General features: G+C 36.0%; 9 protein-coding genes across 21 annotated transcripts; 4 read left to right on the plus strand and 5 right to left on the minus strand.

The window, feature by feature from the left end:
- Positions 1 to 10,998: 10,998 nt before the first annotated feature.
- LOC124299962 (origin recognition complex subunit 1) lies at positions 10,999 to 26,822 on the plus strand. Its single transcript, XM_046753451.1, has 7 exons — positions 10,999 to 11,307; positions 22,424 to 22,954; positions 23,043 to 24,747; positions 25,205 to 25,484; positions 25,599 to 25,864; positions 25,993 to 26,276; positions 26,400 to 26,822. Exons 1-7 carry the CDS (start codon positions 11,289 to 11,291, stop codon positions 26,561 to 26,563), a joined length of 3,249 nt encoding a protein of 1,082 aa, XP_046609407.1. The 5' UTR covers positions 10,999 to 11,288; the 3' UTR covers positions 26,564 to 26,822.
- Positions 11,516 to 20,572, minus strand: LOC124299963 (malonate--CoA ligase ACSF3, mitochondrial). 3 transcript variants are annotated; one of them, XM_046753452.1, is made up of 10 exons: positions 20,265 to 20,572; positions 20,099 to 20,143; positions 19,698 to 19,859; positions 18,145 to 18,382; positions 16,774 to 17,091; positions 15,496 to 15,853; positions 13,806 to 13,951; positions 12,186 to 12,422; positions 11,825 to 12,003; positions 11,516 to 11,721 (listed from the first exon to the last, which is right to left on the minus strand). In XM_046753452.1, the coding sequence occupies exons 3-10, from the start codon at positions 19,818 to 19,820 to the stop codon at positions 11,527 to 11,529; spliced, it is 1,794 nt and encodes a 597-aa protein (XP_046609408.1). In that variant the 5' UTR covers positions 19,821 to 19,859; positions 20,099 to 20,143; positions 20,265 to 20,572; the 3' UTR covers positions 11,516 to 11,526. The 3 variants fall into 3 exon arrangements, with proteins under 3 accessions (XP_046609408.1, XP_046609409.1, XP_046609410.1); XM_046753453.1 differs by having other exon boundaries at positions 20,417 to 20,569; XM_046753454.1 differs by lacking the exon at positions 20,099 to 20,143 and having other exon boundaries at positions 20,417 to 20,569.
- A 1,546-nt stretch (positions 26,823 to 28,368) lies between the features above and the next one.
- LOC124300190 (uncharacterized) lies at positions 28,369 to 33,784 on the plus strand. Of its 2 annotated transcripts, XM_046753961.1 has the most exons (10): positions 28,369 to 28,492; positions 28,661 to 29,955; positions 30,348 to 30,479; positions 30,605 to 30,817; positions 30,890 to 31,635; positions 32,265 to 32,492; positions 32,619 to 32,695; positions 32,775 to 32,999; positions 33,086 to 33,256; positions 33,600 to 33,784. In XM_046753961.1, exons 2-10 carry the CDS (start codon positions 28,687 to 28,689, stop codon positions 33,746 to 33,748), a joined length of 3,210 nt encoding a protein of 1,069 aa, XP_046609917.1. In that variant the 5' UTR covers positions 28,369 to 28,492; positions 28,661 to 28,686; the 3' UTR covers positions 33,749 to 33,784. The 2 variants fall into 2 exon arrangements, 1 of the variants encoding a protein (XP_046609917.1); XR_006907173.1 differs by lacking the exons at positions 33,086 to 33,256; positions 33,600 to 33,784 and having other exon boundaries at positions 32,265 to 32,518; positions 32,775 to 32,837.
- Positions 33,785 to 34,361: 577 nt separating this feature from the next.
- LOC124300191 (uncharacterized) lies at positions 34,362 to 35,100 on the minus strand. The gene is made up of 2 exons (XM_046753962.1): positions 34,860 to 35,100; positions 34,362 to 34,746 (listed from the first exon to the last, which is right to left on the minus strand). Exons 1-2 carry the CDS (start codon positions 35,098 to 35,100, stop codon positions 34,400 to 34,402), a joined length of 588 nt encoding a protein of 195 aa, XP_046609918.1. The 3' UTR covers positions 34,362 to 34,399.
- A 3,577-nt stretch (positions 35,101 to 38,677) lies between these two features.
- Positions 38,678 to 46,101, plus strand: LOC124300120 (non-canonical poly(A) RNA polymerase protein Trf4-1-like). 3 transcript variants are annotated; one of them, XM_046753808.1, is made up of 8 exons: positions 38,697 to 39,268; positions 42,066 to 42,236; positions 42,422 to 42,779; positions 42,907 to 43,053; positions 43,674 to 43,867; positions 44,918 to 45,071; positions 45,403 to 45,541; positions 45,705 to 46,101. In XM_046753808.1, the coding sequence occupies exons 1-8, from the start codon at positions 38,886 to 38,888 to the stop codon at positions 45,944 to 45,946; spliced, it is 1,788 nt and encodes a 595-aa protein (XP_046609764.1). In that variant the 5' UTR covers positions 38,697 to 38,885; the 3' UTR covers positions 45,947 to 46,101. The 3 variants fall into 3 exon arrangements, with proteins under 3 accessions (XP_046609766.1, XP_046609765.1, XP_046609764.1); XM_046753810.1 differs by lacking the exons at positions 45,403 to 45,541; positions 45,705 to 46,101 and adding an exon at positions 45,254 to 45,396 and having other exon boundaries at positions 38,678 to 39,268; XM_046753809.1 differs by lacking the exon at positions 42,907 to 43,053 and having other exon boundaries at positions 38,694 to 39,268.
- Positions 46,102 to 48,192: 2,091 nt separating this feature from the next.
- LOC124300121 (cytochrome c oxidase subunit 4 isoform 1, mitochondrial) lies at positions 48,193 to 50,548 on the minus strand. Its single transcript, XM_046753812.1, has 4 exons — positions 50,403 to 50,548; positions 49,916 to 50,119; positions 48,523 to 48,715; positions 48,193 to 48,433 (listed from the first exon to the last, which is right to left on the minus strand). Exons 2-4 carry the CDS (start codon positions 50,111 to 50,113, stop codon positions 48,324 to 48,326), a joined length of 501 nt encoding a protein of 166 aa, XP_046609768.1. The 5' UTR covers positions 50,114 to 50,119; positions 50,403 to 50,548; the 3' UTR covers positions 48,193 to 48,323.
- Positions 50,549 to 59,246: 8,698 nt separating this feature from the next.
- On the minus strand, positions 59,247 to 88,912 carry LOC124300083 (ecto-NOX disulfide-thiol exchanger 2). Of its 4 annotated transcripts, none has more exons than XM_046753740.1 (10): positions 88,861 to 88,912; positions 83,285 to 83,579; positions 81,359 to 81,948; positions 79,164 to 79,381; positions 77,642 to 77,836; positions 76,378 to 76,561; positions 74,337 to 74,443; positions 67,964 to 68,158; positions 64,198 to 64,507; positions 59,247 to 61,082 (listed from the first exon to the last, which is right to left on the minus strand). In XM_046753740.1, the coding sequence occupies exons 1-10, from the start codon at positions 88,910 to 88,912 to the stop codon at positions 60,865 to 60,867; spliced, it is 2,364 nt and encodes a 787-aa protein (XP_046609696.1). In that variant the 3' UTR covers positions 59,247 to 60,864. The 4 variants fall into 4 exon arrangements, with proteins under 4 accessions (XP_046609696.1, XP_046609700.1, XP_046609698.1 ...); XM_046753742.1 differs by lacking the exon at positions 88,861 to 88,912 and adding an exon at positions 88,128 to 88,831 and having other exon boundaries at positions 59,248 to 61,082; XM_046753743.1 differs by lacking the exon at positions 88,861 to 88,912 and adding an exon at positions 84,370 to 84,387 and having other exon boundaries at positions 59,248 to 61,082.
- A 273-nt stretch (positions 88,913 to 89,185) lies between these two features.
- LOC124300084 (THUMP domain-containing protein 1 homolog) lies at positions 89,186 to 95,033 on the minus strand. The gene is made up of 5 exons (XM_046753745.1): positions 94,671 to 95,033; positions 92,982 to 93,164; positions 92,633 to 92,877; positions 90,487 to 90,712; positions 89,186 to 89,714 (listed from the first exon to the last, which is right to left on the minus strand). Exons 1-5 carry the CDS (start codon positions 94,860 to 94,862, stop codon positions 89,601 to 89,603), a joined length of 960 nt encoding a protein of 319 aa, XP_046609701.1. The 5' UTR covers positions 94,863 to 95,033; the 3' UTR covers positions 89,186 to 89,600.
- Positions 95,034 to 100,949: 5,916 nt separating this feature from the next.
- LOC124299718 (sialin-like) lies at positions 100,950 to 106,011 on the plus strand. Of its 5 annotated transcripts, none has more exons than XM_046753023.1 (10): positions 100,950 to 101,144; positions 101,293 to 101,398; positions 101,542 to 101,679; positions 101,981 to 102,264; positions 103,432 to 103,692; positions 103,775 to 103,859; positions 104,014 to 104,119; positions 104,267 to 104,531; positions 105,059 to 105,343; positions 105,515 to 106,011. In XM_046753023.1, exons 3-10 carry the CDS (start codon positions 101,649 to 101,651, stop codon positions 105,779 to 105,781), a joined length of 1,584 nt encoding a protein of 527 aa, XP_046608979.1. In that variant the 5' UTR covers positions 100,950 to 101,144; positions 101,293 to 101,398; positions 101,542 to 101,648; the 3' UTR covers positions 105,782 to 106,011. The 5 variants fall into 5 exon arrangements, with proteins under 5 accessions (XP_046608979.1, XP_046608975.1, XP_046608977.1 ...); XM_046753019.1 differs by having other exon boundaries at positions 105,059 to 105,433; positions 105,515 to 105,998; XM_046753021.1 differs by having other exon boundaries at positions 101,326 to 101,398; positions 105,059 to 105,433; positions 105,515 to 105,998.
- The last annotated feature ends 3,935 nt before the right edge of the window (positions 106,012 to 109,946 follow it).

Genomic DNA, 109,946 nt, shown 5'->3' on the forward strand with positions numbered 1-109,946 from the left:
TCAATATAAGAATTAACAATTACAGAAGAGAATTATATACAAAAAAGCACACATGTAAACCTGCTCTAAAGCTATGAATTATCAAATTATTAAATACTCTAAATCTGTTAAGGTAGTTATAACACAAACAGCTAAGAATATTCGCAGCAGCGCGATTCTAATAATGTTAAGCAAATAGCAAACTATGTTTCATAAACAATCGCTATTGTACTCCAGGTTAATAACGACAGTAATCGATTATAATACATATGTAATTCTAGATACATACAGCTATAAAACTAACAAACGACGGGTAACCAATATGACATATGGACTTTGTAACGAGCAAGATAGTAAAAACATTAAGAAGTAAACAGGAAGAAGTTAAGTGGCTGAGGGGGGCCAAAGGGGGGCTTGCGCCTCAACAAAGAAGCTCACGCAGGTTGGAAAATTACAGAACAAAGTCCCCGCACCTACACCACCGCACCATTGCAGCGTTATACCATACGTAAAAACTTACAATATAGTAATAGCTAATGAACTAAGATAACAGGCGTGCATGCGCGACGATGTCGTGCCCTAATTAGTTGCTAGAAAAAGGGGGGAGGTGCGCATAGGTGACCAAAAATCTAAGAGGGGGATCGTTCTGCGCAACGATCGACCCCTATAAAAACAGCGACCGATCACTCGATCGTCCTCTTGGTTTCTACCTCCAGATTCGTGATTTTGTTCCGGTACAGTCTCGCGGTAAAATCCTTTAGCCTTTTGTATTTAAACTTTCATACAACGTTACTCTGCGCAAAAGTCCAGCGAGCTTCAGCTCCATTGTGTCATATTAAGTTTAAGATCTTACACTGTGTAACTCCGTTTTTGTGACTTTAAATATCGAACTTATAAGATAAACCAAAGTTAATCAAAGTATCCAAATATATTAGAGTCAGTTATTCCGCTAAAACCTCTCACCAGTCTACGCTGCAAGTCATCACATCTAGAATATTCTCAAAAAGGTAAGTCAAATTAAATCTTTTATCCAACAATTACTCCTTCTTCGGTTCATTAGATTAGAGCGACAGAATGCCCGTTGTCCGGTGTATTTCAATATTTAATCGGTAATTGGTGACCCAAAATACTGATGTGAGTCTAGCTGTAGCTGTGTGTGAATGTTTCCGGTGTCTAACATTTGGAGATTTCCACTAGGTACCGTTCCGACGTCACATACTACTCCGTGGCTTTCCTTTTACGTCAATTTTCTGATGCAACTCGACACTTAGTATGTGATTTCGTTGGTCGTATCTAACGAAATACGCCAATGAAAGAACACAGTGTCATGTTGTGTCAAAAAATTGATGTAAGAGGTAAGTGGCCATTACATGAGCTATTTTAAGGTGCAGCCTCCAACCTCCAACCACCACCAAACACCTCCTGCCACCTCCTACCAGTCCCTACCACCTGCTACCACCTCCTATCATTTCTGTACAACTCCTACCATCCCTTGTCACCTCCTGCGGTCACCCAACACCCCGTACCACCTCAAACCACCACTTATCAGGTCCTGCCACTTCCTACCATCTCCGATCACCACCGACCACCTTCGTCCTTTTCGTCCCCCGGCTCCTTTATGTATTCTGTAACATTAATATTCATAATTATTTTCACAACTTTTCATTTGCTCTCTCGATCTTAAATTTTCCTAGGCATAGAATCGAAACGCTGTTTTAGCTAGCCGCTGGTGAAGTATCATCGTTGGGTAGAGAAGCAGAATTATTTTTCGAAAGGTGTTCGTATGGTGAAAACTTCGGAGTAATTGTGATACATCACGGATGCGCTGATTTTGATCGAGATGAAATGGATGCTTCGTATATGAGACGGTATTTAACGCGGTGTCCTGATTAGAAACCTAAAAAGTGTGTGTCGGCGATTGTTTTCTTTTTTTCATAGGGAGAGAAAGAACAAAGCTTCTGAAAACCTCGAGTCTATTTTACCACACATTTGAAAGGTACGAGCAAAAATTTTTATCATCCGACTGTCGCAGAACAGCAGCGTTATTAGCTGACTCGTTAACTGAAGAATATATCTAGTCAACGGCTGACCATCGAAGGGCGTAGCCGCTTGAGTCTGGAATCGGCAGAAAGGATAATGTGCATATTGCTTGTCTGATTGTGAAATGTAGAAACTAAAACTAAAATCATTATACATCATACATCATACAGTATACATCATACATCATGATACATCATAAACTGTATTAAAGTTCGAAGCCAACGTTTGGATGTCGGATGTTCACGAAATTTTTTTTTCTCTTGACGTCATCGACCTAGAATCGGCTAACCGAATTCCTCAGTCTGGAAACAACCGCGCAGTAGAGCGGACGGATGAGAGTCGCGCTCCGCGAATTTCGAGTACCGGGTTCTCAACCTCCCGGATCCCGCGTTTCGGGTCCGCTACGTATTTCGAGTACCGGGTTCTCAACCTCCCGGATCCCGCGCTTCGGGTCCGCTACGCGGTGAAACTCGACTTCCAGGATAAGCGCTCCGTGGCTCCTCGTTCATGTTTACAATAAATTATTTCAATTCGTTTTTCGCGCAAGCCCATATTCTGTAGCTTTCAGTCCGCTAATAAAATTTCTCGACTTCCAGGATAAGCGCTCCGTGGTTCCTCGTTCATGTTTACAATAAATTATTTCAATTCGTTTTTCGCGCAACCCCAAATTCGGTAGCTGTCAGTCCGCTAATAAAATTTCTCGGCTTCCAGGATAAGCGCTCCGTGGCTCCTCGTTCATGTTTACAATAAATTATTTCAATTCGTTTTTCGCGCAACCCCAAATTCGGTAGCTGTCAGTCCGCTAATAAAATTTTTCGACTTCCAGGATAAGCGCTCCGTGGTTCCTGGTTCATGTTTACAATAAATTATTTCAATTCGTTTTTCGCGCAACCCCTAATTCGGTAGCTGTCAGTCCGCTAATAAAATTTCTCGACTTCCAGGATAAGCGCTCCGTGGTTCCTGGTTCATGTTTACAATAAATTATTTCAATTCGTTTTTCGCGCAACCCCTAATTCGGTAGCTGTCAGTCCTCTAATAAAATTTCTCGACTTCCAGGATAAGCGTTCCGTGGTTTCTCGTTCATGTTTACAATAAATTATTTCAATTCGTTTTTCGCGCAACCCCAAATTCGGTAGCTGTCAGTCCGCTAATAAAATTTCTCGACTTCCAGGATAAGCGCTCCGTGGTTCCTCGTTCATGTTTACAATAAATTATTTCAATTCGTTTTTCGCGCAACCCCAAATTCGGTAGCTGTCAGTCCGCTAATAAAATTTCTCGACTTCCAGGATAAGCGCTCCGTGGTTCCTGGTTCATGTTTAAAATAAATTATTTCAATTCGTTTTTCGCGCAACCCCAAATTCGGTAGCTGTCAGTCCGATAATAAAATTTCTCGACTTCCAGGATAAGCGCTCCGTGGTTCCTGGTTCATGTTTACAATAAATTATTTCAATTCGTTTTTCGCGCAAGCCCATATTCAGTAGCTTTCAGTCCGCTAATAAAATTTCTCGACTTCCAGGATAAGCGCTCCGTGGTTCCTCGTTCATGTTTACAATAAATTATTTCAATTCGTTTTTCGCGCAACCCCAAATTCGGTAGCTGTCAGTCCGCTAATAAAATTTCTCGGCTTCCAGGATAAGCGCTCCGTGGCTCCTCGTTCATGTTTACAATAAATTATTTCAATTCGTTTTTCGCGCAAGCCCATATTCAGTAGTTGTCAGTCCGCTAATAAAATTTCTCGACTTCCAGGATAAGCGCTCCGTGGTTCCTGGTTCATGTTTACAATAAATTATTTCAATTCGTTTTTCGCGCAACCCCTAATTCGGTAGCTGTCAGTCCGCTAATAAAATTTCTCGACTTCCAGGATAAGCGCTCCGTGGTTCCTGGTTCATGTTTACAATAAATTATTTCAATTCGTTTTTCGCGCAACCCCTAATTCGGTAGCTGTCAGTCCTCTAATAAAATTTCTCGACTTCCAGGATAAGCGCTCCGTGGTTCCTCGTTCATGTTTACAATAAATTATTTCAATTCGTTTTTCGCGCAACCCCAAATTCGGTAGCTGTCAGTCCGCTAATAAAATTTCTCGACTTCCAGGATAAGCGCTCCGTGGTTCCTGGTTCATGTTTACAATAAATTATTTCAATTCGTTTTTCGCGCAACCCCTAATTCGGTAGCTGTCAGTCCGATAATAAAATTTCTCGACTTCCAGGATAAGCGCTCCGTGGTTCCTGGTTCATGTTTACAATAAATTATTTCAATTCGTTTTTCGCGCAACCCCAAATTCGGTAGCTGTCAGTCCGCTAATAAAATTTCTCGACTTCCAGGATAAGCGCTCCGTGGTTCCTGGTTCGTGTTTACAATTAATTATTTCAATTCGTTTTTCGCGCAACCCCAAATTCGGTAGCTGTCAGTCCGCTAATAAAATTTCTCGACTTCCAGGATAAGCGCTCCGTGGTTCCTGGTTCATGTTTACAATAAATTATTTCAATTCGTTTTTCGCGCAAGCCGAAATTCAGTAGCTGTCAGTACGCTAATAAAATTTCTATAACTTTACAATCTTCTCATAATCTTTTTGGTAAAATATGTCGATAAAAAAATTATATTAATCCTTACACAATATTTTCGATGTCTTCATATACTGAAAATATTTATTACTATTCAAGGTACAACCTGAGGTGGTTGAAGGTGGTCGGAGGTGGACGAGGAGGAGGACGAGGAGGACGAGGATTTGTGCTGGGTGAGTAAAACACTTTTATAATATTTGATGGCAATTGTAATTACATTTCATTTGAAATATTACAAACTTGTCACGTTTACAATAAATTATTTCAATTCATTTTTCGTGCCAGCACATATTCAGTAGCTATGAATAATCTTATACAATTTATTATATTATTAATTAATTAATTGATATTCTTATAATATTTAATGGCAATTGTAATTACATTTCATTTGAAATATTACAAACTTGTCACGTTTACAATAAATTGTTTCAATTCATTTTTCGTGCAAGCACATATTCAGTAGCAATGAATAATCTTGTACAATTCATTAAATTATTAATTAATTGATTAATTACATTAATCCTTACACAATATTTTTGATGTGTTCTTATACTAAAAATTTTCATTACTATTCCAGGTATTACCCGAGGTGGTCGGAGGTGGACGAGGAGGAGGACGAGGTGGCCGAAGAGGAGGCTGGGTGGGTCGTGGGAGAGGACCTCTCCTCTCCTCAGAGGAGGGGAGGGGGAGGGGCAGGGAAGGGGGAGAGGTGGGCGGGGAGGGGGAAGGGAAGGGAAGGGGCGGGGAGGGGGGCGGGTGGGTGGGGAGGGGGCGGGAGGGAGGGAGGGAGGGTGGGGAAGCGGGAGGGAGGGAGGGAGGGAGGCAGGGCGGGCGGGCGGGCGGGGGGGTGTTCTGCTCTATTAACTCTAAAGATCGACATCCGTCCTCCACTCTCCCCCCCCCCCGCCTTCCCGCCCGCCCGCCCTCCCTCCCTCCCGCCCACCCTCCCTCCCTCCCTCCCGCCCTCCCTCCCGCCCGCCCGCCCTCCCTCCACCCTGCCCCCCCGCCCCCTTCCCACCACCCACCCCTCCCCGTCCCTTCCCTTCCCTTCCCTTCCCTTCCCTTCCCTTCCCTTCCCTGCCCCCTCCCCGCCCACCTCTCCCCCTTCCCTGCCCCTCCCCCTCCTCTCCTCTGGGGAGAGGAGAGGTCCTCTCCCACGACCCACCCCGCCTCCTCCTCGTCCACCTCGTCCTCCTCCTCGTCCACCTGGTCCTCCTCCTCGTCCAGCTCGTCCTCCTCCTCGTCCACCTCCGACCACCTCGGGTAATACCTGGAATAGTAATGAATATTTTTAGTATAGGAACACATCAAAAATATTGTGTAAGGATTAATGTAATTAATCAATTAATTGATAATATAATAAATTGTACAAGATTATTCATAGCTACTGAATATGTGCTTGCACGAAAAATGAATTGAAATAATTTATTGTAAACGTGCCGAGTTTGTAATATTTCAAATGAAATGTAATTACAATTGCCATTAAATATTATAAGAATATCAATTAATTAATTAATAATATAATAAATTGTATAAGATTATTCATAGCTACTGAATATGTGCTGGCACGAAAAATGAATTGAAATAATTTATTGTAAACGTGACAAGTTTGTAATATTTCAAATGAAATGTAATTACAATTGCCATCAAATACTATAAAAGTGTTTTACTCACCCAGCACAAATCCTCGTCCTCCTCGTCCTCCTCCTCGTCCACCTCCGACCACCTTCAACCACCTCAGGTTGTACCTTGAATAGTAATAAATATTTTCAGTATAAGAACACATCGAAAATATTGTGTAAGGATTAATATAATTGAGTAATTGATTAATTAATTAATTAATAATATAATAAATTGTATAAGTCTATTCATAGCTACTGAATTTGTGCTTGCGCGAAAAACGAATTGAAATAATTTATTGTAAGCATGACAAGTTTGAAAAATTTTAAATACAACATAATTACAATTGCCATTAAATATTATAAGAATATTAATGAATTAATTAATAATATAATGAATTGTGTGAGCTTATTCATAGCTACTGAATTTGTGCTTGCGCGAAAAATGAAATGAAATAATTTAATGTTAACATGATAAGTTTGAAATATTTTATATAAAATATAATTACAATCGCCATGAAATATTATAAAAGTGTTTTACTCACCGAGCACAAATCCTCGTCCCCCTCCTCCTGAATCACCGAGATTACCCGCAACCACCCCTAACCACCCCCAACGACCACCGCCAACCACCTCGAGTTATACCTCGAATACTAATAAATATTTTCAGCATGAGAACAAATCAAAAATAATATGTAAGGTTTAATATAATTTTTTTATCAACATATTTTACCAAAAAGATTATGAGAAGATTGTAAAGTTATAGAAATTTCATTAGCGTACTGACAGCTACTGAATTTCGGCTTGCGCGAAAAACGAATTGAAATAATTTATTGTAAACATGAACCAGGAACCACGGAGCGCTTATCCTGGAAGTCGAGAAATTTTATTAGCGGACTGACAGCTACCGAATTTGGGGTTGCGCGAAAAACGAATTGAAATAATTTATTGTAAACATGAACCAGGAACCACGGAGCGCTTATCCTGGAAGTCGAGAAATTTTATTAGCGGACTGACAGCTACCGAATTTGGGGTTGCGCGAAAAACGAATTCAAATAATTAATTGTAAACACGAACCAGGAACCACGGAGCGCTTATCCTGGAAGTCGAGAAATTTTATTAGCGGACTGACAGCTACCGAATTTGGGGTTGCGCGAAAAACGAATTGAAATAATTTATTGTAAACACGAACCAGGAACCACGGAGCGCTTATCCTGGAAGTCGAGAAATTTTATTAGCGGACTGACAGCTACCGAATTTGGGGTTGCGCGAAAAACGAATTGAAATAATTTATTGTAAACATGAACGAGGAACCACGGAGCGCTTATCCTGGAAGTCGAAAAATTTTATTAGCGGACTGACAGCTACCGAATTTGGGGTTGCGCGAAAAACGAATTGAAATAATTTATTGTAAACATGAACCAGGAACCACGGAGCGCTTATCCTGGAAGTCGAGAAATTTTATTAGCGGACTGACAGCTACCGAATTAGGGGTTGCGCGAAAAACGAATTGAAATAATTTATTGTAAACATGAACCAGGAACCACGGAGCGCTTATCCTGGAAGTCGAGAAATTTTATTAGCGGACTGACAGCTACCGAATTTGGGGTTGCGCGAAAAACGAATTCAAATAATTAATTGTAAACACGAACCAGGAACCACGGAGCGCTTATCCTGGAAGTCGAGAAATTTTATTAGCGGACTGACAGCTACCGAATTTGGGGTTGCGCGAAAAACGAATTTAAATAATTTATTGTAAACACGAACTAGGAACCACGGAGCGCTTATCCTGGAAGTCGAGAAATTTTATTAGCGGACTGACAGCTACCGAATTTGGGGTTGCACGAAAAACGAATTCAAATAATTAATTGTAAACACGAACCAGGAACCACGGAGCGCTTATCCTGGAAGTCGAGAAATTTTATTAGCGGACTGACAGCTACCGAATTTGGGGTTGCGCGAAAAACGAATTGAAATAATTTATTGTAAACATGAACGAGGAACCACGGAGCGCTTATCCTGGAAGTCGAGAAATTTTATTAGCGGACTGACAGCTACCGAATTAGGGGTTGCGCGAAAAACGAATTGAAATAATTTATTGTAAACATGAACCAGGAACCACGGAGCGCTTATCCTGGAAGTCGAGAAATTTTATTAGCGAACTGACAGCTACCGAATTTGGGGTTGCGCGAAAAACGAATTCAAATAATTAATTGTAAACACGAACCAGGAACCACGGAGCGCTTATCCTGGAAGTCGAGAAATTTTATTAGCGGACTGACAGCTACCGAATTTGGGGTTGCGCGAAAAACGAATTGAAATAATTAATTGTAAACACGAACCAGGAACCACGGAGCGCTTATCCTGGAAGTCAAGAAATTTTATTAGCGGACTGACAGCTACCGAATTTGGGGTTGCGCGAAAAACGAATTGAAATAATTTATTGTAAACATGAACGAGGAACCACGGAGCGCTTATCCTGGAAGTCGAAAAATTTTATTAGCGGACTGACAGCTACCGAATTTGGGGTTGCGCGAAAAACGAATTGAAATAATTTATTGTAAACATGAACCAGGAACCACGGAGCGCTTATCCTGGAAGTCGAGAAATTTTATTAGCGGACTGACAGCTACCGAATTTGGGGTTGCGCGAAAAACGAATTGAAATAATTAATTGTAAACACGAACCAGGAACCACGGAGCGCTTATCCTGGAAGTCGAAAAATTTTATTAGCGGACTGACAGCTACCGAATTTGGGGTTGCGCGAAAAACGAATTGAAATAATTTATTGTAAACATGAACGAGGAGCCACGGAGCGCTTATCCTGGAAGTCGAGTTTCACCGCGTAGCGGACCCGAAGCGCGGGGTCCGGGAGGTTGAGAACCCGGTACTCGAAATACGTAGCGGACCCGAAGCGCGGGATCCGGGAGGTTGAGAACCCGGTACTCGAAATTTGCGGAGCGCGACTCTCATCCGTCCGCTCTACTGCGCGGTTGTTTCCAGACTGAGGAATTCGGCTAGCTGATTTTGAATTGGTGACGTCACTTTCTGAACATCCGACATCCAAACTTTGGTTTGGACCTTTAATACTATGTATGATGATGTATGATGTATGATGTATGATGTACGATGATACATGATGTATAATGATTGCAGATCTCACATTACATACAAGAAATACGAACTTCATCTTTGCTGTCGATTCCAGACTCAAGCGGCCAGGCCCTTCGATAGTCAGATGTTGACTAAAGATATATTCTTCAGTTAACGGGTCAGCTAATAACGCTACCGTTCTGCAACAGTTGGATGATAAAAAATTTTGCTCGTCCTTCTTAAACGTGTGTTAAAATGTACTAGAAGTTTTAAGAAGCTTCGTTCTTTCTTTCTGTATCACCTCTTCAGGTTTTCAAACCACTACGCTGTTTTCGCTGCGTTTTCTGAGTTCCTGAGGGTCCAATTAGTCAGGTAAGGGTAATTTAGATCGAATCTGAGACCGAAAATTTTCGACTCGAAAAATGAAGAAAAAGTAAGGCTAACCCCTTTGCATTTTTGGCGAAAATTTTCACGATTTCGAAAAGTGCTGGAACGAATTCGTTCATGCACTATTCCGACGTAATATTGCGAGAGAAATCGATTGGGCGCAGTCCCAATACGCTGCGATCGACGCATCGAAAGTTACAGCCAAAAAACGAGAACCTGAGTTTTCGACATTTTTCAGCAGGAGTTTTTTTGCTCGCCGTTTCTCTTCTGTTGATCCCACGTTCTTCTCGCTGCGTTTTCTGAGTTCCTGAGGGTCCAATTAGTCGGGAAAGGGTCACACAAATCGAATCTGAGACCATAAATTTACGGCTCGAAAAATGAAAAAAACTGATTACCTAATTTTACCCACGGACTATAAGCACCGCTAGTGACGTCGTTGGGCTGAGTTATTTATTTTTAAGAATTTTTCCTCAAGCAGTTGATAAATACTTTAGTTCTATAAATTTACATATTATACACTGACGTCATGATGTTCCATACACAAAACACAATTGTTCACAAGTATTGCATTATTCATAATTCTTTATGAGGAAGGAAAAAAATTACATACGATTCTAGTCCTACAATGGTTACGCAGAAATTTCACAAGTGTAATGACCAAAAAAAGTTTTCGAAAGCATTCGGTTGAAACCGCACATCATTCATTCATGAATTGCTAAGGCACAAGTCACCAACTGTAATTAGGATTTACGATGATGTCATTCACAACGATTTTACATTTGCATTGTATGTACAATGTACATATCGCGAAATAGCATGTTATTTTCTTCAAGAAATTTCTAAAATTGAGTACGGAGAAAAATAATAGGAAGTAACAACATAAATCATGATACTTAGGATGGATTACAAGTCTGATTATGAACCATATTTATTTTTATTACAAATCTTAGTTAGACTGAGTAATTTTTTGGCTTGGATGACAAATGAAAAATATGAAAAGTTTAGAGGCCAACTTTTTTTTAGTTATAAATACAACTAATTCAACCATTTCATACTGGAGATTCATCTTGATGAGTATACTGAATACTCGTGATTAGAAACAAAAATCCGCCTTTCTCTAGTCTCTTATCACATTCCGCTCCATCAGTCAAAACGCATGCTTGTTGGATAACGTTAATTTAAAACTTGAAAGACTTATAATCACAGATGTGTTTACCATTAAGCGTATTTAATGATCAATTCATCAAACGGCTAAAAACTTCATTGAAATTAGATGACTACATTGCGTAACCAAAGAAATGGAAGTTAGTCAGCTTTTCAAGCTTATTACAATTTTTCCTTCATGATAGCGTCTGTCATGCTCATTGGCTAGGTACACCTGTGTTTTTCAAATAGACGTAGTTCAATTTTCTAAATTAGTAAATACGTTTGATTTATACTTCGTTATAATCATTATAATTACGAGCAACAACGTCGCAGGTATCATAAACAGGCGATGATTGCGATATGCCGCCATTCAACAACTCATTGTCAATATATCCGAACCAAGATTAACTATACAATAGTGTTTTTTATCCTTATTCCTAAGGCTTAGATATGTTCTGAATAAATGCAACGCCAAACAAAAAGTATACGAATAATATAACATCAACGTTAATGTGCATCATTATTTTAGTATAGCTAGGCACATACGCGTTTTGTGATAAATTTACCTCATTGGAATTGATGTATTTCTACTCATAACTGATGAAAAAGAAATCTATTCTGGATTGTCTGAGAGAAAATCATTTTCAACTTGGTGTTATACTGGCTAAATTACTGTAATCAGTGCAGAGATACGTTAAATTTTATATTTTATTTCCAGGGAATACAGTTTTCAAAAGGTCAACCTTGTTCACTTTTCCCATAGCATTTTTCGGTATTGCGTCAACTACTTTCAGAACTGTGGGAACAGCATACTCAGGTAGCAATTTCTTGGTGAACTCCCGAAGTTCAGACAAAATTAATTCCTTCCCTGGATGTAATACGATAATAGCAGCTACCTGTAACGTAAAAAATTGGAATATCAATAATAATTTCAGCACAGAAATGCAGGAAATTTTGAATCTGACATACAACTCAATTGATGTTCAGTCACCTACTTACTTTTTGGCCCCATGTGTCATCCGGCAACCCAATCACAGCACAGTCCTGAATATCTGGGTGACTAAGAATCTCAGTTTCGACATTCAGCGCACTGACCTTGTAACCCCCAGTTTTAATAATATCCACTGAACTTCGTCCAAGGATTTTGTACACTCCGTTTTCATATTGTGCAATATCCCCTGAAATTAGCCCGAAGTTGAGGGAGTTTAGATTATTTGCTAGTTCATAAAGTCAATCGCGTTATTTGTTTCTGTTTTTCTCAAATGTCAACATCAGTAGTGTTTACGCAGAAACTTTTCTCCTTTGAACAAATAATTCTACTGAATCAAATTTTCCTTCGAAACTACCGTGTGATATTTACCAGTTTTGAACCATCCGTCGCTCGTAAACGCCTCTTTTGTAGCTTCAGGCTTTTTCCAATATTGGCGAAAAATACCACTACCTCTGACTTCAAGATGTCCATCTATTTTTTTATGTGAACTATTAATCTTGTCCAATCCTTTCGAAGAACCTTGTAGTAATACTTCTGTTTCTGGCCCAGCTGCGTCTGATTTTGTAATTCGAACTTCGATGCCAGGGAGTGGAGTACCAACAGTCCCTGAGTAGTCATGTGATTATGATTAAAATGATATCAATAAAAATATGGTTCACTGTTGTTAGCAAAATTACAACATGAAATCTCAGACCTGTTACCAAGAAGCAAGGATAAAAATATATTCTTTTTTTTTACACTCAGGGCATTTTCTCATGAGAAGAAATGGTCAGGTATCAGATATTATATTATTTATAATGTTACAAAAAAATCTAGTTACCGTAAAGCTATCGACAGGTAAATTTAAAAAAATATCTGAAAACCAATTGTTCTCACGTGAAATGGTCCCTTAGCAATTGCACTTTTTCATTAAGCTAAACGAGTAATGTTGATAATGCTAAATGATGGGGTTGACCATAATAAAAATCAACTGTACACCTTAAGAGAATGTCACTTGAATAAAAATGAAGTTACTTGATATTATTTTAATTTAATAGTGTATGTTTAAGTGTATGAATGAAAAAGTGAGTGAACTTATACCAATTATTCAAGTCGATTGAGGTTTATTTTATACAAAAGTATATAAACCGAACTTCACTTAATTTTATTTTTTTGTACAAATTTTTTAATAGTAAACATTGATTATAATAATGTAAAATACAAAATGACAATCATGTTAACTTTTTTACTCAAGGACATGTTTTGCAGTGCCAATGGTTTCTTAAAGGTGGCTCAACTAATTTACTTTAAATTTGGAAACAGTTTCTTGGGTGGTTTATCCTCTTTACGACAATCCTCAAGTTTTTTCGTTTTTAAACATCATGGCCACCATTTGGAATTCAAATTCGATGTTTCGTTCGAAATTTACGAAGATTTTACTTGTCTAACACCAAATATGAAGATCAAAAAAACAAGTAGAATTGTAGGAAAGAGGATAAACTATCCAAGTATACTGTTTTCAAATTTGAAGTAAATCCGTTTAGTCGTTTTTAAGATATCGTCAGCGCATCAAAACATGTCACCAAATGAAACAATTAACCTTATTATCACGAACAAAGCTTCTAATCGATTCATTTCAATAAAGAAAATAGGGTAAAGAAGCTCGATCTAAATACTTCAAAATAAAACAAACCTCATTTGCATTAAATATTTGATAGTCCAGATATAAATTTCCAAAATACACGCTGTTTTCCAGATGTATATTCATATATATCGTCTTAACTGAAAGCTTGAATTCATGAAGTTACAAAATCAAGTGTACGTTCGATCCTTGGCTGATTAACCCCTCATGCTAAATCAATCACTCGCTGCAATAAAAAATACAGCCACACATTATTCCAGACAGACTTTCGTTAAAAAATCATGGTCATCAACTGACATTTTGTAATACATTCTGAGATACCACGATCAGTATGTTATTAATTTATGCTCCATTAAAAAATCTTTCACCTGGTATACGTGGGCCGTCCACTGGATTCGAGAGTGCCATACCAATTTCGCTCATTCCATATCTTTCCAATAAGCGGTGACCTGTGATCTCCTCCCATCTTTCAAATATAGGACGAGGAAGTGGTGCTGATCCACTGACCATTAATCTACAAATGTTTAACATTTATCAATAATGTATTTATCCGGCAATTAAGAACTTTGACTTCTGCATGAAGTGTTGATTTGATCAAATTGATGAGTATAAGTGTGGAATATACGTATAGAAATCATTTTTTAAACAAAAGTAAAATTAGGTTGTCTTGCAACTGGAGAATATAAAATTTCCTGAGGATATGAGATTTACTAGAACGGAAACATAATTCTTCCCCTACTAAAAACTGTTGGAAAGTGTGAGATGTGTAGTGTAACTTGAGAGTTTGTACTGGGCAGAAATAAGTATCATATTATTAGTACAACACTAGTGATGGATTACAGGAGAAAGAGAGAACATTCTGAATTCCGAAGAATCAGCCAAATTTCACCACAATTCATTGAATTATCCAAATTCAAATTCCCTGTTTCAAGATTTTCCTTGGGAGTTATAGACGCCCCGTAGATTGCAAATTTGTACAGATTGTTTAGAACAATTACAAATTTTAGTAATGAGTATTTTAAATTTGAAGACATATATTATTCTGGTGTTTATATAGTAATTCAAATTCTCAGTAAAAGATGAACAGTTGCGTTACCATGTGATCCCGTAATAGATCGGGAGATGATGACAGAAAGTCCCGACTCATTTTTTACAAGTACGGCACCGTTTCAGGCGTTGAATTACATAATTAATGAAAGGGAAATTATAGTCATAGCACTGGTCCTCAGGGCGTAATTGCATGATGAAGTATCGACCTTGTCGCATAAATTACGAGTTTTTAACGATTTTTACACAAAGAATCTTGAATTTTCGGGTAGTTCATGGAAAAAAATCGGCCGGATGCAAAATTCCCAACTCACGCAGTGCAGCTTACAGCTCGCCATACTAATCAAAATAGGTAAGTTCTTTTTTCCTGAACTATTTTTTACAAGCTCACATTTGTTTCAACTAACTGTTTTCGTGATAAAAAATCATTTCGCAACTTTCAAAAAATCTACTCCTTTACGGTAGTGAGGCAACTATTTAGACCCGTCAAAACGGTATGGTGTAGCGATTTTCGTGAATGTTTACTTGGAAACAATTAGTTGTAACAAATATGAGTCTGTAAATAATAGTTAAGAAAAAAAAACTTGTTTCGATTAGTATGGCGGGCTGAAAGTCCCACCGCATAAGTATGGCATTTTGCTTCCTCCCGATTTTTTTCTATAAACTACCCGAAAATGCAAGATTCTTTATGTTAAAAATCGTTGAAAACTCATAATTTATGCGACAAGGTTTCACGTTTCATGAACAAGGAATCCTTGTTCCTCAAGGAAGGACTAAGAATACGGGTGTTAGTGTCCTGTAGTTTTTCGACATGAATTAAACGAATCATTGTATCTCATGATCTCATAATCTCATGATAAACCGTGTTTGATTGTTACATAATGTATTTCCGAAAATAATATTGTGACAAATACTGAAATATTATCCTATTTTATTTAGGTACTCTATGTCAGCTATCTTGTTGAGAAAAAGTGAACAATTTTTGGTGTTACATGTAATTAGTGAGCTGACCTAATTTTGGTGCTGCATACTGTGTGAATGTATTCCTTCATCTTGTCATTTTTGTTAAACCGTTGCTCGTATTCCTGTATGAGCTTTGCGTAGATTGTAGGCACTGCCATAAAGACGTTGACTCTTTCTGTATTTTGTACGTTGACTGCCAGCAGTTGAGTCCAAACACTAGATGCATCAAACTTAGGTAGCATAACACATCGCGCTCCAACGTGTAGTGGACACAGAAGAACATTTACTATCCCATGTATATGATAAAGAGGCAGTGTGTGTAAAATTATATCCTTTTCTGTCCATTTCCATGCATCGACCAGTGAAGACACTTGTGACTGTATATTCTTATGGCTTAGAACCACACCTTTACCAATTAATGTTACAAGCAATTATTAGTAGTCAATGTTTTGCTATATGTCTAGAGTTAGCTTTTAAGTAGTTCATACATGTAACAACATCGCTGCTAGCCCTGTATTGATATAGATTCACATCTGGATTCAAGGAGGTTGGCTGGTCAAAAATCGAATCTTTTTCTTAATTTTATTAAGAAACGGTCATAAGTACATTGAGTATTCATCAAAGTTCAGACTATCGTATTCGTAAAACATGAAGATCTTTTTAAAAATGAAAAACTGGAAAATACTGACATTTTAAATAAAAGCAGATATGGATGTTTTGTTTCAAACTGCTTCAAACGTGTTGAGAATCTAGTGAATCCGTTAGGTTTCAATCTACAATGGCTCATTTTATTCAATAAACTATTTTCGACCCAAGCATCACTCACCAATCAAGTCAATATTGCAATGTGTGGATCATAACGAATATCGATGCAATGTCGTAAAATTAAATATTTGAAGATACTATCTGACAAAGAAAAAAATATTTCACTGAATTTATGAATAGTACTCTTCTGAATAACATAAGCCATCATACAGTGCAATTGAACAAATCTACTAAAAATTTATAATAATAAAAATACGAATTGAATACAATCTGATTCAATATTTTTGCATATTCAAATTATATTACATCTAATGTAATTGAAAGCACATTTCACATCTAAATTTTTAAAGAAGTATCTAATATTGAATTTAAATCACAATACACTTACTCGTCATTATATTTATAATATATAATGAATAAAACATTAAAATCTGGGTAATAATTTATTGAACATTAAACATGTATACTTAAAATTTGTCATGAAATGCCTAAATTTTTTGCTAGCGAAAAAAGACTTCTTGACTGCAACCAACTCCAAGTATTTAATTAAATAAATTTTACCTTTTGGTTTGCCAGTAGTGCCAGAGGTGTAGACAAACAAGGCATTGCTATTATTGTAGAAATCGCCATCCATACCAGCTTCGGGTAAATCTCCTATTTCGTATTCGAAGTGTCCCCTATTATTGGCCTTTTTACCATCAAATTTCAAAGCCAACATTCGCAAAGTATCATCAAGAACAATTAACTGTCGATTTGAACTTTTTGCTATAGGCTCAACAAGAGGCAAAAACTGTGGAGTTGTGACGAGCACTTTAGCATCCGAGTCGGTGATATAGTATTCAAGAATAGACACTGGGTGAGCAGAACTAAGTGGAACAGCTAGAAAAAGTTGTTACACATAAACACGAAACTCACCTAAAACCACAATCGTAAACAATACTTATTAATTCTACCATTAAAATAGAATGTCAGATTGATATTGAAACTCAAACCACAAAATCAATCCCACTCAAGTTACAGTATCAAGTGTACAAGGTCTATGAAGGACTTTAACGTTAGTTTTTGTATCTTCTGGGCATTATGGAATCAAAATTCAAATATTTCCAAAGAATATTGAACAATTTACACGAGTTAGAAATTGTTGTGAAAATTGCAAAATTTTAAATTTTCTAAGACATTGAAAAGTACCTAAAATCACGCTACAATGGACTGCCTTTTTACAGAGACTAACGTATCATTTAAGGATGGACAGACATGTAGATCGAAATTGTGCTCGGTCAATGAAAATTAAACAAATTGTCCTCACTTTTACTTCAAACATTTATGTAAAGTTTGGAAGCAATTGTCTTTCAATCTTTCGGGATTTCACATTAATTCTTATGGCAAACTGTCGGACTCGTTGAGACTTTACAGATAAGAGGAATAAAATTTACAAGGTGAAAGTTAGTAACGTTAACCTAACGCAATATTTTTTTAAAGAATTGCTCTCGTTTGTAAAGGAGTTAAGTTTGCAAAAAATTATTGGGTTTTGCGATATATTACAATCCACTAATTTTCAGATGGTCTAAAGTTGGAAAATAACGATTTTTACTAAAACTACATCATTGCATTAGTGATGCAAACTTCAACCTTAGTGATACTTTATGATTGGAGTATTCTATTCTTCATTATTAACAATATATTCTATTTTGTATGTGCCTGAATTTACAATCGATCAAGTTCGATCACAAACTTAAATCACCCCCAATACTAAGTTCGGATAAGAAATTTTCAAAGTGAAAGTGAAACCTAATTAGCCATTTTATTTCAGACTACAAAGTTATGGAATTGAGGCTAATTGCATTGTCCTATTCTTTCAAAAACGCAACTCTTCGATCGAAGTTGATGAATAGAAACGTCAGGTATATTATCCTGTAACTTGTGAGAACTTACCAATTTGGCCACTCATCCAACATGCCCATTGTGTGATGACATAGTTTGCATCATTTGGCATCAGAAAAGCTACTCTTTCTTGTCGAGATGCAGACACAGCCTGCGTTATCTGATTAGCGAACTGTCTTGAACTAAGGTACAGGCCTCGATAAGTATAATCACCATGTGCATCACGCAGGGCTGTTTTATCTGCGAATCGTGATGCGTGTTTAAACACAGGAACTACATCGCTTCCTATCTGCAACAAAAATTTACCCTGAAGACATGCTTCCCTTCTGCGCATAATTAAATTATCCAATTTTTCACTCAAAAGGGTATGAAAGTTCATTTTAGAATCGTTAACTTTCAAATTCGATTTGTCTAAAAACTCAACAAGATTAGAAATTCGCGCATAAAAGATGGTACCGAAGCTGGGTTAGATAATTTAGAATCAGTATGTTCTATTAATCGGTCTTATATTCGAACGTAAATCGAATTCAACTATCAGGTTGATGTATTGTTTGTATGATATTATACATCTATGTACAAGATATCCTGTAATACATTTACGACTATTGGTTGTCACAGTGATCTCTTTGTTTTTTTATCAAAAGACTTCTACTCATGCTGATACAAAAAAAAAAAAAAAACAACAGTCACATGGTCAACCCAGAGCCAAATTCTCTGGGCCAGAAGAGAAAAACATTGCTGGGTGCCAATAATGCACTTATTTATACCGTAGTAAAACGCATATAGTATAACAATCACGTGGCTGGCGTTGGTTTAAGCAGAATCACATGACAATGAAATTCATTGCTGAGATGTTATATGCTTGCAACTAATTGAGCATAAAGAAAGAATGGGAATAAAATGGACAAAATACCAACTACCAGTATTTTTATTCATCCGATTTTCAACAGATGTATAAATCACTTGCAAAGAACATACGAGTTTAAAAATATTTATATATTATTAGAATCTTTCAGGGTACTGGATATATTTTTTATTTGCAATATATATAAAATATTTTCCAAATACTGTAGAAATATCTTTACAAAAATTTGCTGATACAGTATTAGCGAAAAAAACTTTCAAACACCTGCGTGAAAATTTTGAACAATATTATACAAATAAGTATATCTTTATTTACGGTAAAACTATTTTATGTTGCATTGTCAATGGCTATTTTAATATTATCAGACATTTATTGAACCTTTCACGAATTTATTCAAATATTATAAACACACTGCATCTTTGTAGAACGATGTTATTCAAACAATTGCAGAATATTAACAAGCTACTTGAATAACGTAGACATGCAAATAACTAAATTTATATTGCTGTGTGTTTTTTTCCAAGATAAGTTAACATGTAGAAACCAATACTGTATTTCTAGAGGACTGATATGTATTAAATTAATTCTAAAATGCATTGGTTATTTAAATAATGTATGATGATAAATCAAAATATTAAATTAACAACAGCATGCTATTTTAAAGTGAAGAGCTGAAATGTAGTTTGATAAACATAAGAACATGCTTAGGTAAAGGTAAGAGGCAGACCATTCATTTTACCTGGGTATTTTCATTCGATGAGTTTACAGCTGCAAATGTTTGCTGCAGGCGTCGGATTACCACAGATGATCTTGTCCCAGGACTGGCAAAAAAAGGAAACCTACTTCCCAAGAGAGAACTCATTTTGTATGTCAGTGCACAGATGAGATCACTTCAAAAGAGCTGTCAGACATAAATTGAAGGGTTCGCATGTTAGGAACACTAGTTTTGTAGGTATATGAGGAAAAAGTTGAGACCGAAAAAACAAAGAATCGAAGAAACGGGATAAACGTGATAGCTGTGCAAAAGGCACGTAATTGGAATTCATCGAAGGAAATTTATATTCGATTAACTGAGGCATTCAAAGTTTGACGTTAGCTAAGTATGAAATGAAATACTTATTGAAAAATAAAAATACATACCAAAAATTTTGCCGCACCGTCCAACTGGCGCCGAATTACGTCATGCTTTGAAAGTTGTAAATATAAGGTATATTAAAGTATTCAGCACGAATATATAAGGTGTAAAATCGTTTAATATTTTTTCACGTCTCAGTGACGCAAAACTACATGAAAATACGATAATTACCAAGCATGTTTCTGTTTTTTATCCTAGATAAATATATTCCATATATCGTCAATTGAAAGTCAACGATCTTAACTCCAGACGCAGATTGTATTTTTCTTTTATTTATAATTTTTCAGCCTCAAATTATATAGATCAGTATCGTATGTACATACGGATTTTCATGTGAATTAAATAGAGACCGGCTGCACTGGTATCCGAGGAACACTTTTTTTTTAACATCGATTCACGTACAGCATACAAAACATCATTGCTGCTTCGACTTAACCTACGTTCGGCTCGGGAGAAGACTGCGCAACTACTTATGACTAGATTGACCAAAGTGAACGTAAACCAACGAAAATAAGACTTGCAGATAACTAGTCCCAACAGCCAATGAAAGGATAGAAAAAGATAGCCAATCGTTGTAAGCGTTCAGGGCTAACAGTTTTTATGCATCCTCAGTCAGAGCCATCACATCGCGCAAAATGTATATGAAGTGACGAGAGAAACAGATATATATTAGGGTTACTCCGTCTCTCTCACTCCGCATTTGATTGGCTGAGAGGAAACGTATCGGCCAACCAGGTTGTAGAGCGAGAAAGACAAGCTGTACATCGTACTATCTGTACACGCAGGCTACCCCAGTAGTATATGCTTTTAGAGAACCACCATTTCGTAAAAATACGACAGAATGAAATTACGGTAACGTGGATTTTAGTGACTTTTCCGACCATTCCGTTCCGTTATTGAGGATTCCGGTGGTTCGACCCTACATGGGACAGCACCAGTCGCATGGCATCCCGATGCTAAATTGAGTCGGCATAGCAGAATACTGTAATTTTCCTCTAACCCTTCGGCTTCAGTACTATGACTCTACCCGCGTATCAACTTCCATAAGGTTTAGCAGTCTTTATTAATCCTCAGCCAGCGCATCTGCATTAATGTATTTTATGTTATATTTTACTGAAGCCCACCTTCATTTATGTAATTATTTATACTGGGAACCCTGAATTGCATAAGTGCAGACGTCTCATGTGTTGCTATGAGAGATCCACTCTACCTCATCTTCTTTGCTCATTGCCTCAACTGGCTCTACCGATTGTTGTTTCCCGCGAGAATTGTGACATTGTGTGAATGGCAGCGATGGTGGAAAGAGATTTTCTTAATAAGTTAACGAAATTGTTTCTTCGAGTGGTATTTCAACTTTCATATCAACTAATTTCGTAACAATGACGCGGTCTAAAAATAATCTAGTTCAGGCTAAGCCGACATGGTTAGGTGTCGTTAAGAAATGTAGAAAAAAAAATCCATTTACGGTTACGTACAAAACTTACGAGTAAGTAGTGTAAAAGTTTTCTTGAACTCAATTATTCCCTGCAAACTTTCTAAACCTGTCAATCATAGAATACTAATTTGATAAACTGAGCAATTATTCATTGACCGACTGATTTTGTGTTAGTAAACACATATGTATAACTTATCACAGGGGGTTTGAATTTAACGGCACAAGAGCACGGGTCGGCGATTTCGTTTTGGTAAATGCTGACAGTGATGAACCTGATACTGTGGAAGGATGTGATGTAGCAAGAATAGAACATTTATTTGAACATTGTGAGTCTTTGGAATAATCGATAGCTGAAAAATCGGTATTGATCAGAATTTAATATTTTGTATATGTTGATTGTTATCCAGCAACAAGAAAAAATGATAAGCATAGAGCAAATGTGCAGTGGTACTCGAAGCCGATGAAACTACCTGCGAGTGTCGATAAGGATTACATAGATGAGATTTATGAAGTCGTTGAAGACCATAGAAAATTTACCAACAATGTCAGCATTGAAACGATATATCGAAAGTGTCACGTAAGTGAGAAAACGGTTTATAATTTTATTAAACTCACATGTATGGTTTTCTCAGTATCTTTTAAGCACAGAATCAATATTAATAACTGTAACTTTAATAACAAATGTTACAGGTAATCTATGCATATCAAGATGCAATACCTAAAGAAGTACATGATGAGAATAGAAGCTATGGAATAGTATTTGTCTGTCGTTACAGACTATGTACAAGAAATTCTCAATTTCATATTGAACCAGTATTGAATGTTGATGAGATATCGTTGGATCCTACTCAGAGTAAATCCTACCCTAAAAATGATGAAGTAGACAAAAATAGAGTGAAATATATGCCAAATACAATTATTACTGATGAGCCAAGTGATTTATCAAGCACAAAAAAAATATCACAGGAAGTTGAAAGCAGAAAAGAAAAACAACTTATTACATCAAAGTCTAAATCTGCTGGGTCAAAAAGTAGTTCGCAAAGCAGATCTGCATTACAACAATCTTCTACTAACAATATTTCTAAAGCTTCTAGTACTCTGTCACCTACAAGAGATGCTTCCAGTATGTATCAAAATTCGAATATTAATAATTCTCCAAAATCAACTCCAAGAAAAAATCCTCTCAGAAGTAGTAGGAGAAGTGAAGTACCGTTGACTAACACTTGCATCACCACCTTGAGATCTAGGCCAGATAAACATCGAACTCCTTCCAAAAATGATATTAACAACGAAGTAATAGAAAGTACTCCAATTAAAAGCGAGTTAAATTGTACACTGCGAAAACGTCGAGCTTCTAGTGATAGTAACAGCGGAGAAAGCTTAGAACCAAGAAGTCGAAGCAGCTCACCCGAAATTGTGTCAGTCGGTAAGGTTTATTTAAATTGTTTAAACTTTATTATAATCTAGTATTATTTGCTATATACAATTCTCATTTTTTTAATTCTATTCAACAGGCCCTCCAGCAACTTACAAGCTTTGTCAGTTAAGTGGACATAATTTCATAATAAAGACACCAATCGATATTCAGAGAAAGGAGACAAAAAACTTAAACGACTTAGATATATCGAACTTACTGTTGTCCGATGATTCCGATAATGAACCAATAATTGACAAAATTAAAAGAACCGACTCAAAAATTGTAGCAAGATCAAAATCAGGTGACACTGGCTTTGAACTATTGCATACACCGATAAAAAATGTTGAATTATTGGACAAAATGAATGAGAATACTCAATTAGAGACTCCTAAAAGTGCACGACGCAATTTGTCGCAGTCTTTGGAGAATGGAAATGGTTGTGACGCACGCAAAGACTTACTCTTGAAAAAAATGGCTGAAAAACGCGAAGATGCTTCATTACGAATAAAGCTCTGTAGATCATCTGAACGGAGTAACTATAGAATAGATTCTGATTCAGATGGCAGCGTTAACAATAAAACGAGAATACGGAATATTCCATGTACTCCAAAAAGTATATTAAAAGTTAGTTCTAGAAGACCAAACACACCAAGTGTTCACTTTGATAATCATCCTGAGATAAACGAATATTCACCAATCTCTAATCTAACTGAAAAACTGACTAGAGTAGAAATAAAATTAGAGCGTGTCGAGATCAAAAATATTAGAAAATTAAATTCTAAATATTCGGATGGCTGGACTGTTGATTCTCCGCCACGCAAAACAGCTGGAACCATCAGCAAAGGTCATAAAACTGTTCACTGCGATGAAGATGATGATAATATTCTTGTCAAAAATTCTCCTGGCAACAAAACAGCATACCCAAGATCTACAGATGACAATAAAGTCATTCGTGTGTCTACAAGATCAAATGAAACTCCCACGAAACGCAGTCATAAAAGTAGTAATTCGAGCGAAAATAACGACGATCCAGATTTTGCTAGAGTGACTCCTAGACGTAGAACGAAGAGTTTAAAATATTCGGATCATTATGTCAAAGATAGTCCGTCAACAAAAAAAACAAAATCTCCCAGCAAACGTATTTGTAAAAATATTAATTATAACGAAGAGACAAATAATGATGCTACAAATTTAAATGAAGAGATGAACCGTACAATGGACAAAATGGAGTGGAGTGATAGTGAAGTTGTTGAATCTAATGAAGAAAATTATCCCAACGGAACATTAAGAAAGACTACATGCTCAAAATATCTTATCATCGAAGACAACAATAAAAGTAGAAATGTTGCTAATGATCATGGAATTTTAACCGATAAACAGAAAGCATTGAAGCTGGTATCAAAAGAAAACAATGAGAAGACTAGTATTGCCACAATCAAAAATGAAGATCTTGAATTGACGCGAACACCCAGAAGATCTAGAAGAACTCTGAGTACTCAAGATGATGTATCGACTCCCAATCGAAGAAACGGGAAATTAGACTATAAAGAAATTGAACCAAACAGGCCAAGGCGAAGCACTGCACCAAAACTTCAAACACCTTCGAAATCTGTAAAAACTGGTTTACTAACGCCATCTATGCAACAACGCAACATATGCATTTCCCAGCCCTCGACGCCTCTGCAGGAAGCCAGAGCCCGTTTACACGTCAGTGCTATTCCCAAGTCTCTGCCATGCAGGGAAGAAGAGTTCAATAACATTTATACATTTCTAGAAGGAAAACTGACGGACAATAGTGGAGGGTATACCCTTTTATTGCAATTTTTTCTATTATTCATTTAATTGAATAATGTAGAATTACTAAATTAAGTAATCTCGGTAATAGGATATCCTCGTACATATGACAGGTTTTCATAGAAACTTTTTAAAACATGCAAGTAAAAATAAGAAAATGTGATAAAAAATGTGCTAAGTAGAACACTTTTAAATACGTTCAACGTTTTTGTACTTTTAATTGTTTAATGCGTTATACATGATATTCACATCATTTTCCATTGCGGTAAAATGCTCGAACAAATTTTTTTGTTTCATTGTATAACTGTAATATTTTTGGAAAACCATAACGTTCTTTTAAAAGAGCAGAACAATCCTGGTAGGAATCTTGCTCTGAATAACTGTGACTTCATGAATATTTTCATAGTTTTTTGAAAAAAATTCAATTTTAATAGCGACGTTTCTGAAACTCTTTTCTCATTACAGTTGCCTCTACATAAGTGGTGTACCTGGCGCAGGCAAAACAGCGACCGTAAATGAAGTAATACGATGTTTGAAAAAATCAGTGTCCAAAAATAAACTTGATCGTTTCGAATTCATTGCAATTAACGGTATGAAGTTAACTGAGCCAAGGCAAGCTTACGTCGAGATTTTGAAGCAATTGACAGGAAAGAAAGCTACATGGGAACAAGCTCATGAGCTTCTTGACAAGAGATTCACAAGGGCTGCGCCAAGGAGGCTCATGACTTTACTGCTCATCGATGAGGTATAGAGAACGCTTAAAAATGAATGGTTTTAGTTTCTTGAAAGAGGTAATATTACATAATTAATCAATCAACAGATTAGATTCAAACACTTTATACTGTTTATCCGAATCTAGCTTGATATTTTGTGCAACAAACGGCAAGACGTAGTCTACAACTTGTTAGATTGGCCTGCTAAATCGACTGCTCAGCTTGTAGTAATTACAATTGCCAATACCATGGATTTGCCTGAAAGAGTTTTAATGGGACGTGTCACATCTCGATTGGGTCTTACCCGATTGACATTTCAACCCTATACTCACAAACAGCTACAGGAAATAGTTGTTACTAGATTAAATGATTCAAATGCGTTCAAAAGTGAAGCCATACAATTAGTCGCTCGGTAAGTTATAATTACTGTTGCAGCCCCCTTAAAACCGGCAATCAGTTCTAAACATTCTCTACATACATTGAGAGTAGCTTGAATTGATGAATTTATCATTAGCTAAGTGTAATCTTGTTTCTGCGCAGGAAAGTAGCTGCTGTATCTGGTGATGCAAGAAGGGCGTTGGATATTTGTCGGCGCGCAACTGAATTAGCAGAAATAAATGGATCGGATATTGTGTCAATTCAAGACGTTAATGAAGCCCTAACGGAAATGATTGCCAGTCCAAAAGTTCAAGCTATAAGGCATTGCTCAGAAATGGAGCAAATGTTCCTACAGTCTGTTTGTGCAGAAGTTGGACGTACGGGTGTCGAAGAAGTCATTTTTAAGAACATTTATAATCAGCTGATATCACTCTGTTCTCTAGAAGGTAGCTTATTTCATTGAATATAAGAGTAATACTTTATTTACATCCATTGTATTGTGGACATCAATTATTAGTGCATTGTTCTACAAAGTTGATTGTATATTAAATGCTCATTTCTTATAACAGGTCTAAAGGTGCCTACAGTGACTGAAGCTATTACAATTTGCACGAGACTCGGTGCTTCTAGGTTGTTAATATGTGAACATTCGAGAGCGGATATACATCAAAGAGTCCTGTTAAATATCTCGTCGGATGATGTCCATTTTGCGATGCGTATAACTGACGTTTAGTTTTTTAAAAAATGATCACACATTATCGTTGCCCAATATTATTTTATGTTGATTCGTTTATATTTAAGGTAATTTGTGTGTGCCATGTTTTAGTAAAATACGAAATTGTGAATATGATTGATTTTTTCTTTTACTCTTGTGACTAGCCAAACTTGTGCATTCGTAGTATAAATATTGTCAATATAGTAAAACCATTAATATTTGATGTATAAAAGTAATTGTATTTTCGTATGATAATATACATATTTTTATTTTCGTAGTTTCAGTTGTATTGATTACTAGAATTGGAGATTTAGTGTGTATGCCCATACGTTTAAGAAAACATAGGAGGAAGTATGCGTACGTACCTTATTATCAAGGAAAAGTTCCCTTGTACTTCACAAATGTATTTCAAACGATTGATAAAAAGTTTCGGAATTAGAACCACCAAAATAATTGAATATTATTGTTTTCGGTCTGATTCTAATTTTTTCAATGGCATTTCGCTTGCTGACGAGATCCTAACAAATTACCCGAGACAGATTCAAAAAATCTTAAATAATAGTAGAGTTATAATGCGTAAATGTGATTGTTAAAATTTTCTTCATGTGATCATACTCTTTGATGTAATCTTGATGGTGAACAAAATAAGCCCAAAAACACCAAGTTTAAGAATGTACTGGCTATACATTCTCAACCAAAAGTGAGTTTCGTCGACAATATTTAATACTTTGTGATAAGATAAAAATCGACAAAAAATGGACCACAGTAAAAACGATAAGAAAATTGAATTGAAATAATAATAATAATATCTAAAAGATATCAATAAATTGTTCAAACAAAACATTGTATAACAAATTTGCAGGGGATGTTTTTTTTTGTCATGTGAAATGAATTCGTTAATTTTTCTGAATAGACATGAATTTTTAATGAATTTTCTAATTATATTGAAATTTCCGTTTTCAAAAATTTGTAAAAGCTGTATTTACGTAATCATTTGTTCAATGCTCCGGAACCTTCTTAATTTTATGTACAACGGTTTACGAAAACGTATCCAAAATTCATAATTTTATGTACAACGTTTTTACGAAAACGTATCCAAAATTCATAATTTTTCATTCATTTTTCAAAATTTTCAAATTTCAATACTATGAGGATTCCTTAGAAATTCATGTGGTCAGAAAAATCAATTATTTCATCTCACATGATAAAAAGAAACATTCCCTGAAAATTTGTTGAACAATGTTTTGTTTAAACAATTTATTGATAACTTTTGGGAATTGTGATTATGCGAATTTAATTTTCTTATCATCTTTATTGTGGTGGATTTATTTTCCGATTTTTATCTTATAAAGTATTCGATATTGTCGACGAGAGTCACTTCTAATTGAAAATGTATAGCCAGCATATCCTTGATCTCTGCACGTTATAATTACACAACCTATTAGCAAATTGTTGATACATTAGTTTGTGTTATTCGAATTTGCTAATACTCATTTAATCAAGTAACAGAAATCTATTATTCGAATTCACTATCATTATCGCAAATCACATTGCTGGAGAAATTTCCCAACTCTTGATTTAGACAGTGAAGCTGATTCATATTTAAGGCTATGGCCAAATGTGTGTTCTGATCACTGACCTCTACTATATACTGTAGATCAGTGATTCTGATACGCATAAAATAAGAAAATCAGAGAACTAGGATGACAGCGTTGATAAACCCGGAACAAACCAATATCTTCAGCTTCAGTCCTTCAGTCGACGCCTTGCTTGGAACAATCATACAGTAAGAATTTGATTATGCCGCCAAGAGAAATGGTTTTCCGTGAGTCGTGCCTCATGCGAGGCTTCTAGAATTACAAAATGGCGGTTGATCCGTATATTATTTATTTTGGTTTGCTTATGATTCCGTGAGTTTCGAACTATTAAAACTACCCGACATTCGAAGTAAGTGAAATGCAAGTTTTAAAATTGCTCCCTGAACATCCTAACACCTCTATAAGTAATACATGCATTTGCATTGCATTTGTGAACATGTAGCCTCTTTACGGGCCAAAAAAGGCAATAGTTTTTCACGTTCAAGTACCTTGGACTAATGTACATTCTATTTTTCAGACACGACTACAACTCCGGCTGGAAAAATGGATGAAAATGACGTGGAAGTTTTATCGGTACCATCGAAAAAACACTGCGGCCTCAAAATGCCACTTTCGAAAGCAAAATTGGGTCACAAACGGCGTAGGTCATTGACTCCCATGCGCCCTATTGCGATCGCGCCAAAAACGAATTTCCCAAGGGGTGTTCAAAATGTGGAACTAAGTCAAAGCTTGGCCATCAAAAATGAACCCGGATACATTACCATAGTACCGAGAGTTAGTCAAATTGCATTAGAAAATGACAGTAACAAGTCAGTCGCAGTAATTGATCAATATGAGATTTTGGATTCCTTATCAACACCCCAAAATCCAAAGCGCATGAAAGTCAGTGGAACTGAAGACATAGTTACGCAACTCGTTATAGTCCCAAATCAATCTCTAGATGCTTATAATACGATTCTGATCACAGATAATGATGACAAAATTTTATGTAAAAAAAAAACACATCCACGCGAGTACACGATATTGAAAAATGATCTTTCTAACAATGGTATATTACAACAATGCAACTTTACTACAGATAAATCAAACACAATTAATTGTACATTTTCAGTATCACCAAAATTTGACCTTGTACTTCAGGATCAAATTTCAGTCTCACAAACTGATGAAAAGACTAATTGTAATAATGTATATAAAACTATTCCAACAAAGTCAAAGTCATCTTCTCATAGTTCCAATGCCTCAAACTCTGCTAGTAGTAAAAGTAGAGAATCTAAACTGTTAATTTATGGAAATACAACGTCCAGTAAGGAAATCGACAAATCACAGTCATCGAATGCCGCTTCAATTCAATCTTCAGACTCCGTGGACTCATTGAAATCTAGATCTCAAAAGCCTGTTGTAATCATGCAGCAATTACTATCGCCTGCAAAAAGAACAAGTTCAATTAAAGGGAAGCAGACATTGACAGTCGACTTAAGTAAAGTAACACCGATAAATGCACAGAGTATAAATATGGAGATGAAGAATTCATCCAAAAATACATCGCCGCCAAAATCGAACGAAAGTTTTTATGACTTAAAAACAATGAATCCGAACGCAACTAGGATAAACAATTACGAACATGAAACTGATTTCTTATTGAAAAAAGAATTCCCTATCATCAGCAGCAGTCAAGTTGACTCCGTGTTGAAAGCCATAGACATGCAAGGTACAAACAAGGGAATCATCTCGAACGACACCTCTAATCACACTAAAAAGGAAACGGGAGAGAAAAGTTCAAATGATGGCCATTTGCTGCCTTACATTCAGGTAACATATTTTAGTAACACTATTTCATTCTTGTCAAATGTTTTGTACTTCGTATTAGTAACAATTTCCGGAAATCGTAACATATGAAATAAATACAAGTACAAAACTTACTTGAAACTTATTACTACAGTCAATACACGCAAGTTTGAAAAATGAAATGACATGCAATGATGTCTTTAAGACATCAATCCAAACTTATTATTCAGGGCTTTGAGTTGTTTTCAAAGATTTTATGCATGATATTGGCTGTAATTGATAAAAAAGAAGACCACGACATAATGACAGAGGCATTAGGAATTTGTTGTTTCTTCCGACCTGAGCTCCAAAAAATGGGTCCACTAATGACGTTTTAGAATCGTTGTAGAAACCTTTTTTAATTTGTTCATCTTTAGAGTGCAGCAAAACTAGTTAAAAATGGGAATACGCACTGTGCAGATACAGTTACGAATGATTCGACCCGATTTCAAACAAACCGACCTACAAAACGACTTCAATTCGAGGAATCGGTGGAAAATAATTCCATGGTAATCCGCAGCACTGTTTTGAATAAAATGATGATTCATGATAAATGTATTTCAAACTAAAGATTAATTCGATCAATTTTAAACATTCTTTACGAATAAAAATGATTTCCACACTTCACTAACAGACGATAGAAAAATTGACGGACACTCTACAATGTTACAAATGCAAGGATTGTTGTTACATGAGTTTGAATGAGGTGCTTATTTTTGAACACATCAAAAAGGAGCATATGAATGAATCTAGGAGCAAAGAAAAGAAAATGTTCAAATGTCCAGGCTGTTCAAATACTTTTCACCATGAAGCCTCACTCTTCTCTCACATTGTGCATGATCATGAGGTAAACAGTATAGTTGTATATTATTCATATTTCAGTTGAATCTGTTATTATTTGAGAAAAATTTGATTTTAGGTACATGAAAGAGAGGCTCAATTCATGGTTGAACAATTGTTTTCCCAGCAAACTTTGGCAATTGTAAACAAGAATCAAAAACCATTTTCTGAAATCGGTACGGCAAAAACGAATAACAAACAAATTCTCATCACAGAAATATCTAATAAATTTCTTGAAAACGACAGTCAGGTACAGTCTCTTTTGGTTTCAAATCCAAGAGTGCTCACCTCATTTGAAGACATACAAACTACCTCAAAGTTATCAAAGAACAACTTAATGGTTGAAAATACCGAGTTGCAATGTATGCAAAACATGAATAATATGCCAGTATCAATAAGAGAACCTATAGAGACAGTTGACATACAAGATCTTACTTTTTTGAATGACAATAAAACATTTCCAAACAAATCTAATGGGCAGCAAAATCAAACAGTTGAAGTAGTTGAAATCAAGAATGGTGACAGTCCCGAGAATCTAAATTTTCTTGAGCTCAAAAATAGTCAACGCCATTTTGAGTTTGTTAACTTTAAAAATGATAAGGAGGGTGAAGGGTACTTGCAAGAGGATGATACAGTGGATAGAGGAATTTCAGATTCAGAAATAGAACTCGGTGGTCTTCCAGCATCAAAATTGATTGTAGAAAGCCCCAGGATAGAGGCCAAAAGCTTAAAACCAGAGGTGAAACCAAAAAGTAAAGGGAGGCCTAAAGGCTCTAAGAGTCTTTCCAATAAGCCGCAAGCTGTCAGTGTAAAACAGGGATACAAGTAAGCCCCTAAACCCCAAAATACTTCCTAAACCTAACGTACAAGCATACATCATCATGCATTATTAACCCAATCAAAATTTAAAATTTCAACTGTGTTAAACCCAACCAGTTTTATAAAATTAGTTAACGTGTGCTTCAAATAAAACTTGGACAATTTATTGTAAAAAAGTCATACAAGGTTCAACAAATTCCTATTCTAGACAATTTCAATGTACGTGCTTTATAGTCCTTGTGGATATCAAGGTATTATTTCAAAATTTTTTTATCTCAAAAGATTGTGATAGCAGCAGAGGTGATTTATTTAAACAGAAATAAAAGTAAATTCTGTGACATATAACGCAATTTTATGGTCACCAAATCACTTTTAATTAAGCAGGTATACACGAGTAAATGAAAAGTGGGTGAACTTTGGGAATTTATATCTTGGTAACAAATTACTCAATTGATTTGAGTTCGTTTTATTCGAAATTATATTGATCAACCTTCATTTACATATTCTTTTTATTAGAATCAATTAATAAAATGTATTGTTATCAAGAACCCGAAATCAAAAAGATATTGCTAGTCCCATAATGTGTTAACAGCTACACCCTTAAGTTTTTTAACATTCAAAATATCTATTAACAGATGTGAAATAGAAGATTGTGGAGTACGTATGCTGGTGCAGGAAAACATTGTGTATCACCAGAAATGTCACGTCACTGGGGCAGTTCCATGCACTATCAGTTATCAGTGTCCTGAATGTGCAGAATTTAAGAGTAATAATTGGAATAATTTGGCTGGTCACTTATGGAGATCGCATATAATAGATATGGAATTGCACTGCTGTGACTTGTGCAGTTATAAGACACCTAGGTATATTTATTTTTAACCAAATTTATGTGAGTTTCTGAGAGAGTTTCATTTATATGAGACCGTCTAAAAGCCAAATTAATTGATACACGTATAACTGATCTATAACGTTCTGTACCACACTCACAGCTTAAGTCACTTGACGAACCAACACAGAGGCATACATGGTGAAGACCGTCCATTTTTATGTGATCATTGTGGTAAAGGTAATTGCAACAATATTTGGTGTTCTCTGTTAAATTGTACAGTTATAATTTGTACTTTACTATGTATATCTGTGACTAGGATTCAAAACGAAAAAGCAGCGAAGAAATCACCAAGCTCATCACAGAGCCAAAGAAAAGGAACCTTTAAAATGTGATGAATGCCAGCGAAATTTCACCAATGCGAGATTGTTGAGGTTGCATCAAGGCGCTGTGCATAAGGAGTCGAAGCCATTCACATGCAACGCATGCTCGTACTCAGCATCAACGAGAAGTGCCCTTAAACTTCACTTGAGGCGCCACACTGGTAAGAAAAAAAGTCAAATTGACTGCCAATTATTCGTTAAAGAAGTCTCAGCACATACATCAAACAATCTTTACTTGATTTTGTAGGAGAAAAACCATTTTCCTGCGAGCAATGCTCGTATGCTACAGGGGACCATAATTCGTTGCGAAGACATAAATTAAAACACTTAGGCCTTAAACCTTATAGTTGCCCACATTGCAATTATGCCTGCATTCAGACATCGACATATAAAGTGCATTTAAAAAACAAGCATCCAGGTAAGGCTCTTACTAATAATTTTACGCTATGCATAGTGAACTCTGTAATTTACCTTTTGTAACAGCGTGTGTAAAGTAAGCTTTTCTGATCTTGATTTCTGTATATAAAGTGCTACTTTTTGGCAGACCGTGCGCAAGGTTAGTATTTCTAAATGCTGTATCAATATGACCTCACTCTACACATGGTATGTCAAAAATAGCGCCTTACGTACGGAAATCACGATCAAAAGAAAAGGTTATTTTACGCGCACTGTTATAAAAAATAATTTTTAATACGCGTATGTAAAAACTTACTTTACGCACTTCTAATGAAATCTACTATTACTTTATGAATTGTTCACAGGCTTGAATCACGATCTTATGTTTTCTTGCCCGTACTGCTCATACAAATCGATAAAAAAACAGAATCTACTTACTCATATGGGAAAGCACGATCAGGTATTGTCTGACAAATTCCTCGCTTGCGCTGGAATGCCAATTTTTGTAGAATAAGTGTGATTCCATACGAATAAACGATATTCATCTGCATCTGGATTCATTCCTAAAGAAAGAATCGTTAGATATCATTTATTTGTACTTTCCAATTATATAGATTATATGGAAGGAATTATTCATTTGATCTGGTGAGCAACGGTTTGTTTATATGTCTATTTTCGAATCAGATCGAATTCCAGAATTGAAATTATACCACAATTCTCAACGATCTAGTCGATTCAGCTTACAAAATTAACACCCCACTGCAATATATTACCCTTGAAACGTTACCCAGATTACTAATTTGGAATTTATGTTTGGATAACTACTGTTCAAGAAAAGTGGAGGACTCAAGATTAGAAAAATATTATCTCCTGAATAACGCGTTAAGTAAGAGAAATAGCATCCTCGAAATGAGTTGAAGGTAAAACGAATGGTATTGATGATGTCCTGGTGAACAATAATTACTTTGCTTACCAATGTCCTTGCAGGTAGAAAAGATGTAGATAGTTACTTACACGTATTGAGGGAAATGAATAAACTTTATTAAATCACTGTATCATGAAGTATACCACAGTCGAAGAGAAGAGATATTAAAGTTTTGATAAATAATTAGTTTTTTTTTAACATACAATTTACATATGATGAAAAGTGCATAAAGAACCACTATTACCTAACATACACAGCGATATAATCTTTTGTGTTCCTAATCTCCCTAGCTGATTCTAATATCCATCCAAGATCCAAAAATTTTTTATCAAATGGGGCCGGATCTGTACAAGATCCCCGACCTTCACCAGGGCCTATAATGATAACCATCTTCCCCCTGTATTCATTCATGTAATTGAGAAACGCGGGGCCGTTGTTAAAATAGCAAAACAGCAAAGCTTGAGATGGAAGTATTTTAAAACTGTCATTTTCCTCGTCTATGAAGTGAATAGTATTTAAAAATAACGGCGGAGAATAACCGCTGGACCACCATTTTCGATCGACTTCAACGCCAATCATAACGATCCCTAAAAAACATCGATTTTATCAATAATTAGGTAGCGTACGGTACCATAATGTGTTTTTGTCAAGACTATATTATGCCTTTCGATTCTTTTATTTTGTCAGAATTAGATCTTACCCAAGTGTTTCTGAAGTAACCATTCCAATAATCCACTGCCGCATCCTATGCTTACGATTTCACGAACATTTTTTTTGGTAATAACATTTTTCAACCAATTTAAGTCGTCAAAATCTGGCCATACCCACAGAAGTCTAAGCTTTTGAAAACAATCTGCTGTATCTTTTAAATCCACTATTTCTTTCCACTTGTTTTCACGATACAGGTCGACTACGATTTTTTCTAATTCGTAATCTACCATTTCGACGTATCGCGTGATTATTTTCACGTTGTTAAGTTTACTTGTGAAAAAATATATGACCTAACATTGAAACGATAGTTTATTTTTGTCCCGTTTAACATATTTAGTTCTACTTATCTGTGCTATAACTTCTCCCGCACGTGGGTCCGATTATATAACCGTCATAATTACGTTTGAAGAGTTCGAATTCACAATTTTAACAACATTATGTTTCGGAACGCTAAATATTACTTATGTTTAATGACCTTGGAACAGCGTTTTGAATGGGTATTTTTAGCATAAATAGATCGAGGCTGCAGTATGTGTATAATTGGTTAACATGATAATTATTTTCGCAACGAAAGAGATCTAATACGTCAATTAAAGATATAATAGTATTCATGCACGTATATATAATGGAGAAAATATGAAATGCCGGAGGTAAATGGTGAATGAAACTATTTATTGTTACAAAATGGAACAATTCTGCTTTCGACACGGCGGATTTCGGTTCAAGAGAATTTTTATCTAGAGTCAAAAATATTTCGATTGCCGTGAAAACATTCGAGTATAAATATTCGAAATATGTTTTGAAACAATTACAATAAATGTAGAATACACAGAAAATATTTTGCTTCAGACATTTCAGGCATACATTGTTTACAATATTTCAAGAATAGTTTCCACATAATATTTCAGAAACGTTCCAATTTTGTTACAATATTTCAAAATAAACATTTCTGAAACATTCGATGCTTTGTGGTATTTATCTATAGGTATGTTTTCTTTACTATTAAGCATCGATAATCGAAATGTTCACTGTTTTTAAATAAACCTAATATTTTCTTATACCTATGATTATTAGTATAAAAGAAAACATGCTGTACACACATTCAAACCAAATGGGTAACGTATAAAACCAAATTTTGGGCTATTGAATTTTCGTTGAGGCTGGAACAAAATGAAACGTATGAGTCAAAAATTAAGGCAAAGATGAAAAAATTAACGTAGTTTGGCCATAAAAAAGTATTATACAGAGCTTACAATATGAAGAGTGAAAGGGTCAACGTAAATAAATCCAGAAATATAACGTAAATAGGTCTGTTTACAATGAAGTTGATCGCGGTCAAATCATAGCCGTGAAGTGCAAGAAAAAAAAAAAACAAACAAGTAGATGTTTATCATCATTTCACCTCTGCGTATAAATACATGAGTATTGCCGTTACTGTCACCCGCAGAGATATAATCCCGTATGTTTGTAAATTGTAATTCTACCAATCCATAGTGTTCACTTGGTGCTTCACCGCGTCGCAAAGAATGGGGACTCCCATTCCAATAGGTCTGGTTTTTTTGTTGTTCCTGGCATGCATGTCCATATGATACTAGTGGTCGCGGAGATAAGAGAGACACGTGTGTGAATTTTAGTTAGTTTACAATGATGTATCAATTAATTATACAATTTTAACTTTCGACTCGGTCATTTTTTTGTGTCACCGAAAGCAAACCTGTGGCTGTCAATTGGTTTGTTTTGTGTTAATATTTGTATTTTCTTCTCATACAACCATCGTGATTGGTCAAAGACCTACCCCAGCGTGTCTCAGAATGTTTCAGAGCGGGAAAAAACGAACCAAGCAAAACAATCCCTCTCACCTGCCGCTCTGCGCTAGCAGCGGCATGTGTTACGTCCGTGAGCTCACCCCTCGCTTGTCGTTACAGTCATGGCCGTAAAGACGTCACTGGACCGCCGAGAACAGTATATAACCGCGCGTAATTCGAATATTTTACGCGATAGATAATGAAAAAAAGCGATGTTAGGGATGCAGTACATTTTCTTTGCCTGTAATAAATGTTACAATTAATTATACTTACTATTAACTGTTCAGATGCATGTAATATGTACATATATATGCATGCGAAGCGTACGAATTTTTGTTGATATTGATCAACGGATTGACTAAGATATAGAAATTTGTTCTGTTAACAAATAAATGTAAATCTGACACTTCCCGAAGAGAAATTACTATTTATTGTTGCATCGACTCTAAATGTGATGAAAGTATAATGTATCTCATGCGATGTGAAGATGAAGCCGTACTCCTTTTTCACCGAGCGATGGGATCGCATTATTACGCATAATACATGTTGTACATTTTTCGCTTGGTGAAAACAAAGTGCGGCTTTCATTCTAACACCGCATGGGATTTGCTATCCACCATTATTACCTTTAAAGTCGATGCAATAATCGCCAGTAATTTCTCACCTGAACTGTATACCATAGCTAGATCTATAATAAGTAATCACGTGCTCAAGCCCTTCTCTTTCTATTAACAGAGAGTCCCATTCAATTACTGATAAACCTATACTGCGTTCAAAGAGAGAACGACACACTTACGAAGCCAAACGCGTCCGGTTCGGTCAGATCTCGCCCAACGCACCGCACACTTATCCACTCCAGGTAACTAAACGGGTCTCACAGTTGATCAGACCCAGCTATAGCCGACAAGGGTATCCAGATACACAAACCTAATGGTTGATTTCAAACCTGACGGTACATTTCGAACCGTCGAAAATAAATTTACTCGAGATATAATAAGACCGCGATGTTTTAGTACAGGGCCCAAATATATAGGATATTATAGGTACTTTTGAAATGAATGTTACACATGATACCTTGAAAATAGAATATTTAGCTCCCGATTTCAAGATTAACATGTGCCACATAAAGCTCCGATAATTTTAAATGGAAAATACACGTAGATAAGAACCACTATAATATAGGTATACATTTGAGTGTATCAAATATATGAGCATTAGGGTGGTCCTTATTTAGGTCCAAATCGACTCCAAATAGTTCAAAAACAATCAATTACTTTTTTCAGATCTTTATCTCAACTCTATGCTGTCCCACGAGGCTTTCATTTCACCTTAAGAATAACATGGGATTTTATGATCAATTTACACTTTATTTTTTCCTCTGGCAATTTTTATGGGAAAAATCTGAATCACCTGAGGATTTTTCAAATATAATTGTTGTTTTAGAGGATATTTTTTCTTTCTGAAGATAATTGAAAAAGAAATCTATCAGAAAGAACCAAAATATCCTCGAAAAGAGCTAATACTATACTTATGTGAAACGCAGACGGAGAAAGAGCCAAGGGGGTGGAGCAAAACAAGAGAGAGAATAGATAGGGAGGGCCTGAACAACGCTGTTACCAATCTTTAGTATGCGGCGAGACATTGGATCTCCCATTCCCTGCTTTCCGTTGTAGAAAAGACAACTCTCGTCTTTAACTCCAAATAAAAAAGTTCGCTTCCAATTTCTCTTCAACTTTAAGATAATTTACGTTTTTTGTAAAGTTTTGTTTTATGTTATAACGCGAGCAGTTTCTTTCTGAATGAAAACTATCTATAAATGTGTTCAATCCAACTTCATAGTCTAACGGTTATTTCAATTTTGATTCAAATTATTTTCCCGGGGCTTAAGGTTTCAATTTCTATTCGTCATGGCAACACAAGCCAATCAACTCACAAGATCACGACCTAAGGGAAAACTGATCGTGATAGTGATACAGCGCTGGTTTCGTAGAATGACGGTGTGAATGGAGCATAATAGAGCGTATTAAGATTCGCGGCGCGGGGACGACATCTATTGGAGATAAATCAGTGCAACCTGTATGCATGGTCTTTTCGTGGTGTCGGAAATAATTAAAGATTAATTATACAGTTTTAAAATAAATCGATAAAACAAATTGAACACTAGTTTGTCGAATTAATTAGTTGTAGGTAATAAGTGACCGATTCATTTAATGGATCCTAACATTGGTTGGTTTCAACCCGAGCAGTTCGGCCCCGCTAAGGTCTTGTGGTCACAACTTTGGGAGGCTGAAATTGCTGAAAAGAGACTTGATATCCTGACACTTAAGACCGACAATACGTCCAACGCGATGGGTAATAAAGTGCAGCAGGATTACATATCATTAGATTCGGTGTCGAGTCGTGTCGGGGAGGATCGTTTAGCACCGCGCGTTCAACTCAGTACCTGTAACATTTATTACAATCCGTCGAGGAGGAAAGGCGACAACCGCGCTAGTACTTACGGTATGAACTACAATTCCGATGCTCTGATCGGAGAATACGGCGGTTGTCCCTGGCGTCAGCCGGACAAGCATTACTTGAAGGGAGTCCTTGGGTGAGACAATTTTATCATGCCGCCGCCTCTTACTTTTCCATTTTTATCATATCCACCCCGCCATTACCCACCTCCTCATTAACCGTATGTCTCCGCCACATCGCGAGGAGTGAGGTTAGGTCCATCACATGCCGAGATTTTATTCAAGGACACCGACACGCTGACACATTACATACCTACCTACCCACCTACTTTCCATTCAGTTATCACCTAGATGGCAATATTTCTACTTATTCTAATCTTCAACAAACACGCTCCTAAATCAAACTATTCGACTACATCTCTGATGTTGAATATTTTCTCTTTTTTTCCCACGATTTTTATGACTATCGAAATTATAACATCGTCTCCTTTTCAAGTCTTGCAACTATTGATTCATATATGAATCAACCGTTATTAACTGATCAGCTGTGCAATGTACATATTCAGCAGCTTTACGTTGAACATGCTTTAGTGCATCAACCTCTATGTTAGAATATCGCACAATCTCTATTACATATTTATTTGCATGCGATAAATCTCTGTTTAGCAAATCTTGTACTAAAACTGCTTTATGCGCAGTGGTGGCGGTTTTCTACTCTGCCATTTATATATATAATCTTATAAATTGCAAGGCGGCTAGCAAACTTTTCATTTTTTCAAGTAAACAGTAAACCTGGTAGGTTTAAAAAAAAGTCGCAGGTCAAGAAATAAAGAAGGAACACAATTGGAATTTGAAAGGTTGATCGAAATTTAAATCATGCAGCTTTCTCTGTTTGTACATGCAAAGACGATCGATACTTTTTGCTTGACTTCATTGTGAACTCAGGGTATATAATTTCAGCTAAAAATTAAATTGAAGTTCACAATGCTAGTATCACAAACGTATAGATAAAAAAATAAAGTCTCTTCAGCAATTATGAAGACTTCTACTGTAGACTGGTAGGATATAAACATAAAATTGATTATTCCAGAAATAATTCATCTATATGATTTACGTGTTCTTCGATCTTCTCACAGTTGAAGTAACTACATTTTTTCGTCGTGTGCTGTCGTATTAACACAATAAATTTCAACCTTACTTTACTAGTGCTTCAACTTTTTTTTTACATTTCTGCTAATTTAGAACGATTACACATACAGTACATTTTTTGCTTGAAGTAATATAGTGACATGAATTAGAATTGCTTAGATTGTGATTATTTGAAGGGATTTTGAGAAATAGGAGGTGTAAAGTTGTGACTGAAAGTGAAACTGAATGGAGAAAGACAAAAATTCTTATAATAGAGACCATCACTCGTTCGTTTATCGAACTTTGAGACCAGCGGTCAACGAATACGGACGCATTATACTAATTGGATATGTATGTTTTACGCGTTCGTTCAATAACAGCTCTATAAGTTATGTAACATCAACTGCAACTGCTGATAATAATTTTGTCGTCCTTGTTTCTGTGCTCTTTACCAAAGTGCAATATCCCATCTCTTATTCTAGGAATACTTGAATCCCAGTATTACGTTATAAAAATTTTCTTTAATGAGATTGAACTTCGTAAATATTAGTTAGTGTATCAGATTCATTTACTCCAAATACGAACGTTTCAGGGGTTGGAAAAAAAAAATTAGTCTCATTTAAATGGTACACAGATTTTTTCACTGTGTCAAACTGATATAGATCTGAAAAATTGGAAAAGCAAAGAATTTTATTTAAAACTTGAAAATTCTAATGGAGTACAATAATAAAATCACGAATCAATGGTGTAGCAATACTATGAAAAACTAAATTTGTGCATCCGTGATTCAAGTTCATTAGATTGTTTTTTATTCATGTTCTGGTCTGTAGTTAATTTTATGATTCACCTCCAAAATGCAAATTCAGCAACATTAAGATTCTAGCATTTTTTCCTTTACATTTTTGACTATAAAATTTAAGTTGTTTAATGAAAAAGTGGAGATTAGAAATTCATTATTCTGACATAAATAATGAATGACAACCCTAAATTTTTATTCAACAATTTGATTTTAAAAACGAAAAGGACTGAATCAGCTAGCTAATTTGCTTAGCTGAGTATATTGAACCTCAATGTAGACATATCGAAATGTATGTAGATTGAACGAACATTGAAGAACAGATGTAAAAAATTTTATACCAATTTAGTAAAGAATGGCTTACAAGCTGTGTAAATTAGAGAGTTGTGCAAAAATTCTTCATCATAGATGCGTAAATGATGAGAGGTCTTGAGAGTGCTATGAAAAATTTCCTCCTTCTAATCTATTATTGATATATTCTTAGGTACCACCGCAACAAATGCGACAAAATTTAGAATATGTAATTTTATACTTGACTGCGATGCAATAAAAATTTTTATTTTTATTACGTGGTATGACTAAATATTTCGAAAATCATTTGGAAACAATTCATCTTTTCTTTGGATAATTAGGAAAAATTGCAACCTATTTTACAGTACAAAAATATATTTGAAACATCAATAAATCATGGTAAATCGAAATCTCGCAATGCTGCTAGTATTAAGTTACTGTAGTAAGTTCTTGATGGGTGAATAAAATTTGGTTAGCTGTCCGAAACACAAAATGACAAAGTTGAAGTAAAATATTGCACTGGCCTGCATTCATTTATCTTTAGAACTTGCAATTAATATTAGTGATAATTTGAGTTTGAGCCTGATTGATAGAAACTTAATATGTATAAATGATTCTGGTAAACGATTCAAAAATGTATTTACTATTTCTTTGCATTTTGTATGAATGATATTAATTTCATCACATACAGGTTTAATATTGTGTGTACTTTCTATCAGGTTACACCAGGAGATCGAGGACTTTTTCACTTACATGCGTCCCTCCGTGGAAGAGCAGAAATTGAGATTACGTGTCGTCAAAAGAATAGAAGATGTGATACACGACTTGTGGCCCAATTCGAAAGTTGAAGTTTTTGGAAGCTTTCGTACTGGGCTATATCTACCTACAAGGTAACTATTTCCCTTAGGTCCAAACTTGGAAATAAATTGTCCTAGATATTAGTTATGCCTGGAAATACTTGTGAAAGTGAATAGTATTTACGATTTTGATGCATACATATCATAAAGTTGAAATAATTATTGTTATGTTTATTGAAATTGCATATAACGATGAATAATAAATACGTTCCCAACAGTGACATTGACCTGGTTGTAATTGGTATGTGGAAAATGCTTCCATTAAGAACACTAGAACGAGCACTGCTGGACCGCAATATAGCTGAACCAACATCTATCAAAGTACTAGACAAAGCTAGCGTACCAATTGTGAAGCTGACTGACAAAGAAACTGAAATCAAGATGGACATCAGCTTCAACATGGATAATGGCGTTAAATCTGCAGAACTTATCAATTCGTACAAACATGAGTTCCCTGTACTTGACAAACTTGTCATGGTTTTAAAACAATTTTTGTTGCAAAGAGACCTAAACGAAGTATTCACAGGTGGCATTTCGTCCTACAGTCTTGTTCTGATGACTATTAGCTTTTTGCAGGTAATTATTACCAACATTTGCGTTCGTTCTTATTGATACTCGAAAATTATATCTTTCTTAGACTAGATCAATTCGTTACCATACTAATACCGTGACATGTATTAACGGCAATGAAATTATCTTGCAGCTACACCCTAGACAGAATGCCTATTGTCCGAAAGCTAATTTGGGTGTATTATTGATTGAATTTCTAGAACTCTATGGCAGGAAATTCAATTATGTTAAAACTGGTATTAGAGTCAAAGATGGTGGTACTTACATATCTAAAGAGGAGGTACGTCCAGTTTTATTCTGACATTTCAATTCGTTTTTAAACTTTCTGTATTACCTGTTGATACAACACTTTTTGAATAGGAGAATAATTGTTGCAACTCACTGATTACAGAAATGAAAATCACTAAAAATTTTACTACCTTATTAATCTTACAAACATTGTCAGAAATTTTGTTTGGGGGATATTTGGCTCCCAAATCAAGGCGACAACATTTAGTTCTTTGATTCTTATCACGAATTCAAAATTTTTGAGTGCTGACAGTTTTGAGAGTCTTTCATAGTAGAGTTGGTTTCCTCAATCTACTAAACGCAGCATATTGTACTATAATTTATAATCGAATCAAAATACTGCTGCTTTCATATGTGTAATTAAAATTATGTCCAGTTATATTGCAGTTTTCTTGTTACATATGATAGAGGGTCAGGTATTTATGATACTGTTACTAAAATTTGAATACGATTTTGCAGTAGTTTCAATTTCATGAACAATAATTGGTTCAAGATTGATTTTATTGTTTTTCTGTGTAGACTGTATGATCGTTATTTAGTTTATTGCTTGCAGTCTGATCTAAACTATAAATTAAGCATGCCCTTAATTGATCATTTGATGGTAACTTACAGGTCCAACGTGATATGATCGATGGACACAGACCTTCTCTTCTGTGCATTGAAGATCCGCTTGCACCAGGCAATGACATTGGTCGTAGTAGCTACGGAGCTCTCTATGTAAAGGAAGCCTTTGATTGGGCTTATTCTGTCCTGTCTCAAGCAGTCAGTCCTCTCAATATACTGGTAAATGATGTAAACAAAGTAAGGTAAGCACAAATCTCAACTGCATTGATGACGCGATGCTAAATCTTAAATTAAATGATACGTAGAAAAAACAGAACACAAAAAATCATGTTAAGGCTGATAGCATGGCTTAATTTTAGATTTATTAAAACGCGAACAGAGTTCACCTGTGAAACTATTAGAATTCTTAACAAAATGGATGATTCGAGAAAAATATTTTGAAACATATACATTTGTCTTACCTATGCAATACACCTTGCACTTGTTTTTTTTGTTCTTTTTGTACTACTGTGTTCCAATATTATATACATCTCAACATATACGGTACATTATTGTTCTTTTTATTGACTTCACATGGTAAAATCTTTGAAGAATGACCATTTTAGATTTCATTCGTAGTTTTATAGTAATTTATACAGTTGATTAAAATGACAATGTTAACATTTTTGAAATAGATTAGTTGCTACTAGTCCTGTAATTTGAGCTTCTGTGGTTTATGAAGAAAAATGAGATGGAAGTACTTTTTATTTAGTTTCAAATCGCAATTGCTTCATGTTTTACAGAAAAAAAGAATTGATTTAATTGCTACAGAGTTATGGTCTAATTCAGAATATGTTTCTATTGGCTATGTATTCGACTATTCAAAGATATTCCTGCAGACTATGCAAAAAGTAATGAAAATGAAAAAAAAAAAAAACAGCAGTCTTATCTCATAGGTTTGATAACTCCAGAAAAAAAAGTAACTGTTTGATTTTGAAACGCGTCAGTGAAACATCTAAAATTTCTGTGAAGTGTGTATTGTCAACTACAAATGACAACTATATGTATAGTATGAAGGTATATCGAAGACAAAAGTTGAATATATGATTTTTCTGTATACATAAGATTTCACTTTTCTTAAATGAATTTGTTATACTTGATGATGCGATTTACAAGAAACATAAAAACATGTATGGTCTCATTTTTCTGATTCAGTTGTACTTATTATGCAATGATCTTATTGTTATATACAACAGTAACGAATATTGATAGAAGTTGTGTATAATATCAGGATTTATGTTATCAACTTACAGTATATTGGGCAGAATAATTCGGGTAACAGACGAAGTGATTGAGTATCGAAAATGGATTAAAGAAACATTCCCACTGCCTCTTGGCGAGACGGACTCTCTTTCCAGTTCTACAGGGTCAGATGCATCAACTCTTTCTGCACCTGCCAGTGACACGGTAAATGTGTAACACATAAAGCTTATTGTTGGCAGAAAAAGCATTCCGAACTTAGCTGTCCTATATATATGCAAACACTGCATATCTTATAACATAGATTTTATCAATTTCAAGACGATGAAAACTATGCTAGGCCAAATATTGTATCTGCTTTATAATAGAGGTATTTTGAAATCGCATAGGGATATACAAAATCAATTTCTCAACATCTTTGACTGCATATACCCCCCTAATTGGCAAAAGACGTTTACCTACGTCATGTTTTACAATAATGAAGAAGTTGCCAGTCGAAGTTACGAACCATACTTTGGTTAACGCCGTTTCTTCATAGGATTCTGAATGCAGTCGTGGCAATTCACCTAATACTGCTGAGGGTAAAGGAGAAGAAAGAAATGAGGATAATCATACTTACGACGACCAGCAACGTCAGCAACATCAGCCAAAGAAACACTACAAACCAAATGCACATGGTATGATATATTTTCACTACATATTTAACCGGTACAATTGCTAATTGATTTTTCTTGAAGAGCAATTAATGTGATATGCAAAATAGCATGAGCTAACTTATGAAGATATATTTTTTTGGTTACCTTTTCATTTCCAATCATGTGTAATATTAATTATTTGCAGTTAATAATCAGCAGAACTCGCGTGGAAATTATCAACACGGAGTAAGCCACAATAATTCTGGAAAAAATAAGGTGAAACATCCACAGCAAAATAATATGAGCAGCAGTAACAATAACAATAGCAACAGCAACAATAATAATAGTAACAGTGGAAATCAGAGTCCGAATATGAGAACTGTTACAATGAAGCGAAAAAAGTCTCAGCTAACTCGCCGTGGACCCGGAAATGATTGTGTGCGGTGATGAAGTATCTCCTGTGTTTCAGTGTGTCCAACTTATTTCTCTTAAAAAAAATTACAAAATCACAAAAACATAAAAAAAGAAAAATCAAAAAAAAGAAAAACAATACAGTAATTCGTCATGACAGTGTGTCGAAGTTGCCGTGCGATTTATCTTAGCAATACAGATTGCAGTCCAAAACTTAGGTAATAGTGACAATGTACTGCAACTGCTACGTTTTATAAGTAAACAAATGTTTCCTCATATTATATGTTTCGCATCAAGCAGGGTTTACATTTATAGCCAAGCATTTGGCAGTTGGTTCAATTTGCAGGCAATATGCTGCAACAGGGTTAAACTGATTGCATGACTTCATTTTTGCTCTTTTAGTCGATAAGTAAAAACGGAATTTTCTTATCCTTAAAATTTAAGAATGAAACTTTTATTTAAAAGCTCTGTAATCTGATCAAAAATATCGTTTGTCAAGAATTTTTTTCTCGGTACTATTGATTATGATTTAGTTCAATTTATATTCTGACTGATAATTAGGGTTTCTAAGTAATAATCGCACAGTTTATTTTAACATTTTTGAATAGTATTATTATGCTCTTACTGCGATTTCATTACTGATCATATTCACCAAATCAATAGACCATTTTCGGTGAAATATATTGATTTATCGCAGCTTTGTGCAGTAGAATTGCTTTTATTATCATCCTTTGTCTTTTAGGGTTTTACAGTGTCATAAGACATTCACCTTTAATACGAAAAAGACTTAGTTTTCTATGTGAAACTATATTCTTATAATAATACGAAAAAATGAAGAAAAATGGTGATAACGGGATATGCCCATTGTAAATATTGTAACATACTCACAACACGTGAAATTTGAAAATGAGTGTCATTTATGTAGATATTTTTATTTTGTGTGATAAAACGTACACGGTTTTCCTCGCAAACATTCAGATACCACTTTTCGTATGGATTAAAATCCATATTCATAACAAATTTTCAATAGCCTCTTTTTGTAATATACCTATGTCATGATCATTTCTGTATAGCAACAAAGTAGCGTGTACAAATATGGCAGTTAATAGCAATGTAACAAAATGTGTAAATCTATATGTACGAATATATGTAAGAAAGATTGTTTTTGAACGAATGAGCCTAAATAGTAATTAATGCTGCTGTATAACTTATTGATTGTAATTTGTACAAACTTATCAGACTGCATATGTAAAAAATAAGCGGTCTCTATGAGATATCACTATTTATATACAATATTGTTGTATCATAATCTCAAGTACAAACACATAGTTCATTACGTTTCTTAATAAAATGGAAAAGCGCGAGCCCAATATTGAATATACTATTCAACACCCCAAACCATCTTACGTAATCAAGTTTTGGTAACGAAGAAAAATTTGTTAAAACGTGGACGGAGTTCGCCAAAAATCGAAATACACTTACAATATTTAAATGCCTAGTACAACCAAAGTCAGATCCTAAGACGAATATACACCCAAGTAAAGTCTATTCTCACTCTCCTTATTTAAACTGATCAGGAATAAGATTGACTACGGTAGCCTCTAACCAATCGCAGAGGCGCATCAATGATTTCTGATCCGCTCAAATTATGGGGAGTGAGAATCCACTTTACTAGGATGTATACCTTATGAACACGATTCAGGTAGACATTTTTTTTGCATGTCAACCAGAGATTACTCAGATTGTCCAAATCGGTAAATTCAAACGTATGCATCTAACAAGGAACACCAGTTTGGTGTCCCCTTTCGAATTCGTTGTAATTCATGGTTGTGTGTCACCAGCTGATGTTTCTTTAAGTATTGGGGCAATCAGGCTAGGAATTGAACATGCACCTGAGATTTATTTAGTAATTGGAGGTACGTTTTGAAGAATCATCAAAGTTGGCTACTTATGAACTAAATAGCAAATTCGTACATACCAGTGTAGTTTGTTGTTACATACCGATTATGATTTGCAAAAGCCCAGAGGTCTAGAAAATGTTCAGAGCTGACGTAAAGCAATAATCAAACAGGTTTAACATCAACGACGTAGTTGGTTGTAAATATTTTTAAACTAGAAATTAAAACTAATGAGAGTTGGAAATCGTGATGTATTGAAAGAGTAAATTTTCACATGCGTAAACTTTATTGGTACTAGGTACACTTGACTTAGGTAAACATAGGGTAACAATTCAAATATTGTTTTTACCAGAATGTATAAAGTATCCGACACAAATAATGTGGTTTATTAGAAATGATTTTTATTTGTTTTCCGTTCGACGGGTGTACGATTTTATGTACAGAACTTGTTTGTTACTGCCATACTTTATACTACTGTAATAATATAACTATAGTACATATTGTTCATCAACTTCTTATTTACGGGCATTGATTCCGTCAATAGGGTTCATGTCGAGTTTTATAATACGATCCAGCTGAGCAAGTTGATGTTCCTCGTCAAACGTCACTGGTAGTGGTGGATAGACTGAAAAATTGCAAATATAACATAAGCCGTCTTATATTTATTTTCCAGAGTCGAACGAAGTAAATGATATATTTAGAAATGGAATTTACCGTATTTCTTCATGGCCATAAAAATCCAAAGTGAGAGGCTGGAACCGAATAAAGCCCACCCAATAATACTCTTCCATTCGCCGGTTGGCGCATTAATCTCAGCAAAAGTTTGGCAAAAGCTAGCCCGGTACAATGCTTTTTTTTCATCTATGGAAAGTTTTTTCCAGTCTCCTTTTTCTTTTTCTCTAAGAGCCTGTACTTACAACAATCTGTGTCATTGAATATCCTGAAACTACTTTTCTACATTAACTATGACATTGTCCTACAATAATAGTTCATTTTTCAACTTTACAAAGAAGACTGATTGCCTCAGATTTATTGCTTAGTTCTCATTATGAATTAGTTGACAGAAATTTCTGTAGTATTTTCAGCTAGCATTGTCCTGCTCTGTTCTGTTGTACCGAAACAGTAATTACACATGTAAAATGACTGTTCCGGTGCAGCAGAACAGAGCGGAACAGTACAAACTAAAACCGCTATAAATGATACGAGAAACAGCTTTTCAGCCATTTTTGTGGAGGCATAGTGGCAGCACTTATTTGTAACAAATAGATTGTTTAACAGAGTTTGAATTCTGTATCATCAAAACATTTAAAATACTGTTAGGTCTGTGTAGCAATTCAAGTGAAATATAATTAGGGAAATGTATTCTAATAACTTTAAAATAGTCGGAATTATCTGGAATATTTATAAACAAAAATAACTGCACCGGGATATCAGGAAGAGTCACTGGCTAAGCAATTTTTATTCAAATCTTGACTGCTCTGACAATTTTGGCACCATTACTGAGTGCTGGAATTCATATACTGTGCATAAATATTTCACTTCATTTTCATCAAGGACATACGACATTTCCTTCCGCATGTTTTTTAATGTTGAAATCAAGAATACCTGGGAATCTATTTCTCTTGTTTAATTCAGTCAGTTATTTCAAAAACGTGATACGATTAAAAAAATTGTAGTAAATCATATATTTTTACACCTGTTATTTGAATTGATTGAAGATGTTTGTGAAATTTATGAAATTTATTACATGGACACACGATATCCTTTTTTTCTTTTATTTATAATTTTCCAAGTAGCACAGGATCATGTGAAAAATTGACCAATCAATAAACTTGAGTCCTGACAGAACGTTCGTGGACCTTTGGGCGTCATTGTGTCATTCTCGGGCCTAATGTCAATCACAAATGATTTTGTGCAACTTGGTTTGTGATATATATTGAAGGATGTATAGCTAGCTTTAGGCATTGAAGAGTTTGGAAATAGATCGACTGAACACAATATCCTTCATTTCAAAAAAACTAAGTGCTGTTATTTACAAATTGCTAGTATGTCGACCAATGATATGGATTGAAAAAAATTAAAGAAAGTTATTGTCCTGAACCATCACCTGAATGTCAGCAGTTGGTTCCTTGTAGCGAATTGCTGGCATGGGGAAGTCTACTCGGTCAATATAGGTCGGGTCGCCATTCATACCATAGCATACTACTTCCCTGTTTCCAATCTTGTTCGCATAAGTGCACATACCAGCGGTGTTCTGCACTCGGCTGCATTGCAACAGCCTAGTGGCCAAAACCTTCCCAGCCATTGTTAACTGGAAAAATAACCGAACAACGAATTTCAGGATTTATCATCTGGTGCGTATGCATATTCATTGCGAACAGCCATCTCCCAATCAGCAGACGTGTAGCAGACGTAAGTGCGGCCGTAAGTGTTACCTAATCGATTGGAACCTGAATTATCGAAGTTACGATGTCATATTTAAAACTACCTACGACAATTGTATATCAGCACGAGATCGGCAATACCCAAATGAAAAAATACCGCAATGTCAATATCATGAAAGATTACAATTTTATTACTTTTTCTAAACCTACCTGCTCTCGGCTCTCGGCAGTCCTGATCGAGAACACGAACAAAACGCAAAGATGATGGCTCCGTACAAGTAGAAATATTTGTGGGTAGGGTCTCAAAGAACGTTTAACTTGCGCTCTAGCGGGTTATTTTGTAACAAAGTTGTGTATACACCGGCCTCCTGTTACCTTGAGTTGGATATATGCATACCATGTGTTGATGGTATCCGTCAGACTGCGCTAGCTATGAGCTACTACAAAATTTGAACATCGTTCTTTTTATCATTTTTAGTAAGCGGTTTTGAATGAGCTTCGTTTTTTTTTGTTGTTTAACGTTTGTCACGGGAGACTTGCTCATTAAGTATGCAAATATCGCGTTTTATTGTAACAACTTGATCCGAGTACCGTGTTGATTGCGGATGAACGTGATTCGACCCAAACAGTAGTTAATACTTGTTTGGTCAATGTCTGTGCGTGACGCGTGTCGGCCACAGCGCTGAATGACTTGTGCTCAGGACCGTCAAGTATGAAGTTTACGTAACAAGGCGCGGTTAAATTTAAATTTACGAATTCTTGTAATCCAAAAAATTCAAGAAAAAAATATTGGGAATACTGTGCTGGATAGGCAATGAAATTGAATTAATTTTTCCGAAAAGTAGAGTTTTCAATGAGTGGCGAGTAAAACTTTCGAATTTTACAATTGAACGATTTTACTGTGTCGACTGCGAAAGGTCAAGTGGCGAAGAAAGATGTTGGAATTGCCATACTCTAAATTGCCAGAGGAATGTGCACCTCGTTGACTTCGATTAAGAAACGAAATTTATCGTAAAGAAGAATATATTTCCGTGAAATTCACCCTAACTAAACTAGAGAAATCTCAAGGTGTTACGATTCCATATGCGTTACACGTTATCGAAGTATGAGTTTTATTGACAATGATTTAAATTTACGCAAGAATGAAATTTTCATTTGAAAAATTACAATATGTTAGTATTTGACCAGTGATAATAAGGTCACTTATGCTCATTTCCACACAACCGCAAGTGGTAGATCACCCGACGCGTGTTTTTTTACGTGGTATCCCCAGAAGGACCGCTCCATGGAGAACAGTTACAAGATTGATCTTACGTTCTTAGGAAAATTGCAAATGACTTTTTTTCATGTGTCAATTATGGTAAATTGTTTTTCCCAGTCAATTTGTACTCGCGTGTATTCGCAGTTTGTTCGAAATTTTTTCAGTTAATATAACCCGCTGACTATTTAATATCAATGAAAGATGACTGTTTTAATTATAAATAGATAAAAGATAGTTGTTTTCATTACGAGTGAAAAGTGATGGTTTTTATCTTAAATGCGGAAGGCGATTGACTTTGGATGTTCGCGCACGGGTTTTCTTTTCTGATGAGGTATGAGATAATCACTAAAATGGAGAACCTGGTGAATATACAAAACAATCAACAACTAAACCAAGATCGAAAGTATGAATCGCTGTAAGACGTTGGAATTTATCTATCGGAAGACGATGAAGAAATCTTTCAAGAAATGGAAACAAATCGGAGTAGAATAGTAAGCACAACCACCAAAATACGACAGCTGTATAATTCTGCAGTGAAATATAAACCAAACATTATCTCTGAACGATTCGAAGAAAAAATTCTGATATTAAAACGATCACAATAAAAGACAATAAACCGATTAAAAAAAACTGCAGCTGAATAAATTTCACTACACTTTGTGATGATCATGATTCTGAATTACATCGCTAAATCTGTGTTTCAGTGAAAACAAAATGACTGACCATGAAGCAGACCTAAGCCTAAAAAATGAAATGTTAATTTTTCAGTATGGTCAATAAAACTCAGTTACCTGGAATAGATGAAAATACGATTAGTAACATATGTCGATACAGACAAAAATATACTTAGCTTAGATACGTAAAAAATATAGTTAACGAAACAAGAGACAAATTGATTAGTTGGAACCAGTTGGAACAGATACAAGGTTTGATTAGCTGAAACAGGCAGAGGTTTGATTAGCTGAAAGAAACAAAGAGTCTGATTGTTTGAAACAAACGATTCATTTTATTAGCTGAAAGAGACAGAAAGTTTGATTAGCTGAAACAGACAAAAGGTTTGATTAGCTGACACGGACGAAAAGTTTGATTAGCTGAAATAGACAAAGGGTTCAATTAGCTGAAACAGATAACAGGTTTGTTTAGCTGAAATGGATAACAAGTTTGATTACCTGAAAGAAACAAAGGGTTTGATGAGCTGAAATAGATAAAAGGTTTGATTAGCTGAAGCGGGCCAATTTTATTGGCTGAAACAGACAAAGGTTTAATGAGCTGAAACAAATAAAGGCTCAATTAACTGAAACGGATAAAGGTTCGATCAGCTGGATCTGAAAAAGGATTGATTATCTCAAACAAAAAGTTTTATTAGCTGAAACAGATGAAGATATGGTTAGCATAATCACATAACTTCATACGCTGACGAAAAATGGGTCGAGTCCAATATGATATTCGCTTCATTCGTTATTTTTATTATCAATTGTATTGACGAATAAAATACGCTAAACTTCTTGAATCGACATCTCTTTCTGTTTCGAGTTATTAAAGTGAATTTCTTTTTCGACTGAACTTTCTGTAGTTCTCGGTACGTTTGTTAAAAATTGTTTTTGTCGCTCTGAAATAGAAAATAATATAATCAGTTAAACGAGTATTTCTGTACATTTCATGTATATTTCACAAATACTTACGCCAAGATTTTCCACTATCAGTATACACTACCGAGATTCATGTTGATGCGCATTGGCGCTGGTTTTCAAATGCCGCGCGTTCTCTCATAATTGAAGGGTATCAAGTCCACGCGCAAAAGGCGCCGTGGAACTTGAAAACTTTATTATTAGTCAAAAAATTGACCGAAGAGCTGAAAAATCTGCACATCGAGAGTGCGCAACTTTTTTATATACTGTTTGCAAAATTGACGCGCAAAAAGACGAGTCCAATTTCCATATTCATTTACGCGCATGAAGCTGCGTCCAATTATCGTTATTAATTTACGCGCATGAAGCTGCGTTCAATTTCCGTTATTAATTTAGGCGCATGAAGCTGCGTCCAATTCTCGTGATTAATCTACGCGCAACATGGCGCGACAGATTGAACTGTCAAAAAATTCTTAGTATGTGGGACTTGTCCCAAAAATTCTATAGAAACCCAGTCCACATCTGCATCTTTTTGAATCAGATACATTGCTATGCGGATTGTTGTTCTCAGATTACAAATCGAATTAAAATGAGGAGGGGGGTTGGAGGGCATGCATTATTGTGTGGCGTGACGGTCGGCGGTCCTCTTCGACGCGAAGTCTTCGAGCTCAACATCTCTTCCCATCTAGCGTACCACGGAACGCGATAGATCGGCCAGAGATGCGTTTTGCCCATTCAGACGATCACAGAGATCAATTGAATGGAAGAACGATCAGTAATGACTAAATAATTGAATTGCATAACGATTGAAAAATGGTTGCAGTCACAAGAAATGGAAAATTCGATCTCGTTAATATTCAAATGCTTACAAACGGTCGCGAGACTCGAATACGCAGTCTTTTGGGAAAAAAATTTCTGTGATCGTTTGACGCTGTGGATTACTGAAGTTAGTAACATCACGGCACATCGCGACCTTCCTACCCTTGCCTGTTTCCCAACGGAACCACCCAACGGAAAAGAGAGATTCACACACACACACATGCATAAATACCGCGACGGATCCCAAAACGTCCACCTACCTACCCGGTTACCTATATTCGATCTAAACGATTCTCCATATTTTCCAACACACATCATTCTTCATCATTTGCGCCGTGGTCACTGACTTACATTTTCGTTGGTTACCTGTTGGGAGCAAAATGTTTTTGTATCGTAGTCTGCCTTCTCGGAATACAGTATCGCGGTTGTATCCCGCCAGCCCTAATATTGCATTTATTATTTTAGTAAATGTTGGCAGACTATCGGTACATTAACCTTTTGTAAAAGTGACTAAAAACATCCTGAATACCAATTAGCATTTTTCTAAGCGAGCTAAGCCTGCAGTTGATCAATTCTTGTTGGCTGTTAAAAGATTGAAAATGATATAGAATGTAAAATGCAATTTGATTACGTTACGTTATGCCAGACTTTGGAATTTCATCAATTTAACCATCACGTGAATAATTGAATATGTTCAAACCTCAGGTGAACCCACCACTTAAACGGCATCATCAGTAAATTCAATCGTAGATTATTACATCAGTTACGAAACACAATTCGATCTCGCGAGTGCCGAGTAAGCCATGGTTACCTGTCGCGATGCTCATTCCACTTTTAGCAACGTGTAAAATTTCTATCTTGAAGTAAGCTACGCTAAGTTGCATTGCGAAAAATAATGATTCGACTGAAAGTCAAGCACGTTGCGATCGTGAATGAGCCTATCCATGCAGCTAAGAAATCGAAGATTTGTTTAACAATTGTTACCGGCACGCCACGTGACAGAGGAATCCCAGGGAAATACCCATAACCTAACACATGCAAACTCACCAACGTTGCCGAGAAATGGAAAAGTTACTCGGAAGTCTCTGCTGGAATCTGTAAAAAACAGAACAGTTGAATTAATTGAACAAATTGGCTTTTCAGTTTGCAAATTAATTATTACCGTTTAGTTTCGTATCCATTGCATGTTATGCAAGTACAAAACTTCGGTCTTACATGTACCTCCGTGAATTATCAATCAATAATAATTAAAATAACTATAGTTACCTTGACTCTGGGCTGCACCACACTTTTGCACGTAGTAGTTCTTGTAGCATCTCAGGTGTGTTGGTGAAGCGACGCACTTTTCACATAATTCACATCTTCACCAATCTCTTATAATCCAAATATCCGCATTGCAATAACATTCGATTCTACACTCACTTTTCGTGCTGTAGCTATCTGTTTCAAACGACTGAATAAACTTGCTAACAATGCAACTGTGCATTTGCCGAAAATCAGCCACAAAAATAATGATATTGACACTCGACGCACAGAGACAAAAATAGAAATCACTGAATTCCAAAGTTACACAAAACAATGAAAACTCGGGACACGAAATTCACCTTTAACGTTCGCAGAATGTTTTTATCCAGTAACTCGGTTTTTATTCAGTAACTCGGTTTTTCTTCAGGCTACACGCTGCTCCTCGCGCATTATTCATAGATGTGTGTATGGTGGAAATACACTGATCGAAGAACGTGATTCAACCTGAATAATCAGGTCTGAATGTTGAATTGATACTGAGTGCACGTGATTTCACTCCGACTGCTCGAAAACGACTGATGCCGCACGGCGTTCAGAAGAGATCCAAACAGATCTAAATCAGTTCTCTGAAAGATGGAAGACAACAATCCCCCCCCCCCCCCCCCGACCTTTTCCCGTGGAGGGGGTAGCTGCACGCGCCTTCCTAGCTGTTCTTCCCCTCTTGCGGCCCCCACTCCATGGGTAGAGCGACAGAGAGGGCGAGAGAATTATTATCTTCTGTCCTCTAGAGAACCGATTCAAATCCGTTCACAGGACGCTTACGCCGTTGCTTAGGCTCTATTTTATATATCCCTATGGTCCCATGGGCCGGGTGAAAACACTACGTAAGTTACGCGCAACGCGATCTCATGTTTAGGAGGATTGCCTTAACATGCGACGTCAGCCGAAGTTTGAATTCTCCGACCAACGGCGTTGACTGAATATATGTAAAGACTGATAGCGTTATGGGACTTTTGGGAATCGAAAATGGACGAGTTCAATTCATTGTCAACCGGTCTCCTCTGCGTCCTACCTTGCACGTACAACTCGATCCGGCAAGCGGTCGGTACGTATAGACGACAAGAACTGATGTTACCATCGCTCACCGCGTGTGCTCAAATAATGTAGACCGAATATTATTATGCTTATAGAATGACGAACGGGAACAGACTGATATTTTCATTTAACCCCGTAACGAACCAGTATACTTTTCTACTATGTACGTAGTATGTAAGTACCGTCATAGTTATCCAAGTTGCCGAATAATATTACAATGAAAAACGAAAAGAGATGAACAAGTATGATTAAACATTACGTAGGATATCTGATTACTACTTAAGAATAAAGAAGTGTAACATCCATTACTATAAGTAGAATATAACAAATGTTGCATGATATAATTATTGTTGTAGTTCGTCTTGCACATACAGGTGCAATGTATGTACCATTGCAGGATACGATATTGTATTGTTACTATATCATGTACCCTGCATAAAAGTAATAAATAAATAAATCTATTTGTATTTTTTTGTTTCTGCTTACCTGTTGGTCCTACAATGCTGCAAATGCCTTTTTTGCAATCCTTGGGGTCGAATTAGTCTAGAAAGGTCGTTTGAATCGATGCTAAGAGGAAAGTTTTTCTCTCGAAAAAAAGAAGGCCCCTTTGGATTTTTTCGGTCAATTTTGGACAAATTTCAAAAAATTCTGGAATCGAATCATCCAGACCCTATATCGACGTAGCTTTGCGAAAGGAATCTATTACGTGCTGTCTCGGATCTCTGCAAACAACGAATCAAAAGTTACGGCCGAAAAACATGGAATATTTTCCTGTTCGCTTCTATTAATATATTATTTTATCAACTAACTCTCAGATCTTAGCTTGCGTTTCTCAGCGAAATTTTTGTATTAATATATTTAATTTTTTATTTATTGTTATTCAATTAATTTTTAGATTTAATGTGAATTGTGCTCCATTGTTGTGAAGTTCCTCTATTACCTTAAAAAAAAGAAACGACTTTTTTTGAGCTATTGATAGCAAAATCAGGATCAGCAGAAAAAGTTGGCCATAATTGAAAAAACTGATCTCAGCAAGTTCAATTGTTCAATAGATTTTCCAATTTCGTGGAATAGGGTTCCCCCCACTCCGTCTCCATACGCGACATCACACTTGTCCATGAATTAACCGCACAAATAAACGGTACGTTCATAATTAATCTCTTTCAAAATTTGATTACGGTTATTATGAGGTTTTGTCTATATTGTACCCAAATTTTAGCTCCTTATGTCACAAAGAGCATCTGCAATAATTGTTTTAAAAAAATGATATCCCCCCTGATACACTTTGAACCATTTTTTGTTTGTATTTTCATGTAAGAATAACAGCTATTGAATAATGATATCCCGATTCTGTAACATGAAAATTGGAGGAGTAGTTCCATTTGAATATGGGCAAAAAATGTTCTCCCCTTTTGCAGCCATTTTTCACCCAGGTCGTTGTAAGAAATGATAGTATGTAGGATTCTTCGGGATTAATATTTTTCAAGTTTGGGTGTTCTCCGATAATATTGCAGTCTGGAAATTCCGTGCAAGAAAAGTCGGTTTTTTTAAAAGTCGAACAATCTGGCTGGTTGCACATTGAAATTGATTAATTTATTTTCTTGCAAAGTAATAAGAACTTGCTAAAACGGTCATTTCTGCAATAACGAATAATTCATGAAATATTGAATTTATATCTTTTAGTCTTGGAATATTTGTCTCTTGGTATACCAAAAAAGGTGTGCAAAACCGAAGCTCGATCGGATGAATACTTTTTGAAACGAGCTCCTTGGAATTAATACAAACAAATTCTTATAAAACTTTTTTTCTCTTAAATTAATAGTTTCGTCGCGATAACTTAAAAATATCCTTCCACAAACTTCGACCGCACCGCATATTATTGCGCCAAAAAATCTGTGGCCGGAAACACATAGACCTTTATCCCGGGCATTAGCTTTATAAGAATATGCAAACCGTATCCGTCCTGGATTAGTGCCACACAAAAATGCTTCATTTCCTGAATTAGCAGTTTACTCTTTTGGTGTGAAGTATCACCGCAAATTTATTTGGGTTTTTTACTTTTTTCCCGAAAAATCATGAGATTACACTCTGAGATGTGATAAAAATTTTACAAATTGTCATATTATAAATAAAATTTGAGTAAAGTCTACGAACAGGTATCAAATGTATATAAAAAAGATACTGTAATGAGCATGTAAAAATAATGTAATATCAATATATGCCTTTGAACTTGAACTTGCGTGGTGCGAGGTATCGAGGCAAGTGTAGTCAGCACACATATTGGAGTGTCCCAAGCCCGAGTGTATCTGTCGCCGTACTGAGGCAAGCGTACTGTGCACATGTATTGAGTTTCGCAAGCATATTACTGCACGTTGGCTGTGGTCCTGAAGAAGACGTACGTAATATCCCCGGCATCCAAGGTGTTCCGAACCGAGAGTTAGTATCATTGTATTATATTTTTATTCTGCCAAATATGCTGCACCATTAAGCTTATATCTACGGTATCGTTTGAATAATCATTGTATTTTACCAAGTGCAAGGCACCGTTTAGTTTATCCTTCACTAACACAACTCATTCGGCCAGAGTTACAATATCGAACCTTAGTTAACTCCTGAGCATCTTCAGTCAACGCCTGAGCATCAGCAAACTACACAACTCGGGGTCGAATAATTTCGCGCCAGGTCCGACGGAAATCTGACGGTTGTAACCGTCAATACGCGCAATTGTTTCAAGATTACGTGAAATTACATGAAGACCCATCATGGTTTAGCTATGTCAAACCCCCAACGCAACAAAACCTTGAAACACCTACGAATTTTGATCGCTAACATCTGGTCGCAATCGCCGATTAGTTAGTCAATTTGACAAGCAGATGTGAAACTTGCTGCGATTTAGTTGCATCTACAAGAGAATTAGGATATAGTAACTCAATGGATCATATAATTTTCCGCATGCGGAATTGAGCGTAGTTTCCTAAGACAGTCACCGGTGTCATGGTATGCACTTTGTCGTGTTAATTAATTACAATAACCAATTAAACAATCGATGGATCCTTCGAATTATCTGAATTCCCGATAAGGTGAGATTTACCTGTACATTTTGTTGGTTTTTTTTTTATATAAGATTTTGCCATCGAGTTTTCGATGCGCCGCACTATGACGCTTATTTCACTGGTGCGGTACTCCAGTCGTGTTGAAAATACTATTCAAGTTGAACTTTTGCCCGTTTCTCAATAATTCAGTAGATATAGTGCATAATAATTTCTTTCGGAATGGAAGAGAGAAGAATAAATTCAAAGACGGGAAAAATAACAAAGTTCAAAAAATGAAAGAAAATGTAATGTGTTTGTTTGGGTGTAGAGGTCAGTCAAAAGAACTTTATAATATAACAACTTGACTCCGAAAGGGGCTGTCCTCAAACAATGAAACCACATCATTATTCAATTTTAGCAACTTACATCAATCAAGAGAAAGTATAGTACTGTTGTTGCCGATTTTACTGATCGTCATCAAGACTGCCAAATTTTGCGAAATACAAAGCACCAGTGACGCTCAAATGGCGGGATAGCGGAATTTATTATTCTGCAAAGACGTAGAGTTTTCTGCGGGTGTCATATAATTTTGTGTAAATCGCCGAAATCATGTTCAGAATTCTAACAGTAACCGTAGCATTTCGGAGAACATTTTCACTGAGGCCACTATTTTCTTAAAATATTAGAAATAATTTCAACAAGTTGAGTATTCCACCATCGATATTGGCAACTTTAGTTCAGGACCGAATCGTCAGGCGCGCTCACGCGTTTTTAGTAGAGTCCTTACAAAACATTGGAAACCGGATGGTATGCTCAAAACTCCTTAAGGCTGTTAACGTGTGGGCTGTGAGATATGGAAGGTAATTCATTAAAAAATATGTAAATTAAGCGTTTCACAAACAGTTACGGATCTAATCCTCACATGCGATAGTGCACATTTATTGATCAAACTCTTTCTGCCCCTGAATTTTAGGATGATTCGATGGAGCTTTATCTCCCAAATTTAAAGATAAAAATGAAAAAGGAGTGACACACAGGTGTCAACAAATATATATAATATAACTTTCAGTTTTCTAGCAGTTCGATGTTGAAAAAAAAGTTTCTTTTTTTTAGATTATGAAGGCAGGGTATCCCTAAAGCACAGTCAACTGCGTGACTCGCTGTTTGCATGTTCATTTTGTAAACAATGTCATATTGCTCTAATTTTTATACCAAAAAGATATACATGAGATGAATATCTGTAGCGTTGGTATTAAAACATCTTGTCACACGAAAATCTTCAAAATGCTTTAACATATATCTTTTTATTTTGAATGAGCTCCTTGTATAGAGTAATAATAATTTACATTATCTGAATTGAATGACAAGCTCCACCTTAATGAGAAAAACCGTTATTCGCTGCAATAATAATTAAAATTTTCTGTTATCATCGAATCACTTCATGCCATTGGATTCTAGATCGATTCTCGCCCATCAGAAGGTATGCTTATCTGGGATCATAGAATTACTCGTCTTTAGCGTATCTTTAATCTAAGTCAATATTATTAGCTACCTAATGTACGTGACAAGGTTTAAAAACATTTACAATGTACTTAGTGTCCGCGGTGAACATTGAAACCACAAAATTGCCAGCGCCTTTCCATGTTTGCTCCAATACCAGAGAGTTCCTGTTTGAAGACTTGTGGAAATCGTTGCATTAGGTTTTCAACTTCGTTTGGTCTAAGTCCTGGTTCCATCTTTTGTAAATATGACCATACATAATCGACACTTGCACCAAAGGGATGAATATGTAGAAAAGTAGCTATCAAACCTGTAAAATTAAAATCGTAACTATAGTAACACAATCTTATTCCTCTGATATAAAAAAAGGTACGATTTTAGTCATCCATTATTGGGTGCCATAAAAATTGATGTTTTTGGGAAAATTCGAGGGGAAAGTATTTCTTGCCTGATATGGTTCCTCCGTGTTTATGGAACAAAAGCACACATATCATAAGTATGAAAACCCATGCTAAGATCAACTATGCATAGTAAGTTTCATGATAATAAGTAAAAAAATGAAAACCGAATACGCCACATGCACAGAAATGACAGGGTTTCAAAAAAAAAAGTAGATATCAGTGTCGATTTTATAAAAAGTGACACCAATTTCCAGGATTTAATTAGGCCGATACCAGCCATTTTAACGTTTTTCTTGAAAGTAATTCGCGTCAAAGTTATGGGACAACTTTCAATCGAGTTTCACAGTAATCCACTTCATTCTTCAAATACTCAAACATCACCGAATTTTCATACAAATTACCAGTTTTAAAAACTGCAGATGTTTATTGGTTGTGTGAAATAATGCAATTTCCACATCAATTCACACTTTCACATTATATTCGATGAACGTAATTCATTCGAAATCGAAATAATGTGCATAGAAACCGTCATTTAATTCATCCCGAATCACACATTCAAATAAATAGATACTGGATTCCGTAAAATTCGAATTTGAAAGTCGCGTTTCCAATTCGTATCGATTTACTGAGAAAAATGTGTGAAAGAAGAGACTCGATTACAAAAGTTCCTGCTGATAATCTTGAATTTTAATGGAGCTTCAACTCTCGGCTTCCGGGTATATATATAGGCTGATAAAACTTCGTACAAATTTAGTCAAGAAAAACCAGTACTGGGCCCAATTTTAATTCTACATGATGCCAACTTCGTGTCCTTAGTTCTATAACAAACATGGAAAATCGACTGACCTTGAAGGAGCAGTCTTAGAACTTTCCGCTATTACCGTTACTTGCGGGTATAAAAATGTGAGACAAAAAGTTTTTGCAATTGATTTTGTTCAAAATTTAATCGATTTAAGTCACATAAATGGATCAAACAGCACAGGTGCACGAGTGTGTAATAAGTGCTCCCGCTGACCATCAAATGAATTAATTGCTCGTAAAGGCAAAAGATTGCTGCATGCCAAATGTTAGCGTTCAGTCACCATGTTTTAATCGATGTGATAGCGAATAAACCTTATTTTTTATGTAAATTGAATTTCTTAGACACGTGGGCTAAAATTAACAGAGGCTAGTTGTGACAGTGAGTTTAAATCTCTCCTTAAGTAAAAGAGAGAAATGGATGATTCCAGCATAAGAAAGATGCTACTGGATTTTGCAGATGTAGCGGTGCCCTTTTTGAATATTTCTGGAAAATTTTCAAATTTCTCTCGGAATGTAGTGTGGTGAATATTTTTTGTGTGTAACGATGAAACTTGTTTTGCAGTTTAAAAATTGTCCAGGAATATTAAAATATGGTGGCACCGCAGCCGATGCCGCAGTAGTATTTTGCTAACAAGTGTATTGCCATTGTGTATAACTCTGGATTGATGTTACCGAAAAACCAAAGATATTATTATTTGCCAATAGTGTGATTAAGAAATCAAAGTAGAACCGTAATTTAAGGCCAGATAAAACACATAAGAATGTATGGATGCACTAACCGATTACAATTAGACATAAGGTGGACGGTTGATAAAGAAACCACTCCGGTACGACTTGTAATAAATGACTTGTTAATTTGTGATTCAAAAGACCTGATGCAAAGACTTAAAGTAAGGACTGCGATCTATCTCATGGATATATACCCTATTCACAAAGAGAACAACACAGCGTTGCATAGGTTTGAGCGAAGTGGGGATCAGATGGAAGAAGCGAAGCAGCCTTATTCACATTCAGTGCAGTATGCTAAATTATCGTGCGTTTGGGTCCCTTTGCACAATCGCTGCTTTGTAATCGGAATATATAAAATGATTTGAACATCGCGCTTTCGTTATATAGAAATACTATATTGTGTTACAAGTGTGGAAAGTGAGCGATTTCCGACGAGTTAAGATTGCAGCGTGCAAGCGAATACAGCAATTGCAAGAGTCTAGTGTAGACGCAGCATGAGCTGAGGTGAGCGCTGTAATCACACAAGTCAGATTTCTCTCATCCACCCATGTAATAGACGCTAATGTGTCCTGACACCTGCTTGAAAGGTTCTATGTTTGAAGCCTGTGGGGCGTGCGTAAAGTGCCACATTTTCGAACAGTACCGTAAAGTAACGTTGACGCATGCGCACAATTGAACACAGTTTCTCATGGGCGTAAGTTACCTAATCCCAATTTTTCGCGCTGTCAGTGACACCTTCATCGCTTAAAAAATCACGATCACTGTTTCGTATTTTTCACGCCATATCGTCATTTTTTCGAAAAAACCAAATTACTTGGTGTGTTTTTGTTTAGAATTGCACGTAAAATTTGGCCTCTGTGTCTTTTTTGGGTTTCGGTGCATAACCTCTGATATTAGTTGAAAATAATAGAAGACATTTAACTGTAAGAACTCACTATAGCATTCTCTTGACCCTGGGACCCTACACATGGATACCCCTAATCCCACATAATTCTTGCGACTTGCTAAAATCAGTTTTCTTACTTTCTTCAATCGAATTTTCGACAGTGAAAAATTCATATTAGGTTTTTCTCGTATATACTCTTCTATTCTTCAGTCTTTCAGCTTTCGAATGAAAAAAAAACTTTCTGCCACGAACAGTCCGGTAGAAGCGTTGATTTGAAGTTTTGAGGAGTGCGTAACCCTTGTGTAAGTTATTTGTTTCGTATAGATAATGTAGGGTCCTAGGGTTAAAGGGGATAAAACAGACATTTTCTTGTGTGAAGTCCGACTAAACAGAAGGAAATCGAGCCAAATACTATATCGTTCTCTTCGTAGACAGAGTACAAGATTCAAGTATCGTCGCATTTCAGTGACCCATGGATTACCTAAAATACTGCGAAAAACTATATGTATATGACACTAAGAAAAATGAAGCATATGTGTATAAAGTAAAATGACTCATGACAGAATAACGAAAAAAAAATCTATGACTGTACTGAATTGGGTCATTACCGATTAGTTTAGCTTCTCTTTGATTAACAGGTACACATCCAGGTAGAAGTAGCGGCGGCTTTGGAGTCCTTGGCTCTTCATTAATGTCATCATCCTTGTCTAAAGTTATTATTTCACTTTCTGCAGGATCCTCCTTTTTCGTTGCATTTAATTTTCCCGTCAAGTCCTTGATCTTCTGATCATCTTGAACTTGTTGTTTCTTCGATTGTACAAGCTGTTCTTGCATTCCCTTTAAGGTTTGCTGCAACATCTTCATTTGTTTCTCCTTTGAGTCAATTTCTGTTTTCGTCTCAGACTTGAGGACATCCACCTAAATATATGACGGATATTTACTATGAATCAGTCAAATATGGTTTATTTTTTAGGAAATTCCCTTTCGACTATTTCTCTACTAGGATTGCTTGCTTATTTTTATATATATTTTTAAAACATCCGCAAATCGATGCTCCGTCGACACTACTATTCAATAAAACAAGAATATGTCGTAATATTTTGCGACCTGTTAGTCCATTCCAATACATCAAGGATTGCGACACTTCTTTCATCCTGTTAATAGCATTACAGTTCCTTGATTTGTAAGTAAGTAAAATAAAAAATGTATTCTGTATTTAATTGAAGCGAAATCCATCACAAACCACAATTGTGTTTTGGCATTGTAATCAGATTAACTACAAATTCCGCATGCTGTTTGTCATAAATTACGTACTGTATTCGTCTTTGTAATTATTCCATCTTAATTACGAATTACAAATGTATCATGTAACGCATTTGGTCCTGGTTATAGATAAAAATTGGAATTTATAATGTGCATATAATAAACGAATTAAAATTTTATGCAGGACCGAACATGTACTTGGATCAATTTGCCTATGACACACAGCAAAATCAAATAGATTAACAATTCGAACAAGATTGAACTTCACTCCATCATCTATCTCTCAAAACATTTTTTTAGTCCTTCACGCCGGATAAGTGGCGAATCGAGTCGAATCAGACTTCGAATGGTTATGATTTGCGGAGAAACAGATTAGCCAGTGAGTGAAACGGATCTATCGTACTCCAAGTATCGTGTACCCTTATCCAACACAGTGGAAACCTTTCATTGTCAGTGAAAACTATCGGAAAAAATTCAAATGTGCGGTATAGAGCATACAGTGACCATGATCAGTCTCAGTGCGTAAATACACACCTGAGTTGTCAAAGTGTGTGTGAATCAGGGTGGTTCGTATTTACGGTGTTGAGCAATTTTTTCCGGACCAACCGCCAAATCAACTTCAAATAATTCAGAAACAATTGCCAAATTTTTTCAGATTGTTATCTTAAATGTAACCTCTCCCACCAAGGAAGTGGATTTCCTTATTTAAAATATACGTGTTTCGGTCACATTTTCAACATATATTTGGTTTTGAGAGCAATAATTTTCAAAAAAAAACCTATAACTGCAAAAGTTTAGTGGGCTGCTACTGATGCTACTATTTGAGAAAAAATTTTCATCGTCATATCAGGCAATCTAGATGAATCGCACTTCCTCTAAATTAAAAAAAAAGTCTGATTTCGAGGATGTGCAATTAGTCTAGATTGCATGGTATGATGATGTGAATTTTTTCTCAGGTAGCACTAATTCCCACTAAAACAGCGCCGTTACACATTTTTTTTAAATATTATTACTCTTACAATAAAATATATACTGACAATCAGAATGTGTTCGAAGCATGTGTATTTTAAATTGGGAAATCCATCGTATTGGCGGGAGGAGTTAGAGTTGAGGTAAAAATCTAAAAAAAATCAGGCAATTGTTTTTGAATTATTTGAAGTTGATTGGGGGGGTCTGGAAAAAATTTGTCAACACCATAAACAAGGACCACACTAGTGTATATAACGACGCGTACTGTCAGTGTGCGTGTCCGTACCTCGGTCGTAGAAACTCAATTAGCACGGGTTAATATTTCTCGTTTTTTGAAATGACGATTGAAAAATGAGTCGATCGTCAAACCGATCTCTTCTAGTGCGTCTCTCGTGCACTTGAAAAAATACGTAACCTCGGTGCAGCGAAAAATACTCTGGAGCAAGTGCAGTCACGATTCGACGCATTGAACTCAAACTGTCAGAAATTCCAAGATATGCTTGAGAAGAGCAATCGAATTAAATTCAAAGCAAAAGGTGATCCCCTCGACGCGATCAAAATGCTCTGATTCATATTTTGAGATTCTTACGGACAGTGCAAATAATAATACATGAATGGGAAGCGAACGGTGCTTGATTTAGTCTAATCGCTAAAATCCGCGCTAATTGCAGCAATTGCTTTAATCAAGTCAGCACCCCCATCACTCGCGGTTGCAGGATCATCAAACCAGTTGCCAGGTATCGAACTGCTCACTTTTTCGAAAAGTTACTCAGATTGGCAGTCTTTCCACGATCTCTTCACCTGAATAATTTTTGAAAATTCGCATCTCTCGGAAGTGAAAAGACTTCACTAGGTACCTTAAATAGAGTCTGACCGATGAGCTGTGCAAATCATCAAAAATATCGCAACTATCTCTGAGTATTTTGCTCGAGCTTGACAAACTCTCGTGTCACGTTGCGAAAACAAAAGATTCCTGAACAATGTTCATGTCACAACACTTTTCTCTTCGCTATTTCTTGCATTGCGAAAAAATCGTCGTTGGAATAAAAGCGTCCCGTGGATTATTACGATCAAATCATCATAGTTCACACCATGATCCGTAAAATCGGTCCAGAATACTGGAAAGAATTCTTTAGCAAGAAACTCGAGCCTCTCACATTTGCCGAGCTCAAAGCTTTCCACCTCGGTCGCATTTTAATAAAATTCATAATTTATATCATATATTTTTTCATTAATTACGAATTTAAGCTTTACTTATCTGGCTACCAGAAAATCACTGAAAAACATCAAGCTAAATAATCGTAGGTTAAAAAATTTTTTTAAAAAAGTAAGAAATATCATTCACTCCCATGACCCTACACTTCGGAAAATGGGAGCGATTAATTTTAACAAGTCTGACAAAAGTCTATCATTCTCAAAACGCTCTAATCTTATTTGTCTAAGTAATTGTTAATGTAATAACAAAGAAAAAGAAATATTTGGTAATAAAATCATATTGCTCCCATTACCCGCATAACATCGAATTGAAAAATAAAAAAAATAATAATTTCATCCAGTTTTTTATTGCAATTTCAAGAGTGACACGTTAAATTAGATAGATATATATGGTGATATAGCTGGTGTAAATGCAATATAGTAACTATGCATTTTCATGGTGTCCAATAAAAAATCCGATACAAATTCAAGGACATTTCCAAGATATTTCTAGGATATTCAAGGACATGCAGAAAAAATAAAAATACACAAATGCAGAGGGCACTGTACATAATCGGCACGATTTACAAGACATACGTTATTTCTACTACAACCTGTTAATAGGGAAAAACGAAAAACGCGATTCGAGGTGGAAATTCACTTTTTAAGAACTCAGTAAGCAGAAATAAGTATATCATTCGCAGCAAACCTTAAAAATAGGATATTTCCAGGACTTTTTAAGGACAAGCAACATTCAAGGTCATTTCCAGATCCTCAAAGACTTCCAGGACCACTTTTTCCACAATTACTCACTGTACTAACTTCAACACCAAACTACACTAGCCCTATTTTTTGCTAAGGATTGTAGCGGCTTGAACACCATTTTTTTCCTCATACAAGCCGTGGTATAGTCGTATACGACTGTTAAGCTGTTAACGCATCACGTACCTCATTTTTGTATGCTTCCAATTGACATCGCAGGCTGTCATTCTCTTCCTTCAAATTCTGCAACCCTTCAACGTCGTCATTAGCATCGGATTGACTGCGTGACTTTTTTCGTTGAGGTTCATCCTCGGAATCTGAGACGTCCATCTCACCTTCACCTTCCATCAATGCCTCTTCTAGTTGCACTGCTTTGATTTCCTGTCATTAAATTTTATACAATTTATATGTGTCCATAGGCGGTTTAAAAACTTAAAATTTACATTCACAATCATCGGCATGCACATCGTATAACTGTGGCGAGGTACCATATTTGTACAGTATTTTTGTTTGTTCTATGTACAGAGCCATTAATTTTTTCCGTTTGACTTACACAGAGCCAGCCAACAGCACCGTATTCCCGGGCCGAGTGACTATAACAATGTACGACTTGTCGTTAAAATTGATATTCATTATTTCACAAGCATATCATTGGACGATTTTATGATTCGTTGACAAATAATTTTTGGAACTCAGTGTAAAGCGAAGCCTGTAATTATCGTAAAGGTTGCTGATGTTTTTTAGAATGCTATTTCTTTCGAAGATCAACTTTGCCAAAGCTTAACATCGTTAGAATATTTCCTCATCGCTTTAGAAATTGCGATTTTTGAAATAAACGAGATATCAAGAAATTCAAATCTGAGATTGTTCGAAATATTCTCCCAAATACATGAAAGAATCAGTAACCCTTAATATTTAAAATTATGTGAGTTAATGGGTTTTTAACAAACAAAATACTCGAAAAACGGCGTTTTTGATATAATTCATCAGTAGTGTTCACGACGAACGAAGGTCTTTATGCACCTATTGAACACACATTCTTTTGTTTAACTTTACACCATCACGGGCGTTAATAAAACAATGCTGAATATTTCTTTCTTCATGATCGAAAATATGAGAAACCAGATTCACGTACTGCGCGAAGTTATTCCTCGAAGGAAATAGTATTTTTTGAAAAATCAGCAACCTTGTTACATCATTATTTCATAGAGCTGATTTCAGCCGATGGCCCCCCCTTAAGGGTTCACCCAACTTTTCAGATAATGACGCCTTAGTATTAGGGGGACGGTCAATTTATTTCTTGAGCAGTTTTTTACGAGGAATTCGATGGTGATGAAATGAAAATAATTTTAAAAAATTCAACCCTTGTTGGATTTTTTTTCTCGAACAAAGTCGACTATTGTAACATCCATCCATAAAACTTTGAAGAATATCATTTTACATTCGGTAAAAAAAAAAAAGACGACTCAAAAAATCAATTTCTCGTATTTTGGAAGCACATTAAAAAAAAAAAGAAAATTGTTTTCTGCTTGAAAAGTACAGTAAATTTTTTTCAATTTTCATTGCTCGCCTACCTTATATCTTATAGCTTTGGATTGCTTTACCACTTTTGCTATCCTGTTTGCAATAAGCTTTTTTTTTGGATTTTTTAAAAAATCATTGTTGCGAGCTTTAACCGCCTTCGCTGTTCGCAGATCTCGACGATGCACTATGATTTTCGTCACATAGTAGCATAAGAATCTTAAATGCCAAGGAAAGTCGTGTGCTGACTCAGTTGAGAGATTTGTTCTAACATTCTAACAGAATATGCTTGCCAAATTTCAGCTTGACGCACCTAATTCAAGATGGCGGACGTACAAGAAATACTCTCTCACTGCCATTTAAGCTCAACTTACCAAGCATACGCAAAATAGCGGCTAGATTGAAAAGTGGAATCGTCCCTCCTTCCCCACCGTCACTCGTCAATGAGCAGGGTATTTAAGATTCAAGTACCGATTCATCAAAGTGCAGTGGCTCACTAGGTTGAGGTGGTGGGCCAACTGCCACCCTTTCACAAGATATATTTCTTTGATCTTATGCATCTCCTCCAAATTTAATTTTGGTATACACATCCGCTCAAAAATTTTCCAGGGATTCCGGTACTTTTGGCATACCCCGATATTAGCGTTTCCGATATACAATAGAACAACGTTTATTCGAGGTAATATGGAGAGAGCGTACCATGGATTAGCGAAATCTCGGATAATATGGAAAACATACCGTACATAGCTCAAGCCATCACGATATTTTCCCCTTGACTCCGGAAACGGAACCGTCGCGTTTTATAGCTTACAATGTAAATAATTGCCACAGACTTTTACAAGTTTATGCATGATAGCGACACGACATTATTTCATACATGGGTATAACGGATTATTACATTTTATCCAAAGTTCTCCGTATCATCCGATCATACACTTCGGTTAATGCGGAGACCGAGGATGAAATTGGCGTCTCGGATAATGCAGAATCTCAGTTAGTCGAAGGGCGGATAAGCCAGATTCCACTGCACTGCGAAATTTAAATTTGGTTGAATCTATGGTGGCGTATGTTCGGGCGTTATCTGTTTTTGGGCCAGCCTCATTTCCTATTTAAACGCATGGGTCAGCCGATATGCGATGATCAAGTGCGTCAAGGTAACTCTATCACGAGGGGTATGATTAAATAAAACTATTTTCTGTGTCGTACATTACTTATAACACATATTCATCACGTATGCAAAATATCAGAGTATTTAAACTTTGAAAATGTTTATTGTATCATAGGCTCCAATGCGACACGTGTATGTCTTTCGATTTGCGATCGACAAATTCATATATTCCACGATTAGACGAACGCAATGAAAAATTATTCATACGAATAAATCGCATAAAGACGTAACATTAATTATTATTTCACGAAAAACATTGCAAACAGAGTTCACAACAAGTTGGAACCAGATGCTCTTATGACATGTGGGTAGTCTAGGCAAATACCACAGTGACATCCGTTAAGGGAGCATGTCAGTATAGATCGATTTTCATATTATTGCATTTTCCAACTATCGGAAAGTAATGGGAAGAAAAAGGAAGAGGCCCTTGAATTCGTATGAAACGAAAAATCAAGAGGTCCGAATTGCAGAGGAAGATGCTGATATAGCTGCTGAAGGAATTTTACATGGCCCCGGTATAGATGACTGAAGGTACATGAAAAATCTGACTATATGAAAGATAATCCTTTTATACAAGCTTCATATCGGCTTAAACTTTGAACGTGTTTTTCTCGAAAGACTGTTTTTAAAGTCTGTGTGTACTATATCTTTTACACAGTCAGTCCGATTAAAATGAAATTTTCAAAGGATCTTCTTCAATGCTTCGACCAGTCCTTGACGATCTTACTTTCTTGAATTTTGAAATTCCGTTAATGTAACGCTACATGGAAGGTCAAAAAATGTGCTAGTTTTTTTTTATTTTTAATCTAATCGCACTAGTATCACGAATAATGATTCTTTTCAAAAAGTGAGCTCGTCAACGACAGTTTTGGCTTCTATTTTGTCAGATAAAAATTGAATGATATGTTTTAGGTAACCGAGCTCCGCGATATCTTGTCCGCTGTAAACGATAACGGTAGACGCCATACTTTGAGTTCTTAAAAATTTGACTTATAAAAAATATAAATTGTATAATAAGTATTGCACTAAACAATGGTGAAAGCAGTTTATGAAAAAAAAAAAAAATAAATCTGTACAAGAGAAAACAATTCATGAATTTTTACATCATATCAGTTTGACTATACTCACATGCCCCCTTAAATGTTTAACGGATAGTTATCAATTTGGGGGTAACACAGCCATATCAAAAACCATATGTTTGCGAATTATTTTCGATAGTCGAAGTCATAAGAACCTGTTTTTTCGTTCCATACATAAATCAATTTTATAGCGCACTATTAGCTATCGCTCACAATATTTTTTATGACTCGTCTCGTTTGTCTAGAGTTAACGATAGAGTTACCTTAACGTATCGATAAAAAATCTGTCATGACTACAAGTGTATGTATAATCTCAGCCATGTGCGTTTTAGTTGATTTAATATAGATGTACACTTGCCCAACAATTGTTTGAAATTACTCCACAGCTCCGCAATTGCTAATGTACCTACTTATTTTGCCTTCGTCAAGATAATTTGAAACAATTTTAATATCAAGAATACGTGATTTTTTGTTTCATGTAACGCCCATAGTCAGCCATATGAAGGTGAAGCTAGCAGACAAACGTGTTTGAACTTTTTGCGATTAGCAAAATGCAGATCAGTTTTATCCTCATAATTCTATTGAAGAGTATTGAGGGTTCAGGGTATTTCAAAAAATTTTCATTCTCGAACTTCGTTACCTTATTCGAACAAACATGAGAACATTTGGCTGTTAGCTTCAGCCTCGTGTCAGCTGTAACGATATTGATAGTTTGTGTGTTCTGCTATGTATGTACATTTGACTAATGTATGGTAAATAAGAAATAAATGTTGAAAGTGATTAAATTTTTAAATGAAGTTAGGAACGTAAGCTAGGTATGTGTGATAGATGGTGAATGCCGCATATGGGGCATTCCATGCTGTTTCCTGCGAATTCCAAGGCTTACCCTCTTCGATCTTGTTCTTGACTTTTTTCCATGTAGTCTTACGTGGTAGGAAACACCTTCGAATAATTTAATAAGTACTTTTCAGTACCAGTACAATGAAGAAACGGAAATCTTTGTCTTTACGTATTTAAAAAAATAATACAATTCGTTTTCTGACCCTGCAGTGAATTTTTTTATGCACACAGACATTGAAACTAGTCGTAAGTCAGTAAAATCATCGGTAGCCTAGATCTAAAAAAAAAACCGTTTAAAAAGCATAATGATACGTAATTCGACCTTAAAATATTTCTAGATTACGTAATAATCGTTTTGTCAAAAACACCACCTCAAGATTTTTAACTCCAAGATACAGGAATTGTTACAAAAAATTTTTCGTAAATCAAAACAATATCCATCTGAGAGAAGAAGGCCACCAAAGATATTCTTAATGTGCAATTCCAAGGTTCGATAATTGAAAATGCCAAGTATATACGAGTACTTTGCATCCGGTGACGATCAGGAAAGATATAATTCTTTTCTGCACTTCAGAGGTAACATGATATTTTTTATGGCATAGCATAAGCAGTGTCTGTTTCCAAATTTTGATTATTTCATAACACAGTGCAACTGGCCCTCGAATCGGTCTATAGTTCAATGCCTCCAGAAAAGTTTTAGAATCATGTATAGTCCTTTTGGCTTGCAGGTGATCGTAGAAAGTTTTAGCGATTACTCCCCTCATGCTTACCTCAATGATGAATACAACCCAATGGCAATTATTTAACTTTGCTTCTGAAGTACAGAAATAAATATACCACGCAATGAAATTTTCGAGTAGCGCTGAATTCATCCTTCTGGAAATCCGTGAAGATGCTTGGCTCGTGATCTGTCTGCGATCCATGTGTTCCCTGACGGTTTCGAGACCTGAGCGCTTTATTACACTATTACCTTCTACACCTGATATCCTGTGATTGACCAACTCTAAGCTAAATATTTTACCTTCTTGTTTGTCATTGAATTGCCAAAGACAAAAATGTCATGTGGAAAACGTGTCTGACTGTCTGGCTGGGGGTAACACAAGGCTGTGTATTTTTCCCATTTCACTTACCTGTACTTTCTCACTTTTCAATGATTTTTCATTACGCAAATGGTTTTAAGGCCTTGAACGATGTAGGGAAAGGTGGGACAAATCGAAACCCCCGCCTCCAATGAAAGTTATGATATTTTGCACTGAGAGGAAAGATTGTTTGAGCCAAACAATCATTTTTTCTCGGAAGATGAAAAAAATATTTTGTTATTGAGATTAAATTCTAATTGATCTCATCAAGTCTTTGATTGCACTAATGGAAAATGATTCGCAGCAACGAAATATTTAATCGAACCACCAATTCTTTTTCCTCAGTGTGTATAACTTGTTTTGTAAAATATTTTTACAGAGTTCATTTGCCTTGCCTTCTCCTATAGGTGTTCCAAGACGTAAAATTCTGCAGTTCGATTGGTGGGTAGTTTGTCAGCTTGCAAAGCTAGTGTCCATTTAATATAAGTAAGTTTGACCAAGGTAGTATAATAACGAATAACAAATATACGTTGAAAGATGAAAATATTTTTAAACCGGTTGTACAACTTCATTAATTTTACTGTTAGGCGGTATCCTGCAAAGAAAAATGATGCACTATCTAATGCGCTAGTGAAATGTTTCAAAAAACTTCAAATTGTAAATAAAAAATGGTTGCAAAATCCCGGATACACATTTAATGAAAAGACTTTACTGTTTCACCACAATGCAATTTAATAAAACTTTCCAGCGATGTTGCCAGTTTGAAATTTACCAGAAAAAGAAAAAGCCTAGGTCAAACCTACTATAATTTATTATTACCGAGATCGAGTATTTGGGACACTAGGTATGTGAGTGTAAGTGTATTTACATACCGAAGACTGTTTCTTCCACATCTCAATATTCTTCCTTTGAGCCTTGGTGAAGTGGTCCCAAACCTTCTTGTGACTCGCCGCCGTGAACACACGTTCAATCTGACTGACTGTTGATGATGCGGGTGTTGCGTGTCGCATACAAGAACACAACAAATCCTCTATTGTACACCTTACTTTACTCGAAAACTGACATTTTATACTGCACTGTATCAACTTAGTGGTACTTTGCTAATAAAGTTACATCCAGATCCAAGTTTACCGTAGAAACAGAAAAAATGCCAAGATCCTGTGGTCTTTCACTTTAACGATTTGCACATTGTCACCATAATTTTTCCATCAATCAGTACAATTCATGGACATACATGTGTGAATAGTTGATATCTATGCAATCTGTGCAAACAATAATTAATGTTGCTCATAATTCGAAAGTTGAAGGAAGGTATTTGTAATGATTCTTCGAACACTTTTATAATGTATGCATGATTTGTACTAACTGAAATTAGGTTTTTTACTTCTAATACTTCTTACTTTAAAGCACAAAAACAGGTTACGATATTGCCTGTACGAAGTCCGCTAAGTTCCCATGGAATGGTCAGATATCACCAGTGGCATTGCTTGTGTGATATGATAAAATGATGGCAGTTTCATTAATAGTGATGTGTGGGTTCACACACTTTTGAAGTCCTTTTTAGCATCCAGTATTCCTTGACGAGAGATATAGATCTGATGATAGTTTCAGACTGAAATCTACGACATTTTTTACTAGCATTCCTGTTCCTCAATGTTCACTTCAGTTTATTTTACTGTGAAATTCAACTTCACATTTTGGATGAAAAAGATGCGAAGTTTACTGCTCGGTTATACAAATTCTTGCAGCATTATATCAATCTAAATAATCATTTATGACTGCATAGATTATCGTCTGAAACTGTATTTACAGTATATGTGTTATTCCCAACACCATTTAAATCCTAGCATTGCCAAGCATGCAATTTTCAAATAGTGTCTATAATTATCTAAAAAACTGAATTTATCGGTAAGTCCACATTTGATCTTTGTCGAGCAGAGGAAGTCTAAAATCAAAAATTTTCTTCACCCACCTTGTGATCTCGGCTCTTCAACTGATAAAGTGAGTTACATCTAAGCTAATCAAAATAATGATTTGGGAGCAGAGTCTTAATATTACATAACATGTAATTCCATAAAACTCATTTTAAAGCCACGTCAGTTGTTTTCTGTTGAGAGAACTTTTCGCTGAATAGTTTAATAAAAAATTGCCCATTGTACGCTATTGCACAGTATTATTTATGTGAAATACACTTTCCGTGTATTCTATACTGTGGTACAATGTGTATTCAAAGTATTTTGATTATAAATTAGAAAAAGCGTTAAAGCACTTTATAGAATTTGAAAAGCATTTTTTCAAGCGATTTTTTCGAATAATAGATCTTCACTGACTTGCTTTACTTATTTGGTGGAAGTAGATTTTCGATAATGGCATAAATTGAAAAAAGTTCTGGATCCGTCGTGTATATTTTTTCGAGTCATTGTCAAACTGAATTACTGTTCTATTCATAAGAGACTGACCTGAATTCGAATCCATTCTTACACAAAAATTGCAATAAACCAGTAGGGAAGTAACGTAAGAGTAAGACTAAACAAGATTCTGTGTCACGATATTCTTTGAATCGGTGCTCTAAAATGACTTCCAAAATAAACGGTAGCAGTCAGCTGATTTTTACCGTTTCAAAATCACGTACATGGCACTTTTCACTGACCTGAAGATTTAAAAAAGCTTGCAAGGTGTAATCAAGAATGTATTTCGAAATCACCATATGTATATGGTAATTATCTATTAGCCTTGATTTGATTCTGCGATTGTTGTGAATACATCACATTATATTGCGGAACAGAAACTCACGAATGGTCTCAGGAACATCTAAGATACTATTTTCATGACCACAGACACTTACCAGGTAAATAGAAATGTCAGAATCGCATCGCACATATGCTATTACGAATGAATCAATAGCAAACTTACATTGAATCAGAAGACCCTGCATCCTGCCCTTCATCAATTCCTTAGCTTTGTGGAGCTCTTCCTCATAAGATGCCTTTTCGGTTAGCAGTCGACGTACATGCGAATTCGTTGATTGTATCATTGAATAGAATGTATTTGAGTTCCGCTTGACACAGTCACCACGTTCCAGCCAAGTCACCACCACCTACCAGGATATCAATTTATTAGTGACTATAAATTATTGTTAGTATAATCTGATGTATAGTGGTAAAAGAGTTATTCCATGTGAGGTGGGTAGGTCGTGTTGATAGGGAGTTGAACACTCTTTCGCTATTTTCAACTTATTACTCGGAGAACTTGTTTTCTCAATTGAAATCGACTGAAATTTTCAATATTTTCAAAGTTATTCACATTAACGATTTCTTGCAACTCATTTCGAAAGTTTCTAGTGACGTTGGTATAAACGTCAGACGTATCAGTTTTTGTAGTTCTTCGCAGGAACAGTACAAGAAAAAAAATCGCGAAAAGTGAAATTTGCTATGATTTATTGCAACATTAATCGCATATTATAATTCTTGACCTTGTTATAGATGCTTGAACATTCTGAAAAGGTGCCCATACTCCTTAAAGCTCAAGGCAGCTAATAAAAAAAGTAAAGGACCAGTATTTTTGTACTCAAGAGAAGACAATCCGCGAATTTCGAGATACGGTAGGTTGCACTTTTTCAATCAATGAAAGAAAATAGAGTTGCCATACATCTCAAATTCTGAGGTTTATTTGTCGAAAACGCAAAATAAAACTTTTTTGCCATCTTTTATAAAATTCGCGTCAAGCTCTGACGAATGAGTGTAATTTTTGCTAATTTTTCGAACGTTTGTTTGACGAAGCCCAATAAAATTCGTTTGTGCTAGCGTAGACCGTACAGGAACGCGGGCCTGCAATTTGCAGTTCGTGCATCTTTATTCTTGTGATAGAAGAAAAGGACCTCAACTTTTTTTATTCGCTGTGTTGAGCTTTAAAGAGTATGCACATTTAGCATTCAATTTTATTTTTCGTACGACGTTTCGCCAGGTGCCGCCTACCATCATCAGGTTTCTTTAACGCAAATAATAACCATTTGTTACATTACTTACACTTGCTCACTCATTTTCACGTTGAGAACATCACACAACGAGACAATTTTTTATCTCTATTACATATAAATAACTAATAAATATGTTACTTTTTTTCCGTTACTGACAGGTCAATTAATTTATTGATTACATACGTAATAATAATAACTTACTTGTACTGCTTTCATGAAAGAGTCATCTTGTTTGATTTTTTCACATATGTTAGATGCCTCATGATCCGTATAGTGAACCACAGGTGGTGGACTTGAGGGTGGTCGTTGTCTTTCTTTTTCTACTCTTTCTCTGTGCCGCTGCTCTCGCTGCAACTGCCTTTGTCTGCATTCCCATTCATACTGGTCATCCCGTGCCTGTCCGCAAGTACGAAATATCATACATTATTATGAGTAAACTGTTGTGCTTGAAAGTATTTCTGCAATTAGATAAAAGAGACCTATCTAATTTAATCGTGAAAAATGTGTGGACAAGCGATTCTTGCAAAGTTTGCACTCAATGTCGACTGTATTTCGTTAGCATTGTTATGTACAAGGCAAATCAACCAAATCGATATTATTGTTGGAAACGTATTTAATTTTCAATGGTGAACATGAAAACTAAAAGGAAATATCGGCTCTTATTAGAAAATGTTTTGATTATTTATGTCTCAAAAATATAATCAAGATTCGACAACTTATTAAAAATAAACAAGCACAGCATTCTCACTGAAAATATTGTATTTTTATTATAGTGTAGGACCTACAATTTTTGCTGTTTACTTGTATCTGACTTACGACCGCGATCTCCTGAGTAAGACTTGAAAAACACTGTGGTAAAGTGGAGCCAACTTTATTTGATTGAACGGTTTATTTTTCTCTGTGTACAGTCAAACCCATACCCAAGGTGTATAGAGGGCTGGTTTATTGTTCTGCTGAATCAGATTTGAATACTAATATTCGCTTGTTGTCTTTACAGTTCAAATTTAGGTAAACTGCCTTCGAACCGCTAAGCAAGTCTGATAGAAGTATTCATTATGTTCTCATTTCTGAGAATCTCCTTCTGCCACTTCCCTGCAGGTGGCAAAGTATCAAGGTTCTATTGTGCCATGACAATTTGGTCATTGAGTAGTTTAGATAGCAGTAGTTGACGTGATAGACTAACTTCCAACATTGACGCATAGTCGGAGTATGCAATACCCAACCCCAGTAAGGAGAAATAATGAAATTTTGAGGAAATAATTTCAGAAAAGTATATTGTGATGCAAGTGGGGGAAATTGGCGATTCCTGACAAGCGTAAAGTTTGTGGCACAACTTATATGAGTCAGGAATTGCCAACCCAGACTCGCGACACATTTTTGTAACATCTGTAATGGAAAGTTTGACTTCAGAAAATGGTAAACGTGGTAGTCTAACCCGAGAGTAGACGCGTTACTGCAACACAGCGGACGTGATCGTAATCACGAGTCATTACATTAGATGGCGCTAGTTGCACCGGTTTAGCTCAGAAAACTGTTAAGAAAATACCATTTCCTAACAGTTGTGGGATATTTTCGAATAATTTCTGTACTGTGGGGAATCGGTTACTTCACGCGTCTGCCACAGCGAGCGAAGTCGAACTTCCTGTGCAGGTGTTACAAAAAATAATTAGAAATGATATTGTAGTTGGTCAAATCACATTATAAAATATATATGAAGTTTTACCTGGGCAAAATCTACATGGAGCCGTCCAGTGTTTGCAGCATCTCCACTTGAACCAAGCCTAACTCTGTATCCAGAAAGGTAAATAGCTGCATCAACGCTAGCTTCTAAAACGAAACGAATGTGACAAAAGTTCTTCTTTGAAAGCCGTAACGTCGTGATCTCGCCACATCGCTCAAATATCTCTTGGATAACAGCCTCCGTTATATTCTCTGGTAGACCTGTCAATAAACATTACTAAAATAAATTACTATAAGAAATAAAATTTAATAAATCGATTGAATTCCACGGAACCAACATCATAACAGTTGACTATTTATAGTAGAAATGTACAGAACCATCAATACACAATTCTCAATATGCTGAATACGTGAACAGTCTTTGCAAACAATACTTATAATCAGATTCTGAAAATGGCCGGCCCATAATACACTCGACATGTCATTGTTTTATCCACTGTAATACTCAAGAATTATGTCTCTAAACCTAGGCTGACCACATCATTTGTTCAAAATGAGACGAAAATTATAATTTGGTGCTATTTTCGTTCTCCAACCCCAATGTTGGTGCTTCAACCCCTTCCGAAATACCCGTGGTCAATCTCGGCTTATGGAAAGCTGAACCGACCACAAAATTTGTCTCAAATTGCTTTGAAACATCGGAACAGGGATGCGACAGAAATTTGGTGGTTTTTTTGTGCTTTAAGAATACATAAGTGCGAATTTGAACCCACCATAACGCTGGTGAAAAAAGCACCTTCAAGCCTCAACGACAAAATAATCTCACTTTGTACCACTAAAAACGTTGGAATGAAGAAAACATTCTTTGTCGATACAACTTTGATACAATAGATCCGAGTAACGTAATCCAACCAACTGTTAATGAAAAAATCCAACCCTTAGATACGAATACGAATATGAGCAAATGATGTTTAGTGTAATATATATTAGTCAACAAAAGATTAGAGCGCTAGAAAAAAGACGACAATGAAAATATTCGAATCGTCCTATCACAAATTTTGGAAATTGATGTTACGAGTGCTAGTTTTCTTGCGATGAAAGTCTCCCAATTTTGCGAGGTATAAATACGGAACAAATTGGTACGAATTCAGCCACATCTGTGCTTTCAGGATACTTCCATATCAATTATTTATTAGCACTCCATCGGTGCGAAAACCCGACGGGGATGCTTTCGCTGATGAGTGCAGTACATCTAGTTTGCGAACAATCAAATTCAAATAGTTTAATGTTGCGTTGGTAGTTTTAGTGCACTTAAAATATCATGTGACTGATTTTTATTTTTTTTCCATAAGTCTAGGTTGACCACGTATATCTCGGAAGAGGTTGGAGTACAAAAACAGTACCAAGTTAGGGTCAAGTTAGCGCCAAATTTTGATTTTTGTTTGATTGCGATACCTGAATTCCTTCACTGTAAAATTTATGTGGTCGGTTCAGCTTTTCGTAAACCTAGATTGACCACAAATGCGACGGATAGAGTTGGAGCACCACAATTGGGGTTTGGGCACAAAACTAGCCCCAAAATAGGATCAAATTACAGTTTTGCACTGTGATTTAAAATCGCAGTATATTTTTAGAAGTGATATTGTTAATCGTTTTGAATGGCTTTTATTGCAATGGCTAACATTATCAATTTTCAAAATACAGTTATTTTATTTAAAGTGAATATCTAATGTGTGAGCCACCATATTTTTAAGTGGCACCTGATATAACAAGATGTTCAAAATGTGCAATCCTCGAATGGTCTAGAAAATGCTCATATCCAACAAAACCTTCTAAAATAGTTTTCGTACATTGGATGGTAAGAAGGCTTTAGAAAAACTGAACACAATGGATGAACTTTCATGTGACTTGTTATAATCATATGAATCTTTATACCATAGTGCCAGTGTTGCATTTTATGTAACAAACAAGAACATGTAAAGTTTAATGGATACTCAACGATAAACCACGTATAAGCAAATTGACTGTTCTCTAGCTGAATCTGGTATTCTTGAACTGCAGCTACACAGATAAGCGTTCATTAATTTCTGAAAAGTTCGTCTAAAAGAATCAAGATTTAATTCTATTCAAGGAATAAAAAAAAAAAAATTATATATTTCATCCTGGTCCATGGTCATGGAATTACATAAAAATTTATCTATGTTACTTCTTGATTACATTTAAAAAATATGATTATACCTCCAACGAAAATAGTTCTGCATCCTGGAGGTCTCTCTCTGGTTGTTGGTGGTGGTGCATTTGGGTTAGGTGGAAAAAGAGTACAACTTTTGCAATGAATTATCTCTTTCGTTCCCTGAGAATTTGCAGGCGGAGGTGGTAGCGCTCCAGTCATAATCTGAGCTGTAGCTTCTGGCATTATTTGATCAGGGCCTATCATCTGAGCACCTAGCATCCCTCCGTCGTGTGGCATCATTCCCATTCCCATTGGCCCATAACCGTGGCCCATATGATGTCCTATAGCCATCTCACCCATCATGGGACCCATTGGACCCATAGGCCCCATTCCCATCATTGAATAGCCTACGCCCATACCCCATACTCCTGTTGGTGGCTCCATCTGAGATCCCATATTTGGCGTATGCGACGTACTACTGGTACTGGTATTAGATGATGGCATTTCACTGCCACTTGTATTGCAGTTATTATTGTTAGAGTTTGAACTGTTCCGTTCTTCATTTCGCCTGTCATCTCTTCTGTCTCTCTCAATCCGATCATCGCGTCTATCTCTTTCGCGTTCACGTCTATTGTCACTACGCTCATTTCTCAACCTAACAAAAAATATTTGGACAACGTTATAATTAACCCATCTGAAACTTCCTAATATTCGAGTCAACCTAAGTTGTGCTAACATTCAAGTCGATCTGAATTGTGCTAGTATTCGAGTCAACCCGAAACGTGCTACTATTCGAATCGACCTGAAATGTGCTCTTTTTCATCCGGAATCCGACACGTGCTCTTTTTCACCCGGAATCTGAAATGTGTTCTTTTTCACCCGGAATCTGAAACGTGCTCTTCTTCACCCAGAATTTGAAATGTGTTCTTTTTCACCCGGAATTCGAAACGTGCTCTTTTCCATCCGGAATCTAAAACGCGCTCTTATTCGTATCGGGCGTCAAAACAATGTCCGTATTGGAGTAGACTTCATTCCTACACGTTAAAAATCCTACACAGAGCTTTCTCAATTTTTCTACACACAATTCGACCTACACAGAGTCATCTTATACGTCAATAAAGCTACACCGTTCGTTTGTTCCTACACTGCTCAGTCCTACAGGGTTCAGTCCTACACAGTTCATCCTACAATTTGCATTCCTACGCGTGGCCTTTTCAGCAATAAATTACTTACTCCGCCGAACCATTGAATCAACGATGGCGCACCACGCAGTACCATCGATAGGCCAAGAAAACAATATGTGAAAAGAGCAATATAATCGAATACTAATTAAAATGAGGAGTTGAAAATTCAAAACATACTGGGACCTCGTCCGTAACAGATTTGAATTCATCTATGACTTTGGTGCCGTTTCCCGATTATTTATCATCAGAATGATTAAAGGGAGTGAATCCGCGTATTTCCAAATTACTTGATAAAAAGGCCACATATAGTACTGCATGATGTAGGGCTGCACTGTGTAGAATTGGTTGGTGAAGATTTTAATTCAAATATTTCTTAGTACTCTCAATTTCCAACTATTTTTCTTCCATACAAGAGGTAAAGCTAAAAAGTTGTTTATGCAGCCCCAAAATAGTCTGTAAAGAACCCGTTATTTTGAGAGATACGAAATTGAATTTCGGACTGGCAGGAATTCTAGTATTATAGGCATGTTTGTTTGGTACACTCGAAGCACCTTAAAAATTTCCGAAAAGCATTTGAAGTATCGGAGAAATGTGCTGTAATATGTTTGCTCGGAAAATTTTATTTATTCTAACTGAAATATAAGTAAGATAAGGGACTAATCGTAACAAGTACATCACGAAAGAAATTTGTTTCCCCCATCACTCATCTCTTCTTTCATAACCTCGTGCTACGTATTGAAATAAAATGCGCTATCACCGGACTACTTCTAATATGAATACGAATTATACCTTTATGTATATACATACCTTCTTCCACCCTCGCGATTGTCTCGTTCTCGTTCTCCGCGCTCTCTGTCTCTGTCCCTATCTCTCCTGACGTCACCTTTATCACTTCTTCTGTCATTATTGTCTTCGGTGCTTTCCCTGGCAATAGGAGGTTGGTTTTTATTCGTACTAAACTCCAAGGGGGAATCATTCATCCCTGGTATTGCAATGGCAGGTGGAAGGGGTGGAAATCCAGGCCCCATTGCTGATCGTGCTGTTAACTCCATGAATCCCTGTGGTCCAGGTATCGGGCCCAGAGGTCCCATTGGCCCCATTCCTATTATCCAGACAAGATGCATATATTGTGTACTGCTGCTTATACAGAATTTAAAAATAGTAATTCGCTGTAAATAAGTTGTTTTAAAAAGTGAAAAACGATGTATGGACATTGGAATGGTCTTGAATATGTTGACTCTCAAATTTTATAACTTTAATGGGCTAAAATATCTCAACACAAATTTTAGAAAATGTGGCCAAAATCATAGGGTTGAAGTTAGTAACGTTACTGTAATAATGCATGTTTATAATAATATAACGCACCTTTAGGATTGTCTGATATTCAGTAAATCCTAATAAACAACAAATACTGATATTTTGAAAAGTCAACTCCTTGAAAGTCATTCTTAAATTGCTCAATATCGATTTTTTCCTTCATATTTCGTTACAGTAACGTTGCTAACTTCAGCCTGCTCCAGAATCTCAGACTCATATCTGAATCTTATGGTCTGCTTCACAGGATTTGAATTTTTCCATTAAAATAACAAGAATTTTGATGCTTTGCGCTCAATAGTTATTTTCTTATCTATGAGCTGCGTCCAAATGGTTGAGACTTTTGTAATTTTTTATTTATAGTTGGTAGATATTCGACGAAAATTTTCGAGTTTTTCGGAAGAACATGTTATGTTTTCATAGTACGGGGGATGGTTTTGACAAAAAGCAGCCGAGCAACGAAATCGTACAATACCGTTTTTCAAAGTTTTCAATACGCGCAATAGAAACTAATCAGATGTATCTCGTAGAAGATGTAAATTTATACTGTTTACTATCATATTTCAACTTTTTCTTACGTTGAAGCCATATTCCGTGACATCGATCTAAGAATTTTCAGCGGACAGTGTGATCCACCCACATTCGAAACTTTTCACTAATTATACTGATATATTTGTGCACCAATTGCATATTGCAAGGAAATATACTCAGATATCTGGCGAATTATGTCAGGCGTGAACGTAAAATGTAAAATGAAGGTTGCCATCACTCGAATCGCAAAGCCTTTTGATTTGGAACACAATAGAACGACGAATAATAAAGTAATTAATTGTATTGTAAAACGCTGTTTGCCCATAGGAACCATGATAACAGCCAAACAGTTGTAGATCAGATACGAACGTGAAACTTGATAGGCAGGCACATAAATCTCATGCTACAATTTTTTTTTCGAAATTACACGTATACGTGTATGAAGTTTATCCGTTCAAAATATTTTGTTATAGATTTGCTATAAGTAGGATGATTTTGTATAAATATTGTGTAGGATTTGTCTGTGTAGCATCGGTGCACACTCTCATATTACATTAAATTGAAAGAGTAACCGCAAAAACCCCTCTTTTTTCGCCCCTTTTTGCGTAGTGTGTAGCAAGAACGGGGAAGGTCGTACAGAGGTCTCCGTGGGCTTAAATTAATCGTCATCGAAAATGTAGGTGAGCATGTTTCGAATTTTTTCGATTTTGCGCGACTTACCCCTATTTTGGGGGTGAAGTATGTTTCACCCCACGATAGGGGTGTTTTTCCCTTTGCAGATATTTGAAAGAATATTCTTGATATTACTCCTGCCATGTGGAATTCCGCCAATTTTTCCCCAGATTATGTCGGCCATTTTTGATTTTTCTTGTACTGGGGGTGGTTTTCACCCCCTGGGAAGGGTAGTTCTGAAATAAAAATAGTTCAAATCATCTCCATATGAATACAGAAAGTCAAATGATCCATTTTTTGAAGTCAGGTGTATAATCCTTAGGGTAATAATAGTGATTTGAGTTTGCTTCGCGGTAGCTCAAAAATGCAAAGTTCTGACATACTTCACCCCCAAAATAGGGGTAAGTCGCGCAAAATCGAAACAATTCGAAATATGCTCACCTACATTTTCGATGACGATTAATTTAAGCCCACGGAGACCTCTGTACGACCTTCCCCGTGCTTGCTACACACTACGCAAAAAGGGGCTAATTTTGCAGTCACTCTTTCCAGTAGAAACCAACCTCATTCCTCTCAATACAAATATTTGCATGGTATAACAAGAAAAAAAAAATGTTCAAACTGTACAAAGAAGAAAATATTGATCTTGTACTCTTACAGGGTTTGCTTATAGAATATGTTGATTCCATAACGCATCATATGTCTTTCATATGTGGCAGGGTTTATAGTGAGAATCGTACTATGGAATAGCAATTCCGAAATATGTGTCATTTTACTGCAGGACAGTGAACTTCTGGAATCACCAGTCATTACAAACGAGAGTTGCAGCTTTCTGCACTACCAAATGTACACTGAAATACAAAAAAAAAAAAAAAAAAAACTGCAGGTACAACTAAAAAAATTATAAACTGGTATCCTATTGAGTATGCAGTAAGTCAGAGATAATATATAATCTAGAATATTCTTGAATATAATGTGAATTAATGCGAGATTGCAAAGGCTATTTCTGATTTAAATGGAACTTCATGCGTTGGCTCCGATGGGGTTCACCCGCTATTGGCGAAACGGTGCTCATCTTTCTTTATCTCTATTTTAGCGTGAATATATAACTTATCCTTAGTACTTGGGTGTTTTCAGGCTGTTGGAAGCAGTGCTATGTCACACTGCTGTTTAAGAGGGGTCATTGCTGTTATATAAACAACTATCGGCCTAAGTTTGTAACTTACACCGTTTTTCCGAAAGTTTATTATGCCTGAGCAGCATGGGTTTTTGTCTGGGCAATCCACAGCAACAAACATTGTTGATACTTCACGTAATGGATACACAGTCGACTATATTTACACTGACGTCACCACTGCTTTTGACGTTATCAACATAGATCTGCTTGTAAAGAAACTTACTGCCTATGGCGGGATCTTAACTCCACTGGATCAAATCATTTCTTAGTGATAGGGTTCAGTATGTGAAAGTTTTTAATGGTCTTTCCTTATCTATTAAGCTTACTTCTGGTGTAGTCAAGGTACACACCTTGGTCCTTTGTTTTTCCTAATTTGTATTAACGATATCAGACAGGTTCAAAAATCTGTTAAGTTCTTATACCTCGCTGACGACGGCAAAATATTTAAGGCTATTACAAATCCCTACGACAATTTGCAATATCAAAAAGTGCTTGTCTTACTGTTGGTAAGCACCTGTTGACTACTGATTTAAGCTATTACGTACTTAATAACTCGCAGTAAGATCTATTTTTTTAAGCGATTCTCTTCATAATTTAAGAATGTTGCTACTCTACGTTGACTTTATTATTCGTTCATTTTTCACTATTTGTCTTATTGTTCTGTTATCTGGAGGCCCTGGAATTTTACTGCTGCCTATAATCTTGAAAAACACAATCATTTTTTTTGTGGTTTGTGGGCAATGGAATTGGGAATCCATGCATTTTTGTGATCATGACTACATTATTGCATCCACCCTGGATATTCCTATACTGTCTTCTGCTACGTGCAGATTTAATGTGGTATTTGCTTTTAAAATCTTAAGTAATAATATCAATTGTACTGAACTGATTTGTAAATTTTGTTTCTTTGTTCGGATTTGGCCTTTGCAGCGTAGCAATTTTTGATTCTACCCTAATTATAATCATGACTCGCTAGCCTATTATTAGGCTTTCATCGCTTTGTAACGAAAATGCTGAGTGGCTTGACATACATAACTCAACCTTGCATATCGTCTCTCGTCAATCACGCAAACTGTTTTCATATAATTAGCGACTCTATTATACTATTTCTTTAAGTGTTAAGGATTATTTTTTCTTCCTATGTACCACCATGTAAAATGCTTCTTTATTTTATTGTTTTATCCTTATACTATGTAAAAGGAAATTAACTCATTACGATATAAATAAATAAATAAATTTTCACCTGATTTTGGCTTTTACAACCATTGATGAACACATCAAACTATTTGTCAAAGACTCACAAGTTATTTGATGAAATTGATGATTATTACATCAAAACTAAACCAAGTTATTACAGTAAAGAATCGATTTGCAGACAACGAAGAAATTATTCAAGGCATTACTTCAATAAAACCGTTATTTCAAATGAAGTTTAACTTCAGGATGTTATTGTAATGATGTATAGTTAAATTAACTTTAGGTTCATCTGAAATTGAGCAGGTCATAATAAAACAAAATATACTCTTGGTTAATGGACAGTGATATGTTGACTGCTGAATTGTCAAGGGTAACACAGACTCGAAAGATAGGCACATTGTTAATAAACTGTCAGATTGCAGGTTTAATGTTCTTGTCTCTTTAATAGGCTCAAAACATAACGCTGAAATTCGCCATGCTAACAATACATTTTTGGGAAAAATTGTTACTTGGTAATCGTTTAAAATTTACAATTAGTTAAAAAAAAAAAAAGCAAAGCTATATCAACTTCTACAAAGTTATTCCACAGATTTATTTTCAATGTTCCGTTATGTTAACATTGCTTTCTTCAACTTTACATAAAAATCTGTTTGGACATGAAATTAAATACAGTGTTTCAAATCAATATTATAAAACTGTCAAGTGCATGAGGTATTTCTTCAATTATTAGTTTTGTGAATGTTAGAGGTTAAGTCATACCCATCGGAGGCATCGGTGTTGCTGGCATTCCTGGGAAATTGTACGCCATTGTGACTAAGCTTCTTAGCTCCTTACTTTGTTGTAAACAATAACAATTTTTTTACCGGTATGATAGGATCTCTCATGAGTAAGTTTTAGCACGCATTGAACTGGACAGCGCGTGGTCGATATGCAGCGTAACTTAGCGTCCACACAATATGACAGCACGATGACAACTCATATGAAACGAATCAGAATCACGGAAGAGTGAAGATCGTGATCACGGTCAACGAGTCGTTTACCAAAACACACTGAACTACTCTTAGTAAACATAAAACTGATTACCGAACATTACTTAAGCACTCTCATTTTCAGCACACATATACTACCGAAGAACATAGAGGCATCAAGGCATGTGTATGGCTGTGATGCTTAGATAGATTCTGACATGTGATATCCCTAGGAATTTTTCGATCCACGGTATTGAATGAGCACCGTTTGCATTGCCGGCTGCCCGCCGTACTCTTTTTTGTTTTCTTCTCGGCACTAAACGCGCCACTGGTAGTTCAAACGGTGCTCATCCCGGCTCATCCAACATCGTGGATTGTAAAATTCCTAGGGATATCGAAGTGCCGAAATCTATCTAATAGATTCCGACGATCGGCCCCGCATGGGACGGCACCTTTTAGAGCATATACCGTCAGAATCAATTTAAAGTGATGAATATCACTATACAAGTAAAATTCATTATTACCTTCCCCTTCAGGCCACCCTGGAATTGCGTGTTTAACGGCTGCTGCAGGCATATAACGTGAAAAATTCTCCAATACTTTTTTTTCGGTTCAAATGTTGGTTTTATATTTAATTACTCTTTTCTCATACGGGTGAGCCTTTGCGTTTTGTATTTTGGCTACTCTCATATAATTCCGCAAGTTGCGCAGTAGTCAAAATTTTCAAAGGGTGCATAATTTTGAAATCATTCATGATATAGACGCATGTAATGGGTACTGCAGTTGTAGCACCTCACTTGAAGCCTAGACTGATTGGGGTATGTGGGAACAACAGTTAGTGAAAAAGTATACTTGTAAATTGTACGCAAACGAACATTTGCGATGATAAGTTTCTCATGTTGGGAAAATTCACTTTGCCTGGCGTGGCTACATTATCTTGACCTGTGGCGATCTGTACTTCATAGATATTTATCCTGATAAATATTACAAAATTAGAATAACTTTCAATTGTTCTAAAGCAATCACAGCAGGTCAAAGTATAAGAAACAATAACATTTTACATAGTTGACAATGTAATGAAATTTTCTATCGAAAAGTGTTCAAGCAAGTAGATTACTACTGTTGTTGACCGATAAATGTATATGAAATATTACCGATGTACATAAAAACTCGAATAAAGAATGTGGTTGTTGTTATTACTATCATTTCATAGGAAATCATTGAATCCTGCAATAGTAATCCTCTTGTTGATTTTCTTTTAGCATTAGACATCAACTGGCAACTCTACTGGTTTATCACTTTTTGACTCCTCTGTTTCTGTGGATTCTTCTTCTGGCTTAGAATGCATTGGTTCTGGTGATGCAGCGTTAGCAGACTCCTATAAAAATGTTGATTGTGTTACATGTCTATAAGATTCAAGAATTAGCTTTCATAAAAGAAAAATCAAAATGGCATATCTTGACAAATCACCATTAGTTGAATATAGTTGGAAAAATTCCCCGACTTTCCTTCACATATGAAAATTTTTCCCTGACTAAATTTCAAACAAATATTGCTAATTCAAGTATCTAATCAACAAATCTTTGACTCAATCTTTAATCAAAAATACATCAAAAATCTAATTAGTGGTGGCAGGAACAAGTATTTGAAAGAGGAAAATATTCTTTTGCCACTGCCTAGCCATTTCGAGTAAGGCTCGGCTGCCTTGTGGACGAAAATATTTGCAGGATAGGATGATACCAATAGTATTCATTTTCCACATGCGCAGTCGGTTACTTAACCTGCCAAGTTTCAATGTTTCTTCGCAGTATGAGTAAGGCAAAATGGTAACTAGATTCGTCAGATTCTTGGTTAGTGTTTGCCGTTCCGAATATTGATAATTTGGGAGAATAAATTGGGAAGAGAGCTTGCAGTCTCAACTACTGCTTTATACGGGAGTAATAACACAACTCAATACCACGAATTTTTGTACAAATGATTGTTAACCAATGAGTTCAATAATCTCCCAAGTACTCTGTATAAATATACAGTCTATTAGAGTTGGAATAAAATTTGTAAAATATTATTAATGCAATTTTAATGATTGGCGAATTTCAAGAATGTAATAAATAAGTTTTCAACTTATCTCAGTTGAATAGTAAAATGCAAACCTTTTTATCTGATTCCCTGACTCCACATATTTCCAGTAAATTGTACTTCTTGTATTTATAATAGCTGGGAGCTATTGACAGCAGACATACTCCACGTATTACTTCTACAACAACGGCAAGTTCAGGATTTTTTAGGTCTGCTTTATTGCCGGGATTTTTTTTTGCGATGATGTCACCCAAATCTTCTATTAATTCACCCCGTTTAATGCTGTTATTGCTGTGCCGACTAAAATGAAAATATGATCATTACAAACAGATTTTATTAGAACCAGAATACTATTTGCAATCTGTGCCGTAATTTCTCACATTACAGTACTGTTTGTAGACCTAGAAATAAGTGCGAATGTTTTTCATTTTGATTATATGATACACTCCTTACATGCGTACTTGTAATCATAAAATTAAACTTTCGTTCGTAAATGCTTATGGTTGTAAATGATATGAATAATTATTATAAATAATGATTTGATGAAGTAGCGTGAATTCACGTATCTGTATCGAGGTAGTCCAGATAATAGTAAATTTAGTTCTGTCATCACCCCACCCTTTTCCTTTTTCCTTTTTCGTGAATATGTCCTCAAAAATTCATCAGTCTGAATGTTTTTAGATTTTTGTTTGCGAAGCAATTCAAAACACAAATAATTAATTGAGCTATGGAGTGTCAAAGTTAAGATAGTACATATTTTACATAGTAACAGATATGACGTTCTCAAGAAGGGTTCTCAGTGTCAGGGGTAGGTAGCAAAACTGACTGAAGCCAATCAGTTGGTCTTCAAAGACCGTTTGCAAAAAACTTGTATTATAATAGGTATGTTATAACTTAAATATGTAAACAGTGGATTCAATTGTGTTTATAGACATATTTGTCATACCGAAAAACTACGATGTGGTGTATCCGTAGGCATTACGAAATGAATGGTAGAAGTGCAATGTATTTTTTAAAAAAGACAAGGTATTTATATGGGGTTCTTAAGTTAGAAGAACAAAAAGGAAGTACTGGTGAACTTACTATACTGAAACTGGGTGAGGTGCCAAAATCTGGCCAGATCAAATCTCATTCCAAATATATGAACACAAGGAGTTTAATTTAATTAAATTAAAATCAGCTATAAGCGTTTGAGCTCTTATTTTTATCCTTTACTCTATGTTTTGAAAAGTACAAAGATATCAAAAGACAATCAAAATAATACAAATTCGTGTTACGTCCACTCTACTTTCCATGCGTCACTTATCCCAATGACCATTCACACTACATGATAAATTGTAAGCCTGTGCTACCTACCCGGTTACACTGTCAGCTGTGAAAATAATTCCTTGAAAAAAGAAAAGGAGAATACGTTCTTGAGATTAAATAACAAGTTTCGATATATTTTGCAATGTATCCCACTTTTCAAATTTCAAGAAACTGGAATATTGTCTAAATAATTAAAATATTATCTTCTTTCAACTTGCATGCTCTTTATGAATATAACTTTCCGCACGTATAAAATGAAAAGATTCATTTATCATGAGTCTGATATTAGAAATAAAAGAATGAAAGATTTTTCAATAAAATCCATGTTCGCTATCAGCGAATATGAATCAGTCTAAATTCATGCTAACAGTGAATAGTTACTGATTTCTAAATGTAAGTATACCACTGGGAAAATTAGTACTTAGAATACTACTGTGAAACCATCTATTTTATCTATTCACTGATAGCAGCAAATCATCACTGATTCCGAATTGGAGAGGGCAATGGTATTTCTTTGCAAATGACTTGGTAAAATTCATGAATGTACGAAATTTATCTCCCTGATATATCTACGGTAATGTGAAGTGAAAAAATACCTGCAAATTGATAGAGTCATTGCAGTCAAGAAAGCCACTATTTATTCAATCCAATCATCCACCTATCTTATCAGCCATCCGTCCGTCCATCCATTCGTAAATCATTCATTTTATAATATATGAGTGAGTTCTGTAGTAAAATCTACTCGATTTCCCATAACGTTGACAATTTAGGTGTTCCATTATGTTGCAACTGTTGTAAATTTTACAGAGAAATGAAATGTACCATTACATTTTTCACTGTGATTATTTATTTATTCATTAACTGACTAATTTTCGTGCAATGAGAAAACTACTGTAAGTAAAAAATACGTACTTGAATATGATGGCAAATGTTTTTGGCTCTTGGGCAAAATATTTTTCAAACAATGTGTTGGCCTTCAATTTTATGTCATCCATGTATGCCTTACAAACAATTTCAACGGGCAGCAACCGCATCAGATATCGGGTTCTCTGTTTTTTTGTTTCATACAATTCTTTGATGATAGTAGAAACTAATTCCAGCGGATTAGGTATGGTTGTTCTAATAAAAACGACACTTTTTACACCTGTATCTACAACCTGTAAATGCATAAAATGCAATTTACTTTTTACATTACATTATTTTATTATAGTAATTTTTTTCAATCTATCTGTTTTTACATTAGTTATGGCAAACCACTTACTTGGAAACGACGTAAATTCACAGGCTTTTGAGATTCTGCCTTCAGTTCAGCAACTTCTTTCTTCAATGCTTCTGAAATATCCACTGAATCTTCCTCTTCCTGTGATATTTTCTCATTACCATTTTCTGTCTCACTTTGTTCAGTCGAGGCTGTTTCATCTGATGCTCGCGTACAAAGCTCAGTCTGTAAATTTGTTTGATGAGCTGATGAGTTTAACCATACCATGACATAATAAAGGATTAAATTACAGAATAATCTCATCGGTCTAGGAACTTCTGTACTGTTAACATTGCTGTACGTAGGCCACTTGTTAGGCTTGTTTTTAGTTCAACATATGTGCTAAACGCAGAGCCACTTTTAAGAAGATGTGTGCATGACAAAGAATTAGAGATAAGGTTCAAGTTCATAACGTTAACATAATGATGCATTCATAGAAATACTCGTTATTTCACAATTCTAGGATTGTCCTAAAATCCACTAAAACATAATATTGCATTAAGACACTTGTGATATTGTGATATATCAATTTCTTTAAAGTCAGTTTAGAACTGGAAAATGGTGATTTTTCTTACATTTCGTTACATTAACATTACTAACTTTAACTTCGCTACCCTTTTTATTCTCAAAAGTTCAACAAAGACAGTTTATTCTGAACATTTCTAAACAGCCGATTTTCTAACAACAATACAATCTTACATGACCAATGACTTCATCTCACTAGATCTGCCAACTGATACGTTGACATGTGTGAATGAGATGCTGATGATGTACTGAGATCATTTTAATAACTTGAAGGTCATTTGTGTAACTATTGAATCAACAAAGTATCTACTCGCATTACAAAGTGAACCTTCACAGAAAATTTTGGATACTCCAGATATGTTAAATGTTCAAGACTCCTTGATTTTTGCAATAAATTGGAATGTCCGAATTTAAGGCATCTTGAAATTGAGTGACAAGTGTTAGATTAAGTTCGACCTCTGTTAAACGTTCATTATAATTTCAATAAATGATCGTAATGTAACGAAGTTCACACTTCTTATACACGCTTGGCTGATGCCGATCTAATATTCATCAAATGTTTAATCACTTGTTTAATGTGTGGTTACTTGGCCAACTAATATGGCTGTAATAAAAGTCAGTCTTCAGACTTTAACGGGAGTACCTTGATTTCAAATCATATCTGCTTTTTCGCATATTATTCTTTGCTGTAAGACTTTTTTCACTTGACGTTTGCTCGATACGCATGAAGAATCATTCATTTTCTTAGAGACAATTCGCAAATTGCTCTTTATTACAGTATGTTATAGCTATCCGAAACCACAATACACACAAGAGGGACAAACTATGCTGCCGGTGTCTGTAATGTTGAAGGAGTGAATTTTTTAAAAATTCTACTTGCATGAAAAATTGGTGTTCTCAAAAGCTTGTTCGAACACTTTATTTTTTCTGTAAAGTTTGGGACACGCAAACGTTTGACATATTTAGAGTCTCTACTTCATAAAAAGATAAACTTGAATTAAGTGAACGATTACACATACTATTTGGTCTATTTTTTCGGTCAGAATTCTTGCGTGTGTGCAGAAATGAGTTTACAGCGAAGACTGATTTTTTTCATTCACAGCTTAAATGCCCAATGTAACTGCACAGTAATACTAGCTGTCATCTATCAAAATTACTTCATCGTACCTGTTCAATACCATAAAGATTATCTGCATATTCTGACAGTACACTGTACACTTCGCGAACGCAGTCTTTTTCTCGGAAATTACACGTGCAAAAAAAGCCTTTGATTCCTGGCTCCAAATTATACTGTTTCCGTTTCTTCTGATAATTGTGATGTCCTGAATAGTAATTTTTCTTGCGTTTTTGTGAATCCATTTCGACGTTAATTCACTTTATTGCTCGATCACTCATTTCTTCACCATCAAACAATACTTCAGATGCTAGAACTGTTTACAGTTCACCGACATAGATTCTAGGTTAGGTGAGGTTATGTGTATGTAAGATGATTAGGGCCGTAGACTTTTTTTGCCGCCGACGGCGTGGCGCTGCCGCGTCAATTCGAGGCCCGTGAAAATCCAGCTTAAGGACAGATTGTATACTTACTACTTTCAAGATCTCTAGATTATACAGGTCAAGACACGCGTGTTCCAGTTTTTCTCACTATACGTGGGCAAAAATGTTCTATGCGCGTTCGCCCAAAAAATATCAAACTTACATTACCGCATTAACCAGTTTTGACCAATCTTGGGCAATTTTTTGAGGTTAAGCATTAACGAGTTGCGTCCTTAGTGGCCTGACATTCACGAAATAAATAGAAGCACGTACATATTTTGAGGTTAATCATTGTGACAGGTCAGGAATCAGAACCACACCGGGTGCTTTCCATTTAGAGCACAGTGTGACACAGTGTACACATTTCTATTGTAAGCGGCCAATCCGGGCAAAGGAATAGACCAGAAATGTTTACACCGTGTCATGGTGTGCTCTAAATAGAAAGTATCTATTGTCATACGACTTTTGGGGCATTTTCACTAATTTTTTTGCCCACGCGTGCCTTGACCTGTATAATCTAGGGACCTTGACTACTTTGTGCCGACTGTGGCGCTGTAGATTTCTCTGTGTTGCCAACATAACTGTCTAGTGTAAGAATTAGCCGTGTTAAATTTATTGTCCCCAAGTGTACACATACATACGTGCGCGCAAAAAATATAAATATTATTTTTTTCGGAAAGTAAACATTACATGCGGATATATTTTTTAATGAAAATAAATATCTAAGATATTGTTTTAAAATATATAATGTAATAATACAATATCGTATCATATTAACAGTATAATGAGTCAGAGAAGACCTTTTCATAACTTGTCAAACATATAGCAGAAGAGTCGGGAGAATCTTACAAGTTGTCAATCGATAAGTTTTCCCAACGAATTTCTTCATCAAGATAAGAAATATTCACATGAGGCTGTAAACATAGACTGAAACTCATATTCAGCTTTAAAGCATGACAAATATGCTTGTATAACAATAAGTGATAAGTATTGATGTAGCTTACATCAAATCTTTTACAGGCGACAGTGGCATCTCTAAGACGCTCAATTTAGTTTTTCACAGTTTTTTACGAAGTCAAGGTTGAGCTGCGAATACCGGGTGAACAGCATCAAGTGATCAAACTGATAGAGGTTATAGACCCGGTGACCAGCTGAGTAAATTAACCCAAAGAACATTTGGTCTCCAAAGTCCCGTTCACGAGATACGACCGGTTAAAAAAATCCAGCCAAGTGCGGGCATGAACGCAATCGAGTAAACTAAACGCCAGCATGGGAGCAAACGAGTACTCAGCAGGCAGCGGTTATTGATCTTGTTGATGTGCGCTCGGATACTGATGCAGAACATAATGCTTTCAAATTCACGAATTTTAAAGGAAAACAGTCTTGACTTTAAATTTAGATCGCTAGTCACTGCCTACTGTGTACCCGGTTGCCCACATGCTGGCGCTTGGTGTACTCGATTGCCTAAATGCCGGCGCTTCGCGGGATCTTATTAATCAGTCGTATCTCGTGAATGCGACTTTGGAGACCACATGTTCTTCAGGTTAATTTACTTAGCTCGACCGTCTCTATAGCCCCCATCAGTTTGGTCACTTGATGCTGAGTCACCCTGTATTTTGGACAAATTTTGAACTACTTCATTTTTAATTCTCCTCGTTTCAAGAATGTTCCTACGAAGATTTTTTATTTTTTTTTCTTCTGTTGAGCATTTTTAAAATTGTGAACTGAAAAAATTTAATCTCTTAAATTTTGAAAATAGCCGACAAATTCTGAAACACTTTTCTCTTTGCTAGAAGTACATGGAAGATATCTCAAAGGCTGAACCTATTTTATGAATTTTTCCTAAAATTTGGAAGCGGTAATTGGGTTTTAATTGAGAAAAATTATGCAAGTTCTTGAATAACTATAAAAATGAATAATGGAAATGAATCTAACATGAGGTTCGTTGCAAATTAATTGGAATGAAGAATAAAAGTCTTGTGAATTTAGTTTAAATTTTGATAATCTGTTAACATTGTTTTTCAGTAATATAACTTTTTGGAAATGTGACAAAAAATAGCTAAAAAAACTATTTTACCTTTTGCATAATATTGACGTACTTATCAAACCATATTTTTCTTCTCAATTGTTGAAAAGCTAAACGATGAATTCATTTACACGACGGCTGTTATTCTGGTTTCACTATGGCCGATGTAGTAATATCAGATGTAAAAATGCATACTAAAACTGAAATAACAGCGCCGTGTAAACATACTCATTGTTATTGTCAGTTCATGGTTCTCCAAAGTGTTAAAAAAAACGGTCAAGAATCTTTTTCTTACAGGGCAAATTTTGAAATGTTCAGAATGACACAAAACACACTATTGAAAAATCAACAGTTGTTTTTTAATAACTGATTTTCAAGGGGAATAATCCGATGGCTTTCAAATCATTAAATCCTGTTTCCAACGCAAAGTTATCCGTAAAGTCAATTTTTGTCCTGTCGGTTGTACCTACTACTGTCATCAAAAGATACTCATACTTATAATCTGCTATTCCACATCAAAGGAAATTGAAGCTAGAATAGTTACACCTTGCGCTATTGCACATTTATTTAATTTCATGAATGATTTTCATTGTCGTTTATTCATAACAATTTATAAATTTCACCTCCTCAACACTACAACACTCAGAAAACTTTCAACTTTCGTCCTGAACGACGGAATTGCAAGTGACATCATTATTACCGTACGGAGGAACTTGTAACAAAAAGTCCCGTATTGACTGGTAATCTATGGACATTTCGTACATTTTGACAATATTTCTTGGTGAAAATAGGAAAAAATAATTGTTTTGCCATGAATAACATCTTAAAAATATGAGCGTTTTCTATAATTCCGACTAAATAATATCATCAAGGTTTACGAGGTGTCCGCTAATTACCAGTCAGTATGGGGATTCTTGTTACAAAAAGTTCCTCGATGATAATATAGTTCACTTTCTTCAAGAAATAAAATTTAAAAATTACCCACTATCCTACAGGCAAAATTCAGTAATTCAAATTATTACACAATTGTATCTTCTGGGTAATATTATTATTAGGGGTTACCGGAAAAGTTCTGAAATTCCGGGTAAAATAGTATCGCCTTTGTCGGAAATACATATTCTCAAATCCGAAATATCTAATAATCAACGCGGGCACTGCTACAAATGTATAATAAAGTGGTCAGATATGGACAATTTTAATCTGAGCCACTTGATAATAAATTTCTGAACAATCTTATGTTTGGGGATCAGTGGACAAAGTCACAATCTAACCAGGTAATGTAAATAGAAGTTGTAAAAAAGAACCCTGATCATCTTCGAATTTTTTTTAATTACTTTTGTGTCAATGGTTACCTGAGGTTCATCAGGGTTTGTTACAGCGCGGACTCGAACATTATTAACAATCGAACGTAACCTTACTTCCAAAATGTATTTACAAGTAGTATTTTTATGTAGAATGGTTCGGGTTTTCCGATGCAAATAAATTGTATTTTGTAAAAACCACGGAAATCTAACATATGTTGAGAAATTATTTTTATACGTCAGCTGCATCTTCGATTTAACTCGTCCATTTTCGATTTCGAAAAGTCCCATAAGGCCATCAGTCTTTATCACTAAGACCGTGGTCTTTATACATCTTCAGTGAACGCTCTGGGACGCCCTGGGTTCACATATTATTCAATAGAATATATGTATAGGTTTCGTCACTGATTATGTTTGGCTATGCTTTAGAAAATTGATGCTGTGCATTTTTACTGTCTCTGTGCAACTGTTTTCGCTGAAAATATCCGCAGTGTACCGTTCTTATTTTTAATGTCAACAACTTAATAGTTTCCAATGAAGACAACTGAGACCTTGTTACGTAAGTCGTGCTGAACATTACCCATGTATTTTTAATCGAATTCAGAATTATTGGAAATGAAAACGCTTATTTGACTGGCTTGTACGTAACGAAGACTGGTTTACAAGGTGACTTGTTTGCACAGCTGTTGGAACAAGACGGTATAACAGGTGACGTTAACGACAATATCAAATTTTGTGGAGAGTTCGAAAATAATGGGTATTGTCACATCCAACTTACTTCAGTCGGTAGTATTGCTAATAGCAATTGACAGTTTTCCATGCAGCTATCACAATTCACAATATACTAATAATGCAGGTTTAAGGGGAGGAAAGCAGCAGAATACGTTATTTACATACGAATGAAACGTAAATAACGAGAACAAACAAAGAAATGATAACTTGCGTATGTGTACTATTAAGAGTTGACAACCGTATGTACGGAAAGTCAAAATATTTTAAAAGAGTGATTGTTGCGTGCTGGTGAAGAACAAAAAGTTCTTAGAGATTTCATGATTTTGAACGAACATCTCATGCTGCAGGTCGAGCTTTTTGGAGGATGATGGCTTGCACGATTCGCATACCTTACGAAGAATGCTACAAGAAATGCATCGAACTAAGATCATGTGGCCGAGTCTTATACATGATCTGTCGAAATATTTTATGCTAGAACGACGAATTGCTGTTGTTTTTTTTTTTTTTTTGTCCTGTTCACAGAGAAAATCAAAAATGGTCGGGGTCACGGGTTGGTCGGTTTAATATGGACTACCCCAACTACCCCATATGCAACACGGGAATAAAACCTATTAATCCTTTGTTACATTACGTGCTATAATTTTACTTCTCATCACCTACGGTGATATAGGAAAAATATTCGTTGCGGCCAAGTATGAATTTTTCTAATTCCAATGAATCTTCAGATTTTTAGATCTCCAGTAGCCAGGAAAACCGTTCTTGAAAAATATCGGTCCGTCTGTTTGTCTGATGGTCCGCCGATCTGCCGATCTGTTTGTCTGTTCCAACATACTCCCACGATGATTTTGGAAATGGTGGAAATGTGAAATTTGCACGACTACACATTTAAATGATGGCCATAAAAAATTGCTGTGTCCTATTTTATAACGTGTGCTTCTATCGAAAACAAACCGTAAAACGGTACTGATTGCGACACTGTTCGTCACTTCACAAATCAATTCAATTACTGAAAGCACCGACCATCAAGTATGAAAAAAAATTTTACCGTAAATATTCTCTTTTTTCAGATAATGGTATCTCTCTTTTCAATGGAACTGTTTCCTATTGCATTATTTTATTTATTTTATAGAAATTTGTGTAAAATTTTCTATGAACATCGTAGAAACTGTGTCGCAGTTCGTCGAGTTGTATGAATTTTTTTTTTGATAGAAGAAAACAGTCGAGGAAGACGGGACACAGCAATTTTTGATGCCTATCATTTGTTCCTAAAGTCGCGTGCACGTAACCTTTTTTATCTCGCCGTTTCCAACACCATGCAAGTATCACTAAAAATACTATTTTCACGACTTGTTTTAGATGGAATTATGTGTAGGAATCTGAAAAAACCGAAGACTGGGGTTTGCTGCAATCAAAGATTAATTTTCTCGTTCTAATGAAAAATCAATATTCCGATGTCAGGAAAAATGAAAAGTTTGTACTATTGAAAAACTACCCACAACTCAAGAGATATTTTATGAGATGTCTTGATAACAAATTAGAATTCCTTGAAAAAAAAGACTGTAGAGACTGGAGATTTTGGAAAGCTTATGATTTCCAAACAAAGTATCGAAGAAATCTGGAAAGATTCTGCACTACTGCCAAGATTGAGGATAAATTTTTACAATCAATTACTCAAAAACCTAAAGGGATGAGAGGTCTGGGACTGGTAGTGATTTTTTTGAATACTTCGCATAAGCTCTCGATTTTCGTGAAAAGACACATGAGACTACGTATGCAATATCCAAAGAAATGAGTTATATTTAGCATACTCCGATATTGTGAATACAGTTAGTCTCTTTTTGGATGTGCAGTTGGGAACACGCGTGCGCCAAGTCGACTGGCAAAACAACCCAGCCGTTTTCACTTGAAAATAAAAATCATCATTTATTACGCAACACAGCGATAAAAAAAAATTATATAATATTAATTGAAAACAAACGACTATGCCGAACGGATAGAATCTATTTTTTTATGCATTCCACACCTACTATCTTTCTGTGGGATTCTGTAAGTACCTATGCGTATTTTTATGTAAATTACGATTTTAAACCATTCGTTTCTCACAATAAATACAGACAGTGTTGGAAAGTTAAATTTAGGTTTACGCGTGTTTTCTTATTTTTCATGAATTCGCAAATCGCATTCGAAATCGCAGAAGCTCAAGTGGTTTTTTTCTTCTGTGAAACAGATTGGTAATTGAAATTAAGAGTATCGAAAAAATTTCGTTTAAGAATTTTGTCGTCATTGCTAGAAGAATATACGTAAGTATTCTCACTCTCCTCAACAGTTCAGAAGAATAATACAAAAATGCTTAAATTCTCCCCGTGGCGAATTTAACGTTGAATTGTTCATAATGCAAAGGCACATGCATCTACATCCTGTTAAATGGAATTTATGTTCGTAGCAAATTGGATTCCGTGTCTATAGAGTGAACCGCTAAAATAACCAACGAATCTTCAATTATTTACGGATGAAAGATCTGCCATTTCTGTTTGACTCTATAAAATCATCATGGTTATTGCGCCGGAAAAACTAGTGAAGGGTAAGTTTTCAATTTTGTTTTGACTTAAGCATTTTGAAGTTGAAGAAATACCATAAATAGCAGGATATCAGAAATAACTCACGGTCCACCGAGGTGAATTTCAATTCCGAAAAATGTTCATTCCATGAAGTTGGTTCATTCGTTGATCGCCTTACCATAAAAATAATCCGTTTTAAATTTATTACTTTCTCGGACATTATCGTTGAATCATTGTTTACTGTTTGCTACCAGTTTTACTGGTTTTGAGAGTGCGCACAGATATGGTAGAATATTGGATGATGTATACCAAGCCATTTTTCAGAAAAGGAATGTTTTTCCTGCCGAGATGTACTGTGGTACCTCGTTTTCAGTGGGTTTGCTGTCAGCTATATGATAAAATTGCACCTCAGTCTTACCATTATCGCCATGGTAGTAGCACCCCAACTCAAGGCAACAACTCTTGCACAATGCGCGTGGAATGAATACGTACAGAAGTCCAATTCATCCAGCCTCTGGACCAACGCCACGTCACTCACAAACTCTCTGGATAACAACACAACAAACACCTCTCTCACATCGTGGGACACGACACAAACACTTGAACACGTAGGTGGCTCTTAATTCACCTCTTATAGAGTCACTCCGCGTTAGGCAGGTGCCCTGGTCGATTTTGACGCTGACGTATATATCTCCTTATACCGAAGTCTACGTATGCAAATTTGAAATACTCTGCTTCTGTGCATGGGTACCACTTTTCAAGTCAATAAAGTGACGACATTACGCTCAAGTTGCGAATAAATTCAGATGTGCAGCTCTGGAATAAAAGCCGATTATTCCCTTGTTACGTAATGGAGAAAGATGATCTTGCAGTTGAACAAATCTGCGTTATATGGGATTGTATAGTAATCATACCAAGAAAGGTGAGAAAGACTACTTTGAAAGAATTGCATTTACCACATTTAAGTATAACACTAAAAATGAAATCGATAGCAACATAATTTTTCTGGTAGTCTAATGTTGACAATATTATTAGGAATGAATCCCGATTCTGTAAAAGACTGTTTACAAGAGATGAATTCAACGGTTGCGTAGAATAACCGGTATGTCGAGCCAGGCTTGAAAAATCGGCTATTTCGAGGTTCGCTTGGAAAATCGGCCATCTCGAGTTATCGTTGAAAAACCGGCTATTTCGAGCAAAGTTCAAAAACCGGCTATTTCGCGTTTGAAATTTTTTCGGCCGCAAATTCAGTTGGTAGCACTGTCCGACTGATTACGAATTTCGTCAGCGCCTCACAAAATTTATACAAGCTGCGTTTTGTGAATATAGGTATTATATGCTTATCTACATAATTATAATGCAGAAATGAAAGTATAAAGCATCAGGCGTGTGTTGAGATGAAATTAAAGATTAACATTTTGGCACAATGACTTGAAATTGGTAATTGAACCAAATTCACAAAACGCAGCTTGTATGAATTTTGTGAAAAATTCTAAAAATGGCAGTTTACAGTCTCTTTTGGTGTTCCTCTCCATTTGTTCACCGATACGTTCTTCCGCTGAACGACCGTCTCATGGGACGCAAAGTCTGCATGCAGCCAAACATGAAATGAACTGGGCTCAGCAAACGTGAAAATCGCCATCATCGTGCAATTAATTTTGAAAAGTAACGCCCTTCCATATTTCACCCGAGTTGTGCAGCGTACGGCATTAAACTAATATGTCGCGTTAAATCACTGCGCATTATTAGTTACTGTAAAGAATAAACATTTTCAGAGCCCATCCCAGAATGAAACACAATCAAATCATCGTTTCTCATGGAATGAGTACGACCAAGGTGTGGCTCTGGGAGCATATTCTTGGTTGCACCCGATCATGCAGTTACCTGCCGGCTTCTTGGCACATCGTTATGGAACCAAGCTCATCTTTGGATTGACCATTTTTATCCCTGCTACGCTAGGTTTTATGACACCGGTTTTGGCACGCTACCATTTTTACGCCTTCGTGCTTTTACGAGCTCTTCAGGGCGGAATAGCAGTACGTATCTAACATGTTGTCGTAGGGGAACAAGCATCCAAATTTTAGATTCGTGAACGTTTCATTTTTTTTTATGTTTTAGGACGTCTGTTGGTCCGCCGTAAATTCTATGACTGCTAAATGGATTCCTATTGACGATAGGAGTAAATTTCTCAGTGCTTATTTCGGTAAGTAGAAAGCCCAAGTACTAAAGAATTTTCATATCTGCCGACATAGATTATGATATGAGTACAAAAATTAAATCTAAAACTTTTTCTGAATTCTCCTTCCACAACGGTATTGAATCGTGGCTATTCAATTCAAATCTTTTGTTGATTGCAGGCGGGGCAGTGGGAACAGCAATTGTCTACCCAATGTGTGCAATACTCATAAACTCGTTTGGATGGGATTCAGTTTTTTACGTAACGTCAGCTCTTGGAATTATATGGTACATGAAAATTTTCTTCTTTCCATGAAATATTTCTTCGTCCTCTTATTTAACGATCGACCGAAACATTCTTTGAAGTGTTTGAAAAGGTAATTGTATATACATATATATAAGTCCTATGGTTTAAAAACGGCAATTTTTTCTAAGGTGCGTCGCATGGTATTACCTGGCTTTCGATACACCACAAGAACATCCTCGTATTTCAGTAGGTGAAAAAACATACATCCTGGAACGTCTAGGAAATTCTGTAAACATCACCACTTCTCAAAAAATCCCATGGAAAGCTATATTGACGTCACGTCCACTCTGGATAGTAACTATTGCACACGTAGGCTATATGTGGGGCATTACCATTCTTTATCTTGGAACCCCCTCTTACTTCAATTATATTCACGGATGGAACATTCAGGCGGTAAGCTGACTTGGAAATCTTGAGATTGATAATATTTATTTGCAGCTGAATGATTGGGGATGGCTTGTAATTGGCAAAACTATTACAAAACGCACAGAATCAAAACTTTCCGATAAACATGCAACCATACATATATCATTAGTTTATTTTTTGGTAGGTGCGGAATTCAAGGGTTACAGTACAAGTTTTCATTTCGGGTGGATAGCATGTTTGAAGAAAAAATAAAATGTGTATTGAAACGATTTCACATTTATTGCGCGCCTATTCGTTCCAATTTAGAATTTGTCACTTTTCCTCGATACTCCATTTTTACTGAAGCTCCTTATTTCATACTACTACAAGTGTATGGCAATATATGAAATATTCAAGGACCCTGAAAAGTTAATGTTTCATAGTTATTTTTGATAGCCGAGCAAGTTCTGCGGCTTTCTTTCAATGCACCAGCTTTTCTTGCGCTTATCGTCAGACCTCATCTACTGCTTACATTCCGAAGATGCAATATGAATTCTACTGTAATCTTTCCACAGGTTGGCATGCTTTCAGCGATTCCTCAAGTATTGCGAATGCTTTTTTCCTATACAATTTCAAGTTTTTCCGACTGGCTGTTGAAAACGGAAAGGATGCCAATAATGTGGCTGAGGAAAGCAGCAGTCTTTCTGGGTTGTGGTATTCCAAGCATAATGCTGTTGGGTCTGGCTTTCAGTGGTTGTCACCCAACCTTAGCCATCGCGTTCATGATGGCAAGTTTAATTGCTACTGGTGCCACTTCCGCTGGAACGCTTGCCGTCACTGTTGATCTGAGTCCGAATTACGCAAGTATTCTCTTTGGCATTAAGAATACAATTTCATCATTCGTTGAATTCCTAGCCCCTATGATGATCGGAATCCTAACCAACAATAACGTGAGTTCGAAGAAATAACCGACAGATGTAATAATTCGATAATCTTTCCTGCTTCATCAAAAAACTCTACGCGTGTTACAGCAAACGATCGTGCAATGGCGCCTGGTATTTCTCATCACGGTTGCAATAATGTTTTCAACTAGCGCAGTGTACATATTTTTCGGGACATCAGAAGTGCAGCATTGGAATTACCAAGATGATGAAGAAGATCCCGTAGAACTTGAGAACCTTCGGTCAAAAGTGAATAAAGCCGAGTGTGAGGAAACGACTGCCTATATTCCGAAAAAGAGGGATAACTGTTCATACTCAGAGAGCGCGGAATGTTGTGTTGCAGAAATGAATGATTGAAAAAAATAACTATCTCTATTTATGAAAATCAACAACCATCCCGTTTACAAATCAAGTCATCACGATGTATCTATTAGATTATTCTTAATCTGCTAATTGTTCACTGAATAAAAAATTTACTATTTACCAGCAATTCCGAAAAATTTCATTAATTTTTTTTATACATGTCGGAATTACGTTGTATATAGATCAAAGCATAGTCATTGTTGTATATAGCAAATGCCTATTGTCTCACTGTCGACTAAATTACAGATAGTTTTAAGGAGGTGCCGTATAGTCGATTTAGGCGTTGACATCCACATCTCCAAATATCGTACTAAAACAGTCCAATATATTCTCATTTGACGCAGGAATAAAGATATCGCATGAATTCTACGAATTTACTATTATATATTTGTTCCTGCGCGTTGAGCGCCGGTATTCAAATTCCGAGCTTTCTCTCATAACTGAAAGGTATCAAGTCCACGCGCAAAAGGCACCGTGGAACTTGAAAACTTTATGATTCGTCAAAAAATTGACCGAAGAGCTGAAAAATGAACTCATCGAGAGTGCGTAACTCTTTGATATATTGTTTGCAAAATTGTCGCGTAAAAAACGTGTCCGATTCCCGTTATTAATTTACGCGCATAAAGCTGCGTCCAATTCTCATGATTAATCTACGCGCAATAAGGCGCGACAGATTAAACCGTCAAAAAATTTGTATTATCTGGGACTTGTCCCAAGAATTCTGTAGAAATACAATTCACATCTGCATCTTCCTGAATTAGATACATTGCTATGCGGATTGTTGTTCTCAGATTACAAATCGAATCGAAATCGGAGGGGAGGTTGGAGGGCATGCATTATTGTGTGGCGTGACGGTCGGCGGTCCTCTTCGACGCGAAGTCTTCGAGCGCAGCATCTCTCCCCATCTAGCGTACCACGGAACGCGATAGATCGGCCAGAGATGCGTTTTGCCCATTCAGACGATCACAGAGATTAATCAAATGGAATAACGATCGGTAATGACTAAATAATTGAATCGCATAACGATTGAAAAATGGTTGCAGTCACAAGAAATGGAAAATTCGATCTCGTTAATATTCAAATGCTTACAAACGGTCGCGAGACTCGAATACGCAGTCCTTTGGGAAAAAAATTTCTGTGATCGTTTGACGCTGTGGATTACTAAAGTTAGTAACATCACGGCACATCGCGACCTTCCTACCCTTGCCTGTTTCCCAACGGAACCACCCAACGGAAAAGAGAGATTCACACACACACACATGCATAAATCCCGCGACGGATCCCAAAACGTCCACCTACCTACCCGGTTACCTATATTCGATCTAAACGATTCTCCATATTTTCCAACACACATCATTCTTCATCATTTGCGCCGTGGTCACTGACTTACATTTTCGTTGGTTACCTGTTGGGAGCAAAATGTTTTTGTATCGTAGTCTGCCTTCTCCCGCCAACTCTAATATTGCATTTATTATTTTAGTAAATGTTGGCAGACTATCGGTACATTAACCTTTTGTAAAAGTGACTAAAAACATCCTGAATGCCAATTAGCATTTTTCTAAGCGAGCTAAGCCTGCAGTTGATCAATACTTGTTGGCTGTTAAAAGATTGAAAATGATATATAATGTAAAATGCAATTTGATTACGTTACGTTATGCCAGACTTTGGAATTTCATCAATTTAACCATAACGTGAATAATTGAATATGTTCAAACCTCAGGTGAACCCACCACTTAAACGGCATCATCAGTAAATTCAATCGTAGATTATTACATCAGTTACGAAACACAATTCGATCTCGCGAGTGCCGAGTAAGCCATGGTTACCTGTCGCGATGCTCATTCCACTTTTAGCAACGTGTAAAATTTCTATCTTGAAGTAAGCTACGCTAAGTTGCATTGCGAAAAATAATGATTCGACTGAAAGTCAAGCACGTTGCGATCGTGAATGAGCCTATCCATGCAGCTAAGAAATCGAAGATTTGTTTAACAATTGTTACCGGCACGCCACGTGACAGAGGAATCCCAGGGAAATACCCGTAACCTAACACATGCAAACTCACCAACATTGCCGAGAAATGGAAAAGTTACTCGGAAGTCTCTGCTGGAATCTGTAAAAAACAAAACAGAACAGTTGAATTAATTTAACAAATTGACTTTTCAGTTTGCAAATTAATTATTACCGTTTAGTTTCGTATCCATTGCATGTTATGCAAGTACAAAACTTCGGTCTTACATGTACCTCCGTGAATTATCAATCAAAAATTAAAATAAGTATCGTTACCTTGACTCTGGGCTGCACCACACTTTTGCACGTAGTAGTTCTTGTAGCATCTCAGGTGTATTGGTGAAGCGACGCACTTCTCACATAATTCACATCTTCACCAATCTCTTATAATCCAAAAATCCGCATTGCAATAACACTCGATTCTACACTCACTTTTCGTGCTGTAGCTGTCTGTTTCAAACGACTGAATAAACTTGCTAACAATGCAACTGTGCATTTGCCGAAAATTAGCCACAAAAATAATAATATTGACACTCGACGCACAGAGACAAAAATAGACATCACTGAATTCTGAAGTTATACAAAACAATGAAAACTCGAGACACGAAATTCACCTTCAACGTTCGCAGCATGTTTTTATTTCAGTCACTCGGTTCTTCTACAGGCTACACGCTGCTTCTCGTGAATTATACACAGACGAGTATCGTGGCAATACACTGATCGACCGACGCGACGTGACATAACCTAATCAACGCGATCTGATTGTGAATTGCTGCTGAATGCACGTGATTTCGCTCCGATTGCTCGGAAACGACTGATGTCGCACGGCGCTCAGAAGAGATTTACATCAGTTTTCTGAAGGACGGAAGATAATAATTCTCCCGTCTTCTCTGTCGCTCTACCCATGGAGCGGCGGGTCACGACAGGGGAAAAACAGCTAGGCGGAAATCTATAGATATATTTCGATTGACAGAGGTATCGTAGATAATTGATGAGAATTTGATTATAAAAAATCTAGAAAATCCATGTTTATGTGATATCAGTCGTTAGCTTCTGATATCTTATGTATAGTATTATTACACAATTGTATCCTCTGGCTTATGTTATTATTAAGGATTACCGGAAAAGTGCTGAAATTCTAGGTAAAATAGTGATGACTTTATCGGGAATACATAATGTCAAACTCGAAATTCCTAACAATCATCACGGACACTGCCACAGATCTATAATAAAGCGGACAGATAAGGGCAATTATAATTTGGGCTACTTGCTAATAAATTTCTGAACAATCATGTGTTTGCGGGTCTGCGGACAGAGTCACAATACATCCAGTTAATATAAGTAGAAGTAAAAAAAAACGCACCGTGATCATCTTTAAGATTATTTTTTATTATATACTTCTGCGATAATGGTTCCGAGGTTCTTCGGGGTTTGTTACAGCATGGGCTCGCACATTAGTAACAATCGAGTGTTACCATATTTCCAAAAAAATATTTACAATTAGTGTTTTTGTGTAGACTTTTATCCCGTAAAATATAGAAATTCATAAATCAATAAATAAACAAATAAATTCACAATTCAATTTGTGTTTTACGAGTAGTGAACTAGTTCCGACGAGTGGCTGTTGAACTCTAGGGTTGAACTGAACCTTAAACTGGACAGTTTCGTCGTCTAGGCGTAATTACACGTCGCTACCTATAATACTGTCTAATTCTCTACGCAGCGAATGGACGGTCGGAAAAAGAATTAGTATCAAACGGCAAAACTAGTTTAAATTGATATCAATTACTGTTTAGTGTGAAATTGTTATTCGTAGAAAGTTGATTGTGAGACTTGATGAATGTTGGAATCGCTACTTTCAGAGTCATTGGAACTTGGAGAAAAAAAGGGATCGAACTTGATGAAGAATGAGTTATAAATTGACTTGTTGGAATATGGAATAAAAGCATATTTGTGAGAGGTGGAATACATCAATATGTATACTTGTAGAGAACGTTGAAGAAAATATAGGCATATCCTCAGTCAGCGATTAATGTCGTATCTAATAAACGTACATTCCTGCTGCGCGCGATATTTTCTTTGTCGTCTATTAAGTTTGTGTAGTTAAATTTCTCTGTATTCTTACTCATTTGTGAAATTTGTAAAATATTTG

Source organism: Neodiprion virginianus, chromosome 3 (genome assembly GCF_021901495.1).
Source record: "Neodiprion virginianus isolate iyNeoVirg1 chromosome 3, iyNeoVirg1.1, whole genome shotgun sequence".
In the NCBI taxonomy this organism is placed as follows: Eukaryota; Metazoa; Arthropoda; class Insecta; order Hymenoptera; family Diprionidae; genus Neodiprion; species Neodiprion virginianus.

Bases quoted from the DNA above. Each gene is read 5' to 3' on its own strand.
- LOC124299962 (XM_046753451.1), top strand. The intron at 22,955-23,042 runs GTAAGGTTTATT...TCTATTCAACAG, and splicing joins ACCCGAAATTGTGTCAGTCG to GCCCTCCAGCAACTTACAAG. The intron at 24,748-25,204 runs GTATACCCTTTT...TTCTCATTACAG, and splicing joins CTGACGGACAATAGTGGAGG to TTGCCTCTACATAAGTGGTG.
- LOC124299963 (XM_046753452.1), bottom strand. From the start codon at position 19,820: ATGAGTTCTCTCTTGGGAAGTAGGTTTCCTTTTTTTGCCAGTCCTGGG. The intron at 18,383-19,697 runs GTAAAATGAATG...TTTTTGTTGCAG, and splicing joins CATCGAATGAAAATACCCAG to ATAGGAAGCGATGTAGTTCC. The intron at 11,722-11,824 runs GTAAGTAGGTGA...TTTACGTTACAG, and splicing joins ATGACACATGGGGCCAAAAA to GTAGCTGCTATTATCGTATT.
- LOC124300190 (XM_046753961.1), top strand. From the start codon at position 28,687: ATGGATGAAAATGACGTGGAAGTTTTATCGGTACCATCGAAAAAACAC. The intron at 30,480-30,604 runs GTAATCCGCAGC...CTTCACTAACAG, and splicing joins CGGTGGAAAATAATTCCATG to ACGATAGAAAAATTGACGGA. The intron at 30,818-30,889 runs GTAAACAGTATA...ATTTGATTTTAG, and splicing joins ACATTGTGCATGATCATGAG to GTACATGAAAGAGAGGCTCA.
- LOC124300191 (XM_046753962.1), bottom strand. From the start codon at position 35,100: ATGGTAGATTACGAATTAGAAAAAATCGTAGTCGACCTGTATCGTGAA. The intron at 34,747-34,859 runs GTAAGATCTAAT...GATGTTTTTTAG, and splicing joins GTTACTTCAGAAACACTTGG to GGATCGTTATGATTGGCGTT.
- LOC124300120 (XM_046753808.1), top strand. From the start codon at position 38,886: ATGGATCCTAACATTGGTTGGTTTCAACCCGAGCAGTTCGGCCCCGCT. The intron at 39,269-42,065 runs GTGAGACAATTT...ACTTTCTATCAG, and splicing joins TACTTGAAGGGAGTCCTTGG to GTTACACCAGGAGATCGAGG. The intron at 42,780-42,906 runs GTAATTATTACC...ATTATCTTGCAG, and splicing joins TGACTATTAGCTTTTTGCAG to CTACACCCTAGACAGAATGC.
- LOC124300121 (XM_046753812.1), bottom strand. From the start codon at position 50,113: ATGGCTGGGAAGGTTTTGGCCACTAGGCTGTTGCAATGCAGCCGAGTG. The intron at 48,716-49,915 runs GTGATGGTTCAG...TTGTAAGTACAG, and splicing joins AACCAACTGCTGACATTCAG to GCTCTTAGAGAAAAAGAAAA. The intron at 48,434-48,522 runs GTAAATTCCATT...GCAATTTTTCAG, and splicing joins TATGGCCATGAAGAAATACG to TCTATCCACCACTACCAGTG.
- LOC124300083 (XM_046753740.1), bottom strand. From the start codon at position 88,912: ATGCCTGCAGCAGCCGTTAAACACGCAATTCCAGGGTGGCCTGAAGGG. The intron at 74,444-76,377 runs GTAAGTTTGCTA...CATCATCAACAG, and splicing joins GCAGGGTCTTCTGATTCAAT to TCAGTCAGATTGAACGTGTG. The intron at 64,508-67,963 runs GTACGTGATGCG...TCATATATTTAG, and splicing joins TGGAAGCATACAAAAATGAG to GTGGATGTCCTCAAGTCTGA.
- LOC124300084 (XM_046753745.1), bottom strand. From the start codon at position 94,862: ATGGATTCACAAAAACGCAAGAAAAATTACTATTCAGGACATCACAAT. The intron at 93,165-94,670 runs GTACGATGAAGT...ACAAATTTACAG, and splicing joins ATCTTTATGGTATTGAACAG to ACTGAGCTTTGTACGCGAGC. The intron at 92,878-92,981 runs GTAAGTGGTTTG...ATGCATTTACAG, and splicing joins TGAATTTACGTCGTTTCCAA to GTTGTAGATACAGGTGTAAA.
- LOC124299718 (XM_046753022.1), top strand. From the start codon at position 101,649: ATGGTTATTGCGCCGGAAAAACTAGTGAAGG. The intron at 103,860-104,013 runs GTAAGTAGAAAG...TGTTGATTGCAG, and splicing joins ATTTCTCAGTGCTTATTTCG to GCGGGGCAGTGGGAACAGCA. The intron at 105,434-105,514 runs GTGAGTTCGAAG...CGCGTGTTACAG, and splicing joins GAATCCTAACCAACAATAAC to CAAACGATCGTGCAATGGCG.